This window comes from Coregonus lavaretus, assembly GCF_964263955.1.
Source record: "Coregonus lavaretus genome assembly, contig: HAP1_SCAFFOLD_383, whole genome shotgun sequence".
NCBI lineage: Eukaryota > Metazoa > Chordata > Actinopteri > Salmoniformes > Salmonidae > Coregonus > Coregonus lavaretus.
In genome coordinates, this window is record NW_028162768.1 from 310,246 (window position 1) to 454,424 (window position 144,179).

Below are 144,179 nucleotides of genomic sequence, written 5' to 3' on the forward strand. Positions count from 1 at the left end.
CTTACCCCACCGACAGTATAACTCAGCCACCGAATGTGATCTGGGCAATGTAGCAGAATTAAATACCCACAAAATTAATTATGTGGGTGCTAGATTGACTCAGTTCACAGTCTGCTCTGCTGGCTGCTGAGGTTGATGAGGAGGAGGTCAGTGAGTGTAGCAGAGGGGTGAGTGTGTTGAGGTTGATGAGGATGAGGTCAGTGAGTGTAGCAGAGGGGTGTGTGTAGCACATGTGAGCTAGTTTACAGGTGAGTGCTAGGTTCTTTCTCAATTCATCCTTCCTCGATTCCTCTCCTCGTCTCCTTCTAAAAAACCCATTGGAGAAGAAGGTCAGAGGGGAGGGACCTTGTACCTTCTCCTCCAATACAGATGCAATACAATACAGGTGGGGAGATAGGATGCGAGTAATCAAGGAAAGACAAAGTGAGAAAGCCCTAGTAGCCATTGTGTGGTGATGTCACCCGCCCTGAGACCTAAAGTACTGTTATCCTAGCCCAACCAAGAACATGGTTTTGGTATGATAATGGATGCTGCTTTGTGGGTATGAAGTGCTGTTGTGAACAGGGGTTGCATCCTAGGTCAGCCATACAGGGAGTGTTACACCCACACCAATGATCAAGGACATCAGCTACAGCTGCAAATCTGTGCAATATCATCAGACAACATGAGACTGAGTGACAACAAAATAAAACAGACAAACAGGGAATGTTCAATGACAAAAAATACACTATATTTAATTCAAAGAATCAACACTTTATTTCATTTCATACAATGAATGCCTATGTAAATGGTTAGTGGGTTTAGACATTAATCTTACTCCAAAACAAGAGATGATTGAATAGTTAAATTAATAGTGTGTAATACAAATAATAACCAGAATGTCAGGGTTGGGCAGGAACAGAAACCTGCACACCCATTTGCTAGATCTCTAGGAGCAAGTTCGCCATGCATGTTCTAGGTCTATGCATTGTTACTTTTAACATAATTTTTGTAGTCCTGCAACCAATTCTAACAGTAAACCAGTAGCACGTATAACCCATTGGCAATATACCCTTCAGTGTCTCCAGGATTTGGGACTTTCTTTGGGACTTTCATCCACAGACAGGGTTCAGCAGCTTTCACAGGTCTCTCTGTATCAGAAACCTAGAAAATAGACCAGGGCTTGCTTCATTATTTTCAAGTGATATAGCATTTGATATTTCGTTGTAATTGAGTTTTTGTACTGTCATAGTTCTCTCTTTGGGACTGGAAATATGTTCATTAGCTAGTTAGCTTAGCTACTAGCTAGGGTGCTAACTTGTAGTTTTTAGCAGATTAAGCTAACGTTTGTGTAATAAAAAAAAAAAGAATATTGGATGTCTGTCTATCCTATTTATATACATTACCTAGAATAGATGGTTAACTTGATAAACAGCTTAGCCTGTGTGCTACACATCATCCTGGCGCCGCCACCTCCTTCTGCTGATAACCCTTACTGTCCATGCAGGCAATGCAGCCGGCTGCGATGTTTCTTTGGAAAATCTAGCAATACATTTACATTTTCCCAGGACGTAAGGACCATTCCATCCAGGAATACTATTGTCAAAAACTATCATTTAGAAACTCTGTGGTTAATCTTTGGAACCAATGACTGGCCATTTATCAATTAGATTTCCTCACCTCCTGCGTCCTCTCTTCTCAGTCTTCTGGAGAGTGAACGTGGATGGGAATGTGTTTGCTTGAAAGGTCCGTGCTATTCGGGATCCTTATTGGGACGTCCATACCCCATTGAAGTTGACATTTAAAATAGTTAAGGTTAGGGTTGGAACGTCCAAACCCAGTGGGCAAAACCTGGTTGAAAAGACGTCAGTATGACGTCTTATTCTGGTCGCAAACTGGTTGAAAAATGACTAATTTTAAATATATATATTTTTACTGACCAAAATATGACATATTTTTCTGACCACCATAAGACCAGTTGGTCATAATATCTGACCAGCTGGTCATAATTCTGACCACTATATGATGTGTTCTATGATGTTATATTGTGTGTTATATAGTTAAGACCTCATCAAAACCACCTAACTACAGTTTATTACCTACTGTAAAAAGTATTGCAGAGGATAAAGTTGGATATTGAAAACATTGTTCATTACATTTCTATTTGTTTCCATAGTCACCAATTAAAGTTTAAATCTGCAACATATTCTTACATTTAAAAATAAATCAAGCAATGGCAAAAACAAATCAAAGAATTTTGCACATCTGCATTCAGTAATTGTTTCATAATTCACCCAAATATATTACATGCATAGAAAGCCTGGGACACAGAGTATATAATAGCAGATTGTTTTATTTTATTAATGATTAATACGAGTGGTGTGATGGGTCAGATCTGCATTGAAGAGAATCAGCACATTACAACTTTATCAATTTGAGATTTTAAAAGAAAATTAGAAAAGGACATTCCTGAAGAAACTGTAGAAAATGTAGTCTGTCTATTTCTATGATGAAACACACCGATATGTAGTTATACCCAGAGGCGTTATTTGGGTTCTTGCATTGGAATTATATTGAATCTCGCTTCACTCTATCAGCACCATGGACAGTGCCCTACACACTAAAGCAAGATTTTGATATAAACCAGCCAGCTAGATTGTTTCAATCTTACCTTTTCAAAAGTTGCAGCTTCCTTGATGCTCTGTGGAACTTCCTGAGTAATCGGTCATTCCATTCTCCCCAAAATCTTCTAGTAAGATCCCCCCTCAAATACCAGTTGGATTAGTTGAGTTTTCCTCGGGTGTAGCATGCTTCTTCTGTGCTCACTGAAAACGTTTGTCAAAGTGGAAAATGGGTTCTCTCATGTAGCTGTGGATGCCCTAAAAGTCAGTCTATGTTTCAGTGCAGTAAGCACGGTCGGCATAGCGGAGAGAATCCCTGATAATCGTTGCAGGATATCTAGTGGGGTCCATTTGTCCTCATTGGCACCAGAGCGGGCGATTTCAGTCTTGGCGAGCAACACTAAACTCAGCTTCCACCCAATCTGTTTTGCTTATATCCAGCAGTGGTTTCACCTTTTTCACATCTAGAAAGTTATGGCTCTCTGGGTCAAGGGCACACAGGGCCTCCACCAGTTGGCTGTTGCGTTTGCTGAATCATTCTGACATTCTCACCAATGACAGCATCCAACGTGCTGAATAACAATATTTTACACTCAGTCTCTTCTCCTCTGTCCTGCTGGCCTACTGTACTGTCCACCACATACTGCTGGAGATTTGTACTTACATAACGACATACTATCAATAGCATTCTTCCAGTTAGAATACCCAGCTTGGGTGAAGACCTTGTCTGCGTTAGCATTGGACCCAACACAGAACTTTTGACGTGGGAATAAAATGCAGCATCTGCAGTAAACGAGTATTCCAGCCACTCTTTTGAACCAGTTGCTATTAAATGAAGGTTTCTGGACAGAAAACGATTAGTTACCGGAGTGTAACTCCAGTTCTATGAGTGGAGCGGAGCCCCATAGGGTAGCTCTGCTCCTATTGGTTTACCCACTGCCCTAAGGCAGCATCAGCCTGGGACAAAATTATGCACACACCTGCAGCCAATAGGAGTACAGGTGTCCCTATAAGAGGGGATGCCTCCCCTCAATCAGCCTCCCGAGATATTTATCTTCAGCGAGACTAGAGAGGGTCGGCAGGGCCTTAAGTCCTATGGGGCTTACTCCGGTAACTAATCGTTCTATATCGTGGAGCTCCGCCCCATAGGGGAGCTCTGCTCCTATTGGTTTAAGGCGGAGCGTAGCGCTCCAAAATGTACTCCCTGCCGAGCCCAACACTTCCCATCAAAATGAAAAGGTCAGGCCTAGCAATGGCTGCAACCAATTCCCGCAGTACTGTAACCACTGTACCCACACAGGTGTCACAATATACCGCGTCATCGGTTAAAGACCCGCCCCACCTAGTCCAATGGCAACACCAATGACTAGTGGGCAGATCACCAGAATACAGGCCATACTAATCTGAACTAGCAGGTAGATGGTACCTCAGTATCCTGTTACAATACTACCAACCACTAATGGAATGACACAAAGTGTCACTACATTGTGTACACGGTAGGCCGCCTCACTCAATCAATGGACCCCAGAGATTAGTGGGCAGATCCCAAAACATGATTCATACTAATCTGAACAAGCAGATAGATGACATCACATTCTGTCCAATTGTCATGACCGGTCTAATAGTATCATAACCCAGGTTACTACTATTATCCCTCATCATCCCGCCTCACTCCAGTGAAACACTGGTGGGCAGATCAATACATGACCTCTACTGTACTGAACCTGTCAGTCAGGAGTCATGCCAAAAATATGTCCTTCTATCGGAAGCAGACCTCATAGAGACCTTGTCTCCACAGTCCTGCATTCCTCTCCTCCTAGCTCAAAGTCTCCCTTCAGCCACGCTGAGTACAGACTGAGCCAAAGAGTTAGAAGACATATCCAAGAGATAGAAACGGATAAATGGAGACGGTGTTGACCATGACGCCGCTCTACATATATCCTCTACCCCTGTTCCTCTGAAAAGGGCAGTAGAAGCTGCTACTCCACGAGTGGAGTGAGCTCTGATACCCTGAGGCAACTGTCGCCCTGCTGCCTCATAAGCTGTCTCAATGCTCTCACAGAGCCAATGAGACAGACGCTGTTTCGAAAGTGGTCTACCTAGTGCAGCCGCACCATGACACACAAACAGCTGAGGCGATGACCTAATCGCTGCTGTGCGCTCAACGTAACACGCCAAGGCGCGTACTGGGCACAGGCGATGGAGCCTTTCTTCACTCCTCTCTTTATGAGGAGGAGGAGAAAAAGCCCACAGCTCCACGGTCGTGATCTATATGAACTCCTAATAACCTTTGGCACAAATGCCGGGTTAGGACGTAACACCGCTCTGCTCAGATCGCCATTAATTAACCCCTCATGACAAGCTGAAATCGCCGCTGCAAACACCTTAATGGTGGCGGGCGATCGCTGCTTGTCAAACGTAAGCTGTAGGAAAGAGAGAATACTCTCAACCTGACATGCATACAGAAGAACTCTCGGCCACGGGTGATGGGCAAAGGCGTCTCTTCCTAGTGGCGGTTCTTCCTGTTCCCTTAGAGAGAACCATAGGGGACATTGCGCGTTCACACGTGACGCGAATAGATCCACCTCGGCTCTCCCGAACTGTTCCCAAATTTGGAGAACAATGTCCGGATGCAGACACCACTCGTCGTCTCGAGGACCCCCTCTTGACATGAGGTCTGCTCCTACGTTCAAGTAGCCCGGAATGTGTGCTGCTCTCAATGAGCGAAGGTGCTCGTGAGCCCACAGCCACAATTCCTCTGCCGCCCGATGGAGAGCAGGAGACCTGACTCCTCCCTAGCGATTTATGTGGGCTACTGTGGTCCGGTTGTCTGACCAGACCAGCACATCGCGACCCCGAAGGGTAGACGCGAAGTGGGTCAAAACCAGTCTAACCGTTTCCAACTCCAGGAGGTTGATGTGGCGACTCGAAGGAGGCCACACACCTCCTATCGCTTGGGTCTGACATGTCCCTCCCCATCCCGTCAGAGACGCATCTGTGAACACTGGGATGTAAGAGGACACTTTGCCTATCGGGACTCCGTGCGTGAGAACGCGCGGGTTTCTCCAATAGTTCAGATCTGCACTGAGCGAGAGGGGAACCACCACCAACCGATGACGTTGACGCAACGGGTCTAGTCTCAGTTGGGCGAACCATCGCTGCATCCTGCGCATGTGCAGGAGTCCCAGCGGTACCACAGAGTGGGCTGACGACATGAGACCCAAGAGTGACATGATCGACAGCGTCGTCACCGTGTGATTCGGACGACACTTCCTCAGGGCTAGCAACAAGGCTATCCTTCGGGGGTCCGAAATTCGAGCCCTCATCATTACAGTGTCTAGCTGTATCCCCAGGTAGACAATCTGATGACTGGGCCAGGGCGTGCTCTTTTTCCAATTCATAGCGAACCCCAGACGTGTGAGATGAATCACTGTCTGTGTTGTGTGAGTGATCGCCAGCTCTGCTGACGGGGCGAGAACCAGTAGGTCGTCTAGGTAGGCTAGTAGCCGTATTCCCTGACGACGCAACGGTTCCAATGCCGCCTCCACACACTTGGAAAACGTGCGAGGTGCCAGGGCGTACCCGAATGGCATCCTCGTGTATTCGTACGCCACCCCTTGAAAGGCGAATCGCAGAAACTTCCTGTGACGCGGCTGTACCGGCACATGAAAGTACGCGTCCTTTAGGTCTATGCTCGTACAAAAGTCTCCTTTCTGGACACATTCCAGCAGACGTTTTGTCGTTAGCATTCGAAAGGGCCGTTTGGTTACGCTCTCGTTGAGAATGCATAAATCCAATATTGGCCTCATTCCCCCCGTCTTTTTTGGCACTACACAGTAAAAACAGAAGTGTTAATTTAACTCCTATCGAGTTGAATTTAACTCTGTTTCAGATAACATTTGGTCCCACTCAAAATCAGTGTAAAATGTACTCTTTGGTCAGTGTAAAACTTTTAGAGTTAATTCTACTCCATATTGTGTAAAAAATAACAATGAAATGTGTCAAAATATTTAACACTGTAGTTTAATCACACTGTTGAGAGTAATATGATTACACTGTATAGAGTTAAGTCAACTACAATTTTACTTTAAAAAATGACACTTTAAAGTGTAATGATATTTACTTTTCATTTCTCTACAGTGTTTTTTTTTTTTTTAAATTTAAATCATATGATGTAGTGTTACTGAATTATAGAAATATCAATACTATCAAATAAAACAAAGCACAATAATACAAGATGAGAGCACCCACATTTATTGAAAAAAAAAAAAGTATAATTTCAATGTCCGTGAATTTACATTGTACACCCATTGCCTTGTCTATGACAGAAGTATAACATCATAAAAATGTTCACCAGAGAAAGCAATATGGCACAACAAGGAGAGCTGTGTCATTTCCTCCATATGACCTTTGTATGTCAAAAGGTCTAGGGTAGTGCAGGTTGTCGACATGAAAAAAAACTAAATCATGCTTTGATCTGATCACCTCATATGCATGGAAATGTTCTTGAAAAGTTACTGTAACTAAAGGCACTGTGAGTAGTAACAGTTTTTCACACATTATCAGAACTGACTCAATCTGATAAAACAAGGGCACTTCAGAGTCAACTTCGCCACAGATAACCAAGTGTGGGCGATAAACATACCCATTATGTTTAGCCCAATTAACCTTCATAACCTGAATGCTACTGGGCACTTGCATTGCCAAAGCAATTTCAGAACCTCCTTTTACCATATTTAAAGCCACCATTTTTCCTGGACCAATATCTAACCGACTAAAAGTTGTTGATCTTCGCCAACTATATGCCATATGATTCTGATGCTTTTTTGCCAGCGTTTTGGTAATATTTTTAAACGATTTAAGCTGTTTTTTGAAAAAATTATGTTTGCCTTCATACCTCATACACCAACTATGAAGTACAGGCCCTATTTTCTGGATGCAGCGGGGATAGTGGATAAGAAAATGGTGCTTTGGTAAAAGTTTTTTCTGAGGATACAACTTCTTAAACAGTGTATGGTGATCAACAATCAAATGTTTTAAATATACACATAGACCTTGAGATAACATGGGCGAGAATATAATGTTAATTATTTGCAATAATAAAAGAAGCAGGCCCCAGTGTTGGTCAGTAGAAGTTACCAAATCTCCAAAGATAAGAGGAACATTCCTAAGTAAGCACCAGGACTGAATTGCATTCAGTCCCAGATCATTAGATCCTTCACTTAAATTAACAGTCACAGGCCTGTTATTTCTCTCTGTGAAACCATAATCAAAACTTTGTATTCTTGAATGTATTTCTCCTGATGTAACATGTTTTTCATTCAAATACAGAAATAATAACTTCAATTCGTACTGGCCAACCCCTTCTAACACATCATGCATCACATCAACTGAGAAGTTCTCAGTTGTGTGAAAATACCTCAATGAATTTAATATGCATGACCTTTTCACACCAAAAACATACGGAAGGGATGGATTACAAGCCATTTCTTGACAGTGAGCAGTATGCATATCTTTGGTGCGTAAAACTATTTTGGAAGAATCTTCAGAGAATTCTGTTTGAAAGTCCTCCTTTTCTGCTAAACAGAACCTGCAACAGTACCTTGCACTGAAAGACTCCACCAGACCAAACAAACTATGCAAACCCAAATTATCACCTGTTACCTGTACTACAGTGCCACGTACATAACCACTGTATAATGGAATCTCAATACCATCGCTCTCTAACACTTTAATGTCTCGAACAATGGGAGCAAAAATTTCACTAAAACCATATCGTTTAACATCTTGAGTATGAAATAAGGCGCACAGGTGTATGTTAGCCAAAAAAGAATTCCATTTTGGAGAGAAGTTTCTTAAAGTAAAATATACTCCACCCAATTTATGAATACCTCGCTTGGAACCCAATGGGTTGGCGACCTCAAAATCATCATAGAACATCTGGACCTGTATTGTCTGCTTCTCAGTTGAGAACAGGGGGTGACTTTTAAAAAAAGATCCATCACAAATATCTCTCAGTCTAGAGTTGCTGGTAGCTGAGCTTTGCAACATTTCTGCAAAATACTGACTTTTAAATATTGACTGCAGTGTAGATAAAATTGGAATATACATGAATTTATCTTGAACTACTACCTGATCATATGTTCCAGTCTTTTTATTTAGTCTTGTGTCAAATCTTGAACCAATCACACATTCAACTGGTTCTACTATTTCCCACTTGGCAGTCATAAATTTTGATCGCTTGTATTCCGAATTTAGAACTGTGAAAGGATTCTCTAACCCCTCAAAACACGCCTCAACTTTCTTGCACATTTCTGTTTCTCTTTCATTACTAAATACATGCTTTATCACTGTTTCTTTAGCATGCTGATGAATATCTTGAACAATCTCTTCCATGGAAATCACTACAGTATTTACTGTACTTTGACCAACACCTGCTGCCTTTAGATCAGAAATAACAGCTGCACAACTATTTACAATGTATGGCGAAGATAACTCTGACTCAGCCTCTAAACATTCAGTCGACACTTCAACATGAGAAATATTACTGGTGTTGACGGTACTTTGAGGGTCTGAAAGATCATCTTCTATAGAATCTACTAAACTTTCTCCGTGGCACTTGTTAAGATGTTTTCTAAAACCAGAAAAGCTACCAAAAGAACGTGAGCATCCTTCTTGACCACATTTCAGAAAAAGAGTCCTGCCTGTACATAGCCCATGAATTATCTTAAGGTGCTTAACAAGGTTGTTTGGACTTCCATGGTCACTTTTGCAAAGAAAACACTTCATAGTTTTATCTCAACTAACGCACCATTCTTGCTCGCAACTCAGCAACTCTAGGAGTCTCCTTTGTTTCCCCCATGTCGATGTTATAGATGGTTGTTTGCACAAAAGTGAAAAAGCTGCTCAAGGAAGAACTGTATGACGTACCAAATACGTAATGGGCTTTAAAGACTTCGTCAAAAGCTCCTACTGAACCTGTTGCCTTGCATGGAAGAGCATGCTTGTCAACCACAATGAAGTAGGAGTGAATGCTGCTCTGTGTGGATCCCTGGGCGAGAAGGTAGGGCTGACTGCTTTGGGTGATGTTGTCAAGATGCTGCTACACACTGGTTCCAACCTACAAAAAAAACACATTCAACAGAATTGTTTTGGTGACTAACCTCTGACAATAGATAAGATCACCTCAAACTGTGCACAAGATTGAGATGATGGAATATATATTTTAAACAACTGTTAAGCATACCTTTTGAAATCTGATGAGCTGATCTACAGCTTGATATGCAGACATCTTTCCCGGCCTCTTTCTACCTTGTGCAGATGGTGGTAGCAAATGTAGCAGCAGCAAGATGGCAGACATGTCACTGTCCCAGCCTACAAATAAGTAAATAAAAACCTGGTTAACATTGTGCCGTAGCATAACATTCTTATTCACAACTTGCACCATTATGGACATATAATGCACACCTACATTATCCACATAAAAAGTAAAACAGTTCATTCATACCATTCTCAACTTCAGCAGCTGACTCAGCATTGCGCATCAAATCCAAGAGTTCTGTGGTGGATACAAGTCCATGGCTTTCCTTTAGTACTTTTGCTTTGAAAGTGGTTGGCCACTTCTCCAAGAATTTGTTGGCTGTGGCCTCACCAAACAGAAGTCTGAAATCTTGTTCTATCTGCAATGTAACACACAAAGACAGAAATAATGAGTGTTACCTTATTCTTCATTGGATATTTTTGGTGATGCAGTGAATTAAGTTGTCATACCAGTCCTGGTGTGTCCAGAAATCTTGGGAAGACCGAGAAGACATCTGATGATTTGGCTTCATCGTTGACCATTGCTTGCCGATATATGAAGGTCATTTTCATCTTCTCACGGACAGTGTTTTCATCAGCAGAGTGTCTCAAAACAGCAATAGCTGCTTCCACATCCTCATCAGATGGCTCTCTGTCATAGGTGAAGGGCTGACGATCACGGCCTGGCCCACCAACTTAAGACAAAATACAGTGTTAAGAAATCCTTTCTGTACAATTCACAGGTCACCATTATAATTACATGTCACTGATCAGAAAACATACCTTTAGGAGATTTGCTGACTGAGGCACCTCTTTCCTCTGCTGTTTTTCTTTGTATGGTCTTCAATCGCCATGCAAGGTATCCGGAACCACTCTCCGGATCGTAGTAATGATCCTATATTATTATAAATAAATTATAAAGGAGTACTATTCCCATTTCATAGAGTGAATATGTGCATAATGTTGCAATAACCCATTTACTTACATATCCATGTTGTGAGTATGGGTCTTCTAGATAGGGAAACAAAGCTACTATCCCCTGTGCATACATCACTCTGACACTTTTGGGGGGGGATGTCCTAGCATATGAATTCAAAGTTAACATCACACTGAATTGATATTGCACAACACATTTTACATAATTAATAACCGGAAAATAATAACAATGTTTCTTTACAGCCCATCTATATGCTTAATGCTTACCCATGTGTTTCTGTCATCTCAGCAGCAAGTATGTTGATCATCTGTCTTCTGGTGGCATCTGTCAGAGATTTGGTTTTTCCATACTCTTGCATAATGCGTTCACCACCAGGCTTTGATGTTAGGATTTTTTCAATCAGCTATAGGTGGAAAGAAATGTGCTTTCCGTAATTGTAAAACAATATGTAATGCTGTCACATGATGAAACAACATTCAGATTGGACTTAACAGCAATGTTCACCACTTACTGCTTTTGCCTCATAGTTTATGTGGCATGGCCTTTTAGGCTGGCTTCCTTCGCCAGCCGCTACTTCTTCAACATCGTCACACACAGTGAAATTCAGAATGATGGTGTCATCAGATGTACCCGAGCATGATGATGAATGAGAGGTATCTGTTCATTATGAAATTTGTGCAAAACATAGAAACATATTACAATAAACTGTTATTTTTAAGACAATAAAGGTTCTCATTCTGGCCTTTAAACTAAAAAACTAATTGAATGAATGAATACCAAGTCCATTGCCCAGCATGATTCTGAAAGTTCCAGGTGACTCCTTTACTAATTCTTCAAAAACATCTGAGTCAACTTCTGTGTCAGACTGGTCATACACCTTAATGTCTGGCTTTCTGCTTTCTGGTATGTTGAATTTTAGACACACTGTTAAAAAAAGAAGAAAAAAAAGAAAAACATGCATTCCCTTCTCACAAGAATCCAAGTTCATACTTAAGGTTGCCTCATGTGTTCACAAAATGATGAAAGACAAGGATCTGCACCTGATTTTATGTTACTGAAAATATAAAGCACAGCAGAAATTACTATAGACCTAAATAGATATCATAAGATACTAGCTTAATGCTGTATTATTTTGTCATTAGGGTGATATGTATTGCTTTAACCTATTATACCTACCTTCTTTCAAGAAAGCATTGAATGTCAGCTCAGACAGCTTGACGTATTTCTGCTCTTCCCCGAGCTGAACACGCAACAGCATTTTGCCTCTGTTAACAAAGAAAATATATATTCAAAATCATCATTTAGTGCTGGTTCAACTAAGCGTTAGCTAACTATCCATTTATCTCAGTAGTACTAGCTACGCAATGCACTATGCATTACTTAGACGTTACACTGCAATTACAAAGGCTGAAGTAGACAAAGTTGTGCTGGTTGAATATAACGTTAAGCTGCCATTTTCTGCAGCAAATGGGTGTAGGCTAGTTCAAGTTTAGAGGCACATTGTCCCATTAGCTACCAAATAACTAGCTATGTGTCAAAGTTAGCTAGCTCATTAGCCATTTTAGTTCGAACAGTAGCTAACCATTAAAATGGTTAAGCAATGTTAAACAAACCCATCATGCAAATCAGTGATCTAAGTTATCGTTTTATAACACCAACATTAGCTGGCTAACTATCAGAAGCATGCTAACATTACCGTTATATATAGCTTTATAAAAAACAGTTAACGTTAGTGTAAGGAAGCCTGGGAAGCTATACAATAACGTTAGCTAACAATACTATCTGTATAAATGTTTTGTTGTTAGCGAACGTTATTTTACGTATTTACCATTCTGACAACCTTCATTCGTGAAAATATTGCAACACAAAGAAAGACAGTTACCGATACTGATTGCAAGCTAGCTAACCGCATGACAAGCACAATCTGCGCTCATGCCAAACGGTGGTGTCCTTCAAACGAACTGATTAGCTAAGTTAACGTTACCTATTTTTAGCCATATGAAACAGCAAGCCATTCACAAAAATATCAAACATATTCCATGGGTATATCATATAACAGTTATTACTGTCAACCATCTGAACTTACAAGCTAATTTAGCTGGCTGATGACGAGCTCACTGCAAGGGGGACCGCCGCATGGAACTCGTAACTTAAAATATGACCTTGACATCAGCACAACTCTAAAATTATGTAAAGTTAAAAAATACCGGTTTGGTGTTGAAAAAACGGGGATGTAACTTACCTAGCAATATCTGTGGCCTAGCTACTCCTTCGCAATCTTCCTCCACCAACGTACGTGCCAAACTTCAGCAAAGCAGAGTGGCGGGTATTCATCACTGCTGTAGAGTTGAAATTGTCACTGCGTATCTGCAGATTTTTACACTCACTTTTAACTCCACTGATAGAGCAACTTTACTCTCAAAAATGTTGAAAATACTCTATCTGGGTTAAAATAACTTTACTCTGAAATATTAACACCCCATTTTTTACTGTGTAGGAAGTAGGGCGAAAATAGCCCCTTGTTCCTTTGCTCCTGGGGAACCACTGTGACTGCCTCCTTCGCCAAAAGTTCCGTAATCTCTGAGACCAGAGCGGCCACTTTTTCGGGCGTTTTCATCACCGTCTCCACCACTCCCCTGAATGGGGGTGGGGTCCGGTGGAATTGGTGAGCATAACCCTTCTGCAACGTCTGTTGTAGCCAGCGTGAGAGGGTGCAGCTTCGCTGCCACTGCCAGCAATACAGAGAAAGCGGCCGAGCGCGAAGCTGAGGTACATTCAGTAGGAAGGACCTGTATTCCTCTATGGCCCTTGCCGCCACTGTTCTCCAGCACTGAGGTGGTGGAACAGCCCAAGGCGGGCCTCCCAAGAAAGGGAGAGGAAACATTAGTGCGTTCTGAACCAAAAGGGGGGGCAGAAACGTCAGTTAAACCCGTAACCGTCGTATTCCTGCCCTCCGTGAACGCAGCGTGGGTCTGAATTGCACTGACCGAGGCCACAGCCTGTGACAGGGCACCATCCCCAGCAAGCGATTGCGTCATCGTAGGTGACTGCAAACCGCTATTAGAGCCACTCACTACAATACTCCTCGAAGTCTGTAATATGAGGTCTCTATGAGGTAACACAAGGCGGCGCCTTGATAACGTCTTACCCTTCACCTTCTGTGTGTGTTCAACTCTGCACCTCTGGTGGGTTGAGTCACGCTCAGTGTGGTGAGTATTAGTGCGTTCAAAGGAAAGTGGGGGCGCCGATACACTGGGCACCTTCGTGACCGTGGTAATCGGGCCCTCCGTGAACGCAGCATGGGTCTGAATCGCACTAACCGAGACCTTAGTCTGCGATAGTGCGCCATCCCCAAATGGCGGCTGCGTCATCATGTCTCCTGACTGAGACTGCAGCCTGCCATGAGAGACACTCACTACAGTACTCCTTGGGGTCTGTAATGTGAGGTCTCTTTGAGATAAACCAAAACGGTGTCTTGGTATCTTTCCTCCTTTCACCTCCTGTGTGCGTTCAGCTCTGCACCTCTGGTGGGCTGAACTACACTCAGTGTGGTGAGTATTAGCGCGTTCAGAAAGAAGTGGGGGCGCCGATACACTGGGCACCTTCGTGACCGTGGTAATCGGGCCCTCCGTGAACGCAGCATGGGTCTGAATCGCACTAACCGAGACCTTAGTCTGCGATAGTGCGCCATCCCCAAATAGCGGCTGCGTCATCATGTCTCCTGACTGAGACTGCAGCCTGCTATGAGAGGCACTCACTACAGTACAGTACTCCTTGGAGTCTGTAATGTGAGGTCTCTTTGAGATAAACAAAGACGGCGTCTAGGTATTATTCCTCCTTTCACCTCCTGTGTGCGTTCAGCTCTGCACCTCTGGTGGGCTGAACTACACTCAGTGTGGTGAGCCTTGGCGCGTTCAGAAAAAGGTGGGGGCGCCGATACACTGGGCACCTTCGTGACCGTGGTAATCGGGCCCTTCTTGAACACAGCATGGGTCTGGGTCGTACTAACAGAGACCTTAGTCTGTGATAGTGCGCCATCCCCAAATAGCGACTGTGTCATCATGTCAGAGTCTGACAGAGACTGCCGTCTGCTATGTGAAGCACTTCTTATACCTGAAGTGTTATGTGAACCTACTTTGAATGCCTGTTCAGCAACGCACCCTTGGTGGGCTGAACGGCGCTTAGAGTGGTAAGGGAGAGAGGGTGAGATTTGAACGCTCTCGGACGTATTATGGAAAAGGGGCTCTTTTTTGACAAAGTCAGGTGAAGCCAACTCTTTATTAAACACATCAACAAAAGCATTTACATCATCACCCATCCCTTCAACCGAAGGGTGGGGGGGAACAGTGGTCACGTTCAAGGATGGCGTGTCCTCCATTCGCTCCCCCGCGTCCCGTCATGTGCACCTCCTCTTGTGGCCTCCCTTAGGGGCCCAGGTCGGCGCTCTCACCACCTCCCTCGCCGGCTGCAATGGGGCCACCGTGGCTGCTGGGGGGGCTGGGCCCGCTCTCCTGCCTCCTGTGGCCGCCGACTGACGCCGGATACGCCGCCTCGCTGTAGATCCCTGTCTACTCTGGGGGGTGGAAGTGGATGGTTTACGAGACGGTGCAGGGCCTAACCTCCCTGCCAGTGGCAGGTGTCTGGCCAGCTGCTTCTTTTCCTCGTCCAGTTTGGAAAACCTCTCAGTCGCCTCTTTGACGGCGACTCCAAAGAGCCCGACGTCAGAGAGGGGGGCGTTCAACAGGGACGTTCTGTCTGCTTCCTTCATGGTTGTCAGTGACAACCAGAGGTGTCGCCCCGCGACCACCGAGGTGGCCATGGACCTCCCCAAGCAGACGGCCGATGCCTGTGGTAGGTGTAGGATGGCGCCAGAAATTCTAGACGCCTCCTCCACCTCCTCTGGCTCCAGCTCTGTCTTACCCGTGGTTAAACGGGACAGAGCGGCTGCCAAGAGGGCAATGTTGTTAGCTGCTGCTACAGCTTGGGCTCCCAAATTGAAGGACTTCTCTAACAGCTGTGCTGTGAGACGGTCCTTCTGAGATGGCAACGTGGCTTTCTTGGAAGAGGGCCAGGGACTCGAACCCGGTACGAGATACGCCGCCATGGCGCTCTCTAACCTGGGGATTCCCTTAGCTTGGCCCTGGAACCTTCCCTCCACTCTAGTGAATGGGAGGTACGTTTTAGCCGGCGAACGCGCCGCTAAAGGTGCCTCCCATGAGCCCTCGACGTATTTCGCCAATGAAAGCATGGCAGGAGCTAAAGGCTCTGCCGCTCTTCTTGGCCTGGAATAGGGGCCGCCCTCCATTAAGTCAACCTCTGGTGCGGAGGGAATAGGGGGCAGCGGTATTTCCAGCCGTCTAGCAGCTCTCTCAATGAGACCCGGAAAGTCCGTTCTCAGAGACGCTGCGGTGAAGGACAGGGCTTCTGACTTCTCAGAGCCCGTGTCGTCATCACTATAGGAACTACAAGCCCTCTCTCTAACCAAAGGAAAGGGGAGCTTGAATGTATGAGGGACGGGGTCTGACTGTTCCATTGGAATGTCAGCCTCCTCCTCATAGTACCCATCATCCCCTGAGTCTGCGCCGTCTGATGACGCCTCTGAAGCAGAGGCTAGTATCGACAGCACGTCCTCTAGGGGGATATCCTTCCTAAAAAACGCCCAACGCTGCTTCCTCTCCTTTTTAGAAAGGAGGGCGCAGGAGGCGCAGTTAGGGGGATTGCAGACGCCCTCTTTGGCATGCTGGGACCCTAGACACACGAAACATAAGTCGTGGGAGTCGCCGGCCGCCATGGAGGAGCATCTGCATTGAGCTCTGAAAAGAGCTTTTGGGGGTGGAAAATCTCCTGGTGTGCTCATTTTAGGACGACGTCGATGACTGGAAATTCGACGGCGTTCTCGTCCTGAGTCTTCTCTTCTTTTCTTCGTCTCTTCTTGGCTTCTTCAGTCTAGTCCAGTCGCTGAAGATAAAGGGAGGCTGATTGAGGGGAGGCATCCCCTCTTATAGGGACACCTGTACTCCTATTGGCTGCAGGTGTGTGCATAATTTTGTCTCAGGCTGATGCTGCCTTAGGGCAGTGGGTAAACCAATAGGAGCAGAGCTCCCCTATGGGGCGGAGCTCCACGATATAGAATCTGCAGCTAGGGTAGGATTCTAGGCTAACCTGGGCTGGCTCCTATGTTCCAAGATAATCAGGAACATTCGGAGGTGGAGGCAGCTGTGGAACCATTATCCTGGCAGCGCTTGTGGAAGGGTGGGTAGGCTCTGCACACGGAGCTAGCTGGGGCTCGGCAGCATCATCGCTGTTGGGCTTGGCGGTGGCCTCGGTGGTTTGATGCTGCTGCTGCTGCTCATCACTCTGCTTCTCCTTTGTTTGGTACTTTGGTGAAGCCAATATCTGCAAATTAGTTGATTCGAGCTAGCTAAATAGGCTAAGGCTAACAACACTAACGCTTTTAACAGCTAGCTAGATTTCTTTTGCACCAACCTGTCACTCAATCATTTAAACTTTTTTGCTATTTTTATATAGGGACATAAAAAAACTGAGGGGGCTAAAGTTTGATCTGAGGGGGCTACGCCCCCTTTAGCCCCCTCGTCCAGCCGGGCCCAAAGCAGGCTGCCTGCGTGCAGAGCTCTATTGCTGTGCAAGGCACAGATTCCAATCCAAGTTTTAGCTGGAACTGATATGCCTACCTCTTTATTTAGATACTGAAATTAAAATAAAATTATTGCATGCATTATGTTAATTGCTTAAAATCTTTAAGGGAAAATATAATTGTCATATTCTTAGGGTCAATCAGGTGTTTCATTTATTTCAGCTTTTATTTTTTTCATCACGTTCCTAGTGGGTCAGAAGTTTACATACACTCAATTAGTATTTGGTAGCATTGCCTTTAAATTGTTTAACTTGGGTCAAACGTTTCGAATAGCCTTCCACAAGCTTCCCACAATAAGTTGGGTGAACAGAGCTGGTGTAACTGAGTCAGGTTTGTAGGCCTCCTTGCTCGCACACGCTTTTTCAGTTCTACCCACACATTTTCTATAGGATTGAGGTCAGGGCTTTGTGATGGCCACTCCAATACCTTGACTTTGTTGTCCTTAAGCCATTTTGCCACAACTTTGGACCAATACAAAACAATACATACAAATCACAAGAAGAAAAATAAATTAAGAAATAACAGAACGAGCAATATCTCCGGAAGTCCGGAATATATACAGTACCAATCAAAGGTTTGGACACACCTACTAATTTCATGGTTTCTCTTTATTTTTACTATTTTCTACATTGTAGAATAATAGTGAAGACATCAAAATATGAAATAACACATATGGAATCATGTACAGTGAGGGAAAAAAGTATTTGATCCCCTGCTGATTTTATATGTTTGCCCACTGACAAAGACATGACCAGTCTATAATTTTAATGGTAGGTTTATTTGAACAGTGAGAGACAGAATAACAACAACAAAATCCAGAAAAACGCATGTCAAAAATATTATAAATTGATTTGCATTTTAACGAGGGAAATAAGTATTTTAACCCTCTGCAAAACATGAGTTAGTACTTGGTGGCAAAACCCTTGTTGGCAATCACAGAGGTCAGACATTTCATGTAGTTGGCCACCAGGTTTGCACACATCTCAGGAGGGATTTTGTTCCACTCCTCTTTGCAGATCTTCTCCAAGTCATTAAGGTTTCGAGGCTGACGTTTGGCAACTCGAACCTTCAGCTCCCTCCACAGATTTTCTATGGGATTAAGGTCTGTAGACTGGCTAGGCCACTCCAGGACCTTAATGTGCTTCTTCTTGAGCCACTCCTTTGTTGCCTTGGCCGTGTGTTTTGGGTCATTGTCATGCTGGAATACCCATCCACGACCCATTGTCAATGCCCTGGCTGAGGGAAGGAGGTTCTCACCCAAGATTTGACGGTACATGGCCCCGTCCATCGTCCCTTTGATGCGGTGAAGTTGTCCTGTCCCCTCAGAAGAAAAACACCCCCAAAGCATAATGTTTCCACCTCCATGTTTGACGGTGGGGATGGTGTTCTTGGGGTCATAGGCAGCATTCCTCCTCCTCCAAACACGGCGAGTTGAGTTGATGCCAAAGAGCTCGATTTTGGTCTCATCTGACCACAACGCTTTCACCCAGGTCTCCTCTGAATCATTCAGATGTTCATTGGCAAACTTCAGACGGCCCTGTATATGTGCCTTCTTGAGCAGGTGGACCTTGCGGGTGCTGCAGGATTTCAGTCCTTCACGGCGTAGTGTGTTACCAATTGTTTTCTTGGTGACTATGGTCCCAGCTGCCTTGAGATCATTGACAAGATCCTCCTGTGTAGTTCTGGGCTGATTCCTCACCGTTCTCATGATCATTGCAACTCCACAAGGTGAGATCTTGCATGGAGGCCCAGGCCGAGGGAGATTGACAGTTATTTTGTGTTTCTTCCATTTGCGAATAATCGCACCAACTGTTGTCACCTTCTCACCAAGCTGTTTGGCGATGGTCTTGTAGCCCATTCCAGCCTTGTGTAGGTCTACAATCTTGTCCCTGACATCCTTGGAGAGCTCTTTGGTCTTGGTCATGGTGGAGAGTTTGGAATCTGATTGACTGATTGCTTCTGTGGACAGGTGTCTTTTATACAGGTAACAAACTGAGATTAGGAGCACTCCCTATAAGAGTGTGCTCCTAATCTCAGCTCGTTACCTGTATAAAAGACACATGGGAGCCAGAAATCTTTCTGATTGAGAGGGGTCAAATAGTTATTTCCCTCATTAAAATGCAAATCAATTTATAACATTTTTGACATGCGTTTTTCTGGATTTTGTTGTTGTTATTCTGTCTCTCACTGTTCAAATAAACCTACCATTAAAATTATAGACTGATCATTTCTTTGTCATTGGGCAAATGTACAAAATCAGCAGGGGATCAAATACTTTTTTCCCTCACTGTAGTAACCACAAAAGTGTTAAACAAATCAAAATATATTTTATATTTGAGATTCTTCAAAGTAGCCACGCTTTGCCTTAATGATAGCTTTGCACACTCTTGGCATTCTCTCAACCAGCTTCATGAGGTAGTCACCTGGAATGCATTTCAATTAACAGGTGTGCCTTCTTAAAAGCTACTTTGTGGAATTTCTTTCCTTCTTAATGCGTTTGAGCCAATCAGTTGTGTTGTGACAAGATAGGGGTGGTATACAGAAGATAGCCCTATTTGGTAAAAGACCAAGTCCATATTATGGCAATAACAGCTCAAAAAATGACAGTCCATCATTACTTTATGACATGAAGGTCAGTCAATCTGGAAAATTAAGAACTTTGAAAGTTTCTTCAAGTGCAGTCGCAAAAAACATCAAGCGCTATGATGAAACTGGCTCTCACGAGGACTGCAACAGGAAAGGACCCAGAGTTACCTCTGCTGCAGAGGATAAGTTCGTTAGAGGTAACTGCACCTCAGATTGCAGCCCAAATAAAGGCTTCACAGAGTTCAATTAACAGGCACATTTCAACATCAACTGTTCAGATGAGACTGTGTGAATTAGGCCTTCATGGTCGAATTTCTGCAAAGAAACCACTACTAAAGGACACCAATAAGAAGAAGAGACTTGCTTGGGCCAAGAAACACAAGCAATGGACATTAGACCGGTGGAAATCTGTCCTTTGGTCTGATGAGTCCAAATGTGAGATTTTTGGTTCCAACCACCGTGTCTTTGTGAGACGCAGAGTAGGTGAACAGATGATCTCCACATGTGTGGTTCCCACCGTGAAGCATGGAAGAGGAGGTGTAATGGTGTGGGGGTGCTTAGCTGGTGACACTGATTTATTTAGAATTCAAGGCACACTTAACCAGCATGGCTACCACAGCATTCTGCAGCGATATGCCATCCCATCTGGTTTGCGCTTAGTGGGACTATCATTTCTTTATCAACAGGAAAAGGACCCAAAACACACCTCCAGGCTGTGTAAGGGCTATTTGGCCAAGAAGGAGTGTGATGGAGTGCTGCATCAAATGACCTGGCCTCCACAATCACCCAACCTCAACCCAATTGAGATGGTTTGGGATGAGTTGGACCGCAGAGTGAAGGAAAAGCAGCCAACAAGTGCTCAGCATATGTGGGAACTCCTTCAAGACTGTTGGAAAAGCATTCCTCATGAAGCTGGTTGAGAGAATGCCAAGAGTGTGCAAAGCTGTCATCAAGGCAAAGGGTGGCTACTTTGAAAAAAATATATTTAGATTTGTTTGACACTTTTTGGGTTATTACATGAGTCCATATGTTATTACATAGTTTTGATTTCTTCACTATTATTCTACAATGTAGAAAATAGTAAAAATAAAGAAAAACCCTTGAATGTGTAGGTATGTCCAAACTTTGACTTGTACTACATACAGTGCCCTCCACTATTATTGGCACCCCTGTTTAAGATGTGGTCGAGGACTTCCAAATATTCTCATTTTTTTTTTAAACAACATAGAACCCAAATGCAAAAAAAGAGAAAAATCCAACCTTTTATTTAAGTACATTACTTTGGTGGTAAAAAAAAATCACACATTTAGAAAAAAAATAACTTGAAATCATGTGTCCCACAATTATTGGCACCCCTAACAATTCCGCTGAACATTTTAATTGATTTTTTTTTAAATATATTTTTCTGTAGTTGCTAGTTGGTCAGGGTATCTAGGAACTTTTAATTAGTCATTCATGACTTCCTGTTTCCCTGGGGTATAAATATGACGTGACACAGAGGCCTAATTATCTTACCCATTTGTCAACATGGCAAAGACAAGAGAACACACCATTCAAGTAAGGCAGATTTGTGTCGACCTTCATAAGTCAGGCAATGGCTACAAGAAAATAGCCACTCGCCTTAACTTGCCCGTATCTACAGTCAGAGGAATCATTAAGAAGTTTAAAACAACTGGAACAGTGACAAACAAGGCTGGAAGAGGTCCCAAGTTTATCTTGCCACAACGCACAGTGAGGAGGACGGTAAGAAAAGTAAAAAAAAGTCCTAAGCTCACTGTCACAGAATTGCATCAAAGAGTGGCATCTTGGGGTCACAAAGTCTCCAAAACAACCATCAGACGCTCTCTACATGCCAACAAGCTGTTTGGGAGGCATGCAAGGAAAAAGCCTTTTCTCACTAACACTCACAAATGTAAACGTCTGGAGTTTGCTAAGCGGCACTGGGACTTCAACTGGGATCGTGTGCTTTGGTCAGATGAGACTAAGATTGAGCTTTTTGGCAACAAACACTCTAAGTGGGTCTGGCGTAATACAAAAGATGAGTATGCCGAAAAGCACCTCATGCCCACCGTGAAGTATGATGGAGGATCTGTGATGCTGTGGGACTGTTTCTCTTCCAAAGGCCCTGGGAACCTTGTTAGGGTGCATGGCATTATGAACGCTTTGAACTACCAGGACATTTTAAATAAAAACCTGATGGCCTCTGCCAGAAAGCTGAAGATGGGTCGTCATTGGGTCTTTCAGCAGGATAATGATCCAAAACATGTGGCAAAATCTACACAAAAATGGTTCAGCAGTCACAAACTCAAGGTCCTCCCATGGCCATCTCAGTCCCCAGACCTCAACCCAATCGAAAACCTGTGGGGCGAGCTAAAGAGGAGAGTGCATAAGAGAGGACCCAGGACACTGGATGATCTAGAAAGATTGTGCAAAGAAGAATGGTCAAAGATCCCTCTCTCTGTGTTCTCCAATCTTGTGAAATGTTATAGGAGGAGATTAAGTGCTGTCTTGTTGGCAAAAGGGGGTTGTACAAAGTATTAACATCAGGGGTGCCAATAATTGTGGGACACATGATTTCAAGTTTTTTTTTTTCTAAATGTGTGATTTTTTTTTTTTACACCAAAGTAATGTACTTAAATAAAAGGTTGGATTTTTCTCTTTTTTTGCATTTGGGTTCTATGTCGTTTAAAAAAAAGGAGAATTTTTGGAAGTCCTCGACCACATCTTAAACAGGGGTGCCAATAATTGTGGAGGGCACTGTATATATATATATATATATATATATATATATATATATATATATATATATATCAGTGCATTTGGAAATTATTCAGACCACTTCCTTTTTTCAACGTTAGTCTTATTCTGAGATTGATTAAATTAATGATTTTCCTCATCAATCTACACACAATACCCCATAATGATCAAGGGAAAACAGGTCTTTAGACATTTTAGCAAATTTATAAAATATAAAAAACAGATACCTTAAATATTCAAACCCTTTGCTATGAGACTCGAAATTGAGCTCAGGTGCATCCTGTTTCCATTGATCATCCTTGTGATGTTTCTACAACTTGATTGGAGTCCACCTGTGGTAAATTCAATTGATTGGACATGATTTGGAAAGGCATACACCTGTCTATATAAGGTCCCACAGTTGACAGTGCATGCCAGAGCAAAAACAAAGCCATGAGGTCGAAGGAATTTTCCGTAGAGCTCTGAGACAGGATTGTGTTGAGGCACAGATCTGGGGAATTGTACCAAAACATTTCTGCAGCATTGAAGGTCTCCAAGAACACAGTGGCCTCCATCATTCTTATATTGAAGGAGTTTGGAACCACCAAGACACTAAACTGAGCAATCGGGGGAGAAGGGCCTTGGTCAGGGAGGTAACCAAGAACCCAATGGTCACTCTGACAGAGCTCCAGAGTTCTTCTGTGGAGATGGGAGAAACTTTCAGAAGGACAACCATCTCTGCAGTACTCCACCAATCAGGCCTTTATGGTAGAGTGGCCAGACGGAAGCCACTCCTCAGTAAAAGGCACATGACAGCCCGCTCGGAATTTGCCTAAAGGACTCTCAGACCATGAGAAACAAGATTCTCTGGTCTGATGAAACCAAGATTGAACTCTTTGGCCTGAATGCCAAGCGTCACGTCTAGAGGAAACCTGGCCCCATCCCTACAGTGAAGCATGGTGGTTGCAGCATCATGCTGTGGGATGTTTTTCAGCGGCAGGGACTGGGAGACTAGTCAGGATCGAGGCAAAGATGAACGGAGCAAAGTTCAGAGAGATCCTTGATGAAAACCTGCTCCAGAGCGCTCATGACCTCAGACTGGGGTGAAGGTTCACCTTCCAACAGGACAACAACCCTAAGCACACAGCCAAGACAATGCAGGAGTGGCTTCGGGACAAGTCTCTGAATGTCCTTGAGGGGCCCACCCAGAGCCCGGACTTGAACCTGGAGAGAACTGAAAAAAGCTATGCAACGACATTCCCCATCCAACCTGACAGAGCTCGAGAGGCTCTGCACAGAAGAATGGGAGAAACTCCCCAAATACAGATGTGCCAAGCTTGTAGCGTCATACCCAAGAAGACTCAAGGCTGTAATCGCTGCCAAAGTTGCTTCAACAAAGTACTGAGTAAAGGGTCTGAATGCGTATGTAAATATTATATTTCTGTGTAATGTTTTTATTTTTTTGCTAAAATGTCTACAAACCAGTTTTTGCTTTGTCATTATGGGCTATTGTGTGTAGATTGATGTGGAAAATAAACAATTTAATCAATTTTAGAATAAGGCTGTAACCTAACAAACTGTGAAAAAAGGCACTGTATATGTATATATACAGTGGGGAAAAAAAGTATTTAGTCAGCCACCAATTGTGCAAGTTCTCCCACTTAAAAAGATGAGAGAGGCCTGTAATTTTCATCATAGGTACATGTCAACTATGACAGACAAAATGAAAAAAAAAAATCCAGAAAATCACATTGTAGGATTTTTAATGAATTTATTTGCAAATTATGGTGGAAAATAAGTATTTGGTCAATGACAAAAGTTTCTCAATACTTTGTTATACACCCTTTGTTGGAATGACACAGGTCAAACGTTTTCTGTAAGTCTTCACACACTGTTGCTGGTATTTTGGCCCATTCCTCCATGCAGATCTCCTCTAGAGCAGTGATGTTTTGGGGCTGTCGCTGGGCAACATGGACTTTCAACTCCCTCCAAAGATTTTCTATGGGGTTGAGATCTGGAGACTGGCTAGGCCACTCCAGGACCTTGAAATGCTTCTTACGAAGCCACTCCTTCGTTGCCCGGGCGGTGTGTTTGGAATCGTTGTCATGCTGAAAGACCCAGCCACGTTTCATCTTCAATGCCCTTGCTGATGGAAGGAGGTTTTCACTCAAAATCTCACGATACATGGCCCCATTCATTCTTTCCTTTACACGGATCAGTCGTCCTGGTCCCTTTGCAGAAAAACAGCCCCAAAGCATGATGTTTCCACCCCCATGCTTTACAGTAGGTATGGTGTTCTTTAGATGCAACTCAGCATTCTTTGTCCTCCAAACACGACGAGTTGAGTTTTTACCAAAAAGTTATATTTTGGTTTCATCTGACATTCTCCCAATCCTCTTCTGGATCATCCAAATGCACTCTAGCAAACTTCATACGGGCCTGGACATGTACTGGCTTAAGCAGGGGGACACTTCTGGCACTGCAGGATCTGAGTCCCTGGCGGCGTAGTGTGTTACTGATGGTAGGCTTTGTTACTTTGGTCCCAGCTCTCTGCAGGTCATTCACTAGGTCCCCCCGTGTGGTTCTGGGATTTTTGCTCACTGTTCTTGTGATCATTTTGACCCCACGGGGTGAGATCTTGCGTGGAGCCCCAGATCGAGGGAGATTATCAGTGGTCTTGTATGTCTTCCATTTCCTAATAATTGCTCCCACTGTTGATTTCTTCATACCAAGCTGCTTACCTATTGCAGATTCAGTCTTCCCAGCCTGGTGCAGGTCTACAATTTTGTTTCTGGTGTCCTTTGACAGCTCTTTGGTCTTGGCCATAGTGGAGTTTGGAGTGTGACTGTTTGAGGTTGTGGACAGGTGTCTTTTATACTGATAACAAGTTCAAACAGGTGCCATTAATACAGGAAACGAGTGGAGGACAGAGGAGCATCTTAAAGAAGAAGTTACCTGTCTGTGAGAGCCAGAAATCTTGCTTGTTTGTAGGTGACCAAATCCTTATTTTCCACCATAATTTGCAAATCAATTCATTAAAAATCCTACAATGTGATTTTCTGGATTTTTTCTCCTAATTTTGTCTGTCATAGTTGACGTGTACCTATGATGAAAATTACAGGCCTCTCTCATCTTTTTAAGTGGGAGAACTTGCACAATTGGTGGCTGACTAAATACTTTTTTCCCCCACTGTATGTGTGTGTGTGTGTGTTTCTGTGTGTATAATGATGTGTATGGACAGTATATAGATAGTATGGACAATATATGAAAAGAAAAGGTGTGTAGATCAGTAGTTATATAGGATGAGCCTTGACTAGAATACAGTATGAACATATGAAGTGGGTAAAACAGTATGTAAACATTATTAAAGTGACCAGTGTTCAATGACTGATTCCAAGATGGCATAACAGTGCGGTCGTGTTTTCTGTAGTGTCCTCATGTAAATAGCCAGTTTTTAGTTTTTTTGTATTTTTCGTATATATTTCTCAATCTCACTTTCCATCCTTTAACTAAATATACTTTCCTGCAACCCGCCTCACCCAATGTGGAACGGATTCTGTTGTTTCTTCATACATTTTTATCCAGAACCTCTGGCTGAAACTAGCCAGCTAGCCAGCTAACTAGCTACTTGCTATTAGCCACCGTTAGCGGTCTTCACCATTGTCCGTGGCCGTGGCCTGCACTACCTACCAGCCAGCTCTAGCCTGGACAATTGTCGGCCAGTCTGCACAGTCTGCACATCGCGCTATCGCGCCAGAGCATATCAGATTTTCTGCCGGAATCACTGAATCACTGGACCTTAACACCGGATCATCGCAACTAGCTAGCTGCAACCGAATGGCTGTTGTCATTGTTGGATAATCACCACTGTCCTGAAGCTAACCCCAGTTAGCCTTGAGCTAGCCTCGAGCCAAGCCCATCTCCCGGCTATCTACCTCTCTGTCAACCGGACGGGACCTCCTGGTGTTGACACGGAGCCCCGCCGATCCATCACGACTGGTCTGCCGACGTAATCGTCTGATGTGGTTCAACAGGCTTCCCGTTGCGACGACCACGAAGATCCATCTGCTAGCCCCGGCCCGCTAGCACACGCAATCAACAGCCGTGCCTCCAGCTCTCCTGTAGCGTAGCAGCCACTGAACTGCTCCCGGACTTACTTATTGCTGTTCACTGGACCTTATGATCACTCAGCTACACTGCTGATGCCTGCTGGACTGTTCCTTTATACGGTACCCCATCTTGTTTAGCCTCAGCTCAAACTTTCGTCGCCATTACCAGCTGTTGTCTTAGCTCTCTCGAATAGCATCTGTGACTGCTTTATGCCTCTCTCCCATGTCAATTTGCCTTGCCTATTGCTGTTTCGGTTAGTTCTAACTGTACTTTTTAAATGTAGAGCCCCCAGTCCTGCTCAACCTGGCTCAGATAGCTCCTTTGTCCCACCCCCCACACACGCGGAGACCGGCTCAATCGGTGCCTCCAGTGATGCTATCTCTTTCATCTTTACCCAACGCTTAGGTTTACCTCCACTGTACTCATATCCTTCCATATCCTTGTCTGTACATAATGCCCTGAATCTATTCTACAACGCCCGGAAATCTGCCCCTTTTTTTCTCTGTACCCAACGTACTAGAAGACCAGTACTTAAAGCCTTTAGCCGTATCCTTATTCTACTCCTCCTCTGTTCCTCTGGTAATGTAGAGGTTAACCCAGGCCCTGTAGCCCCCAGTATCACTCCTGCTCCCCAGGCGCTATCATTTGTTGACTTCTGTAACCGCCAAAGCCTTGGTTTCTTGCATGTTAACATCAGATGCCTCCTCCCTAAGTTTGAGTTATTCACTGCGTTAGCACACTCCGCCAACCCTGATGTTCTAGCAGTCTGAATCCTGGCTTAGGAAGGTCACCAAAGATTCTGAAATGACCCCCCTCAGCCCCCAGCTGTGCCCTGAACACCATATGTGAATTGATTGCCCCCCATCTATCCTCAGAGTTCGTATTGCTTGGTGACCTAAACTGGGATATGCTTAACACCCCGGCCGTCCTACAATCTAAACTAGATGCCCTCAATCTCACACAAATTATCAAGGAACCTACCAGGTACAACCCTAAATCCGTTAACATGGGCACCCTCATAGATATCATCCTGACTAATTTACCCTCTAAATACACCTCCGCTGTCTTCAACCAGGATCTTATCCGATCACTGCCTCATTGCCTGCATCCGTAATGGGTCCGCGGTCAAACGACCACCCCTCATCACTGTCAAACGCTCCCTAAAACTCTTCAGCGAGCAGGCCTTTCTAATTGATCTGGCCCGGGTATCCTGGATGGATATTGACCTCATTCCGTCAGTAGAGGATGCCTGGTTGTTCTTTAAAAATGCTTTCCTCTCCATCTTAAATAAGCATGCCCCATTCAAAAAATTCAGAACAAAGAACAGATATAGCCCCTGGTTCACCCCAGACTTGACTGCCCTTGACCAGCAGAAAAACATCCTGTGGCATATTATATTAGCATCGAACAGCCCCCGCGATATGCAACTTTTCAGGGAAGTCAGGAAACAATATACACAATCAGTGTATATTGTAGGTTGGTGCTGTTGTTATTGTAGGTTTCCGTGGGTAGTTGTAGGTTAGTATCGAGGCACGAGGCTAGCTAGCTAGCGGGTAGCTACTGGTAACGATTAGCAACGCTGGAGAGCTGGTTCCAACGTTTATTTTTATTTTTTTTTATTTTTTTATTTTTTTATTTTTTTATTTTTTTTTATTATTATTTTTATTTTAAATTTAAAAAAATTTTTTGCTGCGTTGTGAAGGGAACTCGACACGGACTTGAATTGTCTGTTTGGTGTGCTGACACACTCTTGGCAGTTTGTTGTGGCCAGGTGTTGATGCTAAGTTGTGTGCTAATGGATGCTAGCTTGCAGGTTGGCTACGGCGTCATAGCTAGGCTTCGTGGGTTGTTGTGGGTAGTTACTGTGTCTTGGCAGTGTCCTCGGCCGTGCCGGCTGTAGCACGAAGCTAGCTAGCTAGCCGTTCTTCAAACAGAGTCAACACAGTGGCCATTGCTAGCTACCCAACATGACCAGCTGGCTGTACTGTAGTAGCTAACCACAATATAATTGTCCTAGCTAGCCAACGTCTAATCATTGCTGCGTCATGAAAGGAACTTGACACAGACACGAATGATCTGTTTAGTGTGTTATCACATTATTGGTGGTTTGTTGTGACCAAGTGTTGGTGCTAAACGGTGTGTTATTGTTATTGGATGCTAGTCTGCTAGTTGGCTATGGTGTCATAGTTGGCTAGCTGAACAAAGTGGGTTGAGTCTATTCCTTTAAACATTGAACCGCTGTGGTTCACAACAATTCTGATTTCCAAAGGCGGAAGTTGGGAGAGTTTTTTGTTCGGGTGGTTCAGTGAAACAATTTTAGTTTCTGAGGTAGAAGTTTTTGGTGAGGGAGGCCCTGCTCTCTCCGCTCCCAGATGCTTAGTCCATTTCATTCCGATCTCCTCTGCATTTTTGTAGCCATTTGCTACAGCCTGTCAACTATGCCTCTGCCTATCCCTGTTCTCTCCTCTCTGCACAGGCTACACAAACGCACCACACCGCGTGGCTGCTGCCTCTCCAACCTGGTGGTCCCTGCACGCACCACCCACGTGGAGTTCCAGGTCGCAGGCAGCCTCTGGAACTGCCGTTCTGCTGCCAACAAAGCTGACTTCATCCCAGCCTATGCCAACCTCCAGTCCCTCGACTTCCTGGCGCTGACGGAAACATGGATCACCACTGAAAACACCGCTACTCCTACTGCTCTCTCCTCGTCTGACCATGTGTTCTCGCATACCCCGAGAGCATCTGGTCAGAGGGGTGGTGGTACAGGAATCCTCATCTCTCCCAAGTGGACATTCTCAATTTTTCCCCTAACCCATCTGTCTATCTCCTCATTTGAATTCCATGCTGTCACAGTCACTAGCCCATTTAAGCTTAATATCCTTGTCATCTATCGCCCTCCAGGTTCCCTTGGAGAGTTCATCAATGAGCTTGACGCCTTGATAAGTTCCTTCCCTGAGGATGGCTCACCCCTCACAGTTTTGGGGGATTTCAACCTCCCTATGTCCACATTTGACTCATTTCTCTCTGCCTCCTTCTTTCCACTCCTCTCCTCTTTTGACCTCACCCTCTCACCGTCCCCCCCTACTCACAAGGCAGGCAATACGCTTGACCTCATCTTCACTAGATGCTGCTCCTCTACTAATCTCACTGCAACTCCCCTCCATGTCTCCGACCACTACTTTGTTTCCTTTTCTCTCTCACTCTCCTCCCACACTACTCACTCTGCCCCTACACAGACGGTAATGCGCCGCCGCAACCTTTGCTCTCTCTCTCCCACTACTCTCTCCTCTTCCATCCTATCATCTCTTCCCTCTGCTCAATCCTTCTCCCTCCAATCTCCTGATTCTGCCTCCTCAACCCTCCTCTCCTCCCTTTCTGCATCCTTTGACTCTCTGTGTCCCCTATCCTCCCGGCCGGCTCGGTCCTCCCCTCCAGCTCCGTGGCTTGATGACTCATTGCGAGCTCACAGAACAGAGCTCCGGGCAGCGGAGCGGAAATGGAAGAAAACTAAACTCCCTGCCGACCTGGCATCTTTTCACTCCCTCCTCTCTACATTTTCTTCATCTGTTTCTGCTGCTAAGGCCACCTTCTACCACTCTAAATTCCAAGCATCTGCCTCTAACCCTAGGAAGCTCTTTGCCACATTTTCCTCCCTCCTGAATCCCCCCCCCCCCCCTCCTCTCTCTCTGTGGATGACTTCGTCAACCACTTTGAAAAGAAGGTTGACGACATCCGATCCTCGTTTGTTAAGTCTAATGACACTGCTGGTCCTGCTCACACTGCCCTACCCTATGCTTTGACTTCTTTCTCCCCTCTCTCTCCAGATAAAATCCTGCGACTTGTGACTGCAGGCCGCCCAACAACCTGCCCGCTTGACCCCATCCCCTCCTCCCTTCTCCAGACCATCTCCGGTGACCTTCTCCCCTACCTCACCTCGCTGATCAACTCATCCTTGACCGCTGGCCATGTCCCTTCCGTCTTCAAGAGAGCGAGAGTTACTCCCCTTCTCAAAAAACCAACACTCGACCCCACTGATGTCAACAACTACAGACCAGTATCCCTTCTTTCTTTTCTTTCCAAAACTATTGAGCGTGCCGTCTTTAGCCAACTCTCTTGCTATCTCTCTCAGAATGACCTTCTTGATCCAAACCAATCAGGTTTCAGGACTGGTCATTCAACTCAGACTGCTCTTCTCTGTGTCACGGAGACTCTCCGCACTGCTAAAGCTAACTCTCTCTCCTCTGCTCTTGTCCTTCTAGACCTGTCTGCTGCCTTTGATACTGTGAACCATCAGATCCTCCTCTCCACCCTCTCCGAGATGGGCATCTCCGGCGCGGCTCACTCCTGGATTGCGTCCTACCTGACCGGTCGCTCCTACCAAGTGGCGTGGCGGGAAGCTGTCTCCGCACCACGTGCTCTCACCACTGGTGTCCCCCAGGGATCGGTTCTGGGCCCTCTCCTTTTCTCCCTATACACCAAGTCACTTGGCTCTGTCGTATCCTCACATGGCCTTTCCTATCATTGCTACGCTGACGATACACAACTAATCTTCTCCTTTCCCCCTTCTGATAACCAGGTGGCGAATCGCATCTCTGCATGTCTGGCAGACATATCAGTATGGATGACGGATCACCACCTCAAGCTGAACCCTGGCAAGACGGAGCTGCTCTTCCTCCCGGGGAAGGACTGCCCGTTCCATGATCTCGCCATCACGGTTGACAACTCCGCTGTGTCCTCCTCCCAGAGTGCGAAGAGCCTAGGCGTGACCCTGGATAACACCCTGTCGTTCTCCGCCAACATCAAGGCGGTGACCCGCTCCTGCAGGTTCATGCTCTACAACATTTGGAGAGTGCGACCCTGCCTTACACAGGAAGCGGCGCAGGTCCTGGTCCAGGCACTTGTCATCTCCCGTCTGGACTACTGCAACTCGCTGTTGGCTGGGCTCCCTGCCTGTGCCATTAAACCCCTACAACTCATCCAGAATGCCGCAGCCCGTCTGGTGTTCAACCTTCCCAAGTTCTCTCACGTCACCCCCCTCCTCCGCACACTCCACTGGCTTCCAGTTGAAGCTCGCATCCGCTACAAGACCATGGTGCTTGCCTATGGAGCAGTGAGGGGAACGGCACCTCTGTACCTTCAGGCTCTGATCAGTCCCTACACCCAAACGAGGACATTGCGTTCATCCACCTCTGGCCTGCTGGCTCCCCTTCCTCTGCGGAAGCATAGCTCCCGCTCAGCCCAGTCAAAACTGTTCGCTGCTCTGGCACCCCAATGGTGGAACAAGCTCCCTCACGACGCCAGGACAGCGGAGTCACTCACCACCTTCCGGAGACATTTGAAACCCCACCTCTTTAAGGAATACCTGGGATAGGATAAAGTATTCCTTCTAACCCCCCCCCCCCCCCCCCCCCCCCAAATTGTAAAGTGGTTATCCCACTGGCTATAGGGTGAACGCACCAATTTGTGAGTCGCTCTGGCTAAGAGCGTCTGCTAAATGACGTTAATGTGCCCTTGAGCAAGGCACTTAACCCTAATTGCTCCTGTAAGTCGCTCTGGTTAAGAGCGTCTGCTAAATGACTAAAATGTAAAATGTAAATGTAAGTTAGGAAAGCAAAGGCTAACTTTTTCAAACAGAAATGTGCATCCTGTAGCACTAACTCCCAAAAGTTTTGGGACACTGTAAAGTCCATGGAGAATAAGAGCACCTCCTCCCAGCTGCCCACTGCACTGAGGCTAGGAAACACTGTCAATACCGATAAATCTACGATAATCGAATATTTCAACAAGCATTTTGCTATGGCTGGCCATGCTTTCCACCTGGCTACCCCTACCCCGGCCACCAGCTCTGCACCCTCCGCTGCAACTTGCCCATGCCCCCAGTATCTCTATTTGCACATCATCTTCTGCACATCTATCACTCCAGTGTTAATACTAAATTATAATTGTAATTATTTTGCACTATGGCCTATTTATTGCCTTACCTCCCTAACTTACTACATTTGCACACACTGTATATAGATTTTCTATTGTGTTATTGACTGTACGTTTTGTTTATTCCATATGTAACTCTGTGTTGTTGTTTTTTTATCGCACTGCTTTGCTTTATCTTGGCCAGGTCGCAGTTGTAAATGAGAACTTGTTCTCAACTGGCTTACCTGGTTAAATAAAGGTTAAATAAAATAAAAATGTACATAGGGCAGCAGTCTCTAAGGTGCCGGGTAGAGTACCAGGTGATAGCCGTCTAGTAACAGTGACTAAGGTTCAGGGCAGGGTACTGGGCGGAGGCCAGCTAGTGGTGACTATTTAACAGTCTGATGGCCTAGAGATAGAAGCTGTTCTTCAGTCTCTCGGTCCCAGCTTTGATGCACCTGTACTGTCTCCGCCTTCTAGATGGTAGCGCAGTGAACAGGCCGTGCCTCAGGTGGCTGAGGTCTTTGATGATCTTCTTGGCCTTCGTGTGACACCGGATGCTGTAGATGTCTTGGAGAGCAGGCAGAATGCCGCCGGTTATGCGTTGGGCTGACCGCACCACCCTCTGGAGAGCCCTGCGTTTGCGGACGGTGCAATTGCCATAGCAGGCGGTTATACAGCCTGACAGGATGCTCTTAATGGTGCATCTGTAGAAGTTTGTGAGGGTCTTAGGGGCCAAGCCTAATTTCTAAAGCCTCCTAAGGTTGAAGAGGTGCTATTGTGCCTTCTTCACCACACTGTCTGTGTGAATGGACCTTTTCAAGTTGTCAGTGATATGCACGCCGAGGAACTTGAAGCTTTTCACCCTCTCCATTCAATGTGGATGGGGCGTGTTCTCTCTGCTGTCTCTTGAAGTCCACGATCAGCTCCTTCATTTTATTGACATTGAAGGAGAGGTTATTTTCCTGGCCTCACACTGCCAGGGCCCTCACCTCCTCCCTGTAGGCTGTCTCCTTATTGTTGTTAATCAGGCCTATCACTGTAGTGTTGTCAGCAAACTTGATGATTGAGTTGGAGACGTGCGTGGCCATGCAGTCATGGGTGAACAGGGAGTACAGGAAGGGGCTGAGCACGCACCCTTGTGGGGCCCTGAGGTCGGCCCATCAGGAAGTCCAGGACCCAGTTGCACAGGGCAGGGTTCAGACCCAGGCAGCCTTGTGAGGGTTAACACGCTTAAATGTCTTACACACGTCGGCCACGGAGCTGACAGTCCTCGTGAGCGGCGGTGGCCTGCGTCAGTGGCTCTGTGTTTTGCTAGAAGCAGGCTAAGAAGGTGTTTAGCTTGTCGGGAGCGATACGTCAGTGTCCGCGACGTGGCTGGATTTCCCTTTATAATCTGTGATTATCTGGAGTCCCTGCAACATACGTCTAGTGTCTTGTTATTGCGACTCCACTTTGACCCTGTACTGTCATTTTGCCTCTTTGATTATCTTACGGAGTACATAGCTGGTCTGTTTGTACATGTCCATGTTGCAAGTCACCTTGCCGTGGTTAAATGCGGTGGTTCGCACTTTCAGTTTTGCACGAATGCTGCCAGCTGCTACTCGCTAGTTATCGTCACAGATGGGGTGTCCTGAATCAGGCAGAAGTTAGCTAGCTTAGCTAACTACAGTGGCTTGCAAAAGTATTAACCCCCCTTGGCATTTTTCCTATTTTGTTGCCTTACAACCTGGAATTAAATTAGATTTTTTGGGGGGCTTGTATCATTTGATTTACACAACATGCCTACCACTTTGAAGATGCAAAATATATATATATATTTTTTGTATTTTACCCACTTTTTCTCCCCAATTTTGTGGTATCCAATTGGAAGTTACAGTCTTGTCCCATCACTGCCACTCCCGTACGGACACGGGAGAGGCGAAGGTCGAGAGTCCTCCGAAACACAACCCAACTGAGCCACACTGCTTCTTGACACCGTGCCCGCTTAACCCGGAAGCCAGCCGAACCAATGTGTCGGAGGAAACACCGTACACCTGGCGACCGAGTCAGCGTGCACTGTGCCCGGCCCGCAAAAGGAGTCGCTAGTGCGCGATGGGACAAGAACATCCCAGCCGGCCAAACCCTCCCCTACCCTGAACGACGCTGGGCCAATTGTGCGCCGCCCCATGGGTCTCCCGGTCGCGGCCGGCTGCAACAGAACCTGGACTCGAACAAGGATCTCTAGTGGCACAGCTAGCACTGCGATGCCCCCCCAAAGTCAATACTTTGTAGAGCCACCTTTTGTAGCAATTACAGCTGAAAGTCTCTTGGGGTATGTCTCTATAAGCTTGGCACATCTAGCCACTGGGATTTTTTCCCATTCTTCAAGGCAAAACTGCTCAAGCTCCTTCAAATTGGATGGGTTCCGCTGGTGTACAGCAATCATTAAGTCATACCACAGATTCTCAATTGGATTGAGGTCTGGGTGTTGACTAGGCCATTCCAAGCCATTTAAATGTTTCCCCTTAAACCACTCGAGTGTTGCTTTAGCAGTATGCTTAGGGTCATTGTCCTGCTGGAAGGTGAACCTCCGTCCCAGTCTCAAATCTCTGGAAGACTTAAACAGGTTTCCCTCAAGAATTTCCCTGTATTTAGCTCCATCCATCATTCCTTCAATTCTGACCAGTTTACCAGTCCCTGCAGATGAAAAACATCCCCACAGCATGATGCTGCCACCACCATGCTTCACTGTGGGGATGGTGTTCTCGGGGTGATGAGAGGTGTTGGGTTTGCGCCAGACATAGCATTTTCCTTGATGGCCAAAATGCTCAATTTTAGTATATCTGACCAGAGTACCTTCTTCCATATGTTTGGGGAGTCTCACACATGCCTTTTGGCGAACACCAAACGTGTTTGCTTATTTTTTTCTGGCCACTCTTCGGTAAAGCCCAGCTCTGTGGAGTGTACGGCTTAAAGTGGTCCTATGGACAGATACTCCAATCTCCGCTGTGGAGCTTTGCAGCTCCTTCAGGGTTATCTTTGTTGCCTCTCTGATTATTGCCCTCCTTGCCTGGTCCGTGAGTTCTGGTGGGCAGCCCTCTCTTGGCAGGTTTGTTGTGGTACCAGCAATTAGGGTTAGGTGCCTTGCTCAAGGGCACATCGACAGATTTTTCACCTAGTCGGCTCGGGGATTAGAACCAGCGACCTTTCGGTTACTGGCACAACGCTCTTAACCACTAAGCTACCTGCCGCCCCAGGTAGCTTGAATATAATGGATGTAATGGTGCTCCGTGGGATGTTCAAAGTTTCTGATATTTTTTTATAACCAAACCCTGATCTGTACCCTTCCACAACTTTGTCCCTGACCTGTTTGGAGAGCTCCTTGGTCTTCATGGTGCCACTTGCTTGGTGGTACCCCCTTGCTTAGTGGTGTTACAGACTCTGGTGCCTTTCAGAACAGGTGTATATATACTGAGATCATGTGACACTTATTATGTGACTTCTGGAGGTAATTGGTTGCACCAGATCTTATTTAGGGGTTTCATAGCAAAGGGGATGAGTTATTTTTTTCATTTCACTTCACCAATTTCAACTATTTTGTGTATGTCCATTACATGAAATCCAAATGAAAATCAATTTAAATTACAGGTTTTAATGCAACAAAATAGGAAAAACTCCAAGGGGGATGAATACTTTTGCAAGGCACTGTATGTTAGTAGTAGATTGCCACTCCTAAGTCCTAACATACTGTAGCTAGCTAACTGTTGCCTAGCTTATACTCGCTTAGCTAGCTAACTTGAGGGCAGCCCATCTGATACAGTGTTGCTAGCTAATATAGTGTTGGTAGCTAACTACCTTAGCTAGTTTGTCCCTACATTGTTAGCTATCCAACAACTTCTGTCTGACAATGTCTCCCCCATGCCATGATTATCCCCATCATTGCTGGCATGCCACTGGTGATACTCATGAAATGTCTAACTAGCTAAATTATTAAAAGTTCAAGTGTTGTTGTTTTTTACCTAACCATGACCATGTTTGTTTGACAGATGAAGACAACTGTGCTGATACTCAATGGGAGGTTTCAGCACTGACTGATCAAAGCTACGTGTCAAGTGAACCAGTCAACAAGCCCTCCTGCCACAAACAAACCCAATGTGGTGGTGGAGAGACATTCACCCACACCATCCTGAAGAATGACACTAGCTCAGCGTTGTATACGGACCTTCTTCTTAGTGTTTTCTTTGACCATGTAGCTTTACTGCAGAAATTCTACACGGCTAACTTCAAAATGTATATCACTGATCAAATACTGATAACCTTGATGAAGCTGAAGCTGAATCTACTCCAGGGTGATCTTGCTGAATGCTTTGCTGTGTCCCAGGGAGTAGTGAGAAGAATCCTTTCCTACTGGATTGACACAATGGAGGAGCACATTCCATGGCTGCCGAGGGAGACAATCCAGCCTCAGTGCTTCAAAGTGAAGTTCCCCGACACCACTTGCATCATCGACTGCCCTGAAACCACTCTTCAGAAAGCACACAATCTTGATTCCAGAGTCATACAGCCACTATTATTCCAGCAATACTCTCAAGTATTTGGTTGACATTGCTCCATGTGTACTCATTATGTTAATTTCTCCTGTATATAGAGGCAGTGGCAGTGACGTGACAAGTTCATCACCCAAAACTCTAGCTTCCTGGAATACCTTTGGCCTGGCGATGAAGTTATGGCAGACAGGGGCTTCACCATCCGAGATCTGCTGTATGAGAGGAAGGTGAACCTTGCCATACCAGCCTTCTCTTATAAAGGAGGCCAGCTGTCTGACGAGGATGTCACAAGCACAAGAAGGATAGCTAATGTGCGTATACATGTTGAGAGAGTTATCAGACAACTCAAGGTGTTCAAAATCCTCTGCCAGACTGTTCCCATCAACCTGACACACAAAATGGACAAAGTCCTTAGAATCTGTGCAGCACTTGTTAACATGCAGGGTGAGATCATCCATGAGGATCCTGAGTGAGCAGTGAGAATGTTCATACATCTGAAATGTAACTTTATACAATATAATTTAATCCACATGAGATACTGTGTATATACAGTGCATTTGGAAAGTATTCAGACCCCTTGACTTTTTCAACATTTTGTTATGTTACAGCCTTATTCTAAAATTGATTAAATAATAAATGTTCCTCATCAATCTACACACAATACCCCATAATGACAAAACGAAAACACATTTTTAGACATTTTTGCAAACGTATTAAACAGAAATACCTTATTTACATAAGTATTCAGACCCTTTGCTATTAGACTCGAAATTGAGCTCAGGTGCATCCTGTTTCCATTGATCATCCTTGAGATGTTTCTACAACTTGATTGGAGTCCACCTGTGGTAAATTCAATTGATTGGACATGATTTGGGAAGGCACACACCTGTCTATATAAGGTCCCACAGTTGACAGTGCATGTCAGAACAAAAACCAAGCCATGAGGTCGAAGGAATTGTCAGTAGAGCTCTGAGACAGGATTGTGTCGAGGCACAGATCTGGGGAATTGTACCAAAAAATGTCTGCAGCATTGAAGGTCCCCAAGACTCTTCCTAGAGCTGGGCGCCCGGCCAAACTGAGCAATCGGGGGAGAAGGGCCTTGGTCAGGGAGGTGACCAAGAACCCGATGGTCCCTCTGACAGAGCTCTAGAGTTCTAATATAATATAAAATATAATCAGGTAAATGTGCATATGAAGAGAACTGTGCAAGACAAAACAAAGCATAAATCAAGAGTTATGCTTAGATAATAAGGTAGAGCTGACAGAGAGAGCTTTACAAGGCACATAATATAAGAACTAAAATATTAGGCCCGAGCCTAGATACCACATAGATGACTATATTTGGAGCACAGAGTTAGTCTGCCTGACTGGAACTCATCTACTATCCTTGGCAGCATATGTGTGAAACAGATTGCCGTCAGTTTAGGGATGACATCAGCACAGAACTTCACATCAAATGGCACACCAATAACAACTTGCTCGGATGGAGCCCAGACAAGCAGTTTGCATCTCTCCAGTCCTGTGCAGAACATGCCCATTTGCACCATGTAGTACCCACGGGCTCCATTAGGTTGCAGCTGACGAACCCCATCCACCAGCTTCACATCGGTGAGTTTGCCAGAAAACAGTTCAGTCAGAGACTCACATTTCTTACTCAGAACAGGACATTTGATTTCTAGAAGTTCTTGAGAGATTAACACTCCATCTGGGCTTGCAGAAAGCCTTGGCTCCTTGACACTCACTACTGTGCCTCTAATTTCCAGACTAAACCCACAGCTCTCCATCCATGTGTAGGCCACCTGCTCGTTCTCCTTGCCATATGTGGTTGCTGAGTTCCCATGGAACGTGGGGAAGAGATGCTCCCGCACAAAGTTGTCAGGATTTGTTGAGGTGCGCACAGGAACCTTCTTTGCTGAGCTGGTAGTTATCTGAAATGTATGTGTGTCATACCACACATGGGAGGCACTCTGCTTTAGTGACCTCCTCCAAGCTGGCACATTTACACTCCTCCAGCTTAACATAAGCATCATAAAATGACAGCATTTCTGACACTGCATGTTGATGCCATGTTCACCATGAGGCTGCTGTTGCTGTTGCTGGAACTTGATGACGGTTTGGTTTAGCTTTGATACACTTGTGCAGAAGGCTCCCCCCTGGAACATTGGCCCCTTCCAAACTCTTCTTAAGTGCGTTTTGAGGTCACTAGCTAACGTTTGCAAAACGGCAAGAACGCCAAAACGGAAGTCCTCCACAAAACAGAACGTGACATTGTTTTGTTTCCGGGTTCTTAAATAAGGTGAATACATAAGGCCAACTTTAACTTTAATATCCTGGAGGCATACTTACACATCCTGTCTCATTACTTTGCGTGAATGATATCTCTGAACTTTAAACAATGCGAAATTCTAATACAAAATTATTTGCTTAGCTTCTTTCTATTCTGTGGCTGCATGAAATAGCAAACATAATGTGAATTCAACAATTACATTTACGTCATTTATGACATTACATTCTTTGTTACTCCCTGATAAAACAATAACATCCATACTGTAGTTAGGCAGTGGGTTGAAAATAGACTCCAAGATCCGGATTTAAGCAAGCTCTTGGCTCAGTTCTCGCCCTGTGTGCATCCATATGTAACCGGTGTGAAATGGCTAGCTAGTTAGCGGTGCGCACTAGTAGCGTTTCAATCGGTGACGTCACTCGCTCTGAGACCTTGAAGTAGTTGCCGCGGATTTTGAGGAGCGACGGGTAACGGTGCTTCGAGGGTGACTGTTGTCGATGTGTGCAGAGGGTCCCTGGTTCAAGCCCAGGTAGGGGCGAGGAGAGGGACGGAAGCAACACTGTTACACATATGCGTGCAGAAATGTACGCCCACCTTGATGTATAGCACCGCCCACCTTGATGTATAGCACCGCCCACTGGGCGAAATGACGTGAAAACAGTGTGTCCCCCAAGGAAAGAGGACTACCGGAGAGGAAGCATGAAGGTTCATGTAGCCAATGGGAGTCGTTTGACGAGCGGATATGGCTTGTAATAAATAATGGAGCCAATCACAATATCAGTTTCCGCATAGGGGCGGGACATAATACGGAAACGATACCCACACACGCCAATCAAAACCAGGCACCCCTTTCCATTGGCAGATCGAGATATGAATGAGGTGGGGCTTGTAGCAACGCTCGCGGTGTTCTGTTGAAATTCCTTTGCCGAACATTAGCTAGCTAAAATAATTGGAACTAAAGCTATAGCTACTGAAGTGTGGACAACGACAAATACGACCCAAATGTGGATTTAATTGCAGAAAAATGTCAAAAATCTGGAATGGGATTACTCAAGGATTGCATTGATGTGTACTGCATTAACCTCCGATTTAGCTGTGGCTACCTCTCAAGCTAGCCAAATCGGAACAATCGGTGGATAGCTTGCTAACTAACGTTAAACGTAACTAGATAGCTAATTATTTAACGTCAGGACAAGGACGGAGCACGTTTCATTGCTAAAAATACGCAAAACGAATGTTGTTACTGTCATGAGTCCAGCCGGGTGCCCCCATGTGAACGGGTTCAAAGTGGATAACTGGAAACAGAATCTACGGGTCATTTACCAATGCTTTGTGTGGAGTGGGTCTGCCGAAACCAGGAAACGCAAGGTAAATATTTAAACGTTAGTTAGCTACTACTAACTAGTTCAGAACATGTATGCGGACCGCTTCTCGAGAGAACAGTGCCTACGACGTCTCGCTGGCTAACTGTCGTACATAGTCATTGTTACCAAGCCACACACGAAGAGGCAACTCAAACAGTGTGTGACAGACCCTGTTTTGTCGATTAACTAGTGATATTTGCTACAGTTTCCCACGCACGGATAGAACTTGTCGAACGTTAGCTAGGTAACGTTTTACATTTTCAGGAATGGCTGTTTCTATCGGCTTGGGCACTTGTACATTTGCTAACGCGGACTGGTGCAGTTTTAGATAGAATTGACACTGACTGAGGGGTGTGTGAGATACTGTTAGCGAGCTCAGCTCACTACCTAAACCCCCTACATCTCTTGCATCACAAAATCAACCCTGCCTGCTATGTGTGCGCGCGCCTGTTTAAGCAGTCCCAGTTTTTTTTACGTCATTGCATTCCCAGCTAGCTACATCTCTAGTCTCTCTGGAAAGTCTCTTCTGGTTACTTTGAAAATATGTAAATCATGCCATGCTTCCTGAAGAACATGAACACAGTACTTTGGTTGTCTCATCCAAATGTGCATTTCCTCTGATATATCTACTTTTATGATACGCAATCAGCGCTCATCAAATGACATTGTATGTGTCACGTTTCGTAAAAAGATGTAGACTAACAATGAAATGCTTACTTACTGCCCTTTTCAGACAATGCAGAGAAACATTGAAAAATAACACGAGGAATAAATTCATAATGAGTAACAATAACTTGGGTATATACACTGAGTTTACAAAACATTAGGAACACCTTTCTAATAATGAGTTGCACCCCATTTTGCCCTTAGAACAGCCTCAATTCGTCGGGGCATGGACTCTACAAGATGTTGAAAGCGTTCCACAGGGATGCTGGCCCATGTTGACTCCAATGCTTCCCACAGTTGTGTCAAGTCGGCTGGATGTCCTTTGGGTGTTGGACCATTCTGGTCCTCTGTAGCTCAGCTGGTAGAGCACGGCGCTTGTAACGCCAAGGTAGTGGGTTTGATCCCCGGGACCACCCATACACAAAAATGTATGCACGCATGACTGTAAGTCGCTTTGGATAAAAGCGTCTGCTAAATGGCATATTATTATATTATATTATATTCTTGATACACACGGGAAACTGTTGAGCGTGAAAAACCCAGCAGCTTTGCAGTTCACACACAAACCAGCACGCCCTGCACGCCAGGCAACTACTACCATACCCTGTTCAAAGGCACTTAAATATTTTGTCTTCCCCATTCACCATCTGAATGGCACATGTACACAATCCATGTCTCAAGGCTTAAACATCCTTCATTAACCTGTCTCCTCCCCTTCATCTACACTGATTTTAAGTGGATTTAACAAGTGACATCAATAAGGGATCATAGCTTTCACCTGGATTCACCTAGTCAGTCTGTCATGGAAAGAGCAGGTGTAAGCAATGTTTTGTACACGCAGTGTACACGGGGTACCGAGTCAATGTGAGGGGTATGAATTCATTGGGGTAGATATGTACATATAGGTAGGGGTAAAGTGACTAGGCAATAGGATAGATAATAAGCAGTAGCAGCAGCGAATGTGATGAGTCAAAAGAGTTAGTGCAAAAAGGGGTCAATGTAGATACTCCGGTAGCTATTTGGTTAATTATTTAGCAGTCTTATGTCTTGAGGGTAGGGTCCTGTTGGTTCCGCACTTGGTGCATCAGTACCGCAACGGTACAGACAGACACAACATACGACTGATAATCTTATGTTCATTGTGACCCGAGTATGATCTGGGGATATTACTAACTAGCTGTTGTAAAATCAACATTACATGCATGTATCTCCATGGCATGTTAATGTAACCCATGCTCCCATTGGATACAGGCAGTGCGTATTAACGGACTGTAGAAGAGATGTCAACATTCCACTTTCAGACAGCTTTGGGAGAACCTAATCTCAAAGCATATTCAGCTAGTGTGCATTAGAATTCTCATGCAGTACTGTGTCTGTGTCCACACAATGCGTCATACACTACATGACCAAAAGTGCTCGTTGAACATCTCATTCCAAAATCATGGGCATTAATATGGAGTTGGTCCCCCCTTTGTTACTATAACAGCCTCCACTCTTATGCGAAGGCTTTCCACTAGATGTTGGAACATTGCTGCGGGGACTTGCTTCCATTCAGCCACGAGCATTAGTGAGGTCTGGCACTGATGTTGGGCAATTAGGCCTGGCTCGCAGTCGGCGTTCCAATTCATCCCAAAAGTGTTCGATGGGGTTGAGATCAGGGCTCTGTGCAGGCCAGTGAAGTTCTTCCTCACCAATCTCAACAAACCATTTCTGTATGAACCTCGCTTTGTGCACAGAGGCATTGTCATGCTGAAACAGGAAAGGGCCTTCCCTAAACTGTTGCCACAAAGTTGGAAGCACAGAATCGTCTAGAATGTCATTGAATTGAGTGTGGGTGGGCATCGACATCTCCATTCACATATCTTTTCAAAGGTTAGGCCAACTTAATCCCATTCATCCCACCGTTGCGTTTTGTCTGAGTTCATCTGTCAAGTTACACTGAGAGGCTGCAGTGACAGTTTCAGTGTACAGTGTAGCTTCCTTCTTAATGGTTTCAACATTGAAGAAATGTAACTGTTTCATCTCGGGGACCCTCAGCTTGCTTAACAGCAACACACACACACACAGTGTAGCCAGTGTTGGTAACGTAAATGGTAACCATCTCACTATCTAAAAACATTATGAACAGTACTGTCCTTCTGACTGACTGAGTCTTCATAACACTGCTGGTTTGTATCAGTAATGCTACATAAAAATCTGCAATGGCTCTTGAAAAGGGGCTGCATGAAAACAGACAATTCATAAAATCCCCCCCACCAACTGTCCATTTCTGCTGGAGCCTCTATATTTGTTTGACTCCATGCCACCCCATCATATAAGACGTTGAAGTGCTGTCATCCTGCGTTATGCCGGGCAATCTTAGATTTAATGCATGGATTGGTATCTGTGCACTGGATAGTGGTGAGTTATGGGGAGGGAAGGTGACACCTGTGTTCAGAGCTGTCACAGACCAGGCTTGTATTTAATCAGGGCTGGCGCGACTGTCTGGGGGGCGTGGACCGGCGACTACACAGAGATTTATCATTTATTCTTTCTCGCCCTTTTTCTTTCTCTTTAAGCTGTCCTTTCCTACTCTCACTTATTTTTCACTTCCCCATTCCCCCCACGCAGTTGCCCCTGCTCCATGGTTACCTCAATTAGGATAAATGGAGTGAATGATGCAGGGATGGCAACGGTGGGATGGAGGGATGAGGAGGAGGAGGAGGACTAACAGATAAACCATCTGGGGAGGACCTCCTAATGAGCTGTTGAATTGCTCATCGGTCTGCTTTATGAACACCTCGTTTCTGCCCTGAGATGAACAGACCCAAAGAGATGAGGTGACATTACGTTTGCAACCATCCAGGTTGTTGTGTACTGTACAGCACACCGTAGCAAGACGTTTTGAAACAGAAAATAAAACGGAGCGTTTCTAATCGGGAAAATGCAGGTATTATCTCCCCGTATCACTCTCTTTCAAACCTGTTCCGTGCCTCAACCGAGTCTGTTTCTCTTTTGATACTGTGCCCACCTCCTAAACCCCACACAGGCTCCATTTGAAGAAGAAGCAGTTGTTTTAAACACACCTTGTGATGTCCCCTCACCACCTTGGACCAGCCACTCTGCCCAATTAACTTTGTGAATTTCACTAGCATGAAATCCTCTGGCAGATGGGTCTTTGAGTGATCTGATTGTTGAGGAAAGCGTAGCGCCTAACAGGCTATATAGCAGCAGTACATCAATAATTCATGCACATTATAACCAGCAGCCATTCTTCATACTCATATATAGGCTACAGCGAGTGTGTTCAGAATACATATGATCTCCAGCCTGCTGGTTGAGATGTGGGGCTTGAGGTTATTTTCTACTTTGTTACCTCTTGAGAGAGACTAGTCCTGGAGACTGCAGGTCATTGACCACATGCCCAGTCCCTGCTGGGTTTTAGTGAGTGTGTGCTAATGCAATGGTAGGAGGAGTGGCTTGCACACACAGCCTCACACACACAGTTGCATATTTTTGCATCTTCATAATTCATGGACACATAATGAGGAAGTGGATAGATCTTGTTTCTTATGATTACCAGAAAAAAATTATGAATTTATAAAATATTGATTACTTTGTATAGCTTTTTAAGACTATACATTTATTTCCCTGCTTTTGAGAGGAGCTGGCTACTGTACTGGGAGACATTCAGCAATTGTGCTAAGCTCACGATATGCTAACTTCAATCTCCAAACTGCACGCAGAGACATAAAAACGGTATCCATGAGTTTCTCTGACTCTGAGTAAGTAAACGTCCTAAATCTCAAAATATCGCAGTATCCCTTTGAACATGTGGCAGCGTTCTGACTGGAATATACATTTATGTAATGTGTATTCATACAGGCTGGCGTCTGTCATTTTATATAAAAGCTCTGAGAGATAGCCTAAGGATTCTATTTTTGTTAACTTCAGGACTGTACGTACATTTCCCAACCAGAAGCCATGGATTACAGGCAACATCCGCACTGAGCTAAAGGCTAGAGCTGGACACTAATCTGGACGCTTATAAGAAATCCTGCTACGCCCTCCGACAAACCATCAAACAGGCATAGCGTCAATACAGGACCAAGATTGTACTCCCTGTTCACCCATGACTGCGTGGCCGCGTACGATTCCAACACCAGCATTAAGTTTGCCTGCGACACGAAGGTGGAAAGCCTGATCAACAACAATGAGACAGCCTACAGTGAGGAGGTCAGAGACCTGGCAGTGTGGTGCCAGGACAACAACCTCCCTCAACGTCAGTAGGACAAAGGAGTTGATAGTGGACTACAGGAAACAAAGGCTTGTAGTGGAGCAGGTTGACAGCTTCAAGTTCCTCGTGTCCACATCACTAAGGAATTATCATGGTCCACACACACCAACACAGTCGTGAAGAGGGCATGACAATGCCTCTTCCTCCTCAGGAGGCTGAAAAGATTCGGCATGGGCCCTCAGATTCTCAAAGTTCCACAGCTGCACCATTGAGAGCATCTTGACTGGCTGCACCACCGCTTGGTATGGCAACTGCTTGGCTTCCGACCGCAAGGCGCTACAGTGGGTATTGCGTACGGCCCAGTACATCACTGGGGCCGTGCTCTTTGCCATCCAGGACCTCTATACCAGGCAGGGTCGGAGGAAGGCTAATGGTTCATTATTTAACTACCTGCATTGACCCTGTTTGCACTAACTCTTTTGACTCATCACATACGCTCCTGTTACTTTTTTAGTATCTATCCTGTTACCTAGTCACTTTAGCCCGACTTATATGTACATATCTACCTCAATTACCTCGTACCCCTGCACATCGACTAGGTACTAGTACCCCGTGTATATAGCCAAGTTATTGTTACTCATTGCATATTTATTCTTCATGTTATTATTTTTATATTATATCTCGTTTTTTCTCTCCGCATTGTTGGGAAGGGCCCGTAAGTAAGCATTTCACTGTTAGTCCACACCTGTTGTTTACGAAGCATGTGACAATTTTGCGTTTGATTTGATCTATCTGGCACTTCTGAGCTCATTGCTTTCTATCCCATCATATCTTGCATTTCACAGTCACGCTCTCTGTCTCTCTGTTGGCCAGTTTATCAGTCCGAGCAGAACAGTGAGTCTTGTTGGTCAGTTCAGAGGTTCTTTCCATCAGCCTGCTGCTCGCCTCTCCTTTTGATGTTTGTTTCATTTAGTCGCCACTGTTACATGTCTGCTGCCTAGCCCCCTTTCCCCCTCACCCTCACTGCAGCATGCCCCCTCGCCAACACAGAGGAGCCCTTCTCTCACTCCGGCCCAGCCAAGCACTGATGTCATCCCTGAAAAAGACCAATCAACATTCTTAGACCTCTCTCACTCTTGTCCAATTTCACTTCCACATTGAACACATTGTGTCAACTAAAACACATCAGCATGAATGGGTTTGTGCTTGTATCATTTGTGCGTGTGTGTCAGGGTTTCCATGACCGGGAAGATTTTTATTTACCGGCCATTTGAGAAATGTACCGTACCCATATGCATTGCAAGTTACAGAAATATTTTAATTGACAAGTAACTCCTATGCTGTCAAGATCGCCTCTGAACACTGAATATTTTAACTTTACAAATAGATAAACATCTTTAGTTAGCTACATCACCCACCTTAGCCATTTGATCCCTGGTTCATTGAATGAGGGAATTATTTCATAAGTATTCGGTTGGAATTGTAATGTTGCAGAGTGGCCAACCATCCTCCAGGAGATTCCAGGAGAGCTACTGGGTGTGCAGGCTTTTGCTCCAGCCCTCCTCGAAAACGCCACATTGTAAAACATCAGCTGCTCAACAGGACCTTGATAAGCTGACTGCTGTGTTTTGAGCAGAGTTGGATCAAAGGTCTGCACACCCAGTAGCTCTCCAGATGGAAGGTTGACGGGCCATGTGTTTTATACAGTAGCCTATCAGTGCAGTATTTTACTTTGTGGGGGGTTAAGTGCCTTGCTCAAGGCCACAACGGCAGGAGATACTGTATAATACATGGGATCAGAGACCAGCAGCCTTCCATTGTCAATACCAGTGATAATAATGAAGGTTATTTTGTGAAGTGGTTCCTTGTACAATTTGCAGTGACATTTTTGGCCCATGGTGAAATACCTTTTTTTGGGGGTGGGGGGTGGAATTGACTTGAGCTTTTGGACAAGTGAAAAATCAGTCCTACTTGTCTAAATGAACAAGTGGCTAAAAAAGTTGATGTCAAGCCCTGGGCTTGCTAATATGACTAGGATTGTGCCTTTTGCTTCTGGACAACGAAAGAAAGTTGATATGAAAACCAATAGAACACGAGAGAAATGGCATAGCGTTGGGTCCAATAGGGAAGTAAATGGAAATAAATTATATTACTCCTGTCTATACAGAAAGAAAGAAAATAATTCACAATACTTCACCAAAAAGCATGACATGGCCACAGAGGAGACGAGGATCATTAGCTTATTTTTTAAAAATTGCTGTGGATTGTTTCAAACCACAAGCTCGTAGGTCTATGCCTATTTGGGAAGCCTGCAATTTGGGCAGCGCGTAGAGGCCTAGCTGATTATTGAGTTGCGGCTGTTGGTGAAAAGCATTTAAAATATGTGTGAAGATAATGTGTCTAGAGTATGATTTAAAATTGAGACAAGAAGGGGAGGGGCGTGTGTGCCGTAGATATAGGCGAGTCTCTCCAGAATGGCTCAGCTATCTCCATCCAATTCTTGCACATTCATTGTGTGAATTGTTTGCCCTTTTGATTTTTTTAATAAATTCCCAATTACATACACTACCGTTCAAAAGTTTGGGTCACTTAGAAATGTCCTTGTTTTCTAATGAAAAGCAAATTTGTTGTCCATTAAAATAACATCAAATTGATCAGAAATACAGTGTAGACATTGTTAAAATTGTAAATGGCTATTGTAGCTGGAAACGGCTGATTTTTAAAAAGAATGGAATATCTACATAGGCGTACAGAGGCCCATTATCAGCAACCATCAGTCCTGTATTCCAATGGCACGTTGTGTTTGCTAATCCAAGTTTATAATTTTAAAAGGCTAATTGATCATTAGAAAACCCTTTTTGCAATTATGTTAGCACAGCTGAAAACTGTTGTGCTGATTTAAAGAAGCAATAAAACTGGCCTTCTTGAGACTAGTTGTGTGTCTGGAGCATCAGCAATTGTGGGTTTGATTACAGGCTCAAAATGGCCAGAAACAAATAACTTTTTTCTGAAACTCGTCAGTCTATTCTTGTTCTGAGAAATGAAGGCTATTCAATGCGAGAAATTGCCAAGAAACTGAAGATCTCGTACAACGCTGTGTACTACTCCCAGCGCAAACTGGTTTGAGAAACAAACGCCTCACAGGTCCTCAACTGGCAGCTTCATTAAATAGTACCCGCAAAACACCAGTCTCAACGTCAATAGTGTAGAGGCGACTCCGGGATGCTGACCTTCTAGGCAGAGTTGCAAAGAAAAAGCCATATCTCAGACTGGCCAATAAAAAATAAAATATTAAGATGGACAGTCTGAGATATGGCTTTTTCTTTGCAACTCTGCCTAGAAGGTCAGCATCCCAGAGTCGCCTCTTCACTGTTGACGTTGAGACTGGTGTTTTGCGGGTACTATTTAATGAAGCTGCCATTTTGAGGACCTGTGAGGTAATAGTTTCTAGGTCAAACCGTTCGGATGCTACAGATGTTTTCGTGAGAAGACCGATTTTTCGGGATGTCTCCATGGTCTGACAAACACCGCTCTAGCTCTACCATTTACTGTTCTCATTCTCGGAGTGGAAACATTGTGTGCAGAGTTCACAACCTGCTACCCTTGTGAGAAACAAGTTTTGGTTTATAACCATAATTGACGAGATCTGTAAAAAAAAAATCATTGTTCGGAGTGCTCCATGTGAGCAATAAGTAGGTCTGGTTTCCCTGTCCTGATAATGTTGAAGGAGCGCGCACGCATAGAGGTACCTGGCCTGCTGCGCGCAAATGTAGGAGTGTTTTTAACATCCATTGCGAATTATAATATATAAAAAATATAGTTCCTTAGGGTAAGTTATTTGTAAAATCTTTCCAATAATCTCCCGCTTGATAATCACCAATCCTCAGTGTGAAAGCGCAATGGAAGTTAGTCTCACTGCTGCATTGGCCTATAGGCTATGAGTTCCACATGCTAATTTCTTTAGCCGGCAATGGATCAGTGTATCAATGCAATAATAATATAATTCAGATTTTTATGATTAACCACATGAAACGAAAACAACATTATTGAAATGAAACAAAAATGCATTTATGAAAATCATAACTCGCACGCAGAACAGTAGAAATGGTAGGATAAATTGTAAGCTTCCCCAAACTTTAAACTCACGCGCACCGCCTATGAAGTCTTCATAAAATAATTGCCTCCACGTTTCCATGCTCGGATTTTGCCTATTGGCTACCTTGAAACAAGGTAAGACATGCCTCATAATATGAAATAAAACATTCAGGATTCAAACAATTAAGTATGTTTTCAAAATGCATACTGCCTCCAGCTCACATTGTTAAGTGGTGGGTGACGCGCTGATATAGCCTGTTGCCTGCACTTGAATGGTGAATGGGAGACGCACTTCAATTACCAGTTGAAAAATGAAAAGTCGCTATTTTTAATCGTGCACCAAAAGTCTTTAAGAATTGTTGCACAATGAATGGGCTTATAAAAGCACGTGTTTTACTCCAAGAGCAACCAGCTGAAGAGTTGCAGGAGAAATCCCGTTCAAAATAGGCTCTGTATGCTGTGCGCGTGTGGTAGTTGTGTTGGATGAATAAGATGTATTTTGACAAATACACACTGGGCAATTTTAATTTCACTAAATTATGCAAATTAACCTATAGACCGATAAGCATGACGGTGAAATGTATTTTATTATTTTATCGGCTTTTAATAATTTTTTGGGGGGTGGGGCGCAAAAGCCGGCTAACGGAAACCTGCGTGTGTGTAATGTATCGGTGTGTTGGGAGCCAACAGCAGTCTTTTTTTGATTTTATATATTATACAGTGGGGAGAACAAGTATTTGATACACTGCCGATTTTGCAGGTTTTCCTACTTACAAAGCATGTAGAGGTCAGTAATTTTAATCATAGGTAAACTTCAACTGTGAGAGACGGAATCTAAAACAAAAATCCAGAAAATCACATTGTATGATTTTTAAGTAATTCATTTGCATTTTATTGCATGACATAAGTATTTGATCACCTACCAACCAGTAAGAATTCCGGCTCTCACAGACCTGTTAGTTTTTCTTTAAGAAGCCCTCCTGTTCTCCACTCATTACCTGTATTAACTGCACCTGTTTGAACTCGTTACCTGTATAAAAGACACCTGTCCACACACTCAATCAAACAGACTCCAACCTCTCCACAATGGTCAAGACCAGAGAGCTGTGTAAGGACATCCGGGATAAAATTGTAGACCTGCACAAGGCTGGGATGGGCTACAGGACAATAGGCAAGCAGCTTGGTGAGAAGGCAACAACTGTTGGCGCAATTATTAGAAAATGGAAGAAGTTCAAGATGACGGTCAATCACCTTCGGTCTAGGGCTCCATGCAAGATCTCACCTCGTGGGGCATCAATGATCATGAGGAAGGTGAGGGATCAGCCCAGAACTACACGGCTGGACCTGGTCAATGACCTGAAGAGAGCTGGGACCACAGTCTCAAAGAAAACCATTAGTAACACACTATGCCGTCATGGATTAAAATCCTGCAGCGCGCGCAAGGTCCCCCTGCTCAAGCCAGCGCATGTCCAGGCCCGTCTGAAGTTTGCCAATGACCATCTGGATGATCCAGAGGAGGAATAAGAGAAGGTCATGTGGTCTGATGAGACAAAAATAGAGCTTTTTGGTCTAAACTCCACTCGCCGTGTTTGGAGGAAGAAGAAGGATGAGTACAACCCCAAGAACACCATCCCAACCGTGAAGCATGGAGGTGGAACCATCATTCTTTGGGGATGCTTTTCTGCAAAGGAGACAGGACGACTGCACCGTATTGAGGGGAGAATGGATGGGGCCATGTATCGCGAGATCTTGGCCAACATCCTCCTTCCCTCAGTAAGAGCATTGAAGATGGGTCGTGGCTGGGTCTTCCAGCATGACAACGACCCGAAACACACAGCCAGGGCAACTAAGGAGTGGCTCCGTAGGAGGCATCTCAAGGTCCTGGAGTGGCCTAGCGAGTCTCCAGACCTGAACCCAATAGAAAATCTTTGGAGGGAGCTGAAAGTCCGTATTGCCCAGCGATAGCCCCGAAACCTGAAGGATCTGAAGAAGGTCTGTATGGAGGAGTGGGCCAAAATCCCTGCTGCAGTGTGTGCAAACCTGGTCAAGACCTACAGGAAACGTATGATCTCTGTAATTGCAAACAAAGATTTCTGTACCAAATATTAAGTTCTGCTATTCTGATGTATCAAATACTTATGTCATGCAATAAAATGCAAATTAATTACTTAAATCATACAATGTGATTTTCTGGAGTTTTGTTTTAGATTCCGTCTCTCACAGTGGAAGTGTACCTATGATAAAAATTACAGACCTCTACATGCTTTGTAAGTAGGAAAACCTGCAAAATCGGCAGTGTATCAAATAGTTGTTCTCCCCACTGTATAGGTCTAAGCCTATACTGTATTTATATTTTAATACAGTCATCTCGGTTTTCATTTGAAGCATCTTTTATATCCTTCGCTTGTTCGTAACAATTGCAAAGGAATTGGCAACTTTGTATTTGTTGTCCCATTCGTTCTGAAATTATCAGCGGTCACAGAAAGACAGATAAACATCTTGATTTTGTGTTTTAGCAGAGATCTTCTGTGTATAAAGTGATGCGGAAAGGCAAAAAAGCATCTAACGACGCAATTTAACGATGCTCCAACTAGGCTTTGGCGGGGTATTTGGAAAAAGCCACAGGATGCTCTTTCAATTACGTCATTACTGTCACAACTAATTTTTTCAATAAATTTGAATATTTGTAGCTACTTTAAGTTATTACCTGCAGTCAACTTGTGTAATACCTTAGGAGATAAAGCAGATTGCTTCTTCATTTCACTTGTCACATTATTTAAAATTATGATCTTACCGTAGTTCCCCAGAACAGTTGAGCCAGTCACGTGCTTGTTTGTAAATAGCACAAAGGGAGAAGGCGAGCTGGTGAGTCCATAGCGTTCTATATTTATCGACGAGTCTCTGTTGTGCGGCGCACATGAGATGATGAACTTAAACTTGTATGCAATTCACTACTAAATGTTTGCCATCATATATCTTATAATGGCTTTCTGCCAGAAGTCAAAGAGCTTTGGATGAGTTATCTGTACAGCTGCCATTTTTTTCCTGTGCTTCCTTATGGTGTTTTTTTTCTCCTCTGTTCTTCTCCCATCTGCTCCGTGTACACGTGCTGCTCTTCTTTCAGAAAAGCATGCATCACAACTTTGTTCATTTGCACAATTTTTCTCGTTCACTTTCTCTTGTAAATGACCACACTCGCTGAAAATGACATTTGGTAGCTACTAGCTATGCTTGTATAACTTTATGAGCTGGATTTGCCTGTCTTTGCAATTAGTTTAGGTTAGTTTTCACTCGTTAGCATTTAGCTATGTGATTTCGCTATTAGTTTGTGCTAGTTCTGCAGTCTGGTAAGAGGCCCAATGGGCTTTTCTTGCATTTTTAGCGCCCCCTTTTGTGCTATACCGGTAATGCCGTAAATCCCGGTATGAAAGAAGGACGGTATGACAATATGAAAATCTGTATACCACTCAAGCCTAGCTCCTACGAAGGTTTTAATGATGAATTTAGCCTTAAGATGGGCCCTGTTCTGATCTGTCTCCAGCTCTTTTAATCAGATGGTCTGGTCACAGGGGCGAGGCTGTGATCGATACACCTCCTAATAGGACATCAACACCAACAGGAAAGACTGCTGACAACACTGCCCTACCCTGGTCTGCCTGCTGCAGAGGAGGGAAGGAGGGATGGCGGGAGAGGAAGAGGAAGGTGGACTGTGGAAAAAAGAGAATGGGAGAGAGGATAGAGAATGCATCCATACTGGGTAAAATACAGATGGAGGAAGTGAAGAGAACGATGAGAGGAATAGATCGAAAGGAAGAAAAGAGGGGGAGTGAGCAATGTAGGAGGGATGTATGACGACGGGGGTGTGCGAGGGCAGGCTGTGAGTCTGGGACAGACCGAGGGGCTGAGAGCAGCTGTACTGCAGTGCAGAATACTGTTGTCACGATACCAATTTTAGGCCTATTAGCCAAAGTCACAGAATGGCACTTGATCCAAACAGATCTTTTGAGTTCAAGAGACAGCCATGTATGCGTTAATGAATCCATTATGCAATCATACAATCAATTTGACTTTGGTAAAAACAATCTAACTACATAACAACATAATGGTAATAATTTATTTGAATGGTAAATCGCATGATAAACTGGCTCTTCTTTAAATGTATTCGTAATCTTCATTTAAAAGGTTTTGGCTCCCCTTCTCTTCAACATGCTAGCACAATAAATGTAATTCTACATTTCAAAGGAAAAATGATCTCAGCTGGGATTTGAACTTGCCGCAAATGGCTAAAATAACCAGGTGCCAGGTGTGAGCTAGCTTAATCGTCCAATTTGAAAATTGGTGCGTGTTGTAGTATCTTTGATTAGCAGACGGTGCCATAGAATTGCTGTTAAGGAGGCTGTCATGGAAAAGTGTTCTATCATGTCCAACTACGTCAACAATTTTAATTGGCTGATATGGAATTTGAACCGTTTATAATAATATAATAATATGCCATTTAGCAGACGCTTTTATCCAAAGCGACTTACAGTCATGTGTGCATACATTTTTGTGTATGGGTGGTCCCGGGGATCGAACCCACTACCTTGGCGTTACAAGCGCCGTGCTCTACCAGTTGAGCTACAGAGGACCAATAATTATAATCACGGCCACCTGGTGAGGATGGCATAGGGCTAAATGGGCCAGGTTATGGAATGGGAATGGCTAACATGTAGCCTTTGATCACGTACAACTACGTCTACGATTTTAATTGGCTGATGCTTAAAGGGTTTTATGGAGATTTTGTCTTGTCTGTGTTTTCTTTCTCATGCGTGCACTCTCTCCTCTGACACTGTCTCTGTGTGTGATTTGTGCTTCCACTGCACCAACTGATTTTGTCTGAGGCAATAGTCATGGTGTAAAAATGTGTCACTGATCTCTCGGCTCATTCAGGTGGCATGTCACTAGGGACACGGTGGCAGGACAGCTTGCCATGTCAAAATGGGCTCGGTGCAAAATGGTACAGCAAAGAGACTGTAACAGTAAGGCTACCCTAACGGCAGCCTAAAGAAAAGGAAACCAAAAAGGTCTAGGTCTATTTCAAGATCAGGTTGTAAGCCTGGTTGTAGACCTACCAGTATTATTGATATAATGCCAAATGGGTTCTCTTTAATGTGAATACATTGTGTGTAGTGGACTTGTGATCTCCAGGCTGATGATGTCTTTGGTACATGAAATGGGATAAGGGAGGGGTTTGGCGTGTGTGGGAGCTGCTGATCTGGCAACCCTGTTCTCAATCTTCTCCACCCTGCAAAAGGTGCAGAGATGAGGCAAGAACAGTGTAACCAAACACCCACACGCCAGCTGAAAATGACACTGGCTTTCTCTTGCCCTGTCTCTCTCCATGACAAAAGGGATATGGTGTTTCATCATGTGCCCTTCATCCCTTTGTGTCCCAGAGATGCCAGGTGTTCTGTGCAGCCTGTTTGTCTTTGGTGAAAAGAAAGTAAAGTACAACAATTTTGTTGCAGCCTTTCTCTCTGTTAGGCTCCAACATGGCTGCTCACTATAAACTCGGTCTGATTCACCGACCTGAGACTTTGAGTTTATGATGGTAATGATGACCCTTTTGGTTTCTGTCAGTGATCCTCAACCTGAGGCCCTCTCTTTCTCGCCCCCTGCAGGCCAAGTCGTGTGTCTGTCACATGTGCGGTGCCCACCTGAACCGGCTCCACTCCTGCCTGTCCTGTGTCTTCTTTGGCTGCTTCACCAAGAAACACATCCACGAGCACGCCAAAAACAAACGACACAACCTAGGTAAGACCAGCGCGCTCACACACACGAGCACAACAAACGACACAACCCCGCTTGAGATCATCACAGCAAACTGCTCACTGTCCTATCAGGTTGGGTGGTGCTGTAGTGTAGCTCTCCTCTTCTCATATGGACCACAGTCCCCACAGCTCTACTCTGCCCTCACAGAGGAGAAGCCATAGAATAGTGATGTGCCATACTGGTCAACCTATACGTAAATTGATAGTTGGATCAGATGATACTCGTGATTGGAAAAGTGTTTTAATATGCCTAAGTAGATATTGGCAAAATACCTCCCTGCACATTCTCACTGAAAAAAAACTGCAGATTAGGATCAGCGCACAGAGGTTTGCCTGAACTTGCAGCGGGCAGCCAAGTTTCATCTTTTTTTCCATACCCTTGCCCCGCTTGTTAGATATTATGCACATTGATAGCTTGATAGCAAACGTCCTTGCCGTGTGATTTATTATAGTAGCAGGCAGCAGCAATCTAAATGATCAGACCAAAAAACAGTGGACGGAGAAATACAGTTTCACTTTATCCAATCAGAGCAGCAGGCTCAACGTACAGCCCGCCCTTCTCTTTACAGACAGCCAGATGAGTTATTTAGACCATGTAGAACCTCGCACATGACTGACTGACATGAGAAAGATGTGTGTTGGCACCCGATTTTATATTTTTTATCACGGACAATTACTAAAAATACTCGGATCATAATCGTATCCACAAAATTCCCCATATCCGTTACAATACTCGTTTTGTCCGACTACTCGGCACACCCCTACCATGGAACATCTGCTCTGCTCCTCTACCTCAGTCTTACTCCATTCACATTCGACACATCAGACCTGTACAGCACCACCACACCACTCCGCCACCTGCCAGGTCTCCCACCCACACCCCTGAAACATTAGACTCCTAATTAACCCCCTCCGCTTAACTAGGCAGGCCTCCGCTGCCCCCATTCAGCCTCCAATCACACACTGGCCCAAACAAAGACTGCTAAGTAGCAAATTATACTGTTGAGGAGGGTAATAAGCACCCAGTAAATAAAATTGTGTGTCCTTTTGTTCTGCTCTAGGGAAAGCACTGCTTTTTTATGGTGGCAGAACCCCAAATGAGCCCATGACAAGCAGAACATGTCAACAAACCTTATTGTGTTGTTATCAGTGCTGTTGTTACTTCCACCTCACAGTACCACATCAGAGATGGAGCTGATGGTGACATAAATCACCAACTCGTTATGCAACATAATCGCAACACAGTGCAACACGCCAGGATTGATGCCCCAGGGGCTATTGAATGTCACCTGTGTATTTGGCCACACATAGGCACTAGGCACCAATGGGTTGCTGATTCTCTGCCTGAGCAGCTCAGTGCATTGCAGCCCGGGTCTATTAGCATATTGGCCATAGATAGATTTACGCTACAGCGGTAGGAGAAGAAAAGAAGGACAGATCTCACTAGACAAGTGTGCAGAGTAATTAACACATCTTAATAAACCCAACATAATTCAATTAAACCAGTTCCTTCTCCTGTTCTGGATTCTTTTCTTTTCACCTAATTTTCCGGTTATTTTTTGGTTTCTTTCTTCCTTTCAGATATTTGGTCTGTTCTTCCTCAATTTGGCTCTTGGTATTATGTTTGTCTCCCTGTATCGGGTTATTTATCTTTCTCTCCGTCCTTTTTCTGGGTTCCCATGGTAACCTGCAGGTCTGTGGGTTTATTTTCGTTTAGTCTTCTCTCAGCAAGTCTCACCTTGTTACGCAACCTCTCTCTCTCTCTCTCTCTCTCTCCAGTTCTTATTGTGCCATTAACAGTGTGCCTGTCATTCAATCTGAGGCCTAAGGCTAGGGTTTTACTTTTCAGTCTCTATCCTATTTTATTGTGCTCGATTAGGTAAATTGCCTCCCTTGTTGATGTGGCAATCTGCAGGAAAGTTATATCTTCACTACAATGACAGCATTATAGGCTGATGTCCAATATCCACGGCATATTACAGCTGTAAAACTTGTAGTATTTGGTTTGGTGTGTGAATTGAATCTACAGGCAGACTTGATGTTCCACTCTTTGCTATTAGCTGCAGCTTGGTATTCACCAACACCTGCAGGGCCCAGTGTGACATTTCAATACATTCAGTCACAGCTGGCTCTCCAGTCAACACTATCTATCCACATTAATACCGTAATTAATCATTTGGGTGATCATTTAGACACACACACACACACAACCTGCATGTCCCTTGCTTTCTCCACATACACCTGATGATCGTTATGTCTGCCTCAAGCAGCCAATTGAATAGGCATGTTGTCATGGGAACTGCAAACAGGTATTGGAGCTATGGTTGCTGACAAGGTGAGGAGGATATGAGGGATAAAGAGAGGTGCAGCTTTTACCTGGCTCTATCCTCTTCATATCCCTCTGTCTGTGTGAGTACCTACATGCATGGTAGCTGACTAGTGACAGTGAAAGGGGGATTTTCAGATGAAATGGTGGAAAAGATGTCAACTATGGCTGATGAAATGATGAAATGTTCAAGTGGGGATGTGTTCACATTGACTAATCCCTTTGCACTCCCTCTCACTCCGTATCTTTTTCTACACCTCGTCATTACTGTGCTAAGGATGTTAGCAGAAAGTCAAGATGTCAGCACACAAGCTGGCCTTGCAGAGGTAGAGAACTAGCTAGCTGCATACTCTCCTTTCTCCAGGACTAATCTTGGAATTGCGTCCCAAATGGCACCCTTTTCCCTCTATAGTGCACTGGGCCCTGGTCAGAAGTAGGACACTATATATAGGGAATAGGGTGCTATTTGGGACACACCCTAGAGCTACAAATGAACGGAATGTTCCAACATAGCCTTGAGCTGTTTCATAACTCCTTCTCCTCTCCATCGATCATTTTTCTCTCATTCATTCCCATTCTCTTTGGGTTTTTTTCTTCCAGCTATAGATCTATTGTATGGAGGGATATACTGCTTTGTGTGCCAAGACTACATATACGACAAAGATATGGAACAGATTGCCAAAGAGGAACAAAGGAAAGCGTGGAAATTGCAAGGTATGTTCTTTCCCCTTTTCAATCCCCCAGTATTGCCCTCTGACTTATACAGTGACCCCTTGGCTATAGTCACAGATGTATGGAGCCATAGTACAGTATAGGGTTGCATGATTAATCACATTTTAAATGGAATTGTGATATTGATATGCACAATATCCATATAACAAGAGGCTGTGATATTTAGAAACGCCACTTAGGAGCCTCTTTTTTTGTGTGTTTTTTTTTAAACTACTTTTGATGTATTGCTCGAGTTTAGCGTTCTCTCTCTGTCTCTCTTTTGGCATGTTCCCAATCCCACACACCAAGCCCCGCCCCCTGTCACTCAAGCAGGCAGTTTCTCATGCTCAAGATTCACTCTGCAATGCATGCATTGACCAAACAACAGCATGCAGTCAACAGGTTTTTCCAAAAAAGAACGACACGCCTTTCCACTTTGCTTCTTAATATAAATCCACATGTTCTCTATATTATACTATTCTTTTTGTGTAACTTGCTCGCTAGTAAGTTGGTTTTAGCAAGCTGCAAAAGTGCCCCAAAACATTTTTTTAGCCGCTAATGCCAATTGCTTGCTAGCTAAATCTGGGAAACTGTCTTTTCACACCACATCGATATCAGGTTAGGAGACTGAGGTTAAGGTTAGGAAAAGGGTTAGTGAAAATGCTCTCTAACCTGCTACGAAAATCTCTTATCGAAGTGGTGTGAAAAGAGTGTCTCAGCTTTAGGGCTGTCCCCGACGACATTTTCTTTAGGTCAACCAAAGTCTGTTCTTTCAACCAATCGATTGGTAGAAATTTTTAAACGTGTATTTTTCTGTGTTTTAATAAAATCAACTATATACAGTGCATTCGGAAGGTATTCAGACCCCTTTCTTTTTCTAAAATTGATATTTTTTAAACACCCCCATGACAAAGCAAAAACACTTTTTTTTGACATTTCTGCTAATATATTACAAATAAAAAACAGATACCCTATTTACATACGTATTCAGACCCTTTGCTATGAGACTCGAATTTGAGCTCAGGTGCATCCTGTTTCCATTGACCATCCTTGAGATGTTTCTACAACTTGATTGGAGTCCACCTGTGGTAAATTTAATTGTTTGGAAATTATTTGGGAAGGCACACACCTGTCTATATAATGTCCCACAGTTGACAGTGCATGTCAGAGCAAAAACCAAGCCATGAGGTAGAAGGCATTGTCCGTAGAGCTCCGAGATAGGATTGTGTCGAGGCACAGATCTGGGGAAGTGTACCAAAAAAATTCTGCAGCATTGAAGGTCCCCAACAACACAGTGGCCTCCATCATTCTTAAATGGAAGAAGTTTGGAAACACCAATACTCTTCCTAGAGCAAAGTACAGAGAGATCCTTGATGAAAACCTGCTCCAGAGCGCTCAGGACCTCAGACTGGGGCAAAGGTTCACCTAAGCACACAGCCAAGACAACGCAGGAGTGGCTTCGGGACAAGTCTCTGAATGTCCTTGAGTGGCCCAGCCAGAGCCCAGACTTGAACCCGATCGAACATCTCTGGAGAGACCTGAAAATCTCTGAGCAATGATGCTCCCCATCCAACCTGACAGAGCTTGAGAGGATCTGCAGAGAAGAATGGGAGAAACTCCCCAAATACAGGTGTGCCAAGCTTGTAGCGTCATACTCAAGAAAACCAGAGGCTGTAATCGCTGCCAATGGTCCTTCAATAAAGTACAGAGTAAAGGGTCTGAATACCTATGTAAATGTGGTATTTCCGTTTAGTTTGTATTTTTTACAAAAAATGTGTTTTGCTTTGTCATTACGGGGTATTATGTGTAGATTGATGAGGAAACAATTTAATCAGTTTTAGAATAAGGCTGTAACGTAACAAAGTGGAAAAACTCAAGAGGTCTGAATACTTTCCGAATGCACTGTATGCATTGAGCTTGTCTGATGCTTTAAGCGCACTGTTTGAAATAAGACACAAACAAGAGGGAGCCAGAGATCAAGAAAAAAAAACATACTCGACCATCCTCCTCCCGATCCTTCTGGCTTTCGCAGATTCTGATGTTACTCTCCTGAATTTGCCGGTAATAGGTTACACGAGGAGTCTGCAACCTTTCTGATGTGGAATTTCAATTTATCTTACAATTTCTACCGATCTGCGTGCCAGTTGTGGTTTTCATATGCACATTTTCGTGTAACATTGTCATTTCATTTATAATGTCTTTGTATCTCAAGATCATTGTTATGTGGTTAATAAAAATTTGATCTAAATAAAAATGATACAAACCTAAAAAGTAACTTCTATTGCCATTGCCAACTATGTAAAAATAGCCTATAAAGCCAAAAAATTAAAACATTGCAGCCTGCAGGTAGAAAATATCCTGATAATAAAATAATAATAATAATCCTATAAATCACATTGGCTATGCATGGCCTGTCTGCAATGAACTTGAAACATTGCATCAACTATTAACTTGGGTCTGGCCTGAAGCTCATGCTAGCAAACTTGCAACATTGTATAAAATATTCTGGGCCCTCACAGTTTACAAAGCCAGTGAGCTCGGGACGGACACAGCTGTCAGCTATTTGCGCAAGGGATAAGAAGTAATCAAGTGGGCCTATTTTATGACGTTTTTGCCTTTCACACTGAGTGGTTATCGAAAGGGAGAGGGCTGGGAAGATTTTTCATATAGATTGAGGAACTGTTGTTCTCAATGGATGTGAAAACAGACTTAGTTTGCTTGCTGTTTGAGGTGAAGAAAACATTACTTTGAGAAGCTCCACACCTCATTAGTGGTGGTGCGTTAAGCCAATCAGAAATACTATCAGATCCCCAAATGGTTACATTTAAATGCCTACATTTGTGCGCAGGCCAGGTAGCCTATAGGCCTGCTTCTATGCGTAATCAGGTACGTGTCCTTACGCAATATTGACAATTACTCAATTGACAACTCTACAGCATACAATGACATTCTAGACGATTTTCTGCTTCCAACTTTGTGGCAACAGTTTGGGGAAGGCCCTTTCCTGTTTCAGCATGACAATGCCCCAGTGTACAAAGCGAGGTCCATACAGAAATGGTTTGTCGAGATCGGTGTGGAAGAACTTCACTGGCCTGCACAGAGCCCTGACCTCAACCCCATCGAACACCTTTGGGATGAATTGGAACACCGACTGTGAGCCTAATTGCCCAACATCAGTGCTCGAACTCACTAATGCTCTTGTGGCTGAATGGAAGCAAGGCCCCGCAGCAATGATCCAACATCTAGTGGAAAGCCTTCCCAGAAGAATGGAGGCTGTAATATCAGCAAAGGGGAGACCAACTCCATATTAATGGCCATGATATTGGAATGAGATGTTCGATGAGCAGGTGTTCATATACTTTTGGTCATTTAGTGTATTTATTTATTCATGTAATTGCTACTGCTCAACCAAACAATCAACTAGTCGACTAATTGAGGTCAGCCCTACTCAACTTAATCCACTGAGCTAGGGCAAATCTTGCTAGCAAGTATATAAATATTGTTTGTGCAACAGCTTGTTCTTAATCAGAGAGGAAAAGGCAAAGAATATTCTACCCATCTTTTTAAATGTAATTAGGGTCCCATGGGAAACACTGACCAACATTTTGGTTCCTGCTTTGTCACAACAATCTCCTGCCTTACTTTTTCATTCGTTGTCATGCCAAACAAAACTGCATTCCGAGTGCCCACTGTATTCCAACCATGCAATTAGAATGATCATTCTGTTTCTATCATTCCAACAGTTTACCCAAGTGTTATCTATAATCGCAATTAAAATCGCAATATTTGGTACAGAAATCGCAATTAAGATTTTTGTTGCCCATATCGTGCAGCCCTAGTACATTACTGCACCTCTGGTAGACACAATGTAAAACACCCATATTGTCTAAGTCCTCCAAGGTCTCTGCTTTGCACTTGTTTTTTTTAACGTTTTCTTTCCTGTCGTTTGTGTGTGTCAGGTGTAGGGGAGAAGTATTCGACGTGGGAGCCCACCAAGCGAGAGCTGGAGCTGCTGCGGCACAATCCAAAGCGTCGGAAAATGACGACAAACTGCACCATCGGTGAGGGCTCCTCCAGTGCCGCACTGGCTGGCTACAGCAAGAGTTGTCTTGTGCCTGGTGTGAAAACAAACCATAGTCCCTTATCCTAGCTCCTTACCCTGCCTAGCCCCTACCCTCTCCCCTTTCTGTGTTTCCAAATCTGAAGAAACCCAATAATGGGATAAGCAATATGACAGAAGGAAGTTGTAAGGCTTGGTGGAGCCATTGCCATTTTGAACACGCCATATTGGTCCATTCAGACCCGCAAACACAGAAGTGTTAGGGGAAGGGACTAGGGCTAACACAACTCTGGTCTGCTTCTCTCTATATGGGTGTAGTTAATTCCCAAGAGGTTCAGTGTGATTACAGCAGCTGCAGTACAGACTGTGATGTCTGGAGTATGTGGGTAGATAGAACCCCCAGTCTCTCATTAATCTCATTGCAGACTCTCCTGTTGGCTATGTCTGAAAAAGTGTGTGTGTGTCCATGTGTGTGCACAGTAGTAGTATGTTATTGATCAGGGATTTAGAAAGTGCTGTCCAGTGGAGAAATAAGACATTCCTCTCCTTCTCTCTCATTCTCACCCCTCCCCCTCCACACAGCTATGGAGCAGCTCAGACAGGGTTGGAGAATGAATGGTGTTAAACCACATCGCAGCAGTCTACTGCTAGGTGCTAAACATTCACGGTTTCTCTCTCGCGCTCTCAAATCTCAATTTGTATTTTTGTCAAGGTGCCCTGTACCGTGTCTAATGGTGCCCTGTGGGGGGTGTTTTCGTATCCAGAAGGCAGCAACCTCCTCGCTCTCTGACAGGTGCTCACAGCCGGAGCTGCTTGTCTCTCCATTCCTTTTCTGTTTAGTTAAATACTAAACTCAGGATTCTAGGGTGAGCAGCTGGTCAGAAGCAACATGTTTTTTTAAATATGTCATTGTGTATTTGTTGTAAATGTTTTCGTGGCAGTTGTGTAAAAAGTAAATAGTTGGAAGAGTTCATTGGAAATAATGCCATTGTTGAGTAGATGCTATTTTCTCTTGAACCATATGGTCTATCTACTAGGAACTCATGGACAACATGGATTGCAGTATAAACAATATATACTGTATATATGAATCATTTTATAAAAGGTTATACAAAAATATATAAAAATGTCACATGCTTCGTAAACAACAGATGTAGGCTATTAGTGAAATGCTTACTTACGGGTCCTTTCCAACAATGCAGAGTTAAAGATGAACAAAAAAATTAATAATGAAATTGTGACATGAGGAATAAACGCACAGTGAATAAAGAATAACGAGTAAAAAATAACATGGCTATATACAGGGAGTACCAGTACCGAGTCGATGTGCAGGGGTACAAGGTCATTGAGGTAGCTATGTACATAAAGGTAGGGGTAAAGTGACTAGGCAACAGGATAGATAATAGACAGTAGCAGCAGCAGCATATGTGGTGAGTGTGAAAGTGCATGTGGCGTCAGTATGCATGTGTGCGCGTGTTTTGTATGCGTGTTGGGGTGTCAGTCTAAGTATGTGTGGGTAGAGTCCATTGTGTGTGCATAGTCATTCAGTGCAAAAGTTAATACAAAGAAGGGTCAATGCAGCTAGTCCGGGTAGCCATTTGATGAGCTATTTAGCAGTCTTATGGCTTGGGGGTAGAAGCTGTTAAGGGTCCTGTTGGTTCCAGACTTGGTGCACTGACATCGCATGTCATGTGGTAGCAGAGAGAACAGTATGACTTTGGTGGCTGGAGTCTTTGACAATTTTGTGGGCCTTCCAATGACACAAGCTGCTATAGAGGTTGTGGATGACAGGGAGCTCGGCCCTAGTGATGGGCAATACTCACCACCCTCTGTAGCGCCTTGCGCTGTGTGGGTGGGTGTGTGTGTGGGCCGTGTTTATTCCTTAGTGATGTGGACACCAAGGAACTTGAAGCTCTCAACCTGCTCCATTACAGCCCCATCGATGTGGATGGGGGCGTGCTCGCCCCTCTGTTTCCTGTAGTCCATGATCAGCTCCTTTTGTCTTGCTGACGTTGAGGGAGAGGTTGTTGTCCTGGCACCACACTGCCAGGTCTCTGACCTCTTCCCTATAGGCTGCCTCATTGTCGTCGTTGATCAGTCCTACCACCGTCGTGTCGTCAGCGAACTTGATGGTGTTGAAGTCATACGTGGCCACGCAGTAGTGTGTAAACAGGGAAAACAGGAGGGGACTAAGCACACACCCCTGAGGGGCCCCCGTGTTGATGGTCAGCATGGCGGATGTGTTGTTGCCTACCCTCACCACCTGGGGGCGTTCCGTCAGGAAGTCTAGGATCCAGTTGCAGAGGGAGGTGGTCAGTCCCAGGGTTCTGAGCTTGTGATGAGCTTGGAGAGGGGACTATGGTGTTAAATGATGAGCAGTAGTCAATTAACAACATTCTTACCTTGGGTATTCCTTTTGTCCAGGTGGGTGAGGGCAGTGTAGAGTGCCATAGAGATTGCGTCATCTGTGCATCTGTTGGGGTGGTATGCGAATTGGAGTGGGTCCAGGGTGTCTGGGATGATGGTGTTGATGTGAGCCATGACCAGTCTTTCAAAGCATTTCATGGCTAGAGATGTGTGTGCTACGGGGCAGGTTACCTTGGCGTTCTTGGGCACGGGGACTATTATTCAAGTATAAATTACCAAAGTTACAATAGATTGAAATTACCGGTAGCTTTGCATGCAACCCTACCTGTCAGGGTATCCCAGCTCTGTGGGTCTTACCCTGTTGTCCTCCTGACAGTGTGGGGCTGCTGTGTTCACTCCAACCTCCGTCTAGGGACCACTGTGACCATCTGTTACAGCCTTGGCTCCACTGGTTCTCATTTACTGTAGTGGTTTTGGAACTGGAAATAATATTCAAGATTGGTATGATCTCTGTGTTTCTACATCTCTCTCCCTCCCTCCCTCCCTCCCTCTCTCTCTCAAGCTCTTTTTCCCCCCCATTCACTTGTCTGTTCCTTTTTCTCTCCATCTCCTGCCTCCTGCTTCTCTCTCTGTTGCTCTTCCCCTCTCTACCTCTAACCCTCCCCTCTCTCCCTCAGGTCTTCGAGGTCTGATCAATCTGGGCAACACGTGTTTTATGAACTGTATCGTCCAGGCTCTCACCCACACACCCCTGCTGCGGGACTTCTTCCTGTCCGACAGACACAAGTGTGAAATGCAGTCCAACTCCTGTCTGGTGTGTGAGATGTCCCAGCTCTTTCAAGAGGTAAGGGGTTAAACATATATTTCTCTCTTTCAGGCTCACACCTCCTCCATTCTCCTCCCTCTTTGTTTCTCAGCCCACCTCTACTGCTGTCTAGCACTCTTCTTCTAAATCTTTCATCTCAGCCCAAAACGATCTTCTCTTTCATTTTCTCTTCCTCTAAAACCATTATTGTGGAAAGTACTTAGCTAGCTAAGTCATTGTCACATTGAGTCAGTACGTGGTGGGATTTGCATGGTTTAAGGGCCTGTTTCATCCGCCCCTTCGCCAACCCTTATTCTCTCTTATCCCTCTTTTTCTTTTCCCTCGCCTCACTTTCTTTCTCCCTCTCCATTCCCCCGTTCCTTCTCCCCTCCCATTTTTAACATTTCCGTTCTTTCTTCCTCCTCTCTCTCTCTCTCTCTCTCTCTCTCTCTCTCTCTCTCTCTCTCTCTCTCTCTCTCTCTCTCTCTCTCTCTCTCTCTCTCTCTCTCTCTCTCTCTCTCTCTCTCTCTCTCTCTCTCTCTCTCTCTCTCTCTCTCTCTCTCTCTCTCTCTCTCTCTCTCTCTCTCTCTCTCTCTCTCTCTCTCTCTCTCTCTCTCTCTCTCTCTCTCTCTCTCTCTCTCTCTCTCTCTGTCAGTTCTACTCGGGCCACCGTTCGCCCCACATTCCCTTCCGACTGCTGCACCTGGTGTGGACTCACGCGCGCCACCTAGCAGGCTACGAGCAGCAGGATGCCCACGAGTTCCTCATCGCTGCCCTGGACGTGTTGCACCGCCACTGCAAAGGTCTGCATCATAGTACAGGAGCATATACACACACACTACATTATAAGACCTACCTTTTTATATATAGTGGCAGACACCCTAAAATTACACAGCCTTTCACCCACATACATGTACACACACAAACTTGTACAGACAATCCGATTGTAGAAAGCAATACTGCTCTACTCAAATGGCACCCACACTCTGTACTTCTGCTACGATCAAACGATTGGAGGAAAAGTAGGAATATGAGAAAGGAAGAGGACAGCGAGTGGGGGAGAATGAACTAGAGAGGAGGAGAGTGAAGGAACTGGCTGGTCTGCTATCTGACTGCCTGGATGTGCTGAGATGAGAGGCTGCTAATTGACACAGAGCCTCTTTACATAAGTGCTGATTGTGTTTGCTTGGCTGTGTCCTCCTCCAACATCCCTCATTTTCTCACTCTTTCTCTCGATCTGTCTTTCTCTGATACTGTGGGTGGGGGGGGGTTATGCGGCAGTCGACAAGCTTTAATTCTCAATCGTGTGTATGTTTGTCCCTGTGCTCTCCATGTTCACCAAGGAGATGATAACGGGAAGAAGGCCAACAACCCCAATAACTGCAACTGCATCATCGACCAAATCTTCACTGGGGGCCTGCAGTCTGACGTCACCTGTCAAGTCTGCCAGTATGCTCCTCTCTCTTTCTCTCTCTCTGTGTGTGTGTGTGTGTGTGTGTGTGTGTGTGTGCTTGTCAGCAGTGTGAAAGTTATTTTTCCTCTACATCTTTATGTTTCACCCTTACTGTGTGTGTGTGTGTACTCTTGTTGCATCATGTTGATCAGGCTTCAAACCAACACTTTTTTTACATCACTCACTCATCCCTGATCTGACCCCTTCTCCTCTGCAGGGAGTCAGGGAGAGTGGGACTGATTTTGAACACACACTACCCACTGCTCCACTCCCACTGCTTTAGCAGCCAGGCCCCCTACTGGCCAGTGTAGGCTCTGACATAGTGTTCTACCCACATCTGGGGGACACATAGATCATTGCACAATATTTACTCATTCACAAAGAATCAGTGATTTCATTTTGAGTTTGCAACCCTGATTGAGAAGCATTAGTGCAAATGTTTTTTTGATTTGTATAGACGGATTGGTTGTTTAGCAACAAAACCGACGTGTGCGCAACTATGGGGCAAAACAGACAGGGTTGGCTTAGATTGTTGACATGTAAACTATATTTAGTCTCCAATGTTTATTAAAAACATAAATTTGCACAATGAGCACTTGTTGTCTCTCAAATACATCGTTAAAGTTGTTGGTTAGCTAACTAGATAATTTTAGCCATATTAGCATTGGCATGAAATCAGTCAAAATACCTCAAAACAAGACATCTTATCAAGAAGATGAAACTAGCTGAAACGAGTCACTTACGATTGCCCACATTGCAGTTTCTTGACATTGTTGGTAGCCATCCCGAATCACTTAAAGGACTCAGACTTCTACCCCATTGAAGCGTGCGTGTCGTTGTCAGCTAACACGTCTAAATATACACTTGCATGCAAACTAACATTGTCAAAGTGTTGTTACTGTGACTACTTAGGTAGCCTAGCGGTTAAGAGGTTTAGGTCAGTAACTGAAAGGTCGCTGCTTCGAATCTCCGAGCCAACTAGGTGAAAAATCTGTTTGTGTCCTTGAGCAAGGCACTTAACCATAATTGGTCCTGTAAGTAACTCTGGATAAGAGCGTCTGCTAAATGACTAAAATGTACTTATATGGTGGGGGTCATAAGATGGTTTAATAGGCTTTGGGTCAGTCAAAGCCCAAACGTTACAGGGCCATTCCCTAACAGACCCCTCCCCTCTCGTCCTGTAGTGGTGTTTCCACGACGATAGACCCATTCTGGGACATCAGTCTGGACCTGCCGGGGTCGTCCACGCCTTTCTGGCCCCTCAGCCCCGGGGGGGACGGCAGCACACTCAACGGAGAGAGCCACCTATCAGGGGCCACCACACTCACAGACTGTCTACGCAGGTATCTCATCACTCTATCCCTCTCTCCACCTCTCAGGGGCCACCACACTTACTGATTGTCTAGGCAGGTACTACTCATCCCTTTATCTTCATCACTATCCCTTTCGCTGTTGCTCTCTTTCTCTCTCCCGCTCTCCGTCTATCAGCGGCCATCACTCTCACTTTGTCTATGCAGGTAATCATCCCTCTGGCTATTTCCTTCCACTTCCACTCATCGCTTTAACCTTCTCTGTATCTCTCTATTCGGCTGTCCATCTTTCTACCATGCACACACACTCACACACGCACGCACGGAGTGTGTTCTTACCCTTGTCCGTCTTCTGCAGGTTTACCCGACCAGAGCACTTAGGGAGCGGCGCCAAGATCAAGTGTAGCGGTTGCCATAGTTACCAGGAGTCCACCAAACAGCTGACCATGAAGAAGCTCCCCATTGTGGCGTGTTTCCACCTCAAAGTGAGTGTTTTTTCTCTGTATTTGTGTAAAGAAATATAACTTTAGTACGTTCTACCACTGTAATATCTCTTAACCGCTCCCTTTGTCTCGTGCTCTCCTCTGTCTCTCTCTCTCTCCAGCGGTTTGAACACTCTGCGAAGTTGCGGAGGAAGATCATTACGTACGTCTCGTTCCCCTTAGAGCTGGATATGACTCCCTTCATGGCCTCCAGGTCAGTCTGAACAATGAGCCAGTCACACAGTGGAGGAGACCAGGGCTGCATCTCAATAGTCTGAAGTCCCTTCCTTTATTCATATTATCCTTCTTCTGCACTGATCTGAGAGAAGTGACTAAGTGAAAATCAGTCCACTGATGGTCTCTTTGCTATGTAGCCTTCACCTGCCGATTCTTAAATCAGTGATAATGAAGGAAAGGAGAACGGGAAAGGCCCCTTGAGTCAATTGAGATGCACCCCCTCTCCCGCATAGAATTATACGTGTGTGTGTATGTGCTGTCCGACCAACCACATCCATTTGCTGTGTATGTAATTGGTGGTTTAACTTAATTAGCCAAACACAGGTGTGCGCGCACACACACACTCATCCGTAACTCCCCATGCGTATCCCCTGATGTTCCGCATGTCAAAACGGCACCTGCTGCTGAGGGGACTCAAATTAAGTCAAATGGATTCAGATCGCTCTCCTCCAGAGAGAAAGAAAGGGATGACTGCAACTGCATGAATTGAATGAATAAGTGTACGTATGAAAGGGATGTGTTACATTGGTGCGAAGGTGGGAATGTAATCTATGATTAGTGTCAGTAAGTCAGGGGCCTCATTAGAAACAGTGCCTGACAGGGTGAGGTGTTAATCTCATAGCTAAGTCAACTTCAAAGGGGTGCTCTGAGGATTTATTGTAATGTACATGTATGATATTAAGCTAGAGGATGGCTTAGTGTGATGGTCTTTGTTCGTTGTTGCTGACATATTGTGTGTCTTTCAGTAAAGAGAACAGGATGAACGGACAGTACCAGCAGTCAGTAGACGTTTTCAACGACAATAAGTAAGTGCACTGTCCCTCTAACAATGGTATTACACTGAGTATACAAAACATTAGGAACACCTGCTCTTTCCGTGACAGACTAATAACCAGGGAAATCCAGGTAAAAGCTATGATCCCTTATTGATGTCACTTGTTAAATCCACTTCAATCAGTGTAGATGAAGGGGAGGAGACAGGTTAAAGAAGGATTCTTAAGCCTTGAGACAATTGAAACATGGATTGTACATGTGCGCCATTCAGAGGATGAATGGGCAAGACAAAAAATGTAAGTGCCTTTAAACGGGGTATGTTAGTAGGTGCCAGGCGCACCGATTTGTGTCAAGAACTGCAACGCTGCTGGGTTTTTCACGCTCAACAGTTTCCTGTGTGTATCAAGACATCCAGCCAACTTGACACAACATGGGGCAGCATCCTTGTAGAGTCCAGGCCTGGACGAATTGAGACTGTTTTGAGGGAAAAAGGAAGGGTTGCAACAACATTTTAGGAAGTTTTCCTAATGTTTGGTATACTCAGTGTATGTTGCATGTAAAGAACAATACAATGACAGTGAATTGCTTTGATTTGAACCAATTCTCACCCATTTTCTGCCTCCCTTTCTCGCTCTCTTCCCCCTCTCCCGTTCTCTCTTTCTCTCCCCCTCCTTCCCTCCCTCCACTCTCTCTCCATGCCTTCCCCTCTCTCCCTCCAGGTATTCTCTGTTTGCGGTGGTCAACCACCAGGGTACTCTGGAGAGTGGTCACTACACCACGTTCATCCGGCAGCACAAGGACCAGTGGTTCAAGTGTGACGATGCCGTCATCACCAAGGCCAGCATCAAGGACGTGCTGGACAGTGAAGGGTGAGCTCAGACCACTACAACCTCAACCTTTATGGTGTTAACCCCTTAAGGTCGATGTCCCTGCCCCCGCGGAAATCAAATTAGCATAGTTTAAAAATCTGTCCGTTTAAGCTAGAGAAATGTATTTTTTTGTTGCATTGAAGGCATCTCAATCCACCGTATCCACTGATGTCGCACTTCCGCATCTGCAGTGACAGAGCTAGAGCGGTGTTTGTCAGACCATGAGACATCCTGCAAAATTGGTCTTCTCACAAAATCGTCTGTAGCGTCCAAACGGTTTGGCCTACAAACTATTGTTGGCCAACAAACGGTGGTGTTCTCCGTTTTGCTCTACGACCCCCACAAGCGTCACGGGACTCGTCTGAAGTCAGTACAGCCAATCTGCCAACTTCTGTCTGTAGCGTCCGAACAGTTTGGGCTACACACTAATATTACCCCTCTGTAGAAAGGTGAGACTCTCACGAACACATAATGTCATTTTGTTGTTTTGCTCTAGGACGCCCACAAGACTTGTCTGAAGCTTCCCTGGTACCAGTTGAAAACATTAATGGAAGTATATATGGACACTGTTTAGTGCCAAAAATAAGGGGTTAAATACATAAATACAAAAAAAAAGAATATATACAAATGTGTCCTGATCTTTCTTATATCTCTCAGATATAGGTCAGACACTTCAGAACAAACTTTCTTTAGGTTTTTTGGGGGGGACTATCTGTTGTTCCATGTATGGGCTAATAGCAGTAAGCCAAAAATATGTTTTCATCAAATTATATTTAAATATTTTTTGGGGATACTTCAAGGGGTCCTAACATTCAAAATCAAATAGCTAAATGATCATCGGTATGACCTTCTTAAAACAATTCCATATAGCTTAGTAGAACTGGGCCGCAGGTAGCCTAGCGGTTAAGAGCGTTGGGCCAGTAACCGAAAGGTTGGTGGTTCGAATCCCTGAGCCTATTAGTTGAAAAATCTGTCGACGTGCCCTTGAACAAGGCACTTAACCCTAGTTGCTTTGGATAAGAGCAGCTGATAAATGACTCAAATGTAAAAATGTAGAACTCCCCTCCCCTGGCTTAGACAGGGCTTAGACTCTTATGGGTTAAAAGCTCATACAATCCTTACCTTTACCATTACGGGGTTAAACATATAGCAGATCTGGTGTCAGGGGTTAGGGGCAACATCTACCCACTGTCTTTTGAGGGAGGTTTCCCAGACATCGATTAAGCCTAGTCCAGGAGTAAAAAGCACTTGGAGATTCTCCATTGAACATGCTTTTTAGTCCAGTTTATATTGTATTGTCAATCAGTAGACTTCAAAGCCACATTATTATTATTATTATTATTATTATTATTATTATATATTATTATTACATTATACACTTAGTATACATAATGAACACTTGCTATTAGGAAGGTGTTCTCAATGTTTTGTACACTCAGTGTATATTATTTAATCCTAAACTCCATCTCCCCCATTCTTTCTTTTGATGTATCATTCTGCAGTAGCTTCTACCTTGTGTTTTTCATCCTTTTTCATTATCATGAGGAATTATCTGTATGAGTGTGAAATCTGATCGCTGAGTCTTTTTCTGTTGTCAGGTACCTTTTGTTCTACCATAAACAGTTTCTGGAGTACGAATAGCCTCCTTCCTTCAGCACTGATGTCATCAGCCCCCAAGAGTTGTGCAACAAAAGATGGCAACGTAACACAAGCCTACCTGAAACTCTACATCAGTGAAGATTGAAGCTGTGGGAATGGAGGCAAAGGAAAATGAACCACGCATCTTTTCTAACTAAAGGACACTCCAAAACCAATCTGCATGGAAGCTACTACGTAGGATCTACTTAATAGGACTGAAAGGAGGAAGAGGAGGGGGGGGGGGGAGTCGAGCCTTTGTTGGAAGATGAGGTGCTTCGCTCTCTCCTCTTCTATTGTTTTGGGCAGATGGAGGAACAGGCCGACAGTGGCCACATCTGATAAAAACGGTCAACTTCACATTGTCATTTTAGAATTTTTCTGAAATCCATAATTCCACCCCCGAACTCACACCCATCTCCAAGTGACCAAACATTTGAAAGGAGGGAAGACATTTGGTTGTGTAATTTCTTTATATGCATTATTATTGCCCTGAATGCAAAACAAGCTGACAAATTATATTAAGAACATTTCAAAGACAAGAAGATATGACTATAATCATTGTTTGAACTTTTTAGTTTGTAAAATACTGTATGATTAATCTTGCGCACATTTTTTTTTACTGAGGAAAAGATGGAGGTAGAAAAAGGGAGGTTGTTGTTCTGTGAAAAGTCTACCCCCCCCTCTTTTTTCTTCTTCTTTGAGGGCAGGGAATATATAGAAGTATATTTTTACAAGTCATTTGAATCCTTATTCACGGTTTCCCATGTTCCCCCCTCCCTCGAACCCCTATCCTTGTTATGTTGTGCAGTCAATCATGTATTTTTCAAAAATAGAAAAAATGTATGCTTCTTATGAGACTGCTGTTGTGGAGCCTTTTTCACGTTTGTTGGTTGGTTTGTTTGTTTCTTGTGATGATGGGATAATGATTGTGTTGCTGACATGGTTGTGAAGATGTTTCAGGTGATGCGTTGTTGTGAATAAGAAAAAGACGAGCACTCTTCTGACATGGTGTGTATCCTGCCGGCGGCCGCGGCTTGATCCAACAGTGTTAAACTTTGGCCACATGTTGCTCTAATTGTGTGTGCGTACGCACATGTGTTGTGCCCATGTTTGTGTACTGAATCAGTACTTTTTTTCACATGTTAATTATGTATGTTCAAGTATGTATGTACAGTACGTATGTTTAAAAAAAAAAACAAGGTATAAACTGAGTTCCTTTATCCATGTTGCTGGAAATAGCCAAGCGTCGTCATGCTAGTCAAATACATCCCCAACACTTTATCTGCTGCAAGAACTGGACACAATGATGGTGAGATACACATAATAAAAATCTATATCTATACTCTCCTGTGTGCTTCAGGGTTTTATTAACTTGTACAAGATTTACTGGAGGTCTTTGCTGAATCATGGCACAAGGAGGCCACCCACATGTGAATGTCTCCCAAGAGATGTAGCAGGTGTCATTTGTTTGGTGTAAGTACATACAGGCATATATCATGTTCTCTGTTACTCCCTTGTCACTCCCTCGATACAGTTTCTCGTGTATCCTTCCATTTTCCTTCACCACCTATTCATTTCTGCTCTCCAGACTTCTCACATCACAGGGAGAGTTGTTTCTGGTCTGCGTGGTGTAGGCCAGGTGAAGTTGCCCCTAGACGTGGCTGATCTTGGGCCAGTTTAGAAGATAATTTTTTTCTCACTAATGGTTCCGGTTTGGATTGGGGAGGGCAAGCTGATCCTAGATCTGTACCTAGGGGAAACTTCACCCTGGAGTGGGTGGTGTCAGATCTGTCTAGGGTTGTTTATTGCTATAATAGAATTAGGAATGATAATACTAGAATGGCCATGAACCTCATGATGGTCCAAAGGTCAGCCATGTTGGTCAACCTTGGTTTACCAGTGCTGTGATAAGATATTGTGTAAAACAATGTATGTGAAGAATTGATCTGCATTGTATGGGAGTTTGCTTGCTAGCTAGCTGGCCAGCCAGTTTTAGAGGAATGACTCCATACGTTTTTCTAATTAACATCCAATATGCAAACGTTCCATTCAAATAAGGCAGTCAATCCACAGTCATACACTGGCTCAAATCAGTTGATGATAGGACGTAAGTACTGATATTGTATCATAGAATAGCACTCTGTTTTCCAAGAAAACAGTCTGAGACGTATGGTCTGTTTACATATATTTTAGAAGGTATTTGTACAGAAAATTGGTATTAAACCTTTATCAACTGTATTTATAATTATGACACTATTTTAGGTTGACTATAATTCCATTACACAATTTCTAATACATCCCCTGCCTTACTTTTATTTTCCTGCATAACTAAAAGCAAGAAATGCATCACCTATGCCTCTGCCATTCATTCCAATTAGTCTGGTTTTGGATTTCTCCCTGACCAAGATGGCTGCCATTTTCGGCCCATTATGGAACTTTGAGGGTTTATGACAGCCCCTCTAGTAATTTAATAGGATCTCTATGATTGCTGAAGTGTCTAGTCGCTTTCAGTTCTGCTCCTTTCAGAAGATGGGCTGAGAGGGGGAGCAGATTATTTTTTGTGATGATCCACAATGGAGTGGTCTGGTAGGAGTGTGGAGGTCCTGGGGGACAGCCTGCTGGTAGAGGCTGAGAGGGGGTCTCTGCTGCTTCTCTCCCCTGCCGGGCACTCTGAGGTCAGGGAAGCAGTGGACACACACACAGGTCTCTGTGGGGCTGGACAAATGGCCCGCTGTCACACTGTTCAGCTGGGGCAGGGATGGATCCATCAGGCTGTCTAAAGATGGTACATATGCACACACACACACACAGAGATAAACAAGCTAAAAGAAGCCATGTTGAGTTATAAGATTGTGATCTTTTTCACTTTTAGATCTTAATGAATAGGAATAAATGAACGGGGGAACCTGATTGATTAGCACTCCAACTCTGAGTGGCTTTATGAAGACATGCCCTGAGCTACATTTTAGACTAGAGTTGTGCCCAAACTGACCTTTGGAGGACTGGCTATGCTGGTTAGGTTCTTGGGCCTCCTTGCTTCCACGGCCCTGGTTGTGACTGCTCTGTGTGGCCCCTGTTCGGCGGCCCCTGGCACTGGCCCTCCTCAGCAGCACAAGCAGGGCCAAAGACAGGGTCAACAGCAGCAGAGCCAGAGACAAGCCCAGTAGAGAGTACACCAGGATGGCTGAGTTAGGCAGACCTCTGAGTAGGGAGCCCCCCCTGGTGGTAGGGTTCTGGAAGACAGTCCCGTCCACAGGCCTCAAGGTTGCACTCAAGGCAGGCTGTTGGGCTTAAGGGAATTAAATTACTTAAATTACTTAATTTAAATGTTAATTTACCTTGCAATAACATCCATGTAATGCAAAGAGTGTCTAAACAAACGTATGCACCATTTCCAAATGTCAAAGCTCTACTTCTAAAAGGTTCTCAATTCAAAAGATCAAAACCAAATGCATTTAATACCAAGGTTATCCTATTTAAATGTGACTGAATTAGAGAAGACACCAAATGGCACCCTATTCCCTAAATAGTGCACTATATTTAACCAGTGCCTTATGGCAGGGTGCCGTTTGGGACGTAGACAATACATTTCAGCCATTCACTAAGAATGGTGCTGGGATGTATAGCGGCTATTTTACAGGCTCCTGACCAATTATGCTATTTTGTGTGTTTTTTTTGCGCTGATCTTAACTATTTTTGTACATAATGTTTGCACCATCTTATGACTGAAAAGAGCTTCTGGACATCAGAACAGCGATCACTAGCCTCGATTTGGATGAAGAATTCTACTTCCCTGATTCGGCCGGCAGGACATAATGCCCTAATCCCCAACACTCGAAAGAGGAAAAGACGGCGATATAGAGGCCGATGTGGGGGCACCCTGATGAAACCCTCTGTTCTATTGGCGAATGTACAATCACTGATTTCAATGCAGGAAAACTGAAATCCATTTGACCTAATTCCTACTAGCATGTCACCTGTGCAACTAAAGGGAAAAAATACTCTAGATCACCTTTACTCCACACACAGAGACGCATACAAAGCTTTCCCTCGCCCTCCATTCGGCATCATCCAAGATGGCGTAGCAGTGCGGTCGTGTTCTTTGTTGTGTGTCCGTGTAAATAGCCAGTTTTTTTGTATTTTTCGTACATATTTCCCTATCACATTTTTCATCCTTCTACTAAATATACTTTCCTGCAACCCGCCGCACTCAATGTGGAACGGATTCTATTATTGACTTACCTTTTATCTAGAATCTCCAGTTGAAACTAGCTAGCCAGCTAACTAGCTACTTGCTATTAGCCACTGTTAGCGGTTTTCACCCAGAACATCGGATTTTCTGCCGGAATAACTGAATCACTGGACATTAACACCGGATCGCAACTAGCTAGCCGCAACCGAATGGATGTTGCTGTTGGCTAATCACCACTGCCCCCGAAGCAAGCACCAGTTAGCCTTGAGCTAGCCTCGAGCCAGGCCCATATCCCGGCTATCTACCTCTCTGTCTACCGGACGGGAGTAGCCAGCTAACTAGCTACTTGCTATTAGCCACCGTTAGCGGTTTTTCACCATTGTCCGTGGCCTGCACTACCTACCAGCCAGCTCTAGCCTGGACTATTATCGGCCAGTCTGCACTGTCTGCACAGCGCGTTATCGACCCAGAACATATCGATTTTTTCTGCCGGAATCACTGAATCACTGGACCTTTAACACCGGATCATCGCAACCAGCTAGCTGCAAATAATTGAATTTTGTTGTTGGCTAATCAGCCTTGAGCTAGCCTCGAGCCAGGCCCATCTCCCGGCTATCTACCTCTCTGTCAACCGGACGGGACCTCCTAGTGTTGACACGGCGCCCAGCCGATCCAACACGACTGGTCTGCCGACGAAATCGTCTGACGTCGACCACGAAGATCCATCTGCTAGCCCCGGCCCGCTAGCACATGCAAGCCGTGGCCTCTTGCTCACCAGTGCTGTAGCAGCCCCCGAACTACCTCCGAACTCTGCTATTGCTGTTCACCGGACCTTATGATAACTCAGCTATACAGCTGATGCCTGCTGGACTGTTCCTTTACATGGTACCGCATCCTGTTTATGTTTAGCCTCAGCCAAACTTTGTCGCCATTACCGGCTGTTGTCTTAGCTCTCTCGAATAACACCTTTGATTGCTTTATGCCTCTCTCCCATGTCAATATGCCTTGCTTATTGCTGTTTCGGTTATTTCTTATTGTACTATTTCACTGTAGATCCGCCAGCCCAGCTCAACCTGCCTTAGATAGCTCCTTTGTCCCACCCCCCATACACGCGGAGACCGACTCAATCGGTGCCTCCAGTGATGCTATCTCTTTCATCGTTACCCAATGCTTAGGTTTACCTCCACTGTACTCATATCCTTCCATATCCTTGTCTGTACACAATGCCCTGAATCTATTCTACAACGCCCGGAAATCTGCCCATTTTTTTCTCTGTACCCAACGCACTAGAAGACCAGTACTTAAAGCCTTTAGCCGTATCTTTATTCTACTCCTCCTCTGTTCCTCTGGTGATGTAGAGGTTAACCCAGGCCCTGAAGCCCCCAGTATCACTCCTACTCCCCAGGCGTTATCATTTGTTGACTTCTGTAACCGTAAAAGCCTTGGTTTCTTACACGTTAACATCCGAAGCCTCCTCCCTAAGTTTGAGTTATTCACTGCGTTAGCACACTCCGCCAACCCTGATGTTCTAGCAGTGTCTTAATCCTGGCTTAGGAAGGCCACCAAAAATGCAGAACTTTCCATCCCCAACTACAACATTTTCCGTCTCGATAGAACTGCCAAAGGGGGTGGGGTTGCAATCTACTGTAGAGACTATCTACTCTATCGTACTATCCAGGTCTGTGCCCAAACAGTTTGAGCTTCTACTTCTAAAAATCCACCTTTCCAGAAATAAGTATCTCACTGTAGCCGCTTGCTACAGACCCCCCTCAGCCCCGAGCTGTGCCCTGGACACCATATGTGAACTGATTTCCCCCCATCTATCCTCAGAGTTCGTACTGCTTGGTGACCTAAACTGGGATATGCTTAACACCCCGTCCAACCTACAATCTAAACTAGATGCCCTCAATCTTACACAAATTATCAGCGAACCTACCAGGTACAACCCTAAATATGTAAACATGGGCACCCTCATAGATATCATCCTGACAAATGTACCCTCTAAATACACCTCCACTGTCTTCAACCAGGATCTCAGCGATCACTGCCTTATTGCTTGCGTCCGTAATGGGTCCGCGGTCAAACGACCACCCCTCATCACTATTAAACGCTCCCTAAAACACTTTAGCGAGCAGGACTTTCTAATTGACCTGGCCCGGGTATTCTGGATGGATATTGACCTCATTCCGTCAGTAGAGGATGCCTGGTTGTTCTTTAAAAGTGCTTTCCTCTCAATCTTGAATAAGCATGCCCCATTCAAAAAATTCAGAACTAAGAACAGATATAGCCCCTGGTTCTCCTCAGACTGCCCTTGACCAGCACAAAAACATCCTGTGGCGTACTGCATTAGCATCGAACAGCCCCCGTGATATTCAACTTTTCAGGGAGGTCAGGAACCAATATACACAATCAGTTAGGAAAGCAAAGGCTAGCTTTTTCAAACAGAAATTTGCATCCTGTAGCACTGCCCACTGCACTGAGGCTAGGAAACACTGTCACCACTGATAAATCTACAATAATTGAGAATTTCAACAAGCATTTTGCTACGGTTGGCCATGCTTTCCACCTGGCTACCACTAACCCGGCCACCAGCTCTGCACCCTCCGCTGCAACTTGCCCATGCCCACCCCCGCTTCTCCTTCACACAAATTCAGACAGCTGATGTTCTGAAAGAGCTGAAAAATCTGGACCCCTACAAATCAGTTGGGCTAGACAATCTGGACCCTTTCTTTCTAAAATTAGCCGCCGAAATTACGCAACCCCTATTCTTTCGTAACATCTGAGATCCCCGGAGATTGGAACGCTGCCACGGTCATCCCCCTCTTCAAAGGGGGTGACACTCTAGATCCAAACTGTTACAGACCTATATCAATCCTACCCTGCCTTTCGGAAGTATTTGAAAGCCAAGTTAACAAACAGATCACAGACCATTTCGAATCGCACCGTACCTTCTCCGCTATGCAATCCGGTTTCCGAGCTGGTCATGGGTGCACCTCAGCCACGCTCAAGGTCCTAAACGATATTATAGCCGCGATCGATAAAAGACAGTACTGCGCAGCCGTCTTCATCGACCTGGCCAAGGCTTTCGACTCTGTCAACCACCGCATTCTTATTGGCAGACCTAATGGTTCACCAACTACTTCTCAGATAGAGTTCAATGTGTCAAATCGGAGAGCCTGTTGTCTGGACCTCTGGCCGTCTCTATGGGGGTGCCACAGGGTTCAATTCTCGGGCCGACTCTATTCTCTGTGTAAATCAATGATGTCGCTCTTGCTGCTGGTGACGCTCGGATCCACCTCTATGCGGACGACACCATTTTGTATACATCTGGCCCTTCATTGGACAATGTGTTAACAAACCTCCAAACGAGCTTCAACGCCATACAACACTCCTTCCGTAGCCTCCAACTGCTCTTAAACACTAGTAAAACTAAATGCATACTCTTCATCCGAACGCTGCTTGCACCCGCCCACCCAACTAGAATCACTACTCTCGGCGGGTCTGACCTAGAGTATGTGGACAACTACAAATACCTAGGTGTCTGGTTAGACTGTAATTTCTCCTTCCAGACTCACATTAAGCATCTCCAATCAAAAGTTAGATCTAGAATCGGCTTCCTATTTTGCAACAAAGCCTCCTTCACTCATGCTGCCAAACATGCCCTCGTAAAACTGACTATCCTACCGATCCTTGACTTCGGCGATGTCATTTACAAAATAGCCTCCAACACTCTACTCAGCAAATTGGATGTAGTCTATCACAGTGCCATCCATTTTGTCACCAAAGCCCCATATACTACCCACCACTGTGACCTGTACGCTCTTGTTGGCTGGCCCTCACTACATATTCGTCACCAAACCCACTGGCTCCAGGTCATCTATAAATCACTGCTAGGCAAATCCCCGTCTTATCTTAGCTCACTGGTCACCATAGCAACACCCACCCGCAGTCTGCGCTCCAGCAGGTATATCTCACTGGTCATCCCCAAAGCCAACACCTTCTTTGGCCGCCATTCCTTCCAGTTCTCTGCTGCCAATGACTGGAACGAACTGCAAAAATCTCTGAAGCTGGAGACTCTTATCTCCCTCACTAACTTTAAGTGTCACAGCCATTCTGAAATTAGCCCACCCAACTACCTCATCCCCATATTGTTATTTATTTTGCTAATTTGCACCCAATTATCTCTACTTGCACATCATCTTTTGCACATCTATCATTCCAGTGTTAATACAAAATTGTAACTATTTTGCACTATGGCCTATTTATTGCCTTACCTCCATAACTTACTACATTCGCACACACTGTATATATATTTTCTGTTGTATTTTTGACTTTATGTTTTGTTTACCCCATATGTAACTATGTGTTGTTGTTTTTATCGCACTGCTTTGCTTTATCTTGGCCAGGTCGCAGTTGTAAATGAGAACTTGTTCTCAACTGGCTTACCTGGTTAAATAAAGGTGAAATAGAAAATACAAATACAAATCTGACCATAACTCTATCCTCCTGATTCCTGCTTACAAGCAAAAACTCAAACAGGAAGTACCATCCTTAGCCCCACTGCTGTTCGTCTTCTGTTGCCCAGCACCCTCCATATACATCCCACTTTTCATGTGTCTAAGATTAAACTGTCTCACAGCCCTTTGTCTACTGTTGCCACGCCCAACCCTCTCCCCCGTCTCATCGACGGCCATCCGGCGTACACGGTGAGGCGCCTCCTGAGTGTTCGACCTCGGGGCAGGGGATTCCAATACCTGGTTGACTGGGAGGGTTATGGCCCGGAGGAAAGGTGCTGGGTCCCCGCTAGGAACATCCTGGACCCAGCCCTCATCGCTGAGGTCCGCCGCCGGCACACCGATAAACCAGGTATGTACCCGGGTAGGACGCCAGGTGGCGCCCCTAGGGGGGGGGGGGGGGGGGGGGATACTGTCACACCCTGATCTGTTTCACCTGTCTTGTGCTTGTCTCCACTCCCCACCAGGTGTCTCCTATTTTCCCCATTAGTATTTATACCTGCGTTTTCTGTCTGTCTGTTGCCAGTTTGTCTTGTTTTGTCAGGTCTTACCAGCGTGTTTCCCGTTTCTCCAGTTCTCAAGTTCTTGTTTTCAGACCATTCTGCCTGCCCTGACCCTGAGCCTGCCTGCCGTTTTGTCCCTTTTTGACTCTGCCTTGGATTACGAACCTCTGCCTGCCCTCGACCTGCCCTGTTGCCTGCATTTGTTATAATAAATATTCTGAGAACCGAACCATCCGCCTCCTGTGTCTGCATCTGGGTCATATCCTGAGTCGTGATATAAACTCAACAAAAAGAAGAAGAAACTGTATTATGAAGCCAAGATCAATGGTATAAAGAATGATGGAAAAAAACGTTGGAGTACTTTAAATGAAATTACGGGCAGAAAGACAAATTCAACTCCATCCTTCATCGAATCAGATGGCTTATTCATCACAAAACCATTTGATGTTGCCAATTATTTTAATGATTACTTTATTGGCAAAGTGGGCAAACCTAGGCAGGAAATGGCAACAACGAACAGTGAGCCATCGTATTCAGGCATAAAAAATCAAGTTTTAGAAACATCTCAAGGATGATCAATGGAAACAGGATGCATCTGAGCTCAATTTCGAGTCTCATAGCAAAGGGTCTGAATACTTAAGTAATTTGTAATACATTTGCCAACATTTCTAAAAACCTGTTTTAGCTTTGTCATTATGGGGTATTGTGTGTAGATTGATGAGGAATTGTAATTTTTAAAATCCATTTTAGAATAGGGCTGTAATGTAACAAGATGTGGAAAAAAGGGAATGGGTCTGAATACTTTACGAATGCACTATACATAAAGGCTTACTGACACTTAGAGAATGATCACTAACAGCTAAAACAAATAAACATTAAAGACATGTTCAAACCATACATTTCCTTTTATTCGTACGTTTTTAAAACTATACAAATGCATGAAGTTTCAAAAAGTCCAACAATGCAAATACATTGAACAGGGCTGTGAATAGTGTAGCTTGTCCCTGAGCTGGCGGATGAATGGTTCTTGCCTCTCTGCCTGCTGGAGGTACTGCATGTTGGTTCCAACCTTAAAAGTAACAACAAAGACAGTTTAAGATTTCATTTAAGGTTTAATTTATTTGCACCAAAGAAAATAAGTGATAAACAACAATACAGATAAAAACAAATAAATATAAAATGGTGCGCAGGTGTGTTTGGAAGCCCAAAGGCTTATTCAAAAACCACACCACAAAAAAACTATATACAATACATAGGTAACAAAAATAAAAAAGGTTTGTTAAAACAGATAACAAAACCCACTAATCATACATTTACAAATGAACTGATCAGCAATCACAAAAAATTATAACGAGTATATGTTTTGTTTAAATGTGTGTGTGCATGTGTGGATGTGAGTGTGTGAGAGTTTGGCTATATGGAGGAGATTACTGAGTAGTTTGGTTCATCAGGCTGACCCCCAGTCTTCGCTTGAAGTTATTGAGGGATGAAGAGGTTTTGGCAATGTGAAGATAAGAATTCCAGAGTATGGTACTTCTATATCTGATAGAGAATTGACTATGTGAGCACCACAATACTAACATGTGAGAATTGACTATGTGGGAAGGGTGAAGGTTATCACAGTGTCTTGTGTTATATAGATGGATTTCAGAATTAACCTGGAAGAATCCATTCAAGGGTTAAGGGAAACTGTCTGGGAGGTATGAGTATTTGTATATGAAAATGCATAATTGGCGTACATTAATGTTGTAAATAGACAAGATATTGAGTTTCTTAAACAAAAGGGTCAGATGGAGCCAGGTAATTAGAGGAGGTGTCTAGTCTTGCAAATGTATTTTGTATGATGAGTAATTTGTGTAGGTAGGAGGTATATATACTGGCCCAGACAATATTACAGTAAATGAGATTAAGCTACAGTAAAGAGTTAGGAAGCAAGCCTGATTAACCAAACCACTAATATTTCTGATGATACCAACATATTTCATAACTTTGCTGCAGACAAATTGAAGATGATCTTTCCAGGATAATTTTACATCAATTAGAACTCTGAGGAAGTACAGTAGAAGACACAGCATCAAAGTCATTGATATAGATTAGGAATAACAAAGGTCCAATTATCGAACCCTGTGGGAGATCATAGGATATCTTGGCCCTGGTAGATGCACAGCCGGTTATATAGATACAGTGGGGAAAAAAAGTATTTAGTCAGCCACCAATTGTGCAAGTTCTCCCACTTAAAAAGATGAGAGAGGCCTGTAATTTTCATCATAGGTACACGTCAACTATGACAGACAAATTGAGATTTTTTTTCTCCAGAAAATCACATTGTAGGATTTTTTATGAATTTATTTGCAAATTATGGTGGAAAATAAGTATTTGGTCACCTACAAACAAGCAAGACTTCTGGCTCTCACAGACCTGTAACTTCTTCTTTAAGAGGCTCCTCTGTCCTCCACTCGTTACCTGTATTAATGGCACCTGTTTGAACTTGTTATCAGTATAAAAGACACCTGTCCACAACCTCAAACAGTCACACTCCAAACTCCACTATGGCCAAGACCAAAGAGCTGTCAAAGGACACCAGAAACAAAATTGTAGACCTGCACCAGGCTGGGAAGACTGAATCTGCAATAGGTAAGCAGCTTGGTTTGAAGAAATCAACTGTGGGAGCAATTATTAGGAAATGGAAGACATACAAGACCACTGATAATCTCCCTCGATCTGGGGCTCCACGCAAGATCTCACCCTGTGGGGTCAAAATGATCACAAGAACGGTGAGCAAAAATCCCAGAACCACACGGGGGGACCTAGTGAATGACCTGCAGAGAGCTGGGACCAAAGTAACAAAGCCTACCATCAGTAACACACTACGCCGCCAGGGACTCAAATCCTGCAGTGCCAGACGTGTCCCCCTGCTTAAGCCAGTACATGTCCACGCCCGTCTGAAGTTTGCTAGAGTGCATTTGGATGATCCAGAAGAGGATTGGGAGAATGTCATATGGTCAGATGAAACCAAAATAGAACTTTTTGGTAAAAACTCAACTCGTCGTGTTTGGAGGACAAAGAATGCTGAGTTGCATCCAAAGAACACCATACCTACTGTGAAGCATGGGGGTGGAAACATCATGCTTTGGGGCTGTTTTTCTGCAAAGGGACCAGGACGACTGATCCGTGTAAAGGAAAGAATGAATGGGGCCATGTATCGTGAGATTTTGAGTGAAAACCTCCTTCCATCAGCAAGGGCATTGAAGATGAAACGTGGCTGGGTCTTTCAGCATGACAATGATCCCAAACACACCGCCCGGGCAACGAAGGAGTGGCTTCGTAAGAAGCATTTCAAGGTCCTGGAGTGGCCTAGCCAGTCTCCAGATCTCAACCCCATAGAACATCTTTGGAGGGAGTTGAAAGTCCGTGTTGCCCAGTGACAGCCCCAAAACATCACTGCTCTAGAGGAGATCTGCATGGAGGAATGGGCCAAAATACCAGCAACAGTGTGTGAAAACCTTGTGAAGACTTACAGAAAACGTTTGACCTGTGTCATTGCCAACAAAGGGTATATAACAAAGTATTGAGAAACTTTTGTTATTGACCAAATACTTATTTTCCACCATAATTTGCAAATAAATTCATTAAAAATCCTACAATGTGATTTTCTGGATTTTTTAAAATAATTTTGTCTGTCATAGTTGACGTGTACCTATGATGAAAATTACAGGCCTCTCTCATCTTCTTAAGTGGGAGAACTTGCACAATTGGTGGCTGACTAAATACTTTTTTCCCCCACTGTAACTATATAACCAATTATATGTATAATCATGAAATCTGTAATAATGCAATTTAGAAAGTAATATTTCATGATCAACCGTGTCAAACGCTTTGGATAAATCTAAAAAGCTGCCAAGAGCGTATTCATTGTTGTTAAGGGCTGTAAATATTTTATCCACAAGTTGCAAAAGAGCCATATCTGCGGAGTAGTTTTTACAAAACCCATATTGTTGCTCATATAGAATACAGAGAGTGTTGATTTAAATGTTTCAACTTTCTCTTATACACCAATATTTCTAGGATTTTAGAAAAACATGGTAGTACAGATATTGGGCAATAATTTGTAAAAGATCTTGGATCCCCAGATTTATAGAGGGGGATAACTTTGGCAATTTTCAAATCTTTAGGAACAATACCAGTTTGTATAGATTTGGTGGATATACGTTAGAGGTTTAGTTAGCAGGTCTGTTTGGAAATGTCTTTGTCACACCATCTGGATAAGGGTATTTCTGTGCTGCGCCAGAAACTCTAAATGGGAAGATGGGAAACTCGATTCAATTCGTATGATTATATTCCTCTTTCATTTACAAATCTCATGATGTGACTATGAGACATGGCTGTATCTAGAGGGATTTGTATTTAGCTGAGCCTGCTAGCTAGCTACATTTCGGTTAGCTAGCAATCGCTGTGATGTCACTGAAATAATTTCAAATAACGATTAACCTCTTAAGGATCACACTCTTCTTTTCAATTTCCACCTAAAATGACATACCAAAATCTAACTGCCTGTAGCTCGGGACAAAAAGCAAGGATATGCATATTCTTGATACTATTTGAAAGGAAATACTTTGAATTTTGTGGAAATGTGAAATTAATGTAGGAGAACATAACATAATAGATCTGGTAAAAGATAAAACAAATTTGACATGAAAAATAAAATTGCCATAGATTTGGATAGGAAGCTGCAGGTAATTTAGATGTTGTCCACAAGAGGTCAACAGTGTATGTGCAAAGTTTCAGACTGATACCTTCAAGAATTAGCGAGCTACATAACATTTAGTATGAAGTCACCCAGGTGTCCCTCACGAGTTTGCCCAAATGTACCCAAGTCGCCTCCAAGTGGCCGAATTGGTAAATTGATACATTTTCAAGTACATAACTATAGAGAACATACAAAAATTCTATGGTAACAAAAAAATCTAGTTTACACACTCCCAGGAATGTCATACATGATGGATCATTAGCATCCCTACATAAGACACTAACCTTCACACATCTAGATGGCCAGGCAGGGTGGGTGTGGAGCCAGAGACAGCAGCAAGGGTCCGACTGAATGAACCAGTTTCTACTGGAGGACTTGAATGTGGTCTCTTTGGTGTTGGCTCCCAGAGGTCATCTGAGTCAGAGTCTCTAGCACTATAGAATATTTTTTTAAATCAGTAAGAACTCAAGTTTACTATTACTTATTTTATTGAACCTTTATTTTAGCAGGGTGTGAGCCCTGCATCAATACTTTTACGGATGAGCCCTGCATCAATACATCAAATAAACAACACATATCTATAAACATATATTATGTAGAGTTTGGGGAACACAATCACTATAATGAAATATGTTTACCAATAGTAAATAGGGCACAGACCTACAATGTATTTATACAGACCTAAAATGTATTAGCATAGCCATTGTGCATTTTATGTTGACTGAGTCTCTAGCACTATAGAAGTTTTTTTTTTTAATCCGTAAGAACTCAAGTTCACTATTTCTTATTTTATTGAACATTTATTTTAGCAGGGGCTGAGCCTGCATCAATTATTTTAGCAGGGGGATGAGCCCTAGCCAATTAGTATTTTATGTTGACTATCACATGCTGTGCCTGTGGTTTTCGAGTGCCCTATTTACTATTGGTAAACATATTTCATTATAGTGATTATACATATAGCAATCAAAGAAAAATATCTCAAATAAATAGCATTTAAACAATGCATTAGCATGAGAAGAAAGAAAGTATTTTACTTACCAGTCCAAAGTTACGTCTTTCCCATCCAAAAGAAAGTGTGATTCTACAGTGTAATCACTAACTGAGTCCTCATCAACTTCTATGTCACATCGATTTCTGCAATAATCTCGTCCAAATTGGTATACTTGGTCTTCGATTGAGCTTTTCCAGTTTTATTAGCCATATTCTACTTTCTAAACTAGCAATAAACTTGGTAGATCTAATCGAGCGTGCGTGCGTAATACGAGTCCCTCTTTGTTCTCTCGATTTTATCTGCCCAACGTAGGTTGTTGCGCGCGAGCTCAGCACAATGGCTTTTACTCACACTAAGGACCATCACATACTCCTGTAAAGCCCAGCTCATTGGCTATCTAGCTAGCTATGTTTCAAAACTATAGGTGGTCATTGGACCAAGAGACAGTCAATCAAGTGAACACTGCCCGTCTCATTGGTGCGTAATCATGTCAAACCTTGGTGGGCTAATATACCTTTTGTTTAGCCAATGCGTCATGCAGAATCATGAAACAAGTTCGGTCACCTTCTAGAGTGTCCGAGGATTGCAGAAAAACCTAACTTGACTGGGTGAAACAAAGCGTAGCGTTTATATTACGTTTAAATGTTTTGTTGCAAGTTCAACTAGTCGGAATTCAGGCGAAACGCTGTATACAACATGGACCATGTTAGGATATAAAAATGGATTTGATCAAACAAAAAAAACACTATGTTTTATCTCAAGTGAACACTGCCCGTCTCATTGGTGCGTAATCATGTCAAACCTTGGTGGGCTAATATACCTTTTGTTTAGCCAATGCGTCATGCAGAATCATGAAACAAGTTCGGTCACCTTCTAGAGTGTCCGAGGATTGCAGAAAAACCTAACTTGACTGGGTGAAACAAAGCGTAGCGTTTATATTACGTTTAAATGTTTTGTTGCAAGTTCAACTAGTCGGAATTCAGGCGAAACGCTGTATACAACATGGACCATGTTAGGATATAAAAATGGATTTGATCAAACAAAAAAAACACTATGTTTTATCTCTGGGACCTTCAGGATGACAAATCAGAGCAAGATTACTGAATGTAAGTACATTATTTACCTTCAGAGATGAATGTATCAAACCAGTTGCCTTAATAAAAGTGTTTTGTTGTCCAAACAATAGCATGGTATTTTTTCGCTGTAATACCTACTGTAAATTGGACACTGCAGTTAGATTAACAATAATTGAAGCTTTCTGCCCATATAAGACATATAAATGTCTGTGAAAATGTGCTTTTGTTTACAACATCATTGTAGTCACATTATCCGTATTGAGTAACAACTGTCCCGATTTCGGGACACCCATCCATTAGAGGTTAAGGTAGCTACAGTATGTAATCTAACTCAACACTTTACTACTACAAACTAATTGAAATTATAATAAATAAAGGTTAACTTACTTGTTTTTCACTGTCCAGTGGCAGCACAAGTGGGGCATTTGATTTGCGAACTCATCACATGATCAGCGTCTCATCAGCAACACTAAAAAGTACTTCCGGGTCACGGAATTTCAGAAATGTTCTAAATAAAAGTCCCCAACGTAATAGTAAAAAGTGTCAATAACCATGAATGCTATATGAAAAATGATTGTCTAAACATTAACAATGAATCATATATGTTCATATTTAAGTGACTTTTGCATTAAATTTGAGTTTTAAAACCTGTTCCAAGGTCAAATAAATGCCCCCAATGTGAATCACTGTATATGGAAAACAGATTGGCTTAGAGCAAGAAGTATTCTGGGTGCAGCAGTAAAAGTATTGTAGGGAATATTCAGTAGGGTCTGTAGAATGTATATACGGTGTCATTTCATGGTGCTCTCAATAATACGGAGTGTTGCTGGCCTTTTACTCCACCCATTCCATTGGCGGCCGAATCACCTTACATGTGCGCTTACTGCAACAAAAAAAAAAAATGCACTACAGAAAACCCGCTAACAAAACAACAGTGCAGGGCATGCTCACTGTATTAAAGGGCAACTACACTCAGAAATCTAAGTTTCTTTAATTTTTCCCAAACCTCAAAAGTCCTCCCCTGATTTGGTTTAAGTTGTTTGGTTCTATTATTATAAAAAAAAAATGTAATGGGGTAAACCAGAAACAATTGGGGAAATCTGGAACCTGGAAAAACAAAACCAAGAAAACAGAATTGGAAAAAATAGGCAAAAAATAAAAACTGATTTTAAAAGGCCCTACCAACGTTTTTTGCTGTGCATGACTGCACTTTAGAGTGTGTGTCATCCTGCAGCACAGCATTTTGGGGGAAGTTGAGGTCAGGTCCAATATTGACTATGCACCCAAGGGGGAAAGAGGTAGGGCCATCCTAGAAATGTTTTAGTGAAACATAATATAATATATACAATTTAGCAGACGCTTTTATCCAAAGCGACTTACAGTCATGCGTGAATACATTTTTACGTATGGGTGGTCCTGGGAATCGAACCCGATATCCTGACATTGCAATGCTCTACCAAGATGCGTGACAGGGTTATAAATGCTTTGTGAAGCCTCAATTTAATATGATTTATAAGGCCTTTAGTAAGCGGTGCTTATACCACCCTTTATAAAGCACAGGTTTATGTCATATTTGACACAGTGGTTTATTCCACATTTGACATTGGTGATTATGTCACACAGTTATGCCATATTTATGAACCCTTTATAAAACATGACATACGGTTATAGATGATTTCTAACAAATGTATGTAGCATTTATGAAGCCTTTATAAGCTGCACGTCATTTAAAGCGGGACCAAATTGGTCTAAATATTGGTTCAACAGCCAGAAACTATTTTGGAGATGGCTGTCGGCTCAATTCATTACTTAGTAGTGTACAAACTCTTATGACTGTTTGTGAGAGCTGTGTGTGTGTGAGTGTTTTACAGAGAACGAGAGAGAGAGAACGAGAGACAAAAAGAGGACATTAGCACCTACTATTCTGATGAAAAATGGTTTGCTAGGTGAGTGTTCTATATGTTTTGTGATACATATATTATACTGTTCACACTCACTCTGACATTGGTGGGAACACTCTGAGGGATGGCTGCCACACACCACAGCACACCTCAGACACTTCTTCAGCAGCCTGTCGTAGTACTGCCCTGGGACGGCCTTACACCCTAGAGACACTGGCACAAACATACACACAATGGCACAGGGATGGTATACGTATTATAACATGCCTGGTATATTCTTCCTGTGTTTTGACACAAAATGGCCATTATGTATCAACCACAATTGCACTAGACTGTACTTATTACTTAACCCCACAAAAAGGATCTTGAGATTCATTGATCTTACTACTGATATAACACCATAGAATGAAATATAAAATGTATGTATCTCTATGTATAACTTTGTAGATTGAGTCATATGGACAATCTTGCGGTGCATTGGCCTCTCATTGACTTCTTACGTGTATGTGTTATTTCCTCTGACGAGCGTTTGTGTGTGTGGACTTACCACAGTACTCAATGCATCTGAGGTGGTGTTGAGGCTGCTGGCAGACCATCTGACAGGTCAGACACTTCCTGACCAGGCCGTCCCAGAAGTGACCCTCAGGACAGCCTAAACCCATGGTTCAGCTCAGGTGTCAACTCACACTCTGACTCACCGAATGACAGGCAGGGGGAAATCAGGGTCAGTTCATGGAATCCTTGCGTAATCAGTCTTGTATCACTTGGTTGGAATTGATTCAAACCTGACACTAATCAAGTTGATTTGGGGGTGTTAGGCTTCCAGATTTTACATTACTTTATGATGGACTTCCTTAGATTGTGTGTTCTAGTTTTCTTGTCTTTTTAAAGATTTTTTTTTTTGATGGTGTACGTTCGTCTACAGGCATACAAGCAGGCTCAAACTAACTGGATTCAAAAAAATAATGAATTACTCATGTACAGTATATTATTCTGTCCAAGTAACTCCAGAAGGTATCAGAAGAGAGGGCAAGCCTCTATACACAACTTCAAAGACTGAAATGCCCTTTTCTTGACAGAGGCATACTGCGCTGTGCTCTAATGGGCACAAAATCACTGAGCTGGAGAAAGTACACACTCGACAAATGAAGCTACGCCTCGCCTTGGTCTTCAACTTCAATAAAATGGACTTATACATTTGTTCTTATCTGTGAATTTGCCTAAATCATTCTCCAACAATACCATTTAATGCCTTTACTGATCACTGATTCCTGTAACACTCTATAGCATAAGCAATGGCTCATTGCATTCACCAGTAAGTAATGTATTCAAGGCATGATGTTGATCTTTAATTCTGGATATCCGATTAGTAAATATTGTTTAGTTCTCCTTCAGTACCATTCCCAGGTGGTCTATTAATAATCAAAGACAACATCCATCCATCTTTTAAAAGGTTATAAACCATGGACAGCCTACTCATTAACCAGCTCACATGTAACTAAAAATACATATTATTTACATTTTACATTTTAGTCATTTAGCAGTCGTTCTTATCCAGAGCGACTTACAGTTAGTGAATACATACATTTTCATACATATCATAATGGAATGGAATAATAATGCATATTGTAATAAAACATAATATCGTATGACTTACAGAGAGAAGAAAGACATCTAAGGACCTTGGCTTGAAATGTGCCCCTCTTGCAGTGACCTTGGGCTACATGTATTTGAGTTAGGGGCTGATTTGGGTACAACCACAATGTATTTTCTGGGACTTCCCCCTTACACAGAAGGTAAGCTATTTTCCAGTCATGATGAGTCAGGCTTGATAGGTGTGAATTGTGACTACAATTTGGAGTTTTGTCATATCTACACTACTGGTCAAAAGTTTTAGAACACCTACTCATTCAAGGGTTTTTCTTTATTTTTACTATTTTCTACATTGTAGAATAATAGTGAAGACATCAAAACTATGAAATAACACATATGGAATCATGTAGTAACCAAAAAAGTGTTAAACAAATCAAAATATTTGTTATATTTGAGATTCTTTGTCAACGGGTGCTGAAGGTGGGTGTGGTGTATGAATCATGCGCAGGACGCAGAGGCTCAGTCCAAAGGCTTTAGTGCAATATTCATAAAAGACAAAAGTACAATAAGCCCGAAGGCGAATACACGGCGCACACAGGCGACAAAACAAACGGCGCACAAACATGTGCAAAATAACCTCTCCAAAACACTGGAGGGAAAATGTAGTTCCAACACGAAACAGAAGCGCAATCACACACAAACACAGACACACACAACGAGAACTAAATAGAACACTAACGAGGACTAACTAGACACAGGTGTGCAACATCAAGACCAAACCAAACGAACATGAAACATAGATCGGTGGCAGCTAGTACTCCGGGGACGACGACCGCCGAAGCCTGCCCGAACCAGGAGGAGGAGCAGCCTCGGCCGAAACCGTGACAGTACCCCCCCCTTGACGCGCGGCTCTAGCCGTGCGCCGACCCCGGCCTCGGGGATGACCAGGAGGACGCGGAGCAGGGCGCGCGGGATGGTCCCGGTGGAACTCCGACAGGAGAGATGGGTCTAGGATGTCCCTCCACGGCACCCAGCACCGCTCCTCCGGGCCGTACCCCTCCCACTCCACGAGATACTGGAGACCCCCCATCCGGCGTCTGGAGTCCAAGATGGACCGAACGGTGTACGCCGGAGCCCCCTCGATGTCCAATGGGGGCGGAGGAGTCTCTCCTATCTCATTGTCCTGGAGTGGACCAGCTACCACCGGCCTGAGAAGAGACACATGGAACGAGGGGTTAATATTCTTATATTCAACAGGTAGATGTAACCTATAACACACCTCGTTCAATCTTCTCAGGACTTTAAAGGGCCCCACAAACCGCCGACCCAGCTTCCGGCAGGGCAGGCGGAGGGGTAGGTTTCTGGTAGAGAGCCAGACTCGATCTCCGGGTGCGTACACCGGCCCCTCACTGCGGTGGAGATCGGCGCTCGCCTTGTGACGAAGGACGGCCCGCTGCAGGTGGACGTGGGCAGCGTTCCACGTCTCTTCCGAGCGCCTCATCCAATCATCCACCGCAGGGGCCTCGATCTGGCTCTGCTGCCACGGTGCCAGAACCGGCTGGTAACCTAATACACATTGGAAAGGGGTTAGGTTGGTAGAGGAGTGGCGGAGAGAGTTCTGGGCCATCTCGGCCCATGGAATGTAACGCGCCCACTCCTCAGGCCGGTCCTGGCAATACGACCTCAGAAACCTACCCACATCCTGGTTGACACGTTCTACCTGCCCGTTACTCTCCGGGTGGTACCCCGAGGTAAGGCTAACCGAGACCCCCAAACGCTCCATAAACGCTCTCCACACACGGGAGGTAAACTGGGGGCCTCGATCAGACACTATATCCTCGGGGACCCCGTAATGCCGGAAGACGTGGGTAAATAGGGCCTCAGCGGTCTGTAGGGCAGTAGGAAGACCCGACATAGGGAGAAGACGACAGGCCTTAGAGAACCGGTCCACAACGACCAGGATGGTGGTATTCCCCTGAGAGAGGGGAAGGTCTGTTACAAAATCCACCGAGAGGTGGGACCATGGTCGCTGTGGAACGGGTAGGGGCTGTAACTTACCCCTGGGCAGATGTCGGGGCGCCTTACACTGGGCGCACACCGAGCAGGAGGAGACGTAAACCCTCACATCCCTAGCCAAAGTAGGCCACCAGTATTTAGTGCTAAGGCAATGCACTGTCCGGCCAATACCCGGATGTCCAGAGGAGGGTGACGTGTGAGCCCAGTAGATGAGTCGATCCCGAATCTCGAGCGGAACGTACCTCCGACCCTCAGGACATTGTGGAGGGCTGGGGTCGGTACGCAACGCTCGCTCGATCTCGGCATCGACCTCCCACACCACCGGTGCCACAAGGCAAGACTCCGGTAGTATGGGAGTAGGCTCAACGGACCTCTCCTCCGTGTCATACCGCCGGGACAGTGCATCTGCCTTACCATTCTGGGACCCAGGGATGTACGTGATTTTAAATACGAACCTGGTGAGAAACATACTCCATCGAGCCTGGCGAGGGTTCAGTCTCCTCGCTGCCCGGATGTACTCCAGGTTCCGATGGTCAGTCAAAATGAGGAAAGGGTGTTGAGCCCCCTCAAGCCAATGCCTCCACACCTTAAGGGCTTGAACTACAGCTAACAACTCCCTGTCCCCAACGTCATAGTTACGCTCCGCCGGGCTGAGCTTTTTGGAGTAAAAAGCACAGGGGCGGAGTTTAGGTGGCGAGCCGGACCGTTGAGAGAGAACGGCCCCTATACCAGCCTCAGACGCGTCCACCTCAACCTGAAAGGGAATTGTGGGATCCGGATGCGCCAGCACCGGAGCCGACGTAAACAGGTCCTTCAGTCTCCCAAAGGCCCTGTCCGCATCAGCTGACCACTGCAGGCGCACCGGACCCCCCTTCAGAAGGGACGTGATGGGAGCTGCCACCTGTCCAAAACCCCGGATAAACCTCCGGTAGTAATTTGCAAAGCCCAAGAACTGCTGCACCTCTTTTACAGTGGTTGGAGTTTGCCAATTACGCACAGCGGACACACGATCCACCTCCATTCTCACCCCTGACGCGGACAACCGATAACCCAAAAAGGAGACCGACTCCTGGAAAAACAGACATTTCTCTGCCTTGACATATAGGTCGTGCTCCAACAGCCTCCTCAATACACGTCGCACCAGGGTTACATGCTCGGCTCGGGTAGACGAGTACACCAGAATATCATCAATGTACACGACCACCCCTTGTCCCTGCATATCCCGGAAAATGTCATCTACGAAGGATTGGAAGACTGATGGAGCATTCATCAACCCATATGGCATGACAAGATACTCGAAATGACCTGACGTGGTACTAAACGCTGTTTTCCATTCATCGCCCTCCCTAATGCGCACCAAGTTATACGCGCTCCTGAGATCCAATTTTGTGAAAAACCGCGCCCCATGCAATGACTCCATCATGGTCGCAATCAGAGGGAGTGGATAACTGTATTTCACAGTAATCTGATTGAGACCATGGTAATCAATGCACGGGCGCAACCCTCCATCTTTCTTTTTCACAAAAAAGAAACTCGAAGAGGCGGGGGAAGTGGAAGGCCGAATGTATCCCTGTCTCAAAGATTCGGCTATGTAAGTCTCCATAGCTTTTCTCTCCTCTTGAGACAAAGGATACACATGGCTCCGTGGGAGCGCTGCTCCTGCCTGGAGATCAATCGCACAATCCCGCTGTCTATGGGGAGGCAACTGCGTCGCCCTAGTTTTGCTAAACACAAGAGCTAAATCCCCATATTCAGGCGGAATGTGCAGTGCGGGCACTTGGTTTGGACTTTCCACCGAAGTCGCCCCCACGGAAACACCCAGACATCGCCCCTCACACTGAGCAGACCACCCTTCGAGAGCCCTCTGTTGCCACGAAATAGCAGGGTTATGGGTGCTTAACCAGGGAATTCCCAGCACCACTGGGTACGCAGGAGAGTCGATCAGATACAGCTGTATAGTCTCTTCATGACCCCCCTGCGCACACATCCTAAGTGGCGCTGTGACTTCCCTAATCAACCCTGATCCCAACGGGCGGCTATCTAAGGCATGAACGGGAAAAGGTTTGTCAACAGGTAGGAGAGGGATCCCTAACTCTAAACAAAACTTTCGATCAACAAAATTCCCAGCTGCGCCTGAATCTACGAGCGCCTTATGCTGGGAATGAGGTGCAACCTGTGGAAAACCAACAGGTATACAAAAGTGCGCAACAGAAAGCTCTGGGTAAGTGGGGCGTCTACTCACCTGGGAGGCCCCCCCAGTGCGTGGCCTGTTGTCTTCTCCCCCGGAGAACCCTCCCCAGCACCTGGCCGCAGTGTGCCCTCCACGACCGCACTTGGTGCAGGAGACAGGCCCCCTCGGGCTCTTCCTCCTCCGTTCTCTAGCGCCGGCACCACCGAGCTCCATAGGGCTCAGCTCGGAGGTGCCGGAGGGCGGAATGGACGGACCCCCCTCGGGACGTCCACGGGTGGCCAGCAGGGTGTCTAAACGGATGGACATATCGACCAACTGGTCGAAAGTCAGATGGGTATCCCTGCAGGCCAACTCCCGTTGAACGTCCTCCCGGAGGCTACACCGAAAATGGTCGATGAGAGCCCGTTCACTCCACCCTGCATCCGCCGCTAGAGTCCGGTACTCTAGAGCGAACACCTGAGCGCTCCTCCTCCCCTGTCTCAAATGGACTAGACGCTCCCCCGCCGCTTTGCCCTCAGGTGGATGGTCGAACACGGCCTTGAAGCGGCGGGAGAACTCGGCGTAGGTGATGGTGTTGGCGTCCATCCTCCTCCACTCGGCGTTAGCCCACTCCAACGCCTTGCCCGTGAGACAGGAGATGAGGGCGGAAACGCTCTCGTATCCCGAGGGCACCGGGTGTACAGTGGCCAGGTAGAGCTCCACCTGCAGGAGGAACCCCTGACACCCGGCAGCTGTTCCGTCATACGCCCTCGGGAGCGAGAGCCGAATCCCTCTGGGTTCCGAACCTGGGACTGGTGGACCGACCGATGGGGTGGGCAGGGTAGGTGGAGGTGTGGGTACCCTGCTGGCCTCCCATCGGTGCAAGGTGTTGATTACCTCCTGTAGAGCGGTCTCCAGTTGTCTTATCTGGCCCTCTTGCCCACGGAGATGCTCCTCGAGCGACACAGGCGTCACTGCCGATCCTGCTGATTCCATTATGGTGTGTGATTCTGTCAACGGGTGCTGAATGTGGGTGTGGTGTATGAATCATGTGCAGGACGCAGAGGCTCAGTCCAAAGGCTTTAGTGCAATATTCATAAAAGATAAAAGTACAATAAGCCCGAAGGCGAATACACGGCGCACACAGGCGACAAAACAAACGGCGCACAAACATGTGCAAAATAACCTCTCCAAAACACTGGAGGGAAAATGTAGTTCCAACACGAAACAGAAGCGCAATCACACACAAACACAGACACACACAACGAGAACTAAATAGAACACTAACGAGGACTAACTAGACACAGGTGTACAACATCAAGACCAAACCAAACGAACATGAAACATAGATCGGTGGCAGCTAGTACTCCGGGGACGACGACCGCCGAAGCCTGCCCGAACCAGGAGGAGGAGCAGCCTCGGCCGAAACCGTGACATTCTTCAAATAGCCACCCTTTGCCTTGATGACAGCATTGCACACGCTTGACATTCTCTCAACCAGCTTCATGAGGTAGTCACCTGGAATGCATTTCAATTAACAGGTGTGCCTTGTTAAAAGTTAATTGGTGGAATTTCTTTCCTTCTTAATGTGTTTGAGCCAATCAGTTGTGTTGTGACAAGGTAGGGGGGTATACAGAAGATAGCCCTATTTGGTTATTTCATAGTTTTGATGTCTTCACCATTATTCTACAATGTAGAAAATAGTAAAAATAAAGAAAAACCCTTGAATGAGTAGGTGTTCTAAAACTTTTGACCAGTAGTGTAGATATGACAAAACTCCAAATGTTAGTTACAATTCACACCTATCAAGCCTGACTCATCATGACTAGAAAATAGCTTACCTTCTGTGTAAGGGGGAAGTCCCAGAAAATACATTGTGGTTGTACCCAAATCAGCCCCTAACTCACTTTTACATGGGCCCGTGTAGCTCAGTTGGTAGAGCATGGCGCTTGCAACGCCAGGGTTGTGGGTTCGATTCCCACGGGGGGGGCAGTATGAAAAGAATAAGAAATGTATGCACTAACTGTAAGTCGCTCTGGATAAGAGCGTCTGCTAAATGACTAAAATGTAAAAATGTAAAAAATTGGTAAAAGACGAAGTCCATATTATGGCAAGAACAGCTCAAATAAGCAAAGAAAAACGACAGTCCATCATTACTTTAAGACATGGTCAGTCAATCCGGAAAATACCAACAAATCCTTCTTTAACCTGTCTCCTCCCCTTCATCTACACTGATTGAAGTGGATTTAACAAGTGACTTCAATAAGGGATCATAGCTCTCATTTGGACTCACCTGGTCAGTCTATGTCATGGAAAGAGCAGGTGTTGTTAATATTTTGTATTCTCAGTGTCTGTACAGTATACTGGTGCTGAGAACCAACCCTGGTCTCCCCTACTTACTTTAATAACAACACAACTGCAAAGGAAGGGAATTAGCAATTACTTCACAGCTATACAGATCTGCGTGTTGAGTCACTGTGAAACTAAAACTGGCGACACATAATTGCACCCTCCTCTGCACCTGGTGTACTAGTTCTCTGCCGGCCTGAAGTAGATGTCATGTAGAAACAGGCAACCTGTTTTTGAACAGTTCACCTACAGAAACCTACTAAACCTCAGAATAGGCCTACAGACAGATGTTCAGTCAAATAGGAGGAAAAAAAAGTCAACACACTCAAACCTCAACAGCACTGGAAATGCTAACAAATTTGTCTACCCAAAAGTGTGAAGCCAGCCATTTTGAAATGGAACTGCTTTTAATTGCAAGTAGTAGTAATAGTAGTAGTAGTAGTAGTAGTAGTAGTAGTAGTAGTAGTAGTAGTAGTAGTAGTAACAACAACGGTAGCAACAATATGACATATTTACAAAAACCAGACATTTGATATGAAACCAACATAAACGTTACAGTGGTCTTTGAACACAATGAGAAATCGAACAAATGATCTCCACCCAGGTATTCTCAGATAAACCATTTAGGATCTCACAATGTCTGTTTGTTTGGTTGTGCAGCTGTATGGACAAAGAGCCTTCTTCAAGCCTAACAGAGTATGTACAGTCAGGTCCATAATTATGGCCACCCTTGATAAAGATGAGCAAGAAAGACTGTATAAAATAAATTATACTAATACTGAGCTATATTGTATGCTCCCAAAAAATGGGAAATTATATTATGTTATACTATTACAGTTGTTTAACAAGTAATACAAAAAAAATCAACAACAAAAAACATAGGGGTCAAAATGATTGGCACCCCTGTATTCAATAGCACTTTCCCCTTGCAAAGATAACGTCACTGAGCCACCACTGGTGCACGTGGTCAAGGAGCTCTGTTTTGATGTAATCTGACTATAGCACCGGTTCCAAGTGCCAATGCCGTTTATCAAACTTTAGCCGGTGCTATGGGCAGATAACATGAAAAATAGAAATGTATCTCATACTTACGGTAAAATATGGGGGGGATCTTTGATGTTATGATGCTAGTCCTGGAGTCCTTGTTAAGGTCAACGGCATCATGAACTTTACCAAGTACCAAGACATTTTAGGCCAAAACCTGGTTGCCTCTGCCAGGAGTCTGAAGTTTGGCCTCAAGTGTATCTTCCAGTAACACAATAACCCCAAGCGCTAATCAAAATCCACAAAGAAATTGTAAATTTACCACAAAATCAACATTTTGCAATGGCTATCTCAGTCTCCGGACTTGAACCCATTGAAAATCTGTGGTTTGAATTTAAGAGGGCAGTCCATAAAAGCAGGCGAAGGATATCATGGATCTGGAAAGATTCTGTAAGATTCTTCCTAACATGTTCTCTTTTTGAAAAAGGCTCAGTGTTGTTTTCCTCGCAAGGGGAGAGCAAGAGTATTATAAAAAAACATGGGTGCTAAAAATGTAGAACCATATCTTGTTAAACAAAATCATTTTTGAATATTCACATGAAAATCTGTCGCTAGTTGGATGAAAACCTAGCTAGTATTAGCCATTCAACATGACCTCAACACGTTCAGTTTTCCAATGATTTTATAGAAGATACATATTCCTCCATTTCTATGGCCATTGTGAGTAAAACAGAACCTCTAAACATCTTTCTAATAATAGGCTAACTGTGTGCCACTGCTGCTAACTCAACCTCTCAAATAAAACTAACCAACCATTTTAAAGGTACAGGGTTTCAAAGACAACAACCTGTAAAAGTGTCAGAGGAGATATAAGTAACTGCCAAAATAAAGGAAACATCAACATAAAGTGTCTAAATAGGGCAATGGGCAGACAGAACAGCTTCAATACACCTTGGCATAGATTCTACTAGTGTCTGGAACTCTATTGGATGGATGCCACACCATATTTCCACGAGAAATTCCATCATTTTGTGTTTTGTTGATGATGGAAGAAGACACTGTTTCAGGTGCCACTCCAGAATCTCCCATAAGTGTTCAATTGGGTTGAGATCTGGTGACTGAGACACACACACACACACATACACACACACCCACACACCCACACACCCTTTAAACTCCCTAAACTCCCTATGTGCTCAGAGCATGCGCAGACCAACTGGCAAGTGTCTTCACTGACATTTTCAACCTCTCCCTGACCGAGTCTGTAATTCCTACATGTTTTAAGCAGACCACCATAATCCCTGTGCCCAAGAAAGCAAAGGTAACCTGCCTAAATGACTACCGCCCCGTAGCACTAACGTCGGTAGCCATGAAGTGCTTTAAAAGGCTGGTCATGGCTCACATCAATACCATCATCCCGGAAACCCTAGACCCACTCCAATTTGCATACCTCCCCAACAGATCCACAGATGACGCAATCTCAATCGCACTCCACACTGCCCTTTCCCACCTGGACAAAAGGAACACACCCACAAAGCTCATTACTAAGCTAAGGACCCTGGGACTAAACACCTTCCTCTGCAACTGGATCCTGGACTTCCTAACGGGAAGCCCCCAGGTGGTGAGGGTAGGCAATAACACATCTGCCACGCTGATCCTCAACACGGGAGCCCCTCAGGGGTGCGTGCTTAGTCCCCTCCTGTACTCCCTGTTCACCCACGACTGCGTGGCCAAGCACGACTCCAACACCATCATTAAGTTTGCTGACGACACAACAGTGGTAGGCCTGATCACCGACAACGATGAAACAGTGTATAGGGAGGAGGTCAGAGACCTGGCAGTGTGGTGCCAGGACAACAACCTCTCCCTCAACGTGAGCAAGACAAAGGAGTTGATCATGGACTACAGGGAAAAGGAGGGCCGAACACGCCCCCATTCACATCGGCTGTCGTGGAGCGGGTCGAGAGTTTCAAGTTCCTTGGTGTCCACATCACCAACAAACTATCATGGTCCAAACACACCAAGACAGTCGTGAAGAGGGCACGACAACACCTTTCCCCCTCAGGAGACTGGAAATATTTGACGTGGGTCCCCAGATCCTTAAAAAGTTCTACAGTTGCACCATCGAGAGCCTCCTGACCGGTTGCATCACCGCCTGGTATGGCAACTGCTCGACATTCGACCGCAAGGCGCGACAGAGGGTAGTGCGTACGGCCCAGTACATCACTGAGGCCAAGCTTCCTGCCATCCTGGACCTATATACTGGGCGGTGTCAGAGGAAGGCCCCAAAAATGGTCAAAGACTCCAGTCACCCAAGTCATAGACTGTTCTCTCTGCTACCGCACGGCAAGGAGTACCGGAGCTCCAAGTCTAGGTCCAAAAGGCTCCTTAACAGCTTCTACCCCCAAGCCATAAGACTGCTGAACAATTAATCAAATAGCCACCCGGACTGTTTATATTGACACCCCCCTTTGTTTTTACACTTCTGCTACTTGCTGTTTATTATCTATGGATAGTCACTTTACCCCTACCTACATCTACAAATTACCTCGACTAACCTGTACATTGACCCGGTACCGGTACCCCCTGTATATTGCCTCATTATTGTTATTTTATTGTGTTACTTTTTATTTTATTTTTTACTTTAGTTTCTTAACTCTATTTCTTGAACTGCATTGTTGGTTAAGGGCTTGTAAGTAAGCATTTCACGGTAAGGTCAACACCTGTTGTATTCGGCGCATGTGACAAATACAATTTGATTTGATTTGATTTGCTCCTTTGAGAACTTTCTTTCAAAGTCACTGAGATCTCTAGATCATGGTAGACAAAATAATGTGCAACTGGGCATTTTTATACATGACCCTAATCATGGATTTTAATTGCTTAATTAACTCAGGAACCACACCTGTGTGGAAGCATTTGCTTTCAATATACTTTGTATCCCTCATTTACTCAAGTGTTTCCTTTATTTTGTCAGTTACCTGTACATTGTAGTGTTCTGTACATTGTACCTGATAACTGTCTGTGGTCAGTAAATTACGACCCCAGTAAATGATGACCCCATACCTCAACTATTTCCAGCCCCAGTAAACTACCTCATATAACATCTTAGTACTTTGAGATTGTTTTTCAATAAGCACATTACAAATTACATGTATTATTATTATTTATTATAACTACATACAAAATACTCTTTATCAAAACAATCACAACGCCTATATATAATAATCTCACTTGCTGAGCAGGGATACTGTATGCTCTGTGATCAACTGTATTTGTTAGCCTGAGTGCCAGTTATGCTATCATGCCAACTCTTTGTCACTCGTTGTCAGGCCAGACATGTTTTGCTTGACAATGGCAGCGGTGGAGTTGGCAAGAGCACAAACAGATCTTGGACCAGGCTACTGCATTGCACCTCAGAGCGCAAGAAGAGCAGCTGATATTGAGAAAAACACTATGAGAAAAATACTGTTGGTCTGATGATGAGAACTGCTCCTTCATTTGACTGACATTCAATAGTATATGGCCCCTGTATCATTTAGAGTTCAACCACTTGTGACGTTTGAACCTGAGAGACAGACACTTGATGGTATGGTTTGACCTCTGCACTTTGCGGTCTCTTTTAAACATTAACATCCTGTTTACTTAATGGAAAAGTCTGTGTTTGAGTACAGTGTATGACCCCTTCCTCTAACTCTCTGTGGCTAGTTTGTTTAGTTAGTAATCATTACAAATACAATGTACTGTATGTATGTCATCTCTCCAGATGACCATCTATAATATAATGTTTGTTTAAGGTTCAGGAGCGTTCACTGGGCGCTTCATTCACTAATGAAGTAGATTTTAATGTAACACTAGCACAACTGATACGTAGTAATGAATGGACTAGATAGGAAAATATGTGCACATTAACACAGTGTTTTGTACATACCATAATTGTGAGTCATGGCAACAGAAATGATGAGTGACATCAAGCGGCAGTCCCACACACACACACACACACAAACACAAACACACACACACACACACACACACACACACACACACACACACACACACACACACACACACACACACACACACACACAAATTGCTCTGTATTATGAAAGTACAGTATAATTACTGTCCAATAAAATATAATCAATCTGAGAACTCACACGTGACAATAAACAAATTATGACACATCATTAACAATATTTTACACTGCGCTTACTGTTTGCAAGCTGAAGGAAAGCAAGAGCCCAAGAGAGAAAGATTGCTCACACATAGAGGACAATAGTGCTTACAGTAAAATAATATATGATCTTATATCTTATGTCTGCCCTCCTTGTTCTCATTTAAGACCCCCTGCTCCTCCATTGCAGGAGCAAGCTTTGGTGACGGATAGTCTTAATGGTTGTGTATTCACCACTTGTTCTCCTCAATGTGTCTGGAACTGTGTCTGTGTGTCTGTGTATCTCTCTCTGTGTGTGTGTGTGTGTGTGTGTGTGTGTGTGTGTGTGTGTGTGTGTGTGTGTGTGTGTGTGTGTGTGTACAGGAACAAGATAGTGATTCAGTGATAAATAGACAGTTCATTTTGAACGGTGTACCCAAAGGTTAGCACGTTCTAGCCCTTCACAAATGAACAACACATAGAGAGAAGGCTTAGGTTCCACTCTACTACACCCTCCTCCTCTTGGGTTAAATCTATCTACAGGCCTACCTAACCTACTGTTCATGAGCGAGAGCTATCTCATCTGCCTCTGGCATAATGATGCTAATTACAACGCCTGATTTCACCACTTTAATGGGCTGTGAAATTTGTGGCTCACACACACCCTAACACGCTGAGGCCTTCCAGCGAAAATACATGACATACACGCTTAAACACAAACACAAACACACACACTTAAACACACACACAGGAAGGCAGGCAAGTACACAGGCACACACACACACACACAAACACAAACACATAACCATGGATTCCATGCGTCTCGCTTCCGCATTGTCTCCGTGCTGCTCTGCTGTTTGTTGCTACTTGGCTACCTGCCAAACTATTCACGTTTTACTTTTAATAAACGTTTAATCAATCTCTGTGTTCAACAAATTTACCAACTTTTTAGTTTTGTCCTCACTCATCTTTTTTCGTTAAACTTTTTCACCCCGGACGTTTATCCCGAGACAGAAGAGTCATTTTCCTGTGCGTTTTAGCTGCCAACTTTACGTTATTTTCCGTTTTTCCATCGCAACTTTTTTTCCCTTATTCAACTTTTTCACTCCGGACGCTTTATCTGGACATGGCTCATCAACATCTTCAACAGCCGAAGCTAAGTAGTAACATTAACATGATGTCTTTTAATTGCAGTCGCTGTACTCATAATATACAGGAGAATTCTCGCCTTACGGCGAGAATAGCTGTGCTACAAGCCCAGCTTCAGACGCAATCGTTAGGCAAGAGTATTATCAGTGTAGGAAAGGAAGAAACAGCGTCTGTGCCACCAGTAAGTACAGACAGTAACGTTAGTATAACTCCCCCCGCACAGTCCCTGCAGCCGGACAACTTTCTCATGGCTTCTGGAGGGAAATACTGTTGGAATGCTCAACCGGTGTCGCTCATTCAGCCGACAGAAACCTTCAACCGGTTTTCCCCATTATGTAGCGAGTCGGAGTCTGAGTCTGAGTCTTCTCTAGTCTCTACTCCTCCCGTTACGGGGTCTGAGACGCCGAAGGCTCCCACCATTAGCTCTGACAAATTGAAAACCCTAGTCATTGGCGACTCCATTACCCGCAGTATTAGACTTAAAACGAATCACCCAGCGATCATACACTGTTTACCAGGGGGCAGGGCTACCGACGTTAAGGCTAATCTAAAGATGGTGCTGGCTAAAGCTAAAACTGGCGAGTGTAGAGAGTATAGAGATATTGTTATCCACGTCGGCACCAACGATGTTAGGATGAAACAGTCAGAGGTCACCAAGTGCAACATAGCTTCAGCGTGTAAATCAGCTAGAAAGATGTGTCGGCATCGAGTAATTGTCTCTGGCCCCCTCCCAGTTAGGGGAAGTGACGAGCTCTACAGCAGAGTCTCAGCACTTAATCGCTGGTTGAAAACTGTTTTCTGCCCCTCCCAAAAGATAACATTTGTGGATAATTGGCCCTCTTTCTGGGACTCACCCACAAACAGGATCAAGCCTGACCTGCTGAGGAGTGACGGACTCCATCCTAGCTGGAGGGGTGCTCTCCTCTTATCTACCAACATAGATAGGGCTCTAACTCCTTTAGCCCCACAGTGAAATAGGGTGCAGGCCAGGCAGCAGGCTGTTAGCCAACCTGCCAGCTTAGTGGAGTCTGCCAATAGTATAGTCAGTGTAGTCAGCTCAGCCATACCCATTGAGACTGTGTCTGTGCCTCGACCTAGGTTGGGCAAAACTAAACATGGTGGTGTCCACCCTAGCAATCTTATTAGGATAAAGACCTCCTCCATTCCTGCCATTATTGAAAGAGATCGTGATACCTCACATCTCAAAATAGGGTTACTTAATGTTAGATCCCTCACTTCAAAGGCAGTCATAGTCAATGAACTAATCACTGATCATAATCTTGATGTGATTGGCCTGACTGAAACATGGCTTAAGCCTGATGAATTTGCTGTGTTAAATGAGGCCTCACCTCCTGGTTACACTAGTGACCATATTCCCCGTGCATCCCGCAAAGGCGGAGGTGTTGCTAACATTTACGATAGCAAATTTCAATTTACAAAAAAAAAAATGACGTTTTCATCTTTCGAGCTTCTAGTCATGAAATCTATGCAGCCTACTCAATCACTTTTTATAGCTACTGTTTACAGGCCTCCTGGGCCATATACAGCGTTCCTCTCTGAGTTTCCTGAATTCCTATCAGACCTTGTAGTCATAGCAGATCATATTCTAATTTTTGGTGATTTTAATATTCACATGGAGAAGTCCACAGACCCACTCCAAAAGTCCTTCGGAGCCATTATCGACTCAGTGGGTTTTGTCCAACATGTCTCTGGACCTACTCACTGCCACAGTCATACTCTGGACCTAGTTTTGTCCCATGGAATAAATGTTGTAGATCTTAATGTTTTTCCACAAAATCCTGGACTATCGGACCACCATTTTATTACGTTTGCAATCGCAACAAATAATCTGCTCAGACCCCAACCAAGGAGCATCAAAAGTCGTGCTATAAATTCTCAGACAACACAAAAATTCATTGATGCCCTTCCAGACCCCTTCTGCCTACCCAAGGACGTCAGAGGACAAAAATCAGTTAACCACTTAACTGAGGAACTAAATTTAACCTTGCACAATACCCTAGATGCAGTTGCACCCCTAAAAACGAAAAACATTTGTCATAAGAAACTAGCTCCCTGGTATACAGAAAATACCCGAGCTTTGAAGCAAGCTTCCAGGAAATTGGAACGGAAATGGCGCCACACCAAACTGGAAGTCTTCCGACTAGCTTGGAAAGACAGTACCGTGCAGTACCGAAGAGCCCTCACTGCTGCTCGATCATCCTACTTTTCCAAATTAATCGAGGAAAATAAGAACAATCCAAAATTTCTTTTTGATACTGTTGCAAAGCTAACTAAAAAGCAGCATTCCCCAAGAGAGGATGGTTTTCACTTCAGCAGTGATAAATTCATGAACTTCTTTGAGGAAAAGATCATGACCATTAGAAAGCAAATTACGGACTCCTCTTTGAATCTGCGTATTCCTCCAGGGCTTAGCTGTCCTGGATCTGCACAGCTCTGCGAGGGCCTGGGATCGGGAGAGACACTTAAGTGTTTTAGTACTATATCTCTTGACACAATGATGAAAATAATCATGGCCTCTAAACCTTCAAGCTGCATACTGGATCCTATTCCTACTAAACTGCTGAAGGAGCTGCTTCCTGTGCTTGGCCCTCCTATGTTGAACATAATAAACAGCTCTCTATCCACCGGATGTGTACCAAACTCACTAAAAGTGGCAGTGATAAAGCCTCTCTTGAAAAAGCCAAACCTTGACCCGGAAAATATAAAAAACTATCGGCCAATATCGAATCTTCCATTCCTCTCAAAAATTTTAGAAAAAGCTGTTGCGCAGCAACTCACTGCCTTTCTGAAGACAAACAATGTATACGAAATGCTTCAGTCTGGTTTTAGACCCCATCATAGCACTGAGACTGCACTTGTGAAGGTGGTAAATGACCTTTTAATGGCGTCAGACCGAGGCTCTGCATCTGTCCTCGTGCTACTAGACCTTAGTGCTGCCTTTGACACCATCGATCACCACATTCTTTTGGAGAGACTGGAAACCCAAATTGGTCTACACGGACAAGTTCTGGCCTGGTTTAGATCCTACCTGTCGGAAAGATATCAGTTTGTCTCTGTGAATGGTCTGTCCTCCGACAAATCAACTGTACATTTCGGTGTTCCTCAAGGTTCCGTTTTAGGACCACTATTGTTTTCACTATATATTTTACCTCTTGGGGATGTTATTCGAAAACATAATGTTAACTTTCACTGCTATGCGGATGACACACAGCTGTACATTTCAATGAAGCATGGTGAAGCCCCAAAATTGCCCTCGCTAGAAGCCTGTGTTTCAGACATAAGGAAGTGGATGGCTGAAAACTTTTTACTTTTAAACTCGGACAAAACAGAGATGCTTGTTCTAGGTCCCAAGAAACAAAGAGATCTTCTGTTAAATCTGACAATTCATCTTGATGGTTGTAAAGTCGTCTCAAATAAAACTGTGAAGGACCTAGGCGTTACTCTTGACCCTGATCTCTCTTTTGACGAACATATCAAGACTGTTTCAAGGACAGCTTTTTTCCATCTACGTAACATTGCAAAAATCAGAAATTTTCTGTCCAAAAATGATGCAGAAAAATTAATCCATGCATTTGTTACTTCTAGATTAGACTACTGCAATGCTCTATTTTCCGGCTACCCGGATAAAGCACTAAATAAACTTCAGTTAGTGCTAAATACGGCTGCTAGAATCCTGACTAGAACCAAGAAATTTGATCATATTACTCCAGTGCTAGCTTCCCTACACTGGCTTCCTGTTAAGGCAAGGGCTGATTTCAAGGTTTTACTGTTAACCTATAAAGCGTTACATGGGCTTGCTCCTACCTATCTTTCCGAGTTGGTCCTGCCGTACATACCAATACGTACGCTACGGTCACAAGACGCAGGCCTCCTAATTGTCCCTAGAATTTCTAAGCAAACAGCGGGAGGCAGGGCTTTCTCCTATAGATCTCCATTTTTATGGAACAGTCTGCCTACCCATGTGAGAGACGCAGACTCGGTCTCAACCTTTAAGTCTTTACTGAAGACTTATCTCTTCAGTAGGTCATATGATTGAGTGTAGTCTGGCCCAGGAGTGTGAAGGTGAACGGAAAGGCTGGAGCAACGAACAGCCCTTGCTGTCTCTGCCAGGCCGGTTCCCCTCTCCACTGGGGTTCTCTGCCTCTAACCCTGTTGCAGGGGCTGAGTCACTGGCCTGCTGGTGCTCTTTCATGCCGTCCCTGGGAGGGGTACGTCAATTGAGTGGGTTGAGTTACTGACGTGATCTTCCTGTCTGGGTTGGCGACCCCCCCCCCCCCTTGGTTTGTGCTGTGGTGGAGACCTCTGTGGGCTATACTCGGCCTTGTCTCAGGATTGTAAGTTGGTGGTTGGGGATATCCCTCTAGTGGTGCGGGGGCTGTGCTTTGGCGGAGTGGGTGGGGTTATATCCTTCCTGTTTGGCCCTGTCCGGGGGTTTCTTCGGATGGGGCCACAGTGTCTCCGGACCGCTCCTGTCTCAGCCTCCAGTATTTATGCTGCAGTAGTTTATGTGTCGGGGGGCTGGGGTTAGTTGGTTATACCTGGAGTACTTCTCCTGTCTTATCCAGTGTCCTGTGTGAATTTAAGTATGCTCTCTCTAATTCTCTCGTTCTCTCTTTCTCTCTGAGAACCTGAGCCCTAGGACCATACGTCAGGACTACCGGGCATGATGACACCCTGCTGCCCCCAGTCCGCCTGGCCTTGCTGCTATTCCAGTTTCAACTGTTCTGCCTGCGGCTACGAAACCCCTACCTGTCCCAGACCTGCTGTTTTCAACTCTAAATGATCGGCTATGAAAAGCCAACTGAGAGACCTGAGCCCTAGGACCATACGTCGGGACTACCGGCCGTGGTGACTCCTTGCTATCCCCAGTCCGCCTGGCCTTGCTGCTATTCCAGTTTAAACTGTTCTGCCTGCGGTTATGGAACCCCTACCTGTCCCAGACCTGCTGTTTTAAACTCTAATGATCGGCTATGAAAAGCCAACTGAGATTTATTCCTGATTATTATTTGACCATGCTTGTCACTTATGAACATTTTTGAACATCTTGGCATGGTTCTGTTATAATCTCCACCCGGCACAGCCAGAAGAGGACTGGCCACCCCTCATAGCCTGGTTCCTCTCTAGGTTTCTTCCTAGGTTTTGCCTTTCTAGGGAGTTTTTCCTAGCCACCGTGCTTCTACACCTGCATTACTAGCTGTTTGGGGTTTTAGGCTGGGTTTCTGTACAGCACTTCGAGATATTAGCTGATGTAAGAAGGGCTATATAAAATAAAATTGATTGATTGATTGATGATTCCCCATCCGTACACATTTGGAGAGATTACAACGTTGCCCTTGGACTGTGGTATTGAAGCCCACCCATCTCTCTACCAACCAAAACACTGCAGCTATAGCTCCCTCGCTCCTTTGGCTAGGTATCATCACATGATGCAATGCTGTTCATTCAGAAAACATCAGTGTCACTCTGAAAGCATAGAACTGATGCTGACACACAACTCATTCTGCTGAGTATCAACAAGATTGGCCCCACTAGTTTGGCCTTAAAGCCAACTAGTGCTGACAGCAGAAGGGAAAATGTTATACCAGATTATGAACTGTTACAGTAGCTATATGAACCGCCCATGTCGGAGACAGTGTGTGTGAGTGTGTGTGAGTGTGTGTGTGTGTGTGTGTGCTCTTGCATGTGTGAGGTGAAAGGTTCCCAGTAGGGGATCAGTCCCGTCTGCCTTATTCCAACACTATCATATTGACAATGATAGGTTGTGATGCAATCTGACACTGTTTGGGAGAAAGACACAATTGGCCCTACAAATGGGTTAAACAACCAGTCAGTAGATATGTCTCTGACACCTATAATGGTAAATGGCACAGTGGTCAAAAAGAGCAATAATATTGATATGGCTATTGAGCCTCTTGCTATCGCCCTGTGGGCGGAGGAGAGGATTAAGGGAATACTAAGGGCCGACATAACTCACAAGGTGTCCTTATATGCAGACAATCTTCTTTTGTACATTTCTAACCCTGTGGAGTCTATACCATATATCTTAGACATGCTACAAGGTTTTGGGACATTCTATGGTTCTAAGTTAAACCTTACAAAAAGTGTGCCCCTCCCCATTAACCAGTTAGCAGAAGTTACTAGGTATGCCAATTTCCCATTTAAGGTGGAGCATCAGGTCTTTACTTATTTGGGGATAAAGGTCACACGCTCATTTAAGGCTCTGTTTAAACATAACTTCAAAACACTCCTGGAGCGCACTACGCAGGATTTCATAAGGTGGTCGTCTCTTCCCATTTCATTAGCAGGTCGCACTAATTCTGTCAAGATGACTGTACTACCTAGGTTTTTGTACTTATTCCAAATGATTCCCATTTTTTGGCCAAAGTTGATGTTCATACAACTGGACAGCTGTCCAGTCAAATCCACGAATGAGAAAGGTATATCTAGAGAGACCTAAGCCCGCAGGCAGGCTGGGCCTTCCCAATTCTTTACAGTACTATTGGTCAGCAAATATATCTAAATGTGTTTATTGGGTTTCTATATTTGAAGATAAGATGGTCCAACTTGGGCCATCATGGAGTTACAGTCAAGTCTTTCAACTTCTCCTGTCTCGTTCCTGTGCTCCCCACTGACCATGAACATTGGCACCCATGTTTTGAATCCCATTGTCAAGAACTCCCTTAAAATCTGGTCCCAATTCCGAAATCACTTTTACCTTAACCTCTTAAGGAGAGAAGCAAGCTGCTTCTCCCTATTAACATATAATAATCTCTTCCCAGTGTCGCAGATTGACTCATCGTCTCATTCAAAACTCTGAGGGTTGACCATAATATTCCCAATACCTTCTTTTTTAGGTAGCTGCAAACTAGCAGCTTTGCTAAAAAACAGTTCACTTCATTTCCACTCAACCCCACTAAGTGTCCAGTCGAGAAGTGCTTAGATCTTAACCCTTATCTGAAGGGCACAATCTCCAGATTAAACAACATAATACAGAACATTAATCCGCCTTCCTGGGCAAATACAAAATTGGGGTTGTTGTACTGTTTTTCTGTTCTCGTATCTGAAAATCTATAAATAACGTTGTTTTTTTTTAATGAAGAAAATAGCAATAAACCAATAAAAAGCTATTATTTTCATTGCTGCTACCACTCCTCTCTCTCATTCGCATGCATGCTCTCTTACTCTGCCCGTCATTGGCCGTGCTAGCATCTAAGGTCTAAGCCAAATATAAATCAGAGAGTAATGACTTCCTACAGATGAATGGTGGTAACAAGGGGCAGTAAACATAGTGTGTGATCTAAACTAAACCGGGTTTTACAAGGAGAACAAACACACATCACAGAAAACCACGTCTACAGTGCTTTCAGAAAGTATTCATACCCCTTGACTTATTCCACATTTTGTAGTGTTACAACCTGTGTTACAATTCAACATTTATTAAATAGATTTTTTTCTCACCCATCTATACACAATACCCCATAATGACAAAGTGAAAACTTGTTTTTAGAAATGTTTGCAAATGGATTGAAAATGAAATACAGACATATCTAAATTACATAAGTATTCACACCTCTGAGTCAATACATGTTAGAATCACCTTTGGTAGTGATTACAGCTTTGAGTCTTTCTGGGTAAGTCTCTAAGAGCATTGCACACCTGGATTGTACAATATTTATACATTCTTCTTTTTTAAATTCTTTAAGCTCTGTCAAGTTGGTTGTTGATCATTGCTAAACAGCCATTTTCAAGTCTTGCCATAGATGTTCAAGCCGATTTAAGTCAAAACTGTATCTAGGCCACTCAGGAACATTCAATGTCATCTTGGTAAGCAACTCCAGTGTATATTTGGTCTTGTGTTTTAGGTTATTGTCCTGCTGAAAGGTGAATTTGTCTCCCAATGTCTGTTGGAAAGCAGACTGAACCAAGTTTTCTTCTAGGATTTTGCCTGTGCTTAGCTCTATTCCAATTATTTTTATCCTAAAAAACTCCCTAGTCCTTGCCAATGATAAGCAAACCCATAACATGACACAGCCACCACCATGCGTGAACATATGAAGAGTGGTACTCAGTGATGTGTAGTATTGGATTTGTCCCAAACATAACGCTTTGTCTTCAGGACATAATTTCTTTGCCACATTTCTTGCAGTTTTACATTAGCGCCTTTTTGCAAACAGGTGTTTGCATGTTTTGGAATATTTTTATTCTGTACAGGCTTCCTTCTTTTCAGTCTGTCAATTAGGTTAGTATTGTGGAGTAACTACAATGTTGTTGATCTATCCTCAGTTTTCTCCTATCACAGCCATTAAACTCTGTAACTGTTTTAATGTCACCATTGGCCTCATTGTGAAATCCCTAAGCGATTTCCTTCCTCTCTGGCAACTGAGGTAGGCAGGACACCTTTATCTTTGTAGTGACTGGGTTTATTGATAGACCACCCAAAGTGTAATTAGTAACTTCACCATGCTTAAAGGGATATTAAATGTCTGCTTTTTATTTTATTTTAACCATCTACCAATAGGTGCCCTTATTTGCGAGGCATTGGAAAACCTCCCTGGTCTTTGTGGTTGAATCTGTGTTTGAAATTCATTGCTCGACTGAGGGACCTTACTGATAATTGTATATGTGTGTCACGACTTCGGCCGAGGCTGCCTCCCCTCCTTGTTCGGGCAGGCTTCGGTGTTCGTCGTCACCGTCTTACTAACCACTGCCGCCCCAATCATCATCACAATTGTCTCGTCTTGTCAATCACACACACCTGGTTCCTATCCCCTAATTAGTCTGTGTATAAGTGTTCCCTCTGCCCCCTTGTCCTTGTGGGTGATTGTTAATTGTGAGAGTAATGTAGCTCGGTGGAGCTACTCATAACATTGTGTTAGATTTTCCCCCTGTGCCTATGTATTATTGGATTCCGTTACAGTGTAATTGCCAGGGATGTTTGTTTCCCCTGTGCCTGTTTCGTTGATCGCTATTGGAGCGCATTTGTGTGTCAACAAAGGAATAAACTCTGTATTCGGTGATTACCCTCCTGCGCCTGACTCCTTTCACCACATAGAGATGAGGTAGTCATTCTAAAATCATGTTAAACACTATTATTGCGCACAGAGTGTTATTACTGCATGTGACTTGTTAAGCACATTTTTACTACTGAACTTATTTAGGCTTGCCATAACAAAGGGGTTGAATACTTATTGACTGAAGACATTTCAGCTTTACAATTTTAATTAATTTGTAAAAATCTCTAAAAACATAATTCAGCTTTGACATTATGGGGTATTGTGTGTAGGCCAGTGCCACAATATCTAAATGTAATCAATTTAAAATTCAGGCTGTAATACAACAAAATGTGGAATAAGTCAAGGGGTGTGAATACTTTCTGAAGGCACTGTATATACATCAAGACGAGATTGTCTTGTTTGAAGTCAGAGAAGCTTCACGAAGGCAGTCAGATAGGATTTCCAACCTTCCTCAAATCAATGATCCTGGATGCAAAATTCTAAAGTCTCCAGCTTCAGTCAGACGGTATCTGACTTGGTGAGTAACATCTTCCGTATCAATAAATAAGATGCTTTATCATATCCTGCTCTCAAGACAGTATGAATCAATCCATGTCAATGAAACATGAAAGACATCTTTTTCATCTTCTTCAATTCAATCTTTTTGTCTGTTTTCCAAGACGGTATCTTGGCAGGTCTGTTGTAATGGACAGTATAGACCCCCTTGGTGCTTGGGCCACAGTCCAGGAGTTTATAGAAGAGTGATGTTAACATGACTAGTCCATCTAACTCGTCCACATGCACTCTGGTAGTGGGCATTGGACCATCCATCTGCTCATGGAGACGATACACACAATCAGCCCCACAGCCACCTCAGATGAACCGAGTACTATGGTGATTTCATACCCGCACACACGCATGTACACATGCAAGCACGCACACACACACTGTCTCACACACTCCCTCACACACTCTGGCAAACACTCATATGCTGGTCTGCAGCTCGCCGTTGAGCAGCGCGGCGTTGTGCGTTTCTGCGGTGACGTCTTTGACCATGCGCGTCCGGTCCATGCGGCTGTCGCTGCGCTCCACCTCATCCAGGCCCACCACCTTCTTCAAGCACAGAACGTTCTGAAAGCTCTTCTTGAAGTTGTCCGACAGGAAGGCATACAGGATGGGGTTGGCACAACTGTTGGCATAGCCCAGCACCACCACAAACTCAAAGGTACTCTTGAGGACAGGCGTGGTGTCGATGGTGCCCGTCACTGAGGTGACATTGAACACGTAGAAAGGCAGCCAGCAGAGTACGAACATGGCAACTACGATGGACACCATCCTGGTCACCTTCCTCTCCGAGCGCTTATGCTTAGTTGAACCCACGCGCATGCCTGACGACTTCACCTAGTGGACGGGGAGAGAGGGGACACATCCTTTGTTATTGGTGGTACTACCTTAATCGATACCACAACTGTACCTACAGTGCCTTCAGAAAGTATTCACACCCCTTGACTTTTTGAAAATTTTGTTGTGGAATAAGTCATAAGTCAAGGGGTATGAAGGTACTGTATCTCTATGATTATAGGTCAATAAATACTAGGTCAAACTATATCAGAATGGGTGGGAGAACTTCACCAAAGATGTCAAAGATAAATTAACTTCAGAATAAAACACCTTTAACAGGAATGAGGAGCTCACCTTGACGATGATGAGCAGGTAACAGAGGCAGATGACGGTGAGCGGCAGGAAGAAGCCCAGGATAAAGGTGTAGAACATGAAGGCCGTCTGATAGGCCTCCTGAGGCTCTGGCCACACAATGGTACACACCCACGCCTGGTTCTTATTGGGCATCAGACCGCTGAAGATCATGATTGGCAGGTTGACCAGCAGGGACACTCCCCACACGGTAAGGTTGATGATCTTAGCCACGCGTGGCTTCCGCCACTTGGTGGACTTTATGGGGTGGACCACGGCCAGGTAGCGGTCGATGCTCATGACCGTGAGGCAGAAGATGCTGGTGAACTGGTTGAGGGAGTCCACGGTCATGACCAGGCGGCAGAGCACGGCGCCGAAGGGCCAGTGGACCAGGGCCAGCTGCATGGCGATGAAGGGTAGACTCAGCATACAGAGGACGTCAGCCACAGCCAGGTTCAGGATGTAAATGTTAGTGACTGTTTTCATCTTGGCATAGCGCAGGATGACATAGATCACCAAGGTGTTGCCGGTCAGCCCCACGGCGCAGACCATGAAGTAGACAAAGGTAATGACCACGGAGCTGGTCTTATCGAAGAGCTGTTGGGTCTTGTCCGGAGTGTCATTCCGGGACCTCAGGTCGGACTCGTTCCCTGGGAAGTAGCTGTCATAGTACAGGGGCTCGGGGAGGGAGAGGTTGGGGGATGACGGGAGGAGAGGCCAGAGATCCATACTGACAGGGAGGAGGGCTGGGTTGGATCTGTTTCAGGGTTGAGATAGGAGACACTAGTGTCACATCCCACCTGAGTGCACAGTACAGAGAGAGAGAGAGAGAGAGAGAGAGCGAGAGAGAGAGAGAGAGAGAGAGAGAGAGAGAGAGAGAGAGAGAGAGAGAGAGAGAGAGAGAGAGAGAGAGAGAAAGAACAGAGCAACACCACGATGAGGGAGACTAGTTTCCTTCAAAGCACCATGGCAACTGTTAGCCAATACTATATAAGGGTTTATGACTGCAACATGAAGTTACTTAATAAAGCCTGCCCTTCACTTATAGGCCCCACACACTACATTTGCAGGCCCCCACTCTCCTCCTGTAGGGCTTTTTCACTTTAATGTGTTGAACCGTTGGGACTTTACACCCTTGTGTCTCTTCCACTGTGTCTAGCAGCAGCTATGTGTACTGTACACACTGATTACAAATGTTGACTTAATTGATCTGGATTGGACAAACAACCTCAAGTTGATGTGAGACCCTTTGGAAAAATAGCCATTGATTCCTCAGCAGAAATAAATGACGGAAAGGATCAGAGCTAGGCTATAGTTTTAGGCTATAGTGCATGTGCCAAAGCTGCACCCAGAGGATGGGATTCCTCTGGGTGTTGTAATGAAACTACTCTCTGATGCAAATGATCCAATTGCAAAGGACCAGACAGTGCCAAAATAATGTTGAACCCTTTAATAGCCTATTTGTTTGTGGTTGTTGAGAGATGATTTACTTAGAAAAACAAAACTATTGGAAATGTTTAATTATGGGATCAAATGTATTTGTTGTTATTGTTGGGCATAAGGCTATCTGTGGATCCGGGTTTATTGCGCAAATGCAGGCCCTCTATTGGATTGTTCTAGTGGTAAGGAGCCGCGTGCACTGCATGGCCAACCTTTGCGCTCTAATCACAGACAGTGCCGGTAATTATCTTAAGAGTTAGGTTTTGTTTTTCTATTATAGATCTATTTAAAACGTAGCCAATAGGCAGATGAGAGAATAATTAATATATATTTTTTAGTAGAAATTAGATTAAACTTGTTCAGTATTGATTCTATTCATTTTATGCAGACATATTGGTCTCATAAATGCAAGGTGGTTAAGATTAGTCTGTCTTCTATCATTCTAAAATATTTCTCACCCAAAACAGACTTCACATTGTAATATTTGTTTTCAATATTGCTGGAGAGGTTATTTTATATTCATTTATTATTTGATCTGTTTTGCCACCAAATGTAGGAACTAACATTCAATTCATTTTATATGTCAAGTGAAAATGATGGATACATTGCAGGCATTAAAATTCAACAGCGCGCACAATGGCACACAAATGCGCACGATAAATAACCTTGATCCGACTATAAAATTACAGATGCGCTGTTATAATTTACTACAGGTATAACACTGAACAGAAGGTGACAATTGAACTAAAGAAGTGTCCGATAAAAAATATACATTGGTTATGCATATGGTAGACTATACTCACCTTTGACGACTGGTTATCGATAAAGTCCGAAACGAAATGTCACAGGATTACGCATGCACTTTTGCCAAAACCAAGATCACAATTAATTGACTTATTATTTGTTAATAGCACATGCACAATTTCAAGATGTATGTATAGGTTAAACTTACCTTTATTTGGAAACTTTAACGTCACATTAGATCCATTTTGGAATGGTGTCATTTCAGCAAAGAGTATTCCGACTTCCACTTCTGGCCATCACTGAACATCTAATGGAAGGCAGCATTCTGCCCTGTGGCTTCCACTTAACTTATAATACACCTGTCCTCCCATTGCGCACAGTGGTATCTTGTGCGCCAAAGTGGTGACGGTCATTGCCACATAACAGTTATGTCTAACATTTCAAATAGGCAATATAGTATATATTACATTTCTCTTTGAAATACCTCAGCAATACAAAATTGTGTAAATCATATGTAGATAGTTTTGAGTAATTGATGTATCCAAAAGTAGCCTACTGGCGCTGAATCCGTGGCCAGAGATAATGCGAAATCTGTTCTAGCAGGAGGACTGACGCACAAAGAAGAGCGCAGCCTGTTCAGCGCGCTGATGAGCGGTGCACTCACTGCTGCGTTCAGTGGAATTGGATGATGGATGAGTGCGCGTACGCTGCAGGTTTCGTCTCTGCATGCAGATGGAGCTGCGGATCCGCTATGCTCTCGCCCCCTCCTCCCCCTCCTCCCTCCCCTACTCACCAAACTCCCCAAATAGGGTTGTGCGTCAGTGTCTGGACATCGACATGCGTGAAGGAAACTGCCATAGAGTTCCTCGCCCTGATATTTTGTAAGGGGGATATGTGCTCATACTAATGACCTTAATTGTAACGGTTGCCTCAGTCACCCAGACCGGAGCATTTTCTCTGTTTATATGAGAGCTACAGCGCGACAGACTCTGTGCAACCAGACTTTATAGTGAAGCATGGAAGGACAAATTAGGCGCACAGATGGTTGACATCATCTGAATGATCTCTGTCAAAAGTCTCTGAGAAAGTGTGCCTTGTTCAAGCACATTCTTCCGCATGGGGTATTTATTGCACACTAGGTTAACTTCCTTTCAAATGTATAACAAATTAATCTCCAAATAAAGAGTCCCACAAATGGAACAGTTTATGTTGCTTGGATACAACATCACTCACTCTCAATTCAAAACCATCATCAGGGGCCAAACTTCCATGTAGGCATCTTCAAGAAACTGAAAAAGAGGAAATCCTTCTGAAAAGATTTGGTAGCCACAAGCGTTCTGGACTATTAAAAGCCTTGAACAAAGTAATCAAACGCTCCAGTAAGCCTTAACCCACCAAGACAACACTTTTTGAGTCAACATCGAGCTGATATCAAAGTAAGGGTTAAATGTTAGCAATGGAAAAAGCCACACAGACCTTGGTATATATATATTTTTGAAAGTCATGCAATTCTACTAATTTTGCCATGGGGCAGAGAGAAAAAATGTGCACTTTTACAGCTAATTTTCTGCAGTTCTGCCCATTTTGCCAATACTTATACCATGTTAATGATATCTGAGTCAGAGTGACTAACAAAATCAATGGGGGCCCCCTGGAGGTCAGGGCCCCTGGGATCTTGCCCTACGTGCCCTGTCGGTATTCGGCCATGATTACTACAAGTTTAGATAGCTGGCTAGACTAATTTACCAATCAAAAAATTGTTAGCTGACATGGCTAATTGAGTGACTGTCAGGGATTGACATAACAAGAGAAAAACCGCTGAAGCACAGCCAAATGTCGAAATTTCACCTTGTGTATTCTTCTATTCTAACTCTCAAAAGTAAATTGATTAGCTGTTCAGGAGTCTTATGTCTTGGGGGTAGAAGCTGTTAAGAAGCCTTTTGGACCTAGACTTGGCGGTCCAGTACCTCTTGCCGTGCGGTAGCAGAGAGAACAGTCGATGACTAGGGTGGCTGGAGTCTTTTTAGGGCCTTCTGAAACCGCCTGGTATAGATGTCCTACATGGCAGGAAGCTTGGCCCCAGTGATGTACTGGGCCGTACGCACTACCCTCTGTAGTGCCTTGCGGTCGGAGGCCGAGCAGTTGCCATACCAGGCGGTGATGCAACCAGTCAAGATGCTCTCGATGGTTTAGCTGTATAACTTTTTGAGGATCTGAGGACCCATGCCAAATCTTTTCAGTCTCCTGAGGGGGAATAGGCTTTTTCTTGCCCTCTTCACGACTGTCTTGGTGTGTTTGGACCATGATAGTTTGTTGGTGATGTGGACACCAAGGAATTTGAAGCTCTCAACCTGTTTCACTACAGTCCCGTCGATGAGAATGGGAGTGTGCTCAATCCTCTTTTTTTCCTGTAGTCCACAATCATCTCCTTTGTCTTGAGGGAGAGGTTGTTATCCTGGCACCACATGGCCAGTCTCTGATCTCCTCCCTATAGGCTGTCTCATCGTTGTCGGTGATCAGGCCTACCACTTTTGTGTCGTCGGCAAACGTAATGATGGTGTTGGAGCCGTGCCTGGCCATGCAGTCATGGGTGAACAGGGAGTACAGGAGGGGATTGAGCATGCACCCCTGAGGGGCCCCCGTGTTGAGGATCAGCGCGGCAGATGTGTTGTTACCCACCCTGAGGGGGCGGCCCGTCAGGAAGTCCAGGATCCAGTTGCAGAGGGAGGTGTTTAGTCCCAGGGTCCTTAGCTTAGTGATGAGCTTTGAGGGCACTATGGTGTTGAACGCTGAGCTGTAGTCAATGAACAACATTCTCACGTAGGTGTTCCTCTTGTCCAGGTGGGAAAGGGCAGTGTGGAGCGCAATAGAGATTGCATCATCTGTGGATCTGTTGGGGCGGTATGCAAATTGGAGTGGGTCTAGTGTTTCTGGGATAATGGTGTTGATGTGAGCCATGACCAGCCTTTCAAAGCACTTCATGGCTACAGACGTGAGTGCTACGGGTCGGAAGTCATATAGGCAGGTTATCTTAATGTTCTTGGGCACAGGGCCATGGTGGTCTGCTTTAAACGTGTTGGTATTACAGACTCAGTCAGGGACATGTTGAAAATGTCATTGAAGACACTTGACAGTTGGTCAGCGCATGCTCAGAGTACACATCCTGTGATCCGTCTGGCCCTGCGGCCTTGTGAATGTTGACCTGCTTAAAAGTCTTACTCACATCGGCTACGGAGAGCATGATCACATAGTCATCCGGAACAGCTGATGCTCTCATGCATGCTTCAGTGTTGCTTGCCTCGAAGTGAGCATAGAAGTGATTTAGCTCGTCTGGTAGACTTGTGTCACTGGGCAGCTCGCGGCTGTGCTTCCCTTTGTAGTCTGTAATAGTTTTCAAGCCCTGCCACATCCGACCAGCGTCGGAGCAGTATGATTAAATCTTAGTCCTGTATTGACTCTTTGCCTGTTTGATGGTTCGTCGGAGGGCATAGCGGGATTTCTTATAAGCGTCCGGGTTAGAGTCCCGCAGAAGTGACTGATGTGGTGTACTCCTCAATGCTATCAGAAGAATCCTGGAACATATTCCAGTCTGTGCTAGCAAAACAGTCCTGTAGCTTAGCATCTGCCTCATCTGACCACTTCCTTATTAACCTAGTCAGTGGTGCTTCCTGCTTTAGTTTTTACTTATAAGCAGGAATCAGGAGGATAGAGTTATGGTCAGATTTGCCAAATGGAGGGCGAGGGAGAGCTTTGTACGCGTCTCTGTGTGTGGAGTAAAGGTGGTCTAGAGTTTTTTTTCCTCTGGTTGCACATTTAACATGCTGGTAGAAGTTAGGTAGAACAGATGTAAGTTTACCTGCATTAAAGTCCCCGGCCACTAGGAGCGCTGCCTCTGGATGAACGTTTTCCTGTTTACTTATGGCCTTACACAGCTCATTGGGTGCAATCTTAGTGCCAGCATCGGTTTATGGTGGTAAATAGACAGCTGCGAAAAATATAGATGAAAACTCTCTTGGTAAATAGTGTGGTCTACAGCTTATCATGAGATACTCTACCTCAGGCGAGCAAAACCTCGAGACTTCCTTAGTATTATATTTTATGCACCATTTGTTGTTTACAAATATACACAGACCGCCACCCCTTGTCTTACCGGAGTCAGCCGTTCTATCCTGCCGATGTAGCGTATATCCGGCCAGCTGTATGTTTTCCATGTCGTCGTTCAGCCACGACTTGGTGAAACATAAGATATTACAGTTTTTAATGTCCCGTTGGTAGGATAACCTTGATCTTAGGTCGTCCAATTAATTTTCAAATGATTGAACATTGGCTAATAGGATTGATGGAAGAGGCATTTTTCTCGCTCGCCGTCGGATCCTTACAAGGCACCCCGACCTACGTCCATGATATCTCCGTCTCTTTCTCATGCGAATGACGGGGATTTGGGACTTGTCGGGTGTCTGTAGAATATCCTTCACGTCTGACTCGTTGAAGAAAAAATCTTCGTCTAATACGAGGTGAGCAATCGATGTCCTGATACCCAGAAGCTCTTTTTGGTCATAAGAGACGGTGGCAGAAACATTATGTACAGAATAAATTACAAATAACGCGAAAAAAACACACATAATAGTACAATTGGTTAGAGGGCTGTAAAACGGCAGCCATCTTCTCCGGCGCCATATTCAAGCATTGATTATTTGAATCAGCTGTGTGCACCCAGGGGGGTGGAGATACTAAGTATGGCAGAAAAAATGAAGGGGCTACACAGGATTTCTTTTGAATTTTTGCATTGTAATTACAGAAAATGTCCATAATATGTCTGCCACTAACAGTGGAATGATAGTTTCACCTTATTGCTTACCCGCCAGTGTTGTGATTGGCTGTGATATTCGTCTATTAATCTCTCCCGCCGGTTCGGCATCTGTTGTCAAGCTGTTCTGACTTTGTGGCTGTGTTATCTAGTGGAAATCACTGTCATTTCCTGGTTGCTAAAATTCTACACATGCACCCGGAAAGTATTCGGACACCTTCCCCTTTTCCACATTTTGTTACGTTAAAGCCTTATTCTAAAATTGATTAAATACAAACATTTCATCATCAATCTAAACACAATACCTCATAATGACAAAGCAAAAACAGGTTTTTAGAAATGTTTGCAAAAAAACAGAAATACCTTATTTACATAAGTATTCAGACCCTTTGCTATGAGACTCGAAATTGAGCTCAGGTGAATCCTGTTTCCGTTGATCATGTTTGAGATGTTTCTACAACTTGACTGGCGTCCATCTGTGGTAAATTCAATTGATTGGACATGATTTGGAAAGGCACACACCTGTCTATTTAAGGTCCCACAGTTGACAATGCATGTCAGAGCAAAAACCAAGCCATGAGGTCGAAGGAATTATCCGTAGTGCTCCGAGACTGGATTGTGTCGAGGTACAGATCTGGGGAAGGGTACCAAAACATTTCTGCAGCATTGAAGGTCCCTAAGAACACAGTGGCCTCCATCATTCTTAAATGGGAAGAAGATTGGAACCACCAAGACTCTTCCTAGATCTGGCCGCCTCGCCAAACTGAGCAATCGGGGGAGAAGGGCCTTGGTCAGGGAGTTGACCAAGAACCTGATGATCACTTTGACAGAGCTCCAGAGTTTCTCTGTGGAGATGGGAGAACCTTCCAGAAAGACAACCATCTCTGCAGCACTCCACCAATCAGGCCTTTATGGTAGAGTGGCCAGAAGGAAGCTACTCCTCAGTAAAAGGCACACGACAGCCCACTTGGAGTTTGCTAAAAGGCACCTAAAGAACTCCAAGACCATGAGAAACAAGATTCTCTGGTCTGATGAAACCAAGATTGAACTCTTTGGCCTGAATGCCAAGCGTCACGTCTGGAGGAAACCTGGCACCATCCCTACGGTGAAGCATGGTGGTGGCAGCATCATGCTGTAGGGATGTTTTTCAGCGGCAGGGACTGGGAGACTAGTCAGAATCGAGGGAAAGATGAACAGAGCAAAGTATAGAGAGATCCTTGATGAAACCCTGCTCCAGAGTGCTCAGGACCTCAGACTAGGGCGAAGGTTCACCTTCCAACAGAACAACGACCCTAAGCACACAGCAGGAGTGGCTTCGGGACAAGTCTCTGAATGTCCTTGAGTGGCCCAGCCAGAGCCCGGAATTGAACCCGATCTAACATCTCTGGAGAGACCTGAAAATAGCTGTGCAGCAACGCACCCATCTAACCTGACATAGCTTGAGAGGATCTGCAGAGAAGAATGGGAGAAACTCCCCAAATACAGGTGTGCCAAGCTTGTAGCATCATGCCCAAGAAGATTCGAGGCTGTAATCACAGCCAAAGGTGCTTCAACAAAGTACTGAGTAAAAGGTCTGAATACTTACAGTGAGGGAAAAAGTATTTGATCCCCTGCTGATTTTGTACGTTTTCCCACTGACAAAGAAATGATCAGTCTATAATTTTAATGGTAGGTTTATTTGAGTGAGAGACAGAATAACAACAAAAAAATCCAGAAAAACGCATGTCAAAAATGTTATAAATTGATTTGCATTTTAATGAGGGAAATAAGTATTTGACCCCCTCTCAATCAGAAAGATTTCTGGCTCCCAGGTGTCTTTTATACAGGTAACGAGCTGAGATTAGGAGCACACTCTTAAAGGGAGTGCTCCTAATCTCAGCTTGTTACCTGTATAAAAGACACCTGTCCACAGAAGCAATCAATCAATCAGATTCCAAACTCTCCACCATGGCCAAGACCAAAGAGCTCTCCAAGGATGTCAGGGACAAGATTGTAGACCTACACAAGGCTGGAATGGGCAACAAGACCATCGCCAAGCAGCTTGGTGAGAAGGTGACAACAGTTGGTGCGATTATTCGCAAATGGAAGAAACACAAAATAACTGTCAATCTCCCTCGGCCTGGGGCTCCATGCAGGATCTCACCTCGTGGAGTTGCAATGATCATGAGAACGGTGAGGAATCAGCCCAGAACTACACGGGAGGATCTTGTCAATGATCTCAAGGCAGCTGGGACCATAGTCACCAAGAAAACATTTGGTAACACACTACGCCGTAAAGGACTGAAATCCTGCAGCGCCCGCAAGGTCCCCCTGCTCAAGAAAGCACATATACATGCCCGTCTGTTTGCCAATGAACATCTGAATGATTCAGAGGAGAACTGGGTGAAAGTGTTATGGTCAGATGAGACCAAAATGGAGCTCTTTGGCATCAACTCAACTCGCCGTGTTTGGAGGAGGAGTAATGCTGCCTATGACCCCAAGAACACCATCCCCACCGTCAAACATGGTGGTGGAAACATTATGCTTTGGGGGTGTTTTTCTGCTAAGGGGACAGGACAACTTCACCGCATCAAAGGGACGATGGACGGGGCCATGTACCGTCAAATCTTGGGTGAGAACCTCCTTCCCTCAGCCAGGGCATTGAAAATGGGTCGTGGATGGGTATTCCAGCATGACAATGACCCAAAACACACGGCCAAGGCAACAAAGGAGTGGCTCAAGAAGAAGCACATTAAGGTCCTGGAGTGGCCTAGCCAGTCTCCAGACCTTAATCCCATAGAAAATCTGTGGAGGGAGCTGAAGGTTCGAGTTGCCAAACGTCAGCCTCGAAACCTTAATGACTTGGAGAAGATTTGCAAAGAGCAGTGGGACAAAATCCCTTGTGAGATGTGTTCAAACCTGGTGGCCAACTACAAGAAACATCTGACCTTGGTTTTACCACCAAGTACTAAGTCATGTTTTGCAGAGGGGTCAAATACTTATTTCCCTCATTAAAATGCAAATCAATTTACAACATTTTTGACATGCGTTTTTCTGGATTTTTTTGTTGTTATTCTGTCTCTCACTGTTCAAATAAACCTACCATTAAAATTATAGACTGATCATTTCTTTGTCAGTGGGCAAATGTACAAAATCAGCAGGGGATCAAATACTTTTTTCCCTCACTGTATGCAAATGTGATATTTCTGTTTTTTGTTTTTAATAAATTTGCAAAACTTTCTAAAAACCTGTTTTTGCTTTGTCATTATGGGGTATTGTGTGTAGATTGATGAGGGGGAAAAACAATGTAATCAATTTTAGAGTAAGGCTTTAATGTAACAAAATGTGGAAAAAAACAAGGGCTCTGAATACTTTCCGAATGCACTGTATATCTGTCTGAGGATGAAAAATGACGTGCTATGTGTGTGTGTGTGTGTGTGTGAGAGAGAGAGAGAGAGAGAGAGAATGAATGAGAGAGTTATTGATGACAGCTGACAGCTATTAGACATAGATTGTGTAATTGAACTTTATTGATTCATTTCCCACCCACACTCCCATGGCGGCCATTATTATTCTTTACTGCAGTCTCTCACCGGCAGTTAGCAGCTGCTTCTAATTACTGAAGATCGGTGAAGGTTGGATCGCATCTAGCAGAAATAACAAGGAAAACAAACCATCTGCAACATCAAGCCAAGTCTTTAATTAAAACCTTATAGGAGGATGACCTTTCAAATGTTTTATTTGCACTGACCCTTATGGACCCATTTCCAGATAGCCATAATCCCTATGGATTTGCACATCATAGAATTGCACATATACAACCTTGGAGTCACAGTAAAGGATTATCTCTTCCTTTTATGTTGCTCAAACCCAGAATGAGCAAACATGCCCCTATTGGCCCTTGACATTGATCAAGCGTGGCTATGTGTTGAAATTGGAAGTCAACGACAGTTAACATAATTTCTGCCTCATTGTCACTCAAATATGGACAGACACAAAGCTTCAGAATCTTTTGGAATGTCTTCCCTTTGCAATAAGAACTCGTAAAAAAATGTTATAACAAAAAATAAGAGACAATGTACCAGAAGCACACTAGTTTGAAATCTGTCAGTGAACCCTTGAAGAGGGGCACATTTTAACCAGTGGAACGCCAACTCCTCTTATAACTTACTGTAAACGCTGCACATTTTATTGCCTCTTAAAAGTAGTCCACATGCCAGACATTAGCTAGTCCAAGTCCCTAGTTAACAGAGTGGTATACTACGAAGCAAACTAGATCTACTTTTATAAAGCTAGCCAGCTTCAGTTAGCTTCACATTCCAGGTCAGGCTTCATCCGTACTACGAAGGTGGATATAGCTTGTCCACCTGCCGCTAACTCTAGCAGGCCGAACGTCAAACTCTTTATTGAGACAATGCTGAAACATCAATCCATGGGCAAGTCAGTGCCACATTTTCATTTGTGCTGAAATCAAAATGAAAGAAAAGTTATCTTGCACATTCAGCAGGCTACGGTGTGAAATAGGCATTTAGAAGTGCCATCTTTATTTAATGAGTTATTGTTAATGCCGTCTTTGGTGTGATTTGGTGTGCTTATCAATGCCCAACCACCTTTTCCCACTCCTATCGCTCCTTCTTCTATCTGTGGAACAGCTTGTCGCGTTGTGGCCATAGACATATCATTCCTAGAAGGATTCTGGAACCTCTAACCCTGGCAATTTGACTGTTAAACCCATGGGTACGCTAACAATGGCTGCCAGTCTTGACTTGAATGGGAGAGATTCCGTAAAAACACGCCACTTCGATACAGCTGTATAGAAGTGCTGTGTTTTTAGGGAGTCCCTTGAATGGGAACTGCCATCTATGGATTATATGTCTATGGTTGGTTGTAGCTGTCAGTTTGCCTTTCGCAAATTTCTAAATACAATCGCGCGAAAAATGTACAGTTGGAAGCAAATGCTGTCATTACTAAATGTGTAATGTGATATGTATTTTAACATTACACACGACAAATTTGATTAATAAAATATTGAATCAGTCATCTTCATCAAATGAAGGGGATGATGACAATCTTTGCCAGAGAGAGGGTATGTCAGAGTGTTGAGTGTGGATGTAGTGCAGGAATCAAGCGCAGGGACAAGGAGGTTCTTCAACGGACTTTAGTATATATATGTATCCCAACACGGGAAATGAGTCGCCAACCCAACCGGGCGGCACGAACAATTACGCACAACACACAGTGCGGAAAAACAAGAAAAGGCGTACGCAGTGCGAACTCTCGAAAATGCTAAATAAACGAGAGAGAGAACTACTCGGAGGCAAACTGACAATAACAATCACGCATAACACCTGCCCCAAACAAACCAACTAAATAAGGAGAATAATCAAGACACAAATAAGGGACAGGTGTTATGCACAGACAAAACCAAAAGAACAAAACACATCGAACGGTGGCAGCTAGTACTCCGGAGACGACGACCGCCGAAGTCCGCCCGAACAAGGAAGAGGAGCAGCCTCGGCCGAAACCGTGACAGGGTATCTGATTTAATTGGTCCTCAACTCGTGACTCAGCACCTCCAATCTTCCCGTGGCCATGGAAGGATTCGTTGTCATAGAAATTTACCTGGCTAAAAGGTGAGCCACTTTCATGGTACTGGTTATCCCGAGTTGAACTCAGAGTTGACGAAAGTTACTTAACTAACTCCTCAAACCTGATTCGTAGTATAGGTGTCACGAATTCCGCCGAGACTGCTCCTCCTCCTTGTTCGGGCAGGCTTCGGCGTTCGTCGTCCCCGGAGTACTAGCTGCTACCGTTTGATGTTATCTATGTTTGTTTGGTTTTGTCTGATTAGTGCACCTGTCCCATATCACGTATTGATTATGTCACCTATAAGTTTCCTTTGGTTTTGTTTGCAGTTGTGTGTTGTTGTCCGCCTGTCCGTTGGTGATTTGATTTTGCTCACTTGTATTTTGTGTATTGACGCACAGTATGCGTAATCGCTCACCTCCGTTGTGTTGAGGCCCGTTATTTTTGTATTGTCGTGTTTTGACAAGTAAAGTCTGTTGGACTAAGCTTCTGTGTCCTGCGCCTGACTCCAACACCACATCCACATCAGCACGTGACAGAACAACACACCATACAATGGAGTCAGCAGGAGCAGCGGCGGCGACCGAGTCGCTGGAGGATCGGGTCAGCTGCCAGGACGCCATGATCCAGCAACTCGGCTCCGCCATGCAGGAGGTAATGAACACCCTGCGCCGATGGGAAAGGGGAGGCGTGCCCACACCTCCTCCTACATTACCACCACCATCGGCCAGCCCCACCAGACCAGCTCCAGAATCCAGTGGGATTCGGCTCTCGCTCCCGAGGGCTTATGATGGCACCGCAGCCGGGTGTCAGGGGTTCCTCCTTCAGGTGGAACTCTACCTGGCCACCATACACCCGGCGCCCTCGGGATACGAGAGCGTTTCCGCCCTCATCTCCTGTCTCTCCGGCAAGGCGTTGGAGTGGGCCAACGCCGAATGGAGGGGAATAGACGCCGCCACCATCAGCTACGCGGATTTCTCCCGCCGCTTCAGGGCAGTTTTCGATCATCCTCCTGAGGGTAAAGCGGCGGGGGAGCGTCTGTTCCACCTCCGACAGGGGAAGAGGAGCGCACAGGAGTTCGCCCTGGATTTCCGGACTCTAGCGGCGGATGCGGGGTGGAATGAGAGGGCCCTCATCGATCACTATCGGTGTAGCCTGCGTGAGGACGTTCGTCGAGAGCTGGCCTGCAGGGACACCAATCTGTCCTTCGACCAGCTAGTGGACATGTCCATCCGTCTGGATACCCTGCTGGCCACCCGCGGACGTCCCGAGATGGGGCCGTCCATTCCATCCCCCAGCACCTCCGAGCCGAGCCCAATGGAGCTCGGGGGTGTTGGCGCTAGAGAAAGAAGGAGAGAGAACCCGAGGGGGGCCGTCCCCTGCACCAGCTGTGGCCGTGGAGGACACACTGCGGCTAGGTGCTGGGGAGGGTCTCCAAGGAATCGAGGCAACAGGTCACGCACTGGGGAGTCATTTCAGGTGAGTAGTCGCCCCACTCACCCAGAGCTCTCTGTTGTTCACTTGTGTATACCTGTGGTATTTCCTCAGGTTGCATCTCATTCCCAGCATAAGGCGCTAGTCGATTCAGGCGCAGCTGGGAATTTTATTGATCGGAAATGTTGCTCTAAGTTAGGGATTCCCCTCCTGCCCGTTGATGCACCCTTTCCTGTCCATGCCCTAGATAGCCGCCCGTTGGGATCTGGGTTGATTAGGGAGGTCACAGCGCCACTAAAGATGAAGACGCAGGGGGGTCATGAGGAGATTATTCAGTTGTACCTCATTGACTCTCCTGCGTATCCCGTGGTGCTGGGGCTTCCTTGGTTAATCACCCATGACCCCACCATTTCGTGGCAACATAGGGCTCTCAAGGAATGGTCTGGCCAGTGTGTTGGGCGATGTTTAGGTGTTTCCGTTGGGGCGACCACGGCGGAGAGTCCGAACCAAGTGCCCGCAATGCACATTCCCCCTGAGTATGAGGATTTGGCACTCGTGTTCAGCAAGACGAGGGCGACGCGATTGCCACCTCATAGACAGGGAGATTGTGCGATAAACCTCCAGACCGGTGCGGCACTTCCGCGGAGCCATGTGTATCCTCTGTCTCAAGAGGAGACGGCGGCTATGGAAACATACATAGCTGAGTCCCTGAGACAAGGATACATACGGCCCTCCACTTCCCCTGCGTCCTCGAGTTTCTTTTTTGTGAAGAAGAAGGACGGAGGTTTGCGCCCGTGTATTGATTATCGTAGTCTCAATCAGATCACTGTGAAATACAGTTACCCTCTACCTCTGATTGCGAGTATGACTGAATCATTACGCGGAGCGCGTTTCTTCACAAAACTGGATCTCAGGAGCGCTTATAACTTGGTGCGCATTAGGGAGGGAGATGAATGGAAGACGGCATTTAGTACCACCTCAGGTCATTATGAGTATCTTGTCATGCGATACGGGTTAATGAATGCTCCTTCAGTCTTCCAATCATTTGTAGACGAGATCTTCCGGGACCTGCATGGGCAGGGAGTGGTAGTGTACATTGACGACATCCTAGTGTACTCTGCTACACGAGCCGAGCATGTAGCCCTGGTGCGCCGAGTGTTGGGTAGGCTGTTGGAGCATGACTTGTATGTCAAGGCAGAGAAATGTCTGTTTTTCCATGAGTCCATCTCCTTCTTGGGTCATCGGTTGTCCGCGTCAGGGGTGAAGATGGAGATTGACCGGGTGTCAGCCGTGCGTAACTGGCAAACCCCAACCACTGTTAAAGAGGTGCAGCAGTTTTTGGGTTTTGCCAATTACTACCGGAGGTTTATCCGGGGTTTTGGACAGGTGGCAGCTCCCATTACTTCCCTGCTGAAGGGGGGCCCGGTGCGTTTGCAGTGGTCGGCTGAAGCGGACAGGGCGTTTCGTAAACTGAAGGACCTGTTCACTTCGGCTCCGGTGCTGGCGCACCCGGACCCCACTTTAGCGTTCCAGGTAGAGGTGGACGCGTCAGAGGCCGGTATTGGGGCAGTACTGTTGCAACGCTCCGGCACGCCTCCTAAGCTCCGTCCCTGCGCTTTTTATTCTAAAAAGCTCAGCCCGGCGGAGCGTAATTATGACGTAGGGGACAGGAAGCTGTTAGCCGTGGTTCAAGCCCTAAAGGTGTGGAGGCATTGGCTTGAGGGGGCTCAACACCCTTTTCTCATTTTTGACTGACCATCGTAACCTGGAGTACATTTACATTTACATTTACGTCATTTAGCAGACGCTCTTATCCAGAGCGACTTACAAATAGGTGCATTCACCTTATAGCCAGTGGGATCACCACTTTACAATGTTTATTATTATTTATATTTTTTTGGGTTGGGGTTTGGGTTGGGGTAAGGGGGGGGGGTAGAAGGATTACTTTATCCTATCCCAGGTATTCCTTAAAGAGGTGGGGTTTCAAATGTCTCTGGAAGGTGGTGAGTGACTCCGCTGTCCTGGCGTCGTGAGGGAGCTTGTTCCACCATTGGGGTGCCAGAGCAGCGAACAGTTTTGACTGGGCTGAGCGGGAACTATGCTTCCGCAGAGGTAGGGGAGCCAGCAGGCCAGAGGTGGATGAACGCAATGCCCTCGTTTGGGTGTAGGGACTGATCAGAGCCTGAAGGTACGGAGGTGCCGTTCCCCTCACAGCTCCGTAGGCAAGCACCATGGTCTTGTAGCAGATGCGAGCTTCAACTGGAAGCCAGTGGAGTGTGCGGAGGAGCGGGGTGACGTGAGAGAACTTGGGAAGGTTGAACACCAGACGGGCTGCGGCATTCTGGATGAGTTGTAGGGGTTTAATGGCACAGGCAGGGAGCCCAGCCAACAGCGAGTTGCAGTAATCCAGACGGGAGATGACAAGTGCCTGGATTAGGACCTGTGCCGCTTCCTGTGTAAGGCAGGGTCGTACTCTCCGAATGTTGTAGAGCATGAACCTACAGGATCGGGTCACCGCCTTGATGTTAGCGGAGAACGACAGGGTGTTGTCCAGGGTCACGCCAAGGCTCATCACACTCTGGGAGGAGGACACAACGGAGTTGTCAACCGTGATGGCGAGATCGTGGAACAGGCAGTCCTTCCCCGGGAGGAAGAGCAGCTCCGTCTTGCCAAGGTTCAGCTTGAGGTGGTGATCCGTCATCCATACTGATATGTCTGCCAGACATGCAGAGATGCGATTCGCCACCTGGTTATCAGAAGGGGGAAAGGAGAAGATTAGTTGTGTGTCGTCAGCGTAGCAATGATAGGAGAGGCCATGTGAGGATATGACAGAGCCAAGTGACTTGGTGTATAGGGAGAATAGGAGAGGGCCTAGAACTGAGCCCTGGGGGACACCAGTGGTGAGAGCACGTGGTGCGGAGACAGCTTCTCGCCACGCCACTTGGTAGGAGCGACCGGTCAGGTAGGACGCAATCCAAGAGTGAGCCGCGCCGGAGATGCCCAGCTCGGAGAGGGTGGAGAGGAGGATTTGATGGTTCACAGTATCAAAGGCAGCAGACAGGTCTAGAAGGACAAGAGCAGAGGAGAGAGAGTTAGCTTTAGCAGTGCGGAGAGCCTCCGTGACACAGAGAAGAGCAGTCTCAGTTGAATGACAAGTCTTGAAACCTGACTGGTTTGGATCAAGAAGGTCATTCTGAGAGAGATAGCAAGAGAGTTGGCTAAAGACGGCACGCTCAATAGTTTTGGAGAGAAAAGAAAGAAGGGATACTGGTCTGTAGTTGTTGACATCAGAGGGATTGAGTGTTGGTTTTTTGAGAAGGGGTGCAACTCTCGCTCTCTTGAAGACGGAAGGGACATAGCCAGCGGTCAAGGATGAGTTGATCAGCGAGGTGAGGTAAGGGAGAAGGTCACCGGAGATGGTCTGGAGAAGAGAGGAGGGGATAGGGTCAAGCGGGCAGGTTGTTGGGCGGCCTGCCGTCACAAGTCACAAGATTTTATCTGGAGAGAGAGGGGAGAAAGAAGTCAAAGCATAGGGTAGGGCAGTGTGAGCAGGACCAGCAGTGTCATTTGACTTAACAAACGAGGATCGGATGTCGTCAACCTTCTTTTCAAAATGGTTGACGAAGTCATCCACAGAGAGGGAGGGGGGGGGGGGGGGAGGGAGGAGGATTCAGCAGGGAGGAGAATGTGGCAAAGAGCATCCTAGGGTTAGAGGCAGATGCTTGGAATTTAGAGTGTAGAAAGTGGCCTTAGCAGCAGAAACAGATGAGCAATGAGTCATCAAGCCACGGAGCTGGAGGGGAGGACCGAGCCGGCCGGGAGGATAGGGGACATAGAGAGTCAAAGGATGCAGAAAGGGAGGAGAGGAGGGTTGAGGAGGCAGAATCAGGAGATTGGAGGGAGAAGGATTGAGCAGAGGGAAGAGATGATAGGATGGAAGAGGAGAGAGTAGCGGGAGAGAGAGAGCGAAGGTTGCGACGGCACATCACCATCTGTGTAGGGGCAGAGTGAGTAGTGTTGGAGGAGAGCGAGAGAGAAAAGGATACAAAGTAGTGGTCGGAGACATGGAGGGGAGTTGCAGTGAGATTAGTAGAAGAACAGCATCTAGTAAAGATGAGGTCAAGCGTATTGCCTGCCTTGTGAGTAGGGTGGGACGGTGAGAGGGTGAGGTCAAAAGAGGAGAGGAGTGGAAAGAAGGAGGCAGAGAGAAATGAGTCAAATGTAGACGTAGGGAGGTTGAAATCCCCTAGAACTGTGAGGGGTGAGCCATCCTCAGGAAAGGAACTTATCAAGGCGTCAAGCTCATTGATGAACTCTCCAAGGGAACCTGGAGGGCGATAGATGACAAGGATATTAAGCTTAAATGGGCTAGTGACTGTGACAGCATGGAATTCAAATGAGGAGATAGACAGATGGGTCAGGGGAAAAATTGAGAATGTCCACTTGGGAGAGATTAGGATTCCTGTGCCACCACCCCGCTGACCAGATGCTCTCGGGGTATGCGAGAACACATGGTCAGCGAGGAGATTGAACCCTCGTCAGGCTAGGTGGAACATGTTCCTGACCCGGTTCGTTTTTAAGATCACTTACATCCCAGGGTCCCAGAACGGTAAGGCAGACGCACTGTCCCGGCGGTATGACACAGAGGAGAGGTCCATTGAGCCCACTCCCATACTGCCGGAGTCTTGTCTGGTGGCACCGGTGGTATGGGAGGTCAATGCGGAAATTGAGCGGGCGTTACGCACCGACCCTACTCCCCCAGAGTGTCCAGTGGGTCGGACGTACGTGCCGCTCGAGGTCCGTGATCGTCTCATCTATTGGGCTCATACTTCACCCTCCTCTGGACATCCAGGTATTGGCCGGACAGTGCCATGCCTTAGTGTTAAGTACTGGTGGCCAACATTGGCTAGGGACGTGAGGGTTTATGTCTCCTCCTGCTCGGTGTGCGCTCAGTGTAAGGCGCCTAGACACCTGCCCAGGGGGAAGTTACAACCCCTGCTCGTTCCACAACGGCCGTGGTCTCACCTCTCGGTGGACTTTGTCACGGACCTTCCCCCCTCTCAGGGGAATACCACTATTCTGGTCGTTGTGGATCGGTTTTCTAAGGCCTGTCGTGTCATTCCAATGCCGGGTCTCCCTACTGCCCTACAGACCGCTGAGGCTTTGTTCACCCACGTCTTCCGGCACTACGGGGTTCCCGAGGATATAGTGTCTGATCGGGGTCCCCAATTCACCTCTAGAGTCTGGAGGGCGTTCATGGAACGCTTGGGGGTCTCGGTTAGCCTTACCTCGGGTTACCACCCTGAGAGTAATGGGCAGGTGGAGAGAGTGAACCAGGATGTGGGTAGGTTTCTGAGATCCTATTGCCAGGGCCGGCCAGAGGAGTGGTCGTGGTATATCCCCTGGGCAGAGATGGCTCAGAACTCTCTCCGCCACTCCTCTACTAACCTGACCCCCTTTCAGTGTGTGTTAGGTTATCAGCCGGTTCTGGCACCATGGCATCAGAGCCAGATCGAGGCTCCGGCGGTGGATGAGTGGTTTCGGCGCTCGGAGGAGACGTGGAACGCTGCCCACGTACATCTGCAGCGGGCCATCCGCAGGCAGAAGGCGAGCGCCGACCACCGACCACCACCGCAGTGAGGGTCCAGTCTACGCCCCTGGAGATCGAGTCTGGCTCTCGACTCGAAACCTGCCCCTTCGCCTGCCCTGCCGGAAGCTTGGCCGGTGGTTTGTGGGGCCATTTAAAGTCCTGAGGAGATTGAATGAGGTGTGTTACAGGTTGCAACTGCCTAATGACTATCACATTAACCCCTCATTCCATGTGTCTCTCCTCAGGCCGGTGGTAGCTGGTCCACTCCAGGAGAGTGAGATAAGAGAGACCCCTCCGCCCTCACTGGACATCGAGGGGGCTCCGGCGTACTCAGTCTGGTCCATCGTGGATTTGAGACGTCGGATGGGGGGTCTACAATATCTCGTGGAGTGGGAGGGGTACGGTCCGGAGGAACGGTGCTGGGTGCCTAGGACGGACATTCTAGATCCATCCCTCCTGACTGAGTTCCATCGTAGTCATCCTACGCGCCCTGCTCCACGTCCTCCTGGCCGTCCCCGAGGCCGGGGTCGGCGCACGGCTGGAGCCGCGTGTCAAGGGGGGGGGGGTACTGTCACGAATTCCGCCGAGACTGCTCCTCCTCCTTGTTCGGGCAGGCTTCGGCATTCGTCGTCCCCGGAGTACTAGCTGCTACCGTTTGATGTTATCTATGTTTGTTTGGTTTTGTCTGATTAGTGCACCTGTCCCATATCACGTATTGATTATGTCACCTATAAGTTTCCTTTGGTTTTGTTTGTAGTTGTGTGTTGTTGTCCGCCTGTCCGTTGGTGATTTGATTTTGCTCACTTGAATTTTGTGTATTGACGCACAGTATGCGTAATCGCTCGCCTCCGTTGTGTTGAGGCCCGTTATTTTTGTATTGTCGTGTTTTGACAAGTAAAGTCTGTTGGACTAAGCTTCTGTGTCCTGCGCCTGACTCCAACACCACATCCACATCAGCACGTGACAATAGGGCTCAGGTCGTAAATATTTAGACTCAGAGCAGCTCTAGAACCACAAATTGTAACAGAAAGTTGGTCAGAACATCTCTCATAGTGCCAACTCACCACACAATCCACCACAAATAAACTGTTTATACACTGAATATACAAAACATTAGGAACACATTCCTAATATTGAGTTGCAACCCCTTTTGCCCTCAGAACAGCCTCAATTTGTTGGGGCATGGACTCTAGAAGGTGTCAAAAGTGTTCCAAAGGGATGCTGGCCCATGTTGACTCCAATGCTTCCCACAGTTGTGTCAAATTGGCTGGATGTCCTTTAGGTGATGGACCATTCTTGATACACATGAGAAACCTTTGAGCGTGAAAAACCCAGCAGCGTTGCAGTTCTTGAGACACTCAAACCGGTGCTTCTGGCACCTACTACCATACCCCATTCAAAGGCACTTAAATATTTTGTCTTGCCCATTCACCCTCTGAATGGTACACATACACAATCCATGTCTCAAGGCTTAAAAATCCTTCTTTAACCTGTCTCCTCCCCTTCATCTACACTGATTGAAGTGGGTTTTACAAGTGACATCAATAAGGGATCATAGCTTTTACCTCGATTCATCTGGTTAGTCTATGTCATGGAAAGAACTGTTCCTAAAGTTTTGTACACTCAGTGTAAACCAGGTAGGCTACAGTCATACACACATATAACTAAGTAGTTTACTAACTTGAGCCTCACAGATAAGAAGAAGAAAAACACAACATTGTGATTTGTATGTTTTTAATGCAAACCTCCTTCTGTTAGTTTTCTCTCGTGTGATTTTATATTTCAAACAGGAAGGTGAGGATACAGTAGTGAGTAAGTGAGTGAGTGAGATTCAAGTAGCAATGTGTAATACGTATCCATAAACAATATTTGTAAACTGTGAAACTAATTTGACACGACAATAGGTTGAGCTTAAATTCAACATGAAAGCAACTACAACAAAAATTGTTGATGACAAAGGTGGTGATGGTTATGATTTTTATTATGATGATGATTATACCATCAATCTCTAGCTTGTATTTTCTTGGTCCATTATCTTGATAAAGAATCAGTTGCTTGATCATAAAGTTTGCATAAAGTAATACATATTTCATTCATCTACCTCTATCAGTATAACCCTCACGCTATTCCATTTAGGCAAATGCATCTAAATGATAACTAATACAAAATGTAGTCTGTTAAGACTGAATAACTTAAAAATATTAAGCCACATACAACAAGCATTTTTAATAAGTATAAACCATCCATAGTTACAGTATGAACATTTTTACTCGATGAACATCCAATAGGACTTATCTTGGGATGAACCAAACATATTTTCGTCTTGTCCTTTGTATCTCACCCTAAACAGTTCTGTAGGAAGAATTTCCCCTAAAGAAATCCACTCTGAGCTGACTTCCATGACAACGATGACATCACCAAAAAGTCATTAAGTCAACTTCTTTTGTGGGTCTTCTGGGAGCTATTTTCTTGGCCAGCGGCACATAGCTGCTATCTTGTTTACATGCCACCTTTCACTGTCTCTCTGTTGTCGCATCATTTATGCTTCATTTCATGAGTTATGGAAAATCAAATAACAGAGGTGTGATAGAGCAGCTGGACCAACGCACCACAGCTTTACTCTAAATAAAATTAGAGAAAAAGTCAGAGTGGAGCGGAAATATAAAGTCTATTATCCAGTAGAAAAACTACAGCTGTACAGAAACACCTGTATAGAAAAACACTTGGCATTATAATCTTTACCGAACTCCTTATATACACAGGAATGAAGGTAATAATTGATAGGGAAAGTTTGCATACTGTACATACAAAAAAGTTTTCACATTTCCATATTGCCCCTTTGGGCTGATGTGGAATGTTTTTCTGACTTCTCTATGCCACCACACTGATGTCCCTCCCGCTCGTGTCATTGAGGTTATAGCGCTCCGTGTCAGGGTTGCAGTGAACGCTGGGAGACCTCTTGGTGGGGCAGAGGAGGGTGAGGAAGTGGCGTCCAAAGGTTTCGGAGAGGCAGGCGTACAGGATGGGGTTGGCACAGCTCCAGGAGTAAGACAGCAGCACCACAAACTCAAAGCCCCTCGCGAAGGTCAGCACCAGGTCCGTACGGTACAGTGAGCAGAAGTTGAAGGCGTAGAATGGCAGCCAGCACACGCCGAACACCAGCACCACCGCCACCACCATCTTGGTGACCTGGGTCTCCAGGCAATGGCTCTCCTGGCCTGGGGAACTGGCCTGGCAACGGTGGGTCCTCAGGGTGACCACCAGGGCGGTGTAGGAGACAATCATGACCAGGGAGGGCAGAGCGAAGCCCAGGACAAAGGTGTAGCTGAGGAAGGCCAGCCACCAGGAGTCGGAGGCCACGTGGGGGTCCACCGTACACAGGCCGTCCCTGGCTGAGAAGTGGATGGCCATGGGCAGGACAGGCAGCAGAGAGAACAGCCACAGGAAGCCGCTGATGATCTTGGCCCGCCTGGGCGTGCGCCAGCGGGCGAACCGCAGCGGGTCGACCAGTGCCATGTAGCGGTCAATACTCATCACGGTCAGGCAGAAGACGCTGGTGAACTGGTTGATGCCGTCCAGGACCATGACCAGCTTGCAGGCCAGGTCCCCGAAGGCCCAGTGGTTCTGGAAGTTCTGGATGGCGATGAAGGGGAGGCCCACCATAAAGAGGCCGTCGGCCAAGGCCAGGTTAAAGATGTAGACCGTGGTGGCGGAAGCCATCTTGTCCAGCTTTAAGATGGCCACGATGACCAGGGTGTTTCCGGCCAGCCCTACGATGCACACAACCAGGTAGAGAACAGCCATTGTCACACTGAACACATCCAAATCCTCCTGCACATAGATGTCCTCATCCAGGTAACTAGCGGTGGGATCTGCGATCGACCCCGCATTGTAAAACATCTCTGAGGTGAATGAGTTGTCCATCTTCGCTCAAGCCCTCAGTTTTTCAATACTTGGTTGGATAAATTGTGGAGAATGTGAAAAAGATGAAAGACGTTAAAAAGCGGCAAAATAGTCACAACAGTGGGTTTGAATTCAAAAACATTTCTGGCTTTCTATCTTTTCCTCTGCAAACAGCTTGACAGTTCCCGTCCACCATTAACATCCACATCACAAAAGTACTCCCAAAACCTGACTGTTACTTAGCCGCAAAAACATCCAATCTTTAAAGACAGGCAATTTCTGTGGTCACATGCTGTCCAAACCAACTGTCTCTTTTTCCTTTAAAACCTTTCAAGTTGGGTCCTGTGGTGTATTGGAGGAAGCATTCTCTGTGGTGAGAAACTCACACCCAAGTCAAATGGAGCCCTTCAATGAAATGTGGAGTGTGCCAGACGGCTGGACGCTGTGTGTGAGAGTGCTTTTATATCTCCCCCCGCAGCGCTGAAGTGTGTGTCCGCAGCCGCAAGCCCCGTCAGTCAGCCTCCCTCTGGCTCCCCTGTGAGCCTGATAAGCTCCGCTGTTATGCCGTTTCCAAGGTGCAGCTGGCCCCATCTGTTACAATACTTTTGTTTTCATAACTAAACATTCTCCACAAAGTGCTCTCCAGCTTTTTTCTCTTCCTCTCCTCTCTTCACCCCTCACCCCATCCTTCTCTCTCAACCACCCCAACCCTCTGCTCTCCTATACTCCCCTTACAGTTCAGTGTGGGGTCACTCTGATCTAAACTACCCCCCACTTCCACACACACCCCACCACCTCCCAGCTAGGGCCACCCACCTTCTAGATTGGCTGTAATGGATGAACTGTGGACAGGAATGAAGCCCCTGTCAGTTTTTCAGGGTTGTGTTTTTAGCAGTTGTTTTTTGGTCTTTTGTCTTGTACTTTTCTCTCTGATTGGCTTTGTTCCGTGGCAGTTCATTCATCACGGAGACAGCGAGAGAGAGAGAGAGAGAGAGAGAGAGAGAGAGAGAGAGAGAGAGAGAGAGAGAGAGAGAGAGAGAGAGAGAGAGAGAGAGAGAGAGAGAGAGAGAGAGAGAGAGAGAGAGAGAGAGAGAGAGAGAGAGAGAGAGAGAGAGAGAGAGAGAGAGAGAGAGAGAGAGAGAGAGTATGGCCCATTGTGGGTGCGGGGGGATGAATGGTGGGCAAATAGAATGCGGGATGAATGATTGCATCTGTCCTGTTTCCCCTCAGACACGCATAGCTGGAATACCCCGGCAGCCCACCGACCCAGGAGCTGCCTAGCACTGAACAAACACATCAACACGTCCAGCACATCCTCAACACATCCAGGTGCCAAAGTGGTTCAGGCGAGCATAACATTCAGTACCATCATAGTTACCAGTCTGCTCCACTATCCCCTGTATATGAGAATAATAAAAATTCTTGATTTTTCCTAAATGCTCACTTTCCATTCCCCACACCCATCAACTCCTAGTGCCTGGCATTTTACAGGCCCCTGTAAAGTGAGAAATGCCTTTGTAGTCTCGGTACCTGATTAGGTTGCTAGTCCCTCCCCAGAGGAGTAGTAGCCTACTTCATAGAAAGGTGCTGGTTTTCCTCTCATAAAACCACTCTAGAGACACTCGGTTTCATGAAGCTAAATGTTCTGAATTTCTCAAGAGGCCTTGGATTTCACGGATAACTTTGTCATTCTATTCTGATGGACAAGACACATAATATATGTAAGATGTCCTTACTAAAGTGCAGAGGTGTTTGTTTGTGATCAAAAACAGTCAAGGTCACGAACACAGAACTCACAGACCACCTTGATTCTTCCAGATGACAATAAGTGGCCTTCAATATAAAACACCAGGGACATAATCTGTGCCTTGTTCATCTGTTACATGGGTCGTTCTACAAAAATGGTTGCTTTTGACCAGCCAATTTAAAATATATACAGTACCAGTCAAATGTTTGGACACACCTACTCATTCAAGGGTTTTTCTTTATTTTTACTATTTTCTACATTGTAAAATAATAGTGAAGACATCAAAACTATGAAATAACACAAATGGAACCATGTAGTAACCAAAAAAAGTGTTAAACAAATGAAAACATATTTTAGATTCTTCAAAGTAGCCACCCTTTGCCTTGATGACAGCTTTGCACACTCTTGACATTCTCTCAAAAGGCTTCATGAGGAATAATTTTCCAATAGTCTTGAAGGAGTTCCCAAATCATCTCAGTTGGGTTGAGTTTGGGTGATTGTGGAGGCCAGGTCATCTGATGCAGCACTCCAGCACTCTCCTTGGTGAAATAGCCCTTACCAGCCTGGAGGTGTGTTTTGGGTCATTGTCCTGTTGAAAAACAAATTATAGTCCCACTAAGCGCAAACCAGATGGGATGGCGTATCGCTGCAGAATGCTGTGGGAGCCATGCTGGTTAAGTGTGCCTTGAATTCTGAGGTGCAGTTAACTCTGATTAACTTCTCCTCTGCAGAAGAGGTAACTCTGGGTCTTCCTTTCCTGTGGCGGTCTTCAAGAGAGCCAGTTTCATCATAGCGCTTGATGGTTTTTGTGACTGCACTTGAAGAAACTTTCAAAGTTCTTTACATTTTCCGGATTGACTGACCTTCATGTCTTAAAGTAATGATGGACTGTCGTTTCTCTTTGCTTATTTGAGCTGTTCTTATCATAATATGGACTTTGTCTTTTACCAAATAGGGCTATCTTCTGTATACCACCCCTACCTTGTCACAACACAACTGATTGGTTCAAAGGTTTTAAGAAGGAAAGAAATTCCACAAATTAACTTTCAAGAAGGCACACACACCTGTTAATTGAAATGCATTCCAGGTGACTACCTCATGAAGCTGGTTGAGAGAATGCCAAGAATGTGCAAAGCTGTAATCAAGGCAAAGGGTGGCTACTTTGAAGAATCTGAAATATAAAATACATTTGGATTTGTTTAACACTTTTTTGGTTACTACATGATTCCACATGTGATGTTTCATAGTTTTGATATTTTCACTATTATTCTACAATGCAGAAAATAGTAAAAATAAAGAAAAACCCTGGAATGAGTAGGTGTGTCCAAACGTTTGACTGGTACTGTATATATAAAAATTGTTTGCAATATAACTGTTTTAGATATGTTTTATTGACAATAAAACACTTCAATATACAAACAAACACTTCAATATACATATATTTTGTGTTATTATCTGACATAAAAATAAAAAAATCCTGGTGAAGTCATATCGATGATGGACGATCGCTTTAGGGGTCAGAGGTCAGGGGAATTCTAAAGATCCATTAGGATTTACTGGTAAACAGGTTCATGAGATCAAAACCAGACAGAAATTCTAAATGTTCCCACCGGGTCTGTGTGGAAAGAACATTCCTGAGTGCCACTACGTTTACATCGCCTCCCATCTTTATCAAAACACAGCATGGACCACTCAAGCAGAGCTGTGAAGCAATTTCGACAGCACACACACAATACTTAAAGGGATAGTTCACCTAAATTACCAAATTACACATAGGTTTCTTTACCCTGTAAGCAGTCTATGGACATGGTATAACAGCAATCCATGCTTTGGTTTTATTTCCCTGGCACTGTTTCCAAACGCTAACGTTTTAGAATTTGTGGCACAAATCAAATCCAAATCCTAGTACCGATATTATCATTTTTCATGCATCATGTCCAAATCATCCAAAAGTATCTCAAATTGATTGTGAAGCTCAACAAAGTCACTTATAGATTATTTAACATGATGCACGAAAAATGCTAATATTGGTACCATGACTTTGTGGCATTTGTGGCACAAATTCCACTCAAGTCATGGTACCAATATTAGACAGTACCAGGGAAATAAAACCAAAGCATGGATTGGTGTCAAACCTACTTACAGGGTAGAGAAACCAATGTGTCATTTTGTAATTTGGGTGAACTATCCCTTTAATGCTTTTAGATGGTAGACTAGAAAACTGCGCTTCCCTCCAACCTCTTTCCTGTGTATCGTCGGAAGATTCCACAGAACTAAATATAGGGCGGTGTGACCCACACAGCCTGACCATTCAGGGCTACTTGTTGAATGGAACCAACTGAATACAAACTAATTCAAGTTGGTTAGCTGGATAATGGCACCTTGATTATGATATTTCTCTAAAAAATAAGGAAAACTCACTAGCTTAAAAACCCTGAACCATGCATTATTCGCACCTCTAGAACAACTCATTCCCTTATTTATAAGAGCTGGTCTGTGATTGATTTAAAATACAAGGAACACTTAACCAGCATGGCTACCACAGCATTCTGCAGCGATATGCCATCCCCTCTGGTTTGGGCTTAGTGGGACTATCATTTGTTTTTCAACAGGACAATGACCCAACACACCTCCAGGCTGTGTAAGGGCTATTTTACCAAGAAGGAGAGTGATGGAGTGCTGCATCAGATGACCTGGCCTCCACAATCCCCTGACCTCAACCAAATTGAAATGGTTTGGGATGAGTCGGACCGCAGAGTGAAGGAAAAGCAGCCAACAAGTGCTCAGCATATGTGGGAACTCCTTCAAGACTGTTGGAGACGCATTCCAGGTGAAGCTGGTTGAGAGAATTCTAAGAGTGTGCAAAGCTGTCATCAAGGCAAAGGGTGGCTATTTGAATAATCTCAAATGTAAAATATATTTTGATTTGTTTAACACAATTTGTTTTTGGCTCCTACATGATTCCATATGTGTTATTTCATAGTTTTGATGTTTTCACTGTTATTTTACAATGTAGAAAATATTAAAAATAAAGAAAAACCCTTGAATGAGTAGGTGTGTCCAAACCTTTGACTGG

The 144,179-nt window shown here is 44.8% G+C and overlaps 4 protein-coding genes and 3 long non-coding RNA genes across 10 annotated transcripts; 1 reads left to right on the forward strand and 6 right to left on the reverse strand.

The window, feature by feature from the left end:
- Positions 1-7,525: 7,525 nt before the first annotated feature.
- Positions 7,526-10,419, reverse strand: LOC311118883. Its single transcript, XR_014611875.1, has 4 exons — positions 10,371-10,419; positions 10,108-10,279; positions 9,847-9,974; positions 7,526-9,720 (listed from the first exon to the last, which is right to left on the reverse strand). It is a non-coding gene; the product is annotated as an uncharacterized lncRNA (long non-coding RNA).
- Positions 10,420-10,425: 6 nt separating this feature from the next.
- LOC311118884 lies at positions 10,426-13,316 on the reverse strand. The gene is made up of 8 exons (XR_014611876.1): positions 13,079-13,316; positions 12,013-12,101; positions 11,614-11,760; positions 11,348-11,493; positions 11,103-11,239; positions 10,885-10,978; positions 10,683-10,794; positions 10,426-10,594 (listed from the first exon to the last, which is right to left on the reverse strand). It is a non-coding gene; the product is annotated as an uncharacterized lncRNA (long non-coding RNA).
- A 27,211-nt stretch (positions 13,317-40,527) lies between these two features.
- On the forward strand, positions 40,528-74,517 carry LOC311118877 (ubiquitin carboxyl-terminal hydrolase 22-like). Of its 3 annotated transcripts, none has more exons than XM_084193640.1 (13): positions 40,573-41,014; positions 55,648-55,780; positions 58,724-58,837; positions 62,794-62,895; positions 65,939-66,105; positions 66,722-66,869; positions 67,410-67,515; positions 68,704-68,862; positions 69,188-69,314; positions 69,434-69,525; positions 70,295-70,354; positions 71,042-71,191; positions 72,790-74,517. In XM_084193640.1, the coding sequence occupies exons 1-13, from the start codon at positions 40,895-40,897 to the stop codon at positions 72,830-72,832; spliced, it is 1,521 nt and encodes a 506-aa protein (XP_084049766.1). In that variant the 5' UTR covers positions 40,573-40,894; the 3' UTR covers positions 72,833-74,517. The 3 variants fall into 3 exon arrangements, with proteins under 3 accessions (XP_084049768.1, XP_084049766.1, XP_084049767.1); XM_084193641.1 differs by having other exon boundaries at positions 67,413-67,515; XM_084193642.1 differs by lacking the exon at positions 68,704-68,862 and having other exon boundaries at positions 40,528-41,014; positions 67,413-67,515.
- Positions 74,518-74,610: 93 nt separating this feature from the next.
- On the reverse strand, positions 74,611-92,532 carry LOC311118878 (uncharacterized protein). The gene is made up of 5 exons (XM_084193643.1): positions 92,411-92,532; positions 91,301-91,442; positions 90,850-90,966; positions 75,822-76,118; positions 74,611-75,605 (listed from the first exon to the last, which is right to left on the reverse strand). Exons 2-5 carry the CDS (start codon positions 91,413-91,415, stop codon positions 75,352-75,354), a joined length of 783 nt encoding a protein of 260 aa, XP_084049769.1. The 5' UTR covers positions 91,416-91,442; positions 92,411-92,532; the 3' UTR covers positions 74,611-75,351.
- On the reverse strand, positions 82,925-88,521 carry LOC311118879. The gene is made up of 2 exons (XR_014611874.1): positions 87,070-88,521; positions 82,925-83,107 (listed from the first exon to the last, which is right to left on the reverse strand). It is a non-coding gene; the product is annotated as an uncharacterized lncRNA (long non-coding RNA).
- A 19,167-nt stretch (positions 92,533-111,699) lies between the features above and the next one.
- LOC311118882 (somatostatin receptor type 2-like) lies at positions 111,700-118,787 on the reverse strand. 2 transcript variants are annotated; one of them, XM_084193646.1, is made up of 4 exons: positions 118,266-118,787; positions 118,117-118,174; positions 115,877-116,673; positions 111,700-115,582 (listed from the first exon to the last, which is right to left on the reverse strand). In XM_084193646.1, the coding sequence occupies exons 3-4, from the start codon at positions 116,600-116,602 to the stop codon at positions 115,166-115,168; spliced, it is 1,143 nt and encodes a 380-aa protein (XP_084049772.1). In that variant the 5' UTR covers positions 116,603-116,673; positions 118,117-118,174; positions 118,266-118,787; the 3' UTR covers positions 111,700-115,165. The 2 variants fall into 2 exon arrangements, with proteins under 2 accessions (XP_084049772.1, XP_084049771.1); XM_084193645.1 differs by lacking the exon at positions 118,117-118,174.
- Positions 118,788-138,324: 19,537 nt separating this feature from the next.
- LOC311118873 (somatostatin receptor type 2-like) lies at positions 138,325-139,377 on the reverse strand (the record flags this gene model as incomplete). The annotated part of the gene is made up of 1 exon (XM_084193637.1): positions 138,325-139,377. One exon carries the CDS (start codon positions 139,375-139,377, stop codon positions 138,325-138,327), a length of 1,053 nt encoding a protein of 350 aa, XP_084049763.1.
- Positions 139,378-144,179: the final 4,802 nt, after the last annotated feature.

What these genes read in the sequence shown, in the direction of transcription:
- LOC311118877 (XM_084193640.1), top strand. Translation starts at nt 40,895, where the DNA reads ATGAGTCCAGCCGGGTGCCCCCATGTGAACGGGTTCAAAGTGGATAAC. An exon ending in GAAAGCGTGGAAATTGCAAG is followed by an intron (nt 58,838 to 62,793) that starts GTATGTTCTTTC and finishes TGTGTGTGTCAG; the next exon opens with GTGTAGGGGAGAAGTATTCG. An exon ending in GACGTTTTCAACGACAATAA is followed by an intron (nt 70,355 to 71,041) that starts GTAAGTGCACTG and finishes CTCTCCCTCCAG; the next exon opens with GTATTCTCTGTTTGCGGTGG.
- LOC311118878 (XM_084193643.1), bottom strand. Translation starts at nt 91,415, where the DNA reads ATGGGTTTAGGCTGTCCTGAGGGTCACTTCTGGGACGGCCTGGTCAGG. An exon ending in GTGTTCCCACCAATGTCAGA is followed by an intron (nt 76,119 to 90,849) that starts GTGAGTGTGAAC and finishes AATTCCCTTAAG; the next exon opens with CCCAACAGCCTGCCTTGAGT. An exon ending in GCATAGCCAGTCCTCCAAAG is followed by an intron (nt 75,606 to 75,821) that starts GTCAGTTTGGGC and finishes TACCATCTTTAG; the next exon opens with ACAGCCTGATGGATCCATCC.
- LOC311118882 (XM_084193645.1), bottom strand. Translation starts at nt 116,602, where the DNA reads ATGGATCTCTGGCCTCTCCTCCCGTCATCCCCCAACCTCTCCCTCCCC. An exon ending in ACCTGCTCATCATCGTCAAG is followed by an intron (nt 115,583 to 115,876) that starts GTGAGCTCCTCA and finishes CCCGTCCACTAG; the next exon opens with GTGAAGTCGTCAGGCATGCG.